Source organism: Mytilus californianus, unplaced genomic scaffold (assembly GCF_021869535.1).
Source record: "Mytilus californianus isolate M0D057914Y unplaced genomic scaffold, xbMytCali1.0.p SCAF_2, whole genome shotgun sequence".
NCBI classification, from domain to species: Eukaryota; Metazoa; Mollusca; class Bivalvia; order Mytilida; family Mytilidae; genus Mytilus; species Mytilus californianus.
The window spans coordinates 3,407,286-3,515,557 of record NW_026262668.1 but is presented as its reverse complement, the minus strand read 5'-3'; the positions used below and the strand labels follow the sequence as shown (position 1 = coordinate 3,515,557).

General features: G+C 32.5%; 1 protein-coding gene across 1 annotated transcript; it reads left to right on the top strand.

Moving 5' to 3' along the window:
• Nucleotides 1-28,755: 28,755 nt before the first annotated feature.
• LOC127729067 (tyramine beta-hydroxylase-like) lies at nucleotides 28,756-91,402 on the top strand. The gene is made up of 9 exons (XM_052236716.1): nucleotides 28,756-28,783; nucleotides 57,268-57,466; nucleotides 59,638-59,770; nucleotides 60,341-60,445; nucleotides 81,142-81,321; nucleotides 82,928-83,100; nucleotides 83,856-84,099; nucleotides 86,581-86,677; nucleotides 90,746-91,402. Exons 1-9 carry the CDS (start codon nucleotides 28,779-28,781, stop codon nucleotides 91,332-91,334), a joined length of 1,725 nt encoding a protein of 574 aa, XP_052092676.1. The 5' UTR covers nucleotides 28,756-28,778; the 3' UTR covers nucleotides 91,335-91,402.
• The last annotated feature ends 16,870 nt before the right edge of the window (nucleotides 91,403-108,272 follow it).

The window sequence follows — 108,272 nt, the reverse complement described above, 5'->3', positions numbered from 1 at the left end:
ATATGAAGTGACTGACTGAACCGATAATTTTAATTACAGATACTAGTTTTAGCTGCATTGAACATACATGGCATGTCTGGGACATACACCAGTAACATAAATCGCTAAATGACAACAACAAAACCGTATTTGGAAAAAAGTTCCCATTGAAACCATGGGAGGTCGTGTTATCATCCTCTCCCCTAAAACGCGAGGCCAATGTAAATAAATTTCACAAAAATAATGTACGGTATGTGTTCTTAAACAATCCTCAATGAATTTGATTGGAGGAAAAACAAAGCAATATGAGGCTTAATTTTTCTGCAAATAATAATACTCTATTGAATGAGACCAAACTTTTATAAACTTCTGGAGTAATGCTTTCGAGACCGACATCTAATCTTGATTGAGTGATAGTTAACACTATGGACACCATTTTTTTAAGGAACGCTATACAGACATCTTTATTTTTTTTTCCATTTGGATGAATAACGTGGCCAAAGTAGGAAATATTTTCTTTGAAACCACCAAATGTTTAGAAACATTAATTACTGCACCTTCAATTGGAATAATCTCCACAAACAACAGAGTTAACAGAAGTGACCTATTTTCAAAAATGCTTATTCCATCCTTAAAGAGAGAAAGCCTAAGATGCTTTATACGAAGCGAGACAGAATGCATCGACAGGGTAAAATTGAAAGTTCATAGAAGTAATAAGCACGGACAAAAAGAATAAAGGATGAGGTAGGTTTATTGTCATCTAAAAGTTTACTTCTAAAAGTAATAACTTAGTGTACCTTAGAAAGACTACAAATATTTACTTGTTTTCTGATTGATTTAGAAAGATACATGATTATAGCCTGTTCATGGAGTAAGTATGTTATAGTTGTTAAATTTCATTTCACCGAAAGCAATCGAAAACTCTGAAAATGATTAAACCGTGCATTCCGTAGAACTGAAATGTTTAATTGAATTTTTAGTGGATGTATATATAATTCAAATTTTGTTATTTCTGGTGTAATTTGAAAGGCTAATACTAATGTTTAGTGTTCATCTATTGTCTTTTCTTTGGTATAAATTGTTGGAATGAGAGTACTGGGGTGTGTGTATCTCGGTGTACTTTTTACGTAAAAAAACAAACGTGTTTTACCCCGCCACATTCTGTATGTGTCTGTCCTAAGTCAGGAGCCTGTAGTTCTTTGGTTGTCGTTGGTTCATGTCAGACATATTTGTTTTTCGTTAATTGTTTTGTTATAAATTATGACGTTATTTTCTTGATTGAATTGTTTTATATTTTTCATGTCGGGGCCTTATATAGCCGACTATACGGTATGGGTTTGTCTCATTGTTAAAGGCCGTACGGTTGCCTATAATTACTTACATCCACTTTTAATATTTGAACTTTGGGGGGTAGTTGTCTCATTGGCAATCATACCACATCTTATTATCATAAAGACCCGATTGCCTGCCTTGTTGGCAAGTTTTTGAGAATATGAATGTCAAAACTTAAATGCTCTTTCATTTTTAAGTGTCAAAAATTAAAAACTTTAAAAAAAAAATAATGGTATAACATGCTACGTACACTGAGGAACAAGTGAACAGTTTACTGGAGTTTCTTATTGACAACATTTTTGTTCAATTTGGCAGTCGACAAATTGCCGGCATTCCTATGGAACGAAATGTGAGCCTTTTCTTATTTTCATACGAATCGGAGTTCCTTTAGACATATGTAAAAAAAACAAGAAGATCAAAGAAGCCAGATCATTCAATATCAAATTCAGATATATTGATGATGTTCTTTACATTAATAAATCAAACTTTTCTGATTGGGTTCCATTAATATATCCTCCAGAACTAGAAATTAAAGAAACAACAGACACGGCTTCCTCCGCCTCATTTTTAGACTTGTACCTCGAATTTGACATAAGCGGTCATCTCAGTAGCAGAATCTATGACAGAGGAGACGATTTTAATTTTGAAATTATAAGTTTCCCCACACCTTAGCAGCAAAATATCAACTTCAATATACATTTCCCAACTCATTCGGTACGTATTCAAGAGCTTGCAGCTGCTAATTATATAACCAGACTTTATAAAACGTCACCAGTGTCTGAGCAGAAAGTTGATGAACAAGGGTTATGTCAAAGAACGTCTAGTTATTTTTCTAAAAAATTTATACCAAGGCCTTGATGATAAATATTCCTTATCAACATCACAAATAATACATTATGATCTTGTAGTATATATTCTAGGTACTGACGTTGTTTATCTTCTTAATTATTATAGTGTTGTTTTCATTTGTCTTTGTATATTTTTAACCTTTACTGTTTAGTCCATTTTTGGTAATTTCCTTTTGGCGTGGCTCGGTATTCATACATCCCGCCATTGTATTATTGTGCTATGGTCATTTTTTTAATTAGTTCTTGTCTTTCATTTTTGCTTATGTGCTCTGTCTAAAGATTTTCTTTACGCCATTTTGTTTTTCTTCGTTAACATAGTTGTTTGTTTTATAGTGATTAAGGTTATAACACAATGTAGACTGCTGTACCTCGATTTTTGACGTTTTTTTCTATTTTATCAGTTTGTTTTCATCACACATTGTTGTCAGTATAATGGAATTTTATGAGACTGTCATATAAGTGAGAGGTTTAGCTAGCTATAAAAACCAGGTTTAATCCACCATTTTCTAAATAAGGAAATGCCTGTGCCAAGTCAGGAAGATGATAGTTGTTTTTCACAGGCACATGTCTCAGAACAGAGACAAGTGCCTGACTGTGTTGTTTTTCATTCGTTTGATGTGTTTGGGCTTTTTATTAACCATTTGATAAAGGACTTTCTGTTTTGAATTTTCCTTGGAGTTTGATTTTTTTGTTATTTTACTGTTGACATGAGTTCGGTTCAACCCTTTCATTTACCTTTAACAAAACAAAGTTAAGAAAAAGAACATTTTCTGCTACACGTAATGTATTGAACATTCATTTGTTTAGGATGATAACAAGATATACATACATGGGGAAAAAGAGACGGAAGACAAGAAAGAGACCCCTATAAAATCGTGGCAAAAACGAAAAAAACGACGATAGATAAACAAGTCTACTAAATACAGAGCAACACGATCCCACCAGAAACAGGGTAATCTTAAGTACTCCAGAAGCTACCGTCATATATGTCTTAGAAGGGCATACATTCTCAAACTTTCCTTTGTTGTTCTTTTTTTGAAGTTTCTGCGTAGTGATTTGTAGACCACTTTTGTCTAGTCTTTGAAATTGAAAATAACCATTTACAAATTCAGTGCTTTTTAAATGCTTTTTTGAAAAATGACGCAGTCAATTTTCTTATACCGTTGACCAGCTTCCAAGCCGCTTTCCGAACTCGGTTCCGTATTTTACATACTCATGTATTATACAGAATTTCATTCTTAACCTGTCAATATGTTCATTGTTATTAAATGGTATTTTGAGCAATCCCTTTTGGTCTATTTTTCATATTTATACGAGCTTTCGCTTTTATGTGCATGTCTTTACAATTCGTAAAAAAATCAGAATATAAATAGATTCGTTTTGTTATTGTTTTGAACTTTTTACATACCAACGATAACCAATCGCTAGACAAAATAGTAGTTCTTGAAAGAATGTCAACCTTTCTTTTCAGCTGAACTTTAAAATCATTAAAAAATTATAATCGGAATCATCTTGATATCCATACGAAAGGTAATGCTCTTTATTAAGATTTAAGAAGTTTTTAAGAATCAAAAATTAGTAATACGGTTAAATCCACGCAGTGCGTATGTATTTTGTTTACGAAGTTATAGCTGCAGACATAGGTCAAATATCGTAGTGGCCAGTTCAATTAAAGAACAAAATGGCAGCTTTTGCAGAAGTTTTTCTGTCAAAAAGACTTTATTACTTTCTGGATTTTTTCACTTTAAAAAGAATTAAAAGATGCAGAAACTTTATGAAAGTAGTAGACAGTGCTCAATAAATCATACCAAAAGTATTCAAGGAAAGTTTAACCCTTTCTCTGTCAACGTGGTCTCCTCCATTTCTTGAAACATCTACGATTATTTAATTACTTTTTTCGAGTTTACAACTAAAATGTTGAACCTGTATTGTTTTGAAAAAAGCATTCCCGTTGTCCGGGGGTTCATAACAAGCCCGTATTTTACGATTACTTGTCCTTGCATCGTTATTCTCAAAATCGAATAGAGGATAACTAAACGTAAAATTTTTGTAAATAAATATAAAATATCGAGATTTGCCATCCACCTTTCAATATCTATTAATCAAATATTATGTTAAAATCAATTTTAACAGTGGATGGCTTGGATTAGGAATGGCATTTAATATTTCATAGAGAAACAGCCATTATATAGTCAGTTCTCAATTTTATTAGTATACAAGAAGTTGCGTAATGGAGACAATTTTGGTGGACAAAAAGGCTAAAACCAGTATTGTCAAATTTTGTAAAATATTTCTGGTGGCAATTTAATAACTCAAATATTCATAAAATTACAAAACACAACTTTTAAAGGTGGTTGTAATGTTTCAATTGGCAAAAATTTCTTTATTGATAATCCACCTTGAATAATAAAAAAAAATACGTCTTAAAAAATATTTCTGTCATATTCATCTTGGAATATGATCAAATATGTTAGCCTTTTTTAAACATATCTTTAATAACATTTCAGTACTTATGGAAAGAATTATTCCATTTATTCCTTTGATATAACAGGATATACCAATTTTAATTGCAAAATTGTAATTTGATAGATGTTAATAAAAGTTAATGACAAAATTATAATTAAATATGAATATGTGTCAGTAAATTATGAAGATATAACTAGTTTATAAGTCAAACAATTAAAAGTGAGAAAAAAAAGATATACCTACTGTGCTATATTTTGGGATGGGTGGTAATGAAATCAAATTATTTAAGTTATCTAGGCATTTTAATTTTTTTAAGTTTAATAATACAAATGTCACTTATTTGCATTTCTGTTAATGCACATGGCACATCTATAAAAAAATGCAGGTCTTTGTCTATTTAATATAATATAACCAACATGGTAGTTATAAATAAATGTAACATCAAGTCGCAAGCATGAAACTTAAGGTGAATCAATCTAATATTGCACTCTTACCACAACGCTATAAAAAAATCCTGGGGAGAACACTGGATTTTATTGCTTTTAGAGTTATATAATACACCTTGCCTAAGAAATAGGTCTAGCTAGGTCCTTATAAAAAATAAGGCTAAAATGATGTAAAATTACAATATTTACATTACAGCTGCATTTTTTGCATTTAAAATATATCATATATGTACATAAAGAACAACAGATTAAATGCACATAGGTTGAATTGCCACCCTAGACATTAATTTTAATAGGTGGCAGCAAATAGGGCAGATTGGCCTATACATGTGGTGTCCCAACATCTACTCTGTTTTTTCTAAGTCTCAAAATTCTGCTCGCCCTGGCCAAGTCCTGACATCTTTCTTTTCTAGGTATAGATCAACAGCTCCTCTAAGGATTAGTAATGGAGCACTTTATATATATATAGTCCAGTGGCTTAGTCCTGTCTTTTTTGTCTCTCTTATTTTTTTCTTATTTGTATTATTATTATTTTATTTCTTATATTTTCTTGTAAGCCACCATTAGCCACAACTCCTTTTTTCTTTGGTGCCTGAAAACAATGAACCGGTTTTGTTCATTGTTGAGGTCTGTCAACTGCCACATCATTTGGACTCTGGTGGATAGTTATCAGACTGTTATCTCATTGGCAATCATACCACATGTCCTTATTTTAGTACGGGTCAATTATTTGTAATAAATGACTAACAAACATTAAATCATTTGAAAAAAAATAATTTTGCAATAATTTGTTGTCATTTTAAGATTTCAGTTTACATATATATATATATATCAGCAATCAATTGTATAAATGGTGTCACTATGTTTGTAATTGTCAAACTAGTATAACAATACTATTGTCTAAATGTACAGAAATGGATCATGATTTAAGTAAGAGAAATAACAATGTCACTAAGTCACCTGTAACTTATCTCTTAAATAAGGACTATGTGGGGTATAAGAGCTTGCTTACTACAGGTTCATCATAATCATTTTGTTAAATAATTCTAAAAAGAAGGGGATAGTCTGTTAATGTATCCTTGACTAAGAACAATGAAATTGCAAGAAACAAATTCACATATTACTTTAAATATTGTAGATTGTTCAGGTAGTCTTGAGCTATTTCTTTGTACAACAGAACAATTACCAGTAGTCATCCTCACTTCACACACATATATATATATATCTTGACAAACAAATAAAAAAGCCATAGACATTGAAAATAATTCATATCTATTCTATTGTCAGTCAGCCTACCTACCATGAAATGAAAAGTCTCATAAGATTCAGTAGGTAAATTATGTGAAAATCAAGACTTGCATCAAAAATATATCAATATTAGAGACAATGGCGTCATTTTTCCTCAGAGCTTTCAGCTCTTTGATTTATTTGATTTAATCAGGAACTCTTATACCCCAAAATTTTAAAGCCAAGGATGTATACCCACTGAAATTCATGAGGAGCTTGTGAGCAAAAGGGATCTAGAAAGAAAAGAAAAGTCCATCTAAGTCAGCTTTGCCTGAGGGAGTTGGCACCTTAGTTAGTTTCTCTATAATAACTTAAGTTTATCAACGGCTAATTTGAAAACGTTGTCATAATGCATGTCTTTAACTTGGGACTAATTACTGAGCTGATGATGCTGTCGTGGACATACAGCTCCACAGCAGCGGTATCGACCGTTTTATAAAATGAAAGTGGTCTTTGACTTCTGATTTTGATTGCCCTTGTTATCTACCCTTTACACATTAACTTGAGAAATTATATTCTATATACTACATAATAAGAATACAGTAGCAATCAATAGTACAATAATGACGCTTCATGTCCTGTAATCGATCGTGTACTGGCTACCAGTAAAAGAGGGACGAAAGATACCAGAGGGATAGTCAAACTCATAGATCGAAAACAAACTGACAACGCCATGACCAAAAATAAAAAGACAAACAGTAATATCCAGGGTATAGGATTATACTGTGATTCTAATACCTGGTTTTTGGTGATCTTTTCATTACAAAGGTTTATTCATCGTTGTATCATGAGTGGTGGGAAGCTGGGGTGGATTCAGGCGGGCGTGCGACCTCCTAAAGCATGGGTTGTCCTCAGCTTAATAAAGAATATTTCAATAATTTGACTTCAAAAAAAAATTCGCCTCGCTCCGCCAGGCCAAAATTTAAGTTTCCGCCCCCTTACCTAAAATCCTGTATCCGCCCGTGTGATTTTATTTTTTAATTATGTACATTAAACATGGACTAAAAACTCAATTCATGATCTGTTCATTTCAGTGGTCAAATTAGCCTATTAGGTTTGACTCTCACAAGAACGATATATATAAATATATGAAATACAATCAGTGAACATTACAACCTGGTGTATTTAACGTAAAAATTCGCCCTCCCCTTTAACTGTAACCTAAAAGACACATTCTGTTAAATTACGAAATCTTCCATTGTCAGTTTCTGCTAAATTACTCTGACACTAAACCATTTCATCGTCATTGAATACTTGTTTACAGGGATTGTTCTGTTCTAATTTCATTTTTTTATGGTCCAGTTGAGTTCTATGAATTTTCAAAAATAAACAACAAAAAAATCTCGTTTTTCATATATGGTACATATAGCTGAATTTTATATTCGATATTTTTTTACCAGAAGATTTTGTCTATTAATAATAAAGTTATCCATTAGGTCTCTGTCATGAATTCGTACTTAACAGTCTTACCACAACAGCCATTCGTTTGTTCTTGGCGGTATCATTCACTAAAATACAAATGTAATATCCTTGACCAAGATAATCTCCATTCATATTTAAATTATGCTGTTTAGAATTAAGAATAGAATATCTGACCAATTACCGCCACAGTCAACTCGTTTTCTCAAATACTGTTTATTTACCTTGTTAAGAAATTATGTATATAAAACCTAATAGCGGACGACTAAAACACTTAAGCAAACATTCTGAGATTAATTGTCAGAGTTCATATACAACATAGACAAATATAGACTGCAAAATAAGCAATGTAGTTTAAATATCTGATTTTTGATAATTCATTTTAGAAGATATAGAATTCAAACGGTCTATTTAGGAATTTTTCAAACTTCGCTTTAATCGTGAAAAACTGAAACAAAATACTACTTTAGAACAGGTACTACACTTATCGAGTGGCACGTCTTATTTTTACATAACTTCATTCCTTCATGTAAGGAAAAGGGAAAGAAAAAATCGTGTATATTACGAGTACATCGAAATACTACTTTAGAACAGGTCACGTCACTGTACTACACTTATCGAGTGGCACGTCTTATTTTTACATAACTTCATTCCTTCATGTAAGGAAAAGGGAATGAAAAAATTTTTATATTACGAATACATGTAATACTCATTTTAGCATATTCACAAATACTTCATATACGTTCCGTCATATACGGATACGTCCTCAATACGCGAGTTCTGCAAAGCTCTAGTGACTGCGAGGTAAAGTGTACTACACAACCCAACGTGAGTATATTTACGTTTATGTTCTCTTTCGTTCCTCAACCGAACACAAAGTATTTAATCCTTAAACCACAACAATGAGGATAGTACATAAAACAAAAAACACGTACCATATCATTATGGGATCAGCTCGCCAGTTGTGCAGCTAAGTTTATTAAATTTATTGAACACGTAAATATAAAGAAAAAGTCCGTCACATATTATGACATCAGCACTGGCCGCTGCCATATTGAAATATCTACAAAGACAAAACAGAAACAGTCATTATATAAATATAAATGAAAAAATATATACCTTCTCCATATAAATAGTTATGGGTGCGAGGGTGGGTTAGCTGCACTGAAAACTGAGCTTCGAATGATTATAAGCTGTAGTTAAATAAACAAAGAAAACTATTCCGGCTTTTGAAATTCGTGCAACATAAGTTGCAACTTTAAACTCAAATTCAACATCAGTTAAAGGTCCAGTTCGGACCAATGGTCAACGTTTCTTAAAATCAATAAACAAATACTCGTGAAGTACACGTGGATAAAGAATATAGACACTTATATTATATAACAGGAATACAAACATAATTTAAAACTTCTCCAAATGAATGAACTTAATGACCAAATTGTAGTCACATGTTTATGTCTCATCGCTTCATTTATCAACCCTTACGTAAGCATAAGTATGAATAGAGAATGACAAAATTATCTAGAAGCATATTTAATAATTTTACAATGAGGTTACAGGATTTTCTTATGCAATATTTTGTATGGTTAATGATTATTTTGGTATCTGTTGTCAGTTTCGATTAAATTAATTAAAAAGAAATGGCTACACGATTTCAACATTTCCCAAAACTAGTTAAAATAGAATGAGGTAAAAAAAAAAAGTATCCCTGTCCTAGGCTCTTGAAACAGAATGGTCAACTTCAACAAAAATTGTATATATGTATATATGTATATTATATATATATATATAAAACAAACAATTAATAGGGCCAACGTTCCTCGTATTAGTGTTTTATCGCTGGGTCAATATCTAAAAGTTGTTAAAATCAAAACGTAAGTTGCATTACATACATTGCTTTTCAAAACAATCGTGTTGCAACAATGCGGATTTTGCAGGTTTTTGTAAAAAACAAAGGCATCAAAAGAAAACTTAACCCAAAATATATTAATTTGTACCCAAAGCAAAGCATAAAATTGCTTTTAGTGAAATTTCGGTTTGATCAAAATTGAATTTTTAAGCTGTTTTGTGGCATTTGTAGTTTGGTCATATGTCCAGAAATGAGTCATAATTTAAACCTGAATTGTAGTAAGACTGAAAGATTTAAAAATGACCACATAAAAATAAGTTAATGGAAATTGGCCTTACCTCTTTTTATTATTTTTTTTAGGAAAAGTTTACTGCCAACGGGCCGGTCAGGGACGATTGACGTTACCTTTTTAAAACTTCTAAAAGGCCAATGGGCCGATATGGCCGATGGTTAAGGTTAATAAAATAAACATTAATTTTAGCTATAAAAGCATAATATAATGACATTCTACCAAATTGAATGTTCTTTCATTCTCTTTTCATTTTTCAAAAAAATATTTTGGGGTAATTTTTTGTTGGATTTTAGGCAATTTGGTACCAATAGAAGCAAAATGTTCACAGGTTTATGTCTTTATGAGGTTATATTTTTATTGTGGAGCGTTTTTATTTTCTGATGAGATGAACACAAGTATTATTTTTATTGTTCAGAAATTTTCTTTATATCTCAAAAAAAAATGAATTTAAAAAAAAATACTATTATACATGTTCACATCAAGAAAAAATAAAAACAACTAAAGACAAAGCTATGACCAAATAAACAAATACCCTTTAGACAATTTTGCGTCTTTCAGCACCTGATTTGTAAAAATCCAACATTAATGCCTTCAAAATATTTGTTTGACAAAAGTGTTTGTATATGAAATATATGACAAAAAAAAAAAATTAAGTGACGAATACTTTTTGTCATGTACTGTACTTCATGTGTTTAAACTTCCTTGACTTTTAAATATTTGGTTTAGAGCATTCCTGCATGATGAGGGTAACTCCAGAAAAGCGCTGTGGAAGCATATAATTTATCAAGTTTAATTTGAAATAGGAATATTTATGGATTATAAAGTACACAATTTTCTTGTCTTGTTTTTTCTTCGAGTTACGTAGTATTGAAAATGACATTTTTAACATATATTCTGGAAGTATATAACTCCTTTGTAAATTTATGCACAGCAAGGTGCAGCCACAACAACAACGAAGTCATGGATATCGTTGATGGTCAACGAATTCAAGCCTTTATGGGATGACCATTTGATATTCTGAGGGTGGGGGAATGGGGCAGTATGATTTTGGAAATAAATGTTCTGACCTTGTAAATAACTTTGCCCAAGACGGGGTGAACTTGAATATTTTGTCTAACATGAACGGAACATTATTTAAAATATATAAAACGAAATAATAGAACAAACTTGTGGATGCATTGATAAAAAGTTTTGCTAATCTGTTTACTTTTAAGGTTGTTCACAGTTAGCAAGAATACGTGTATAGTAATATTATGTCGATAAGACTTGTATGTACGATGCTCAAAGGTAATTTGGTCTGTCCGGAGTCCGTTCATTGAACTATACCGCACACGAAATTACCGAACTTTATGTCAAGCCTAGATTTGAGCAAATTGAAGAGCCACTAACATATAATATGTTTACCAACTTGGCAAACAATATTCTCTTAATGGTGATTAAATCAAAGCAATCTCTACCAAATATCTCCTTTTTGTTATACCAATATCTAGAAGATACCCTTGAATAAGTATCTAAAATGTCTTATTCTTTTCTTCTAGCAATCTAATTTTTTTTTTCAAATCTGCAGTGTTAATAGTTTACCCGAAGAAATTGACAAAAAGTCAAGTTCCCGATAAAGGTAAAAGATATTTTTTCAAAATTTGTTTTTTGTTAATAACATCCCGATTCAAGAATTAGACAACTGTGACCAAATTGTTTTGCCGTTTCATTGATACTAAAAAAGAGTTTTTTTGAGACGAAACTTCAGTCATATCCGTTATCCGTTTAAAACAAGACTGCAATTTATGCAGGATATTGTTGAGAATTTGTTCGGCATCGGAAGATAGCAACCACGACGACGAAGACGAAAATAGTGTTTACGGTCCGTAGCTATCTGAGAGACTGTTGTGTATGTTCAAAACGCGGACACGGTGGTATATGTCAATGAGCTAGTAGAACAGCATGTAATCTTTGCAACAAAGGCCTGCATTCGTTTGCATGAAAAATGTAGAGGATTTAAATTATTCTCATCGAACATGTCTCCATTTAAAGAAATTCATAAATAAATTTTAACAGCTAATGTTTATTTGATTTAAGCAAAGAATGCATAATTGGACAATATTTCGTTGATTTATTTTTTTATATTAAACGCAACATTCAGCACTCTTGTCTATTTCGTGGTGGTCAATTTTTATTAGTACAGGAATCCACAGTATCCGCAGAAAAAAACCACCGACTTCGGCAGAAAAAACTGGCTATCCAAGTCAATAAAGTTCGGAGTCGGACATTTCAGATTTTGATGAAATTTTGTACGCATTTATATCATTCGTTTAAAAAATCATCTGAATAAACAACCACCTTAAAAAAAATAAAGCATCCGTTTTTCTGGCGATAGAACACTACAATACAAAAGATTGTTTTAGAAATTATTTCCAATACATGTATTTGTAATATCCCCAATTCTGTAATGCCTGATTTGCTGAGTATTACTCAATGATTGAGTTGAAATGTTTAAAAAAAACAATTATTCATAGTATTACCAAGATAAATATGATAATAATTGTTTAAGAGCAGTAATATCTGAAAAATAGTGGCGATACAACACTTTAAAATTATTTTTCTCTGACCTTCCTATGTCCAACTAGAATAGATCTGGCAAAAATTCCTAGAATGAAGAAATCTCGGTTCATAGTTGTAGGGGAGATAAACTATTGCACCTGGATCTCAAATAATAGCTATCTCCATTTTTATACGACCGCAAAAAATACAATACCTTTAGTTTAAGTGAATGGATCTCTATGACATTTTACTAGAAGGTTAAATACCACAAAAGGAAGGTTGGGATTGATTTTGGGGGTTATGGTACCAATAGTTAAGGAATTAGGGACAAAAACAAGCATTTTTGTAGTTTCCGGACAATAATTTGTGTATAAGTGTATGGATCTCTCTGAAATTGTACCACAAGGTTCCATATCACAAACGGAAGACTGGGATTGATTTTGGGGTAATTGCCCCAAACGTTCAGGAATTAGAGACAAAAAAGAAACCAAAATCAAGCATTTTTCTAGTTTCCAGACAATAACTTGTGTGTAAGTGTATGGATCTCTCTGAAATTGTACCACAAGGTTCCATATCACAAAGAGAAGACTAGGATTGAGTTTATGGTAATTGTCCCTAACGTTCAGGAATAAGGGGCAAAAAAGGGACCAAAAACAAGCATTTTTCTAGTTTGCAGACAATTACTTGTGTGTAAGTGTATGGATCTCTCTAAAATTGTACCACAAGGTTTCATATCACAAAGAGAAGGCTGGGATTGAGTTTGGGGTAATTGCCCATAACGTTTAGGAATTAGGGGCAAAAAAAGGGCCAAAAATAACCTTCAAAATTTTTAAAAAAATTGGGGGGTTCAAAAAGTTAGGGGGGGGGGAGTATTTTGTTTTGCAAGTTTTTTTAGGGGTTCATATTTTTTAGGGGATTTTTTTTTTTCAGAATTTTTTGTTTTTTCCCCAAAATTTTTCATTTTTACATTGATTATTTCTGTTTTCTATATAAAAGCAACAAATACTGATATGGCAGGAGATACACACCAAACAGGGTGTGTAAATTATTATATATAACAGATTAACTGATTTCGGGGGGATTTTTTTAAATTTTTTAGGGGATTTTTTTTTCATAATTTTTTGGGATTTTTTTTTCCCAAACATTTTCCATTTTTACATTGATTATTTCTGATTTATATATAAAAGTAATAAATACTGATATGGCAGGAGATGCACACCAAACAGAGTGTGTAAATTTTTGTATATAACAGATTAACTAAGTAGTGTGCAACAGCACAGTATTGCGCAATTGCATAGTATTATAATAGCAAGAAATCTTCAATTGAAAATAATTACAATTTTTTTAACAAATTTCAATGGGATTAATTTGAAGTCTTTAATTTTTGGGGTTCTAACCTTGTATTACTATTTTGGATATTGGGCCCCATTTTTACATTGGTCTACATTGAGGTCCAAAGGGTCTAAAATTAAACTTTGTTTGATTTCATCAAAAACTGAATTATTGCGGCTCTATGATATGCTGAATCTTCTTGTGCATTTAGATTTTTTATTTTGGGCCCTGTTTTCAAATTAGTCTATATTAAGGTTTGAAAGGTCCAAAATTAAACTTTGTTTGATTTTAACTTAAATTGAATTTTTGCTATTTTTTTATATGCTGAATCTAACCATGTTGTAAGATTTTGGATATTAGACCATACAAGGTAAATTAAATGTCCCATTTGAAATTTTTAAGATCTTTAATCACATTTATTTTGTGTCAGAAACCTATATTATGTCAAAAATTTGATCACAATCCAAATTCAGACAGTATCAAGCTTGAATATTGTGTCCAAACTTGCCCCATCTGTTCAGGGTTCGACCTCTGCGGTCGTATCAGGCTGCGCTCGGCGAAGCATTTTATTATCAAAAGTGGACGATTTGTCTAGGTAAGGTCCAGTCAACTAATGTAATTCGATGGACGTGAATATATGTGATGAGTTATTAGGAGTCCAAATCCTCGAAATATCCTTCTACAAGTAAACAGAAAGATCAGAAATAATATATGACATTTATTATAGAACTCCAAAGAAGTCGTTATGTTAGCATGGTTGATTTTAAAAAATATCTTTACTTCACAAGTTGAAGCCTGGTAAAAATAATATATGAATTGAAAGTAAATCAAACGTTTACAAAATAAAGATTGTTTTCAGATAGTTCCTTCAATTTCCTCTGGTATTAAATTGTTGTTTTGTGAGTATTTGTGGAGAAGATAAAACACTTTACTTTGGTTTACATTCTTTATAAGTTTTACGTTTTTATTTGAATTTGAAATTACATAAATCTGCACAGATTGATAAAAAAAGTTTCAAAGTGTTTGAAATCTAAAATTATCTGCTCTATAGAGTTTTCATAGATAGAATCATTTAAAATTGCATCATTGAAATAAACGCACCGTCATTTTAAAAATTATACAGTTTATATAAACCGCATAAATCACACGCTATGTTTGGTAGGGACTTGCATAATTAAAGTTTAAAAGAAAAAAAAGCCTACTTCAGACAAATATTAAAATAATGTCATTACATTAAATTACATTTTCTAAAAGAGAGCAAATATTGTTTTAGTACATTTTAATTGTATTCAAATAGGCCGTTAGAAATTACTCAGCGCCAATGAAATGTATAATGTGTCCTCTTAACAAAAATTCGTTCGTTAATCAAAAAATTGAATTGAATACTCCTTATGTAGATATAGAAAAAGGCCCAACACATGTTGTTTCAACAAATTTGTCATAACTTGACATGATGTTTCTCTCTGTATGTACTGGATAAATATGCAATAAGCCCATTTTAGCCAAGGTACCCCCATAAACTTGGAAATCTCATAGCTAGTCACATATACTCTCTTAAATTCATTTTGGAACCAATCAACTAAGCCTAGCCTACTAACAATGTTCTGAAATTTAAGAAAATAAATGAAACACTTAATTCATTTCACATTGTAACTATTTTTTTGCTATCTCTCTTACTTTATCATGAGAAAAGGAGTTATCTTGTTCTCTCACATTCACATTTAACCCTCAAGTGGTGTTAATATACCATGTATATGTTCACGGGGCAAATTCTTGTTGGATTTTATTTTACTGTTAAATGAAACATAGTTTATCAACAATTCAGAAGTATTACAGAAAAAAGGTGCGAACTTTACAACATGTGATCAAATTTTTATATTAATCCATTTCTTTAAGATCAAAACTATAGAACTACAAAACTGTATATTTACATGCAAGTTTCTAGGTGCATTTATATTGGCTGTATAGTCAAAACCTATCAAATATGCAAGGCTTATTATTGCATGTCCCATTTCAAATTTTTAAGATTTTTGACCACATTTATTTTGTGTCAGAAACCTATATTATGTCCAAAATTTGATCACAATCCAAATTCAGACAGTATCAAGCTTGAATATTGTGTCCAAACTTGCCCCAACTGTTAGGGTTAGACCTCTGTGGTCGTATTTGGCTGCGCTCAGCAAAGCATGTTACTTTCTTCATGCTTCAAGATATTGATTTGATATTTGGGATATAGTCTTATCATGACAAGATACGGATCAAGTTTGAATTTTGTTCCGGTCCGAGTTATGGTCCTTGGACTTCAAAATATTCACTCAAATAACTGGTTTTCCACATTTTTTTTCGTCATGCTTGAAGATATTGATTTTATACTTGGTATATAGTTTTTAACATGACAAGTTACAGATCAAGTTTGAATTTTGTTCCAGTCTGATGATATTGTGCAGAGTTATTGTCCTTGGACTTGGAAAATTCACTTACACTCTTTTGTGTCGTCATGTTTGAAGATATTGACCTAATTTTTGTTATATAGTTTACATCATGTTAATATATACATCATATTAGCATTTTGTTCCAGAACAATGAATTTTTAACCGGTAGGGGACTATGTTTTGCCCTGCAATACTTTCAGAACGCTTGTTGTTCTTAAATATTGAATTTGTTTTTTGAAAGGCTGCTACTGCCTTTATTGCCTCCGTATGATGACATTGATATCCTGGGTTGCTGGCCAATCTCTAATTGCATTGTAATGAACTAGGATACAAGTTGTATTTTTTATGACTAATTGATTTCCTTGATTTAAATCCATGTTTATTTGGAAATCTGAATGAACAATTATTTGTTTGCATTGCTAATTCATTCCATTACTAAGATAAAAGTTTTTGTTTTTAATATTGAATCGCTAAGTCATTATTTTTAATTGGATTGACTTATTAATGCTTCAGTCTGCCAAATGATCAACGAAAAGTTATGTGATTTTTTATGCCCCCACTTCTAGAGTAGAGGGGCATTACGTTTTTCGGTCTGTGCGTCCGTTCGTCCGTCTGTCCCGCTTCAGGTTAAAGTTTTTGGCCAAGGTAGTTTTTGATGAAGTTGAGGTCCAATTAACTTGAAATTTAGTACTCATGTTTCCTATGATATGATCTTTCTAATTTTAGTGCCAAATTAGAGTTTTGACCACAATTTCAGGGTCCACTGAACATAGAAAATGACAGTGCGAGTGGGGTATCCGTGTACTATGGACACATTCTTGATTCTTTTTTAAATCTTAATCATTTGTTTGCATTTTATTGACACCCGTAAATGGATTTATTTTTTTGTTGTAAAAAGTTAAATAACAAAATTAACGAACTTCAAGGAAAATTTAAAACGGAAATTCCCTTAACAAATGGCGAAATCAAAAGCTCAAACACATCAAACGAATGGAAAATAACTGTCATATTCCTGTCTTTTTACAGGCATTTCCTTATGTAAAATATGGTAAATTAAACCTGGTTTTATAGCTAGCTAAACATCTCACTTGTATGACAGTAGTGTTAAATTTCATTATATTGATAACAATTTGTGAGCAAAACAAACTGACATAATAGGTAAAAAGGTCAAAAATTGCGTACAGCAGTCAACATTTTTTTATTATCTTAATCACAATGAAAACAAACTATGTCAACAAAGAAAAATAAATAGCATGTTGACACTCTATAGACAAAGCACATCAGCAAAAATGAAAGACAAGAATACAAAAAATGACCATAGCACAATAACACAATGGTGGGATGTATAAATACCGAGCCACGCCAAAAGGATAGTACCAAACATGGACTAAACAGTAAAGGTTAAAAATATACCATGACAAATAAAAAGAACACTATAACATGTAATTAAGATTATAAACAACTTCAATACATAGAATCTATACTTCAAGTCCATCATGTATTATTTGTGAGCCTAATGTATATTTGTAAGCTTTTACGCTGATAGTAGTATTTGAAGACAACAATGGGTACTGCAGAATGTTTGTAAGATAGAAACTGCCTTTCCAGCACATACTGGCTTTGATTTCTGATCATCTTTTGATACCTTAAAATAACTTTTATTGTAACATTGGTTTTATTCAGAATTACTCTTTGTAATATATTTATAACATCACATATTTTTCAAATAGACTTATTTTAATTTCTGTGTTATGTTGTACAAATTAAATGAAATTTTACTATGTTTTTCTTTGTAGAATTTTAGGATCATGGTTGGTAGATATCACTCTTCAAAAGAATTTAATCTGCGTGGTAGCTTTCCAATTTGCAAAAAAGCTGTCTTGTTAATGAGAATTGTATTGAAAATAAACTATTACAGATTTTTTGCCATGCACTATCTATTGTCTAAATATTCCGTAATTGTGATCCTAATTCAATGTTATGACTTTCAGCCTCATTTACTTTTTTCATTTTTATGAATTAAAAATTATGATATTAACACTTACAATGCTGAGTTGTTTTCAAAAAATGTCTAATTTTCGTTTATTTGCAAAAATATGCAAATTACATGCAAATGAGCTTTACCCTGCTGCTTATGCATATTGATTCTTTTGAATCTAAGATAAGGGATCACGGGGTGGGTGATCTTGGTGAGGAGGCGGGGGTAGGTGGGCGGGAATTAGCCACAAAGTTGGTCATCAGGTGCAAAAAGTGTCAATTTTGACGATTTTCCGTCCTATTTCTTGACCAGGAAAACCGAGGGATGCTAATAGATGTATCTTACTGTAATCTGCATGTAGAGTAGACCTCAGAGAACACATTAATCACAACAAAGCTTAGGTCGGAGTCGAACTGATCATGGTTGAGCAGTCTAAAGAAGGTTATTTGCACCCAAAATCCGGAGTTTCGCGATTTTTCCGATATTTGGCTTCAATTGGACCTGCAACCGGAAGTAGTCGTTCACTAAGTGGATTTCAATAATAAACACAATATGTATATTCCCGCTGGTTTACACTAATTTTTAAAGTTTTAGGCCTCTGAACTGCGTGTGTTTGACACAAAAGGGAAGCACACCCCTCTAGAAAAACCATTTTTTTTAATTTTTATTTTGCAAATTCGTATTTGAGCTGAAAATTCACCTTAAACATGAGAAACATGACAATAGATAGTCTCAGGTTGAGGAAACATGTATCAACTTCGAAATTAATGTCATAAATTTGACCTTTAAAAGTATGGAGAGCTATTGGAGCCAAATAACAGTATCACCGCAAGGTAAGGGTTAAGAAACGGAAAAAATACTTCACTCTTCTCTACTTCTTAAATATTAACATGCTTAGAAAAGGTTGATAGTTGGCAATCATGTTTGATCTACGTATTTGTAGAAATATTTATGGATTTGATGTTTGGTGTGAACTTTATTTGTTTTGTGTTTTTGTACAGGATTATTTGACTTCTAATAAACTTTGAAAAGACATTACTATTGTTAATAGATATAAGAAGATGTGGTATGAGTGCCAATGAGACAACTCTCCATCCAAGTCACAATTTGTAAAAGTAAACCATTATAAGTCAAAGTACGGCCTTGAACACGGAGCCTTGGCTCACACCGAACAGCAAGCTACAAAGGGCCCCAAAAATGACTAGTGTAAAACCATTCAAACAGGAAAACCAACGGTCTAATCTATATTAAAAACGAGAAACTAGAAACACTTATGAACCACATCAACAAACGACTACCACTGAACATCAGGTTCCTGACTTAGGACAGGTGCAAACAAATGCAGCGGGTTTAAACGTTTTAATAGGTTTTTTTTTCATTATCACATATTTTAAGTTAAATTTATTGACCATTTGACATAAAGGACCTGTAATCATTAATGTATCTCTCATTGAATTTTTGGTGAAGCTGCATAGGTGAATTGAACCTAACATGCTAGAAATAGTGTATGGAAATCACACTTACGTCCATTAATATTCAAAATATGAAAACACGACTAGAAAAGTGGATTCTTCTGCCAACTGTCGTCAAGTTTTATTAAAATTAGGACTCCTTAAAATGAAGATTGAAAGCGGAAACAATTAATGCCCACTTCCTTGAAGGGAATTTAATATTTTATGATTAAGGTGTAATTCGGGCGCAGTCAGAAAGAACATACAAGAAAGTTGTACATATTTTAAACAAAATAGTTCCTATGCATAGCTGTATCTTTGTCAATAGGTCAAATATTTGGTTAGTTTTGGTATCAAATGAAAGCTAAGGGGGCTTGGGATCACTGTAGAACCCTTGTTGAAAGTTTCTTTTGAATAAAATAAAAAGTATATTAATTATAATAGGAGGGCACATTTGCCCTGTTGTTCAGATCAGAAGTACCTGGGTCAATATCCCTAATGCGCCTCAAATTGAGGAACTCAAAAGTTGTGCGTAAACAAAAAATCTCTGTGTAGTGATATTGGACATGTTTCTATTTTTAACAAGTGACTGAGCTTAACCATTTGTGTTGATTTGGAAAGTAGAGGACCATAGAATAAATGTGTAAACACTATGGAGTTAATAAATGTTTTCAAAGTATTAACTTTTCAAAGAACTTGTGTGAAAACCGGGATTTTTCACCACGAGGAGCCGCATCACGAAATGATTTTCGGGGGGTATGCTAATTAACGGAAAAAATGAATCTCACTTCGTACCCCGAAAATTTAATAAAATTGAGAATGAAAATGGGAAATGTATCTTTGTCAATCTATTAACTACATATGTGAAAATGTCTCAGCTTCGAAACGAGCCATCACACATATCCAAGTTTACGATATGGACTGAGCTACATAGGAAAACGTTACCATTACCGTCTATGGGAAATCAATTGCGCATATTGACCCACCTGTTTCTGTACTATCAAACTTCCGGGAACAAGTACGCTCTAATATGCAATTAAAGGTGTGTTGAATTTTCAGCACAAGTCAGAATAAGATATAGTTTTGACATGAAATGCCTTCCACTTTATTTGAACTTAGACAAAGTATCAATTAATGCTTGAAATTGCAGAATTTAAATAGAAAGCAATGGGGCTATAAATTAATGGTTTTATTCCTTAAGGCTTGGGATTGCTCAAAGAATTCAAATGTGAAAATATGTGACCGAATAAGATAACTCTTCTCTATAGTCTATACATGTTATCAACGACCACTGTGGAGACTTAAACTATTAATTGATAGTAAACAAATGTGGTTTCTAGTATAATTATTGAAACGATTAGAACTATTGATCCAATTCTTTCTTAAGTCACCGGCCTCCCAATTGAAAATAGCCAGATAGCTACTAAATCTAAACACACTATATAGTTCCCTATAATTCTCGTGTTTGTACTTACGCACATAAGAACTGTGAAACATTTGGATTATATCTTTAGAGCAGTTCATTCAAGTACAGGTGTCTTTAGTTTGTCATGTTTATTAGGTAAGAGTACTGATACATTACAAGTATGATTGACAACAGCCATGATCACCAAACAATCTGAGACCAGATAGGGTCTTAATAAGAATGTCTCACCTCCTTAAATGACAATCATATTTTACTTGAAAAATCATTTAGTGTGCAATTATCATCTGTAATTGATCAATATTTTAGGTTACACTCATCAGTGATTGGTTTGAAACAATGAGTAAAACTTCAAAACTCTCAACCTGAGCAAAACAATATATTTTTCGTGTAAGTTCCCTATCAAATTTCTGTTAACACTATTAGTTATTCAAGTAGGAAAGGCACTTTTTGAAATGAAGAATGAACCTCTATTTTAATAAAATTTGTTTATGTTTGAGAATTACACTTTAAATGCCCTTTCCTGGAAAATAGTCGATTTTAAATTTTAAAATGCCATCAGTATGCAAATCCGAAATATTTCCACTCAACTATGAGGTCATCTATTAATGGCAAGAACGTGCTTATATTGGACTTTAGGCAATAACGGAAGATTGTACCACATTGACTCCTTTGAAACCAAAAAGAACTTCGAAGCGGTATTTACTTACAACACCAGGACAAATATCTCTTCCTCATTATTGAATATAAAAAAAACGCATCTCTTCAAAACAATTTCATGGGTTAGTTTTTGAACAACTAACCGTATTTATAAATTAACTGTTAACAAAATTTTGTATTGTAAGAAATACTAAGATTTTCTACCCCAGGAATTAATTACCTTAACTATTTTTGTCAAAAACATTCAGAATTGTAGGTCCTCAATTCTCTTTAACTACTTGCATTGATTTGGCCTTTAAATCTTTTCATGCGAGTGCCAATGAAATATCTTTTAAACATAACTCGTTTTTGGCGAACACATTATAAGCCTCGTATCTTTGATGAGTTTTTTTTATGCCGAAGCAATTAAATGTGATTTAAGCCTTACTGCCATCAACTTGCATCAGACAACTGAACCGTATTCCCCTGTAGTCTCGGCAAAACATTGGATTTTTTTCTTACAAAGTATTTAAATTTCAAGATTATGGGGCAGTGTCGAATCGTTTACTGTAGTCTGCAACTCAATCTACATCATCTAGAGTGAGTTGAAGAAGACCAAACTGCAATATGAACTGACTGACTGAACCGATAATTTTAATAACAGATACTTGTTTTAGCTGCATTGAACATACATGGCATGTCTGGGTCATACACTAGTTATATAAAACGCTAAATGACAACAACAGAACCGTATTCGGAAAAAAGTTCCCATTGAAACCATGGGAGGTCGTGTTATCAACCTCTCCTCTAAAACGCGAGGCCAATGTAAATAAATTTCACAAAAATAATGTACGTTAGGTGGTCTTAAACAATCCTCAATGGATTTGATTGGAGGAAAAACATCGCAATATGAGGCCTAATTTTTCTGCAAATAATACTATTCTATTGAACGAGACCAAACTTTTATAAACCTATGGAGTGATGCTTTCGAGACCAACATCTAATCTCGATTGAGTGATAGTTAACACTATGCAATTCCATCCTTTTTTACAAAAACTACCGGGCTTATATCAATTTTTTAAAGAACGCTACATCATCTTTATTTTTTTTTTCATTTGGATGAATAACGTGGCCAAAGTAGGAAATCTTTTCTTTGAAACCCCAAATGTTTAGAAACATTAATTACTGCACCTTCAATTTGAATAATCTCCACAAACAACAGAGTCAACAGAAGTCACCGATGTCCAAAACGCTTATTCCATCCTTAGAGAGAGATAGCCTAAGATGCTTTATACGAAGAATGCATCAACAGGGTAAAATTGAAAGTTCATAGAAGTAATAAGCACGGACAAAAAGGATGGAGGATGAGGTAGTTTTATTGTTATTTACAAATTTACTTCTAAAAGTAATAACTTAGTGTACCTTAGAAAGACTACAAATATTTGCTTGTTTTCTGATTGTTTTAGAAAGATACATTTTAGCCTGTTCATGGAGTAAGTATGTTATAGCTGTTAGATTTCATTTCACCGAAAGCAATCGAAAACTCTGAAAATGATTAAACCGTGCATTCCGTAGAACTGAAATTTTTTAGTTGAATTTTTAGTGGATGTATATATAATTAAAATTTTGTAATGTTTCTCGTGTAATGTGAAAGGCCAATACTAATGTTTAGTGTTCATCTATTGTCTTTTCTTTGGTATAAGTTGTTGGAATGAATGAGAGTACTGGGGGTGTGTATCTCGGTGTATTTTTACGTAAACAAAACAAACGTGTTTAACCCCGCCACACTCTGTATGTGTTGGTTCATGTCAGACATATTTGTTTTTCGTTAATTGTTTTGTTATAAATTATGACGTTATTTTCTTAATTGAATTGTTTTATATTTTTCATGTCGGGGCCTTATATAGACGATTTTACGGTATGGGTTTTTCTCATTGTTGAAGACCGTACGGTTGCAGCTGCTACCCAGACTTTTGGGCAGAAAGTCGATGAACTAGGATTATGTCAAAGAACGTCTAGTTATTTTTCTAAAAATTTATACCAAGACCTTGATGATAAATATTCCTTATCAACACCACAAATAATACATTATGATCTTGTAGTATAGATTCTAGGTACTGACGTTGTTTATCTTCTTAATTACGTTTGATAGTGTTGTTTTCATTTGTCTTTGTATATTTTTAACCTTTACTGTTTAGTCCATTTTTGGTAATTTCCTTTTAGCGTGGCTCGGTATTCATACACCCCGCCATTGTATTATTGTGTTATGGTAATTTTTTTTTATTAATTCTTGTCTTTCATTTTTGCTTATGTAATCTGTCTAAAGAGTTTCTTTATGCCATTTTTTTTTTTCGTTAACATAGTTGTTTGTTTTATAGTGATTAAGATTATAACACAATGTAGACTGCTGTACCCCAATTTTTGACGTTTTTTTCTATTTTGTCTGTTTTGCTCACACATTGTTGTCAGTATAATGAAATTCTATGCGACTGTCATATAAGTGAGAGGTTTAGCTAGATATAAAAACCACCATTTTCTAAATAAGGAAATGCCTGTGCCAAGTCAGGAATATGATAGTTGTTTTTCACAGGCACTTGTCTCAGAAAAAAAAATCCTATAAATATATAGGATTTTTTTTCTGAGACAAGTGCCTGTGTAGTTTTTCATTCGTTTGATGTGTTTGGGCTTTTGATTAACCATTTGATAAAGGACTTTCTGTTTTGAATTTTCCTTGGAGTTCGATATTTTTGTTATTTTACTGTTGACATGAGTTCGGTTCAACGCTTTCATTTACCTTTGACAAAACAAAGCTAAGAAAAAGAATATTTTCTGCCACACGTAATGTATTCAACATGTTTAGGATGATAACAAGTTTGGAGCATTTTGAAAATTTGAAAAATTTTTATCTTTCCATGGTAACCATTTCCAAAGTTCCAAAGATAGATGCCACATTGGCACATGCCATGTTACATATCCATAGAGTTTCATTGAGTTTGATGTAATATTCTATAAGAAAATGCAGATTTAATGTATTTTCCCATAGGGCAATGTTAAACTTTCGCCTTGTTTCCATGACAATGGCGGTCATTTTGGAATTTCTAAATATTGTCTGCACATCTAGACATACCAGGTTACATAACCATAAAGTTTCATCAAGTTAGGTCTTATATTGAAAGATTTAAAATTTTGATTTTTTTTTTTTACATTTTTTTAGTTTCTTTAGAAACCGTGGCCATCTTGCACATTCTAAAGTCAGCCGCACAACTTCACATGGTGGTCAACATTATAGCATAGTTCTATCAAGATTGGTCCATGCAATTCTAAGAAAAAGCTTGGACAAAAAGTGTGGAAAAATAAAAATAAAAACTAGATTTGCCATTGCAAGCAATATCGGATGGCACCCATCCCACATTGCCACTAAACTGCAGCCATTTTGAAAATTTTAAACAGTCATTGCACATAAATACATCATAACACATCAGTCTGTAAATTTTCAGAAAGATTGGAGCATTTTTCAATTTTTTCTCATTTTTACAGTTTCCATGGCAACGGCAGCCATTTTGGAGTTCCAAGTTCAAACGTCTCATCTTCACTTACTAGTCAACAATTATTTTAAGTTTCATTAAGTTTGGAGCATTTTGACATTTTTGGACATTGTTGCTGTTTTCATGGTTACGGTGTCCATTTCAAAAATTCCAACAACACCTGCAACATTGACTTATACCATGTTATATATTCATGAAGTTTCATTGTGTTTGATCTAATATTATTTAAGAAAATGCTGCTTTAATGTGTTTCCCCATAGGGTCAATGTTAAACTTTTCTCCTGTTTCCATGGCAATGGCAGCCATTTTGGAATTTCTAAGTACTGATGGTACCTAAGGGCACCACTGGCAACATTTACATAAAGTTTCAATATGATGGCTCTTATAACAAAAGATTTAGACATTTGATGTTTTTTTACATTTTTGTTGTTTCCATGGTAACGGCGGCCATTTTGAACCATTCCAATGTCTCTTGCGCAACTTCACATAGTGGATCACATTATGATATAGTTCCATCAACATTGGTCCTTCAATTCTGAGAAATAGCTTTGACAAAAACTGTGGAAGAATAAAAAAAATAATAATAATAATAAAAAAGAAAAAAAAAAAACGTAGATTAACAATATGTCACCCCAACTCCGTTGAGTGTGCCATAATAACTACATTTGTAATTGGTAGCAATAACGGATGGCACTCTCGTTCCCCTATTGCCAGGATCACGACAGCCATTTTGAAAATTCCAAAGTCAAAGAGGGCATCTACACATGCAAATAAACATTATTGGAAAGTTTCATTGAGTTTGGAGCATTTTGAAATTTTTTGACATTTTTGCTGTTTCCATGGTAACAGTGGCCATTTTGGAAATTCCAAAGTCAAATGGGACATCTGCATATGCCAGTCAATATTTGTGTGAAGTTTTATTAACTTTGGAGCATATTGATTTTTTTGACGTTTTTGCTGTTTCCATGGTAACGGCGGCCATCTTGAAAATGCCATACCCCGATTGCAAATCTGCACATGCTGGTTAACATTATGATATAGTTTCATAACAATTGGTTTATAAAATTTTGAGATATAAGCTGGACAAAAAAAGTGGAAGAAAAATTAAAAAACAGAAAAAAAGAAACGTAGAATAACAATATGTCACCCCAACTCCGTTGAGGGTGCCATATCTAGATTTGCCATTGCAAGCAAAAGCGGATGGCACCCCTTCCCATTGCCACGGTTACGGCAGCCATTTTGAAAATTCTAGTAAGTCAAACAGCGTACTACACATTGCAATCCACATTTTTGTAAGGTTTCATCAAGTTTGTAGCATTTTGATGTTTTTTTGTTTCCATGGTAACGGTGACCATTTCCAAAATTCCAAAGATAGATGCCAGATTGGAACATGCCATGTTACACATCCATAGAGTTTTTTAGGGTTTGATTTAATATTTTAAGAAAATGCAGCTTTAATGTGTTTTCCCATAGGGTCAATTTTAAACTTTCGTCCTGTTTCCATGACAATGGCGGCCATTTTGGAATTTCTAAATACTATCTGCACATTAAGGCATACCAGGTAACATAACCATAAAGTTTCATCTAGTTATGTCTTATAATGAAAGATTTAGAATTTTTTTTTACATTTTTTAGTTTCCATAGTAACCGTGGCCATCTTGCACATTCCAAAGTCAGGTGCACAACTTCACATGGTGGTCAACATTAAAGCATAGTTTAATCAAGATTGGTCCATGCAATTCTTTGAAAGAGCTTGGACAAAACGCATGGAAGAATAAAAAAAATAAGAACTAGATTTGCCATTGCAAGCAATTTCGGATGGCACCCATCCCACATTGCCACTAAACTGCAGCCACTTTGAAAATTCCAAAATCAAATATCATTTCCTGACATGCCAGGTAACATTCCTGTAAATTTTGAGAAAATTTGGAGTATTTTGAAATTTTTTAATTTTTGGCTATTTCCATGGTAACGAGGAGCATTTCCAAAATTCTAAAGACAGATGAGGCATTGACATATGCCATGGTACATATCCATAAAGTTTCATTAGGGTTCATTGAAAATTCTAAAAGGAAATACAGCTTTTATGTGTTTTCCCATAGGGTCAATGTTAAACGTTTCGCCTGTTTCCATGGCAATGGCAGCCATTTTGGAATTTCTAAGTACTGTTGGTACCTCGAGGCACCACCACCAACATTTGCACAAAGTTTCATTAGGTTGGCTTTTATAACGAAAGAGTTAGAATTTTGATTTTTTTTACATTTTTTTTAGTTTCCATGGTAACCGTGGCCATCTTGCACATTCCAAAGTCAGGTGCACAACTTCATATGGTGGTCAACATTATAGCATAGTTTCATCAAGATTGATCCATTCAATAACGAGAACTGCCGTGGACAAAAAGTGTGGAAGAATAAAAACAAGAAAAAAAGAAACGAACAATAACAATATGTCACTCCAACTCCGTTGAGGGTGGCATAACTAGATTTGTAATTTCTAGCAATAACGGATGGCACCCTCGTCACCCATTGCCAGAGTAATGGCAGCCATTTTGAAAATTCAAACGTCAAACAGTGAATCTAAACAAGCAAATTAACATTTTTGTAAAGTTTCATTAAGTATGCAGCATTTTGAAAATTTTGCTGTTTCCATGGTGACGGCGGCCTTTTTGAAAATTCCAATATCAAATAACAATTCTGCACATGCTAGGTAAAATTTCTGTAAATTTTCAGAAAGTTTGGAGCATTTTGAAGTTTTTGCCATTTTTGCTTGGTTACGGTGTCCATTTCCAAAATTCCAAAGACAGATGCAACATTGGCACATGCCATGCTACATATCCATAAAGTTTTATTGGATTTGATCTATTTATGAAAATGCAGCTTACATGTATTTTCCCATAGGGTCAATATTAAACTTTACCCTGTTTCCATGACAATGGCAGTCATTTTGGAACTTCTAAATACTATCTGCCTATCTAGGCATACCAGGTAACATTTCCATAAAGTTTCATTAGATTGGGTCTTAGAATAAAGGATTTTGAATTTTGATTTTTTTTTTTTACATTTTTTTAGTTTCCATGGTAACCGTGGCCATCTTGCACATTCTGAAGTCAGGTGCACAACTTCACATGGTGATCAACATTATAGCATAGTTCCATCAACATTGGTCAATTCAATTCCGAGAACTAGCGCGGACATAATGTGTGGAAGAAGATTAAAAATAAGGAAAAAAAGAAACGTAGAATAACAATATGTCACCCCAACTCCGTTGAGGGTGCCATAAGAAAAGAAAGAAATGTAGAATAACAATATGTCACCCCAACTCCGTTGAGGGTGCCATAATAAGGAAAAAAAGAAACGTATAATAACAATACGTCACTCCAACTCCGTTGAAGGTGCCATAATCACTTGGTTTGGATTTCTCGGTCCATTTATCAAACCCAGGTAAATTTAAATGGGTATTATATAAATATATAAATTTAAAGATTTTGGTCGACGGCCAGAGGAATACAAGAAGACTACTATAATGAGGTAACAAAATTATTTTCATAACTAGTATATTTTTTTTTTTTTTTATTTTTTAACATTTATTAGATAGAAATAGCTATTAATTATAACAGAGACATTATAATAATTCAAATACTAGGCATTTTCGAGACATTTGAAAATAGCAAGTGAATTGAACGATTAGCAGTTTAAGTACAATGTACAATCGCCCTAGTGGTCCAGAATTGTTATCTTCTTATACAACTGGACGAGAGTGAAATGTTGGGTCTTTGTAACATATTAATCTGTTTAAGTGGAAAATCATTTTAAAAAACATACTCTGATTTTAACAAATTTCAGTTTTCAAACGGTTTTATGAATATTTAACACCCAGTCTTTGATAGAACCACGCAAAAGGCTTATAAGTGGGTCCACATGACATATCAACCAAATGTATGTAATTTTGCACATATGTTATGATAGTCAGGAGAAAAAAAATTTTAACTTTAAAATTTGATGTTAGGCTAGTTTTAGATTTTGCAGCGCCATCTATTGGCAAGGGCTTAATTTCCCAAAATTTCCACAAAAATGTCACAAGTTTGTTTCTCTTAATATGCTAGATATGGTTATGTTTAGCTGATATTTGAATTAATTTTTATAACATGCATCATTCGTCCTTTGAAACATGACAAAATGTTTTTGCTTGACTATAGCTATATTTTGGGACTGACCGGTCTAAAAAGGGCATTTTGGACATTTTTTGGATACTTCTTAAAAAGATCAACAAAAAGGTATGAAATCTTTTAAAGTACTATGGTTTTTTTAATGTTTTAAATATTTCTGTAAAGGTTTACATGTGTGCTACAAGTTTTATGATTTTTGAGCTGGGGTCTCCTACATCCTTACCATGGCAACGGAATAAAAATGTGTAATTTTCGCGTATTTTTCACAATAATCCGTGTATTTAATCATGAAAACTTATTTGTCTTTTGACACTGGCTTATGATATTTGGCATGTAGGTGTATTACAATAAGACAGTGTATCTCATAAAAATTCAAACCGTCAAATGACCTTGACCTTTGACCCAAGGTCAAAATACTTGATATTTTTACATTTTCTTATCTGGAGCACACCTTTCCCTCTCCCTTGACAAAATCTTTAAATACTTGACACTCAAGTGTAGCACCTCAATATAATGTGTCGCGTACCATGAATAATAACCTTGATCTTTGACCTTCAAGGTCAAATATTTAATTCTATATGTCACCCTAAAACCAAACATATTCTTTCTTGCCATGTTAATATGAAAATGAAGAGATGTGGACTGATTGCTTATGAGACAACTATCCACCACAGTTAAAATGAAGTGGTAGTAAGCAATTTATAGGCCACAGAACGTGCAAGACCTTTGCATTGCAGCTAAGGGGGTGTCCCTGGGGGTCATGCCCCGCCCCTCATATAATAATTTTGTTATTTAGATTTATCTAAAGAAAAGGGTTCAGAATCCCATCCTTAACTCATATTTAATCTTAATTGCCTTTCTAGTTCATCATGGGGGACATACCCTGCCCCCTACTTACCACTGATGGTAAAATAGCTTAAAATATGTTCATATCCCTACCTCTACATCATATATTTATATATTCTCAATCAGCATGACAACACCTTTGAGTACACTATATATGTTTTTGTGGGTTCGTGCCCCTTATATACACTGTTCAGATACCCAACCCTAAACCATATACAATAAATATATCATGTCTAGACCAACTAAGTGTAACATATATTTGATCCCTCATGCGCTATCCCCTCGTTTCATAAATTGGTAAATATATTGAAAACAGTGCATATTTCAACGCATTAACCATATATTCTTACTTGCAATGACAATCTTTTTTTTTACCAGAGTGACTTCTAAAGGGGAGACATTAGTTTTAATTCACTAAAACGGTTCTATCCAGTTGTAATTAAATTCAAAGACAATTTGGTAGAATTCTGACTTTATGCAGAAAAATTTTGTGTGTAATAATATTATTGCGTATTCACGGTGACTGTCAAAAATGTGAGAATAATTAAAGCAAATTTAAATTATATTGAATATTGTACAAAAAATGTAAATGCAACTAAGTTCATGTCACAGTCTGGGCCATATAGGGCTAACTACATGGTGTGGGGTTTCCAAGTTTGTTGCAGATCGTGTGTACATTTTTGGTTAGTTAACTTCTGAGATGAAATGTTGTCTCCTTGACATTTACCCCATATCTGTTCTTGATGTCCCCCTCAGCATAACATTGCGGCCGGGAATATATAAATGCTATTCATTCGTCTGTCCGTCCGAGTAATGGTCTGGATTGTAAACTTTCTAGCACAATAAATCATTATCTAATTTGGGTAAAATTTATGCAGTAGGTTTCTACAGACAACCGGTCAAGTTTGAAAATGAGCCCTGTTCGAATATTTAGTAGGCGCCGCGGGTGACATTGAAAATCTGTTATGTTATTCATATTGCAATGTTTTTTGAATTTACAGAAATATATTTGGAAGGTCTCGATCAGAAAGTTTCGACATACATTGTTCATGAAAAAGTCAGCTTGTTAGATTTCCAAAATAAACTAAGAAAATCATGAAGATTGATAAAATTGTAAAATTTCCCAAAATTGAAAAAGAACTTATTATAATACCACATCTTCTTATTTTTATACTGTATGCTTTTTTGAGCAAGGAAAAACAACTTGAAAAAGACCTCGTTATGAAGGCATTTGCGATCGCCTTAAAAAACAACTCCATATAAAATGTTTCCATCAAAAGAATGGTTATCATCAGATTAAATAAGAAGCTTATTTTGAAACTTTACCTTAAAGAAAACAAAGGAATTGGTAGACAATTCTAATAAAGTGGAAACAATTGATTAAGCAGATGTAGTACATGATTCAGACTTCAATGAAGGTCTACTGTCAGTTATTGAATATATTGAACTCAAGATCAGTTAAGGACATTATAACGAGAAATTTTTGCCTCTTCTTCTGTCTAATATATATAGATATAAGAAGATGTGGTATGAGTGCCAATGAGACAACCCTCCATCCAAGTCAAAATTTATAAAAGTTAACCATAATAGGTCAAAGTACGGTCTTCAACACGGAGCCTTGGCTCACACCGAACAGCAAGATATAAAGGGCCCCAAAAATTACTAGTGTAAAACCATTCAAACGGGAAAACCAACGGTCTAATCTATATAAAAAACGAGTTTCGAGAAACACTTATGAACCACATTAACAAACGACAACTACTGAACATCAGATTCCTTACTTAGGACAGGTGCAAACAATTGCAGCGGGTTTAAACGTTTTAATGGTACCAAACCTTCACCCTTATCTGAAACATTAGTGTAACATCACAACATAGAAAAACACACTATAAAATATCAATTGAAATGGCTCAACTCAATCAAAAGACATATTAACACCGGTGAACATATACTGAAAAACATAAATTTGATCTATGATACAATGCAAATACAAAATAAATAAACTATATGTTTATATAACAGAAATATTTGTGAATGTATTATGACATGCATCTGTTACATCACAATTTGGTAGTAAAATGATTTTCTTGAGTGTTTGGTCCTTGGATCCAGCACGAACTGTACATTCAAGTCTGGCAGTTGAATTCTTAGTTTGTCTATATTTTGACAGTCTAAGAATCATGTCAGAGATTTGTTAAGCATGTAATCTCAGTGGAATGGTATATTCTAAACAAACACCTATTTTGAAAATAAATTCTACATCCAACAGATCGATATCGGTGTCAACATTCAATTTTAATACAACTTCTATCTTCAGAGTTGCTTTTTTTCTTAGATCTACAAAAATACACAAAAAAAACGAACTGGATGTTTTTATATCAATATTAATGCAAGTAAATAATTTTAACCCGTTTTCAATATTAAAGATCTTGAAACTTTTATTATTAATATAAATTTGATACAGAATTTAATACGATTAAACAATTATGTAAGTAGTCATAAAAATTGCTCTGCCTAATGAGTTTAATAAATCATATTGCACAGGAAGAGAAGCTTTAAATACTTTCTTTCATTAAAAATGAAATTACGACGTCGGCTGAGAGGGCATGGTATATGTTGTCCGTTACATTTATTAACAACATCTTGTACAAATATTCTTTTCGAAAATAAAAACAGTTAAATAGAACAAACAAAACTATCCGTCACAATGATATATGAGGGTCTGGATTAGGGGGAAAAGGTGGAGAGGGGGAGGCGGTGGTTACATTTCTGTATTCTGTAATTTTTTTTGGCCATTTTTCTCTCTTCAGTAAGAAATATGCTTATTCTGTAAATTCTTGTGTTCAGAAAATATATGAACATTTCCTGTTGTATCATGATTTTGACATAATAGATCTTTTTGTCTGTATCAACGACATATGTATGACGACACTACCTCGTGACCCCTCACCCCTGAATCTGTCACTGTACTGCATAAATGATACCATTTATCAATTTTGATTAATATCTGATTAAAACAAAAAACGGGTAAAAACTATTCTAATTTCTTTGTAATAATTTGGATATCTGGGATAATAACAGTAGATAAGATGACATTAGATATATTTGATCATGCATGTATTAGGTTTGTAATATGAGGCACTAGTACTGCAATCTAATCAAAGTACCGGTAGTAAATCGTAAAAAGTAGATTTAAGAGAAATCTGAAATCTGATAGAATAAAAATTCGATCACCTGAACTAGATATTATCCTTGATAGCCCAACTGTCCCACAGAATATAAAAATATTGCCTATCAATCAATTGTTTTGGAGATTATTAAAATATATTTAACATTTATTGGTAGCGAAAAAAAAAAATGTCATACCCCCCAAAAAAATCAAAGACAATGCTATCCGTCCTCGAGTATCAGTCTTCCAGCCCTTACCAATAAATTGTTGTTTTAAATTGTAATGGATCATGGATCTTCCAAATATGAAACTGAAGACGTAGGAATCATGCCGGCTAAAGAAACGTTTTGATTCTGCAATTCCATTCAATTACCTCCATTTATAAATTTTGAAATTATAAATAAACTAAGGTTTCAACTCCATCGGGCAAAGTTGACCTTCGACTTTTTTGGCTATTATTTTTCATGTCCTTTTGATCATATAGCTCTTTTACTGTTTCTGTTCTTTTGCATCCTAGGCTTTCCAATATTCGGCTCTGAGTGTAAATGATGAAGATAAATCCAGATTAGCTTCGGACGCATGAAATTTCTAACTTGTTTTCATTTTTTTTCCCACTATTGCAGAGCTTTTTGTTCTCAATGGATATCTTGGTCTGACCTCTGTCACGAACTGTTTTATTAGTGTTGTAATGTGTAATCATTGCTGATACAATGCATGGATGTAAGGTTAATTTTGTCTGCAATGGTGGACATAATGATACGTCAAGATTTGTTAATTCGTGCAAGATCGTGATTTTGGAGGAAAATACCGCGATGCTTACAAATGTATAGAATTTGTATCGCTAACATCAGTGAACCAGTTCCGATTACGACCAGTTGAACATTTCATTCGTTTTACCTTATTCTTAATTTTATACATTTTTTTTGTACATTTTAGCACCCCATTATTCTCTATTCTTTATTTTTTTGCCCATTTTTCTTCATTCTTAATTTTTTTTTTTTTGGGGGGGGGGGGGGGGGGGGGGGTCATTATTGTCTATTCTGTAATCCACCTCGTATATCTTGGGTAATTTCAAATAAATATCTGATATTCAAGCGGGATAGGATGCATAACTTGGGTAATTTCAAATAAATATCTGATATTCAAGCGGGATAGGATGCATAATAATACTAGTATAAGAGTATCTACAAGGAGAAGCTGTTTACTTGGTCGCTTTTTGGTGGGCTCTTTTAAAAGTCGGTGAGATTAATGTACTACAACCAATAACAAAGAGGGTTGCCTACTATTAATAAAAAAATATATGGAAAATGTTTTTATATTTTATATGTTGCAGTTTGTGTTCTCTCTCTGGTCATGGTTTTCAGTGTTTATAAAGTGAGAATCCAGTTTAACAGTTAGTTAATTTGCACTGTCGTATGCAAGTATGTCTATTGTAGAATAAAGGATGATGGGAAAACTGCGTTTGTTTACTTTTTGAAAATAAAAAATAATTGATTTGAATGTATTTTTAACACAATTTCATTAGAATATCACTTTTTAATGTATAATAACAGGATTAAAGTCCAAATAAGTGTAACTAAAGCAGCTGAATCCATAATATTGATTACTGAATGCGATTCATTTTAACTATAAATGCGATGGTGCGATCATTTCTGATGTGGAATTTTTGGAGGTGCGATGAATTTTCATTGTTGTTTTATATGATAATTCGACATGCAACAACTGAAAATAGTCTTTTAATTACTTTAATATTGATTTTATTTACAATTTGAAATGCAAGCTAGTCGTAGATTCTTACTTGAATATACACGGTTATAACCAACGTATGGTTGATTCCGGACGTTGTGCGTTGTGTACCGTTCGTCGATTTTTTTTTCTGTACGTTCGTTGCGTGTTTTCGTAATAGTTCTGTGCCGTTCGTTAGTGAAACACCGAGAACATAATTAGCTGTTTCTATTGGAATACCTTACTTTTTTTTTTTGTAAGCAAGCATTTGCAACTACTAAAACTATTTGACATTTCTTACATTTCATATTGAAGATTAAAACAACCTGAATTTTGGATTGGTTTGATGTGATCTTACTGGAGCTAGAGAAGCTCACTTATCGGGAGCGCCTGATTGCAATCCAGTTTCTTCGAAATCCAGTATTTTGATCTTGAGGTCAAAGGTCAAGCTCACACGAAGGTCAAGGTGATACACCTTCATATCATGCATATTCAAATATTTTTGGTGAGTTTGCTATTAGTGTGTCATGGATCCGAAAATATACTGGAGTAGAACATCTATGAATATAACGTATTTTTATGGCGAATTTTCCTTGAAAAGTTTTAGTACTCGCTTGAAAAAGCTTTGAAAATTTGTCACGCCGTACCATACATATTTCTACCATATTGATAGGCTTTGCACAACGAACAGTACAAGAATGTACAACGAACGGTACTAAATAAAGCAAACAAACTACAAAGAGAATGAATCGTACAGTGCCAAAATTCTGAGGTAAGTTTTTCAAGTAAATGTCTGCAAATAAAATAAAACAACGGGTTTCGTATTCGCATTATGTATTTCAAACAACAACAAATCACAAAATACACGGTCGCATTTAGTGTAAGAGCCAACCAACTATGTTCTATTTGTAGTTTAATCAAGTTTGAGTTACACAGAGTGTTTGTTTCGCGATGTTTACTATAATTCATAGACCTGTCTATTTAAAATATTCACAGGGTGTTCATGTAATATAAATAATATACAATACTGTCAGGAGCAGTAAACTTTGTTTTCATAAACATTGAATACTTAACTGAACAGTACGTCAATTAGTCTTTGGTGAAAATATTAGGACGGTCTATCTACCAACATCGCTTCGCGATGCAGCGATTAAAGTCCGGAATCAACTATACGGCGGTTATACCCCGTTATATATAACTATTTAAACATGTAACAATAAATTGTATTCAATATATCCGTGCATTTCTACAATTACGTATTTGCTTATTTGTAACAACAATTTATAAGAAATTCATACATAAATTAAGGTTGCTCGAACTTTCATTACTGTATAAGATGTACTCAGACTTTGTAAAACGTCACCAGTATCTGAGCAGAAAGTTGATGAACCAGGGGTATGTCAAAGAACGTCTCGTCCTTTTTCTAAAAAAATTCATCGGAAGGTACCAAGACCTTGTTGATAAATATTCCGTATCAACTTCACAAATAACACACGATGGTCTTGAAGTATAGATTCTGGGTACTGACGTTGTTTATCATCTTAATAACGTGTTATAGTACTATTTTAATTGTCTTTTTGAATATTACTTTTACTGTTTAGTCTATTTTTGGTGATATCCATTTGACGTGGCTCGGTACTTATACATCCCGTCATTGTGTTATTGTGCTATGGTAAATTTTTGTATTCTTGTCTTTCATTTTTGTTTGTGTGCTTTGTCTGTATGCCTTTTTGTGTATCTTTGTTACGTATTTGTTTGTTATTTTAGTAATTAAGATTATAACACAATGTTGACTGTTATACCCCTATTTTGACATTTTTACCTATTATGTCTGTTTGTTTTGTTCACACATCGTTGTCAATATAATGGAATTTTATGCGACTTTCATACAAGTGAGAGGTTTAGCTAGCTATAAAACCAGGTTTAAACCACCATTTTCTACATAAGAAGATGCCTGTACCAAGTCAGGAATATGACAGTTGTTATCCATTCGTTTGATGTGTTTGAGCTTTTGATTTTGCCATTTGATTAGGGACTTTCCGTTTTTAATTTTTCTCGGAGTTCGGTATTTTTGTGACTTACTTTTTATGCATACACAATGGCATGAGAAATAACAATTATCCAATCATCCAAGCGTCAAATGTAAGGCAATTGTTTGTGCGAGATGCGTTACCACTCACTTAATCGTGAAATGAAGATCGTTTTGTGAACGTTCTTTCTTATCTAAGATGCATCCATTTGAGCTTTTTCCCTAATGCTTGTAGTTTAAAGGTTTGGTTGGCTTGCTTGCTTTATTTGTATAAATGTTTGCTCAATCTTAATTACAATGCTTATGCAAACATTCATACAAACAAAGCAAGCAAGCCAACCACACCTTTAAACTACAAAAATTAGGAAAACAACTCTAATGACGTTTTATTAGTATGTGATGTAGATTTAGACCGAAACCGAAAACTTTGCTTTTTCGGTGACGTGGAATGGCTTAACTGTCCAAGATATATATGTATTCAATGATGGCGTGTCATAGGAAAGGATACATTTTATCCTACATATAGATCTTGATCTGGAAAAATTATTAGAGAAAATAGAGTTGACTATATTAGCAATAAATGCTATTTTTACATACATATAATACATCATATTTAAGTTCTGAAGAAGTTTTACGTTATCGTTTGAAGTGAAAAATATTTGAATCTTCATTTTTAATTGATACAAAAAATCAAAATTCTCTACTCTACAGATTTTCATAAATGGAGTCTAAAATATATCCATAATAAATGCACTGTATCAAATGCATATATGAGAACAACTACTTAAAAACTGCTACGCGTCGCATACTATGTATAGAGACATGCATCATAAATCTAAGTTAAAAGACAAATTAAAAAAAGGAATTCTAAAAGCTTTCTTTGACAAATTTTATACTAACTTCATTTTAACAAGTTTAAATTACATTTTCTAAAATAGAGCTAAGAACTGTTTGTAATGTTGTAAATTCAATTCGTTTGAAATTTTTATTCAAATACGCTGTTGAGGATAACTAAGCGCCAATAAAATACAATAATTTTGTATTTTATAAATTAGTGTCTTCGATAATGAAAAATTCGTCATCGAACAGTCTCATTATCATGTCGGTATTCGAAATGATTCGTTTCATTGTTATTACCAAAAATAGGTCATAATAACATGGCAGAGTTTTTTTTGCTTCAGAATGTTCTAGATAAATATACAAAAAGCAAATTTTAGACAATGTACCCTCATAAACCTGGAAGTGGCTAGTCACATATAGTTAACGGCGTTTTTCTCACAATGAAGTTCTAACTCCATAAGCCTGGAAATGTCGAGGGAGGTCACATATAATCAATCCTTCTGACTTCATAAATTTTGTTAGAGAGTCGGCTGAATTAAGACGTTATATGATGAAAATTAATTAATTTCCTTCCGTGAAAATGCATCGCATATACAATAGAAATGAATCGCCCCTACAGTGAAAATGAAAGTCTAGTATCATTATTCGACAGTAAACATGAATCGCATAACGAAAACAGCATAGTGAAATTTAATTCAATATCAACAACCTGAATAACAAAACCTGTTTTAATTTATACAAGATTAATAGTTATGTTAAAAGGTATATTTATCTGCAAATGAAACTTAACTCCTAAACTAAACTCTTTTAAATCTCTTGCACGCTCTGTTCGTGAACTATTCTTAATATTTATCTATTTGTGTATCAATTTTACACCTGGATGGCTGTAGGCGCGATGAAAACCCGTCCGCATCTCATACCTATGTCATGAATTAATAAAAACAGTACACATTATATCTTATTTCTTATTCTATTGAAAAATCATGAATTTGTCGTCTGTTTATTTATCATTCTACATTAGAAATTCATAACGGATACAGTGAAAATGGTATTTCAGGATTCGCACATTATATACATTGGATATGTTTATTTTTATTAGACTTTTTTTAATTTTTTTTCAACGACAACTAATGCAACTTCTTATTTCTTGTTTGAAAATTCTTCTCTTGGTCATAAATCTGCATGAAATATTTGTACGTCCAGAAAACAGCAATCAATCAATCATATCTCCTCTGAAATTGCAGTACTATAATAACTTTAGACATTATCAAATAATTGTTAAAAAATTCGTTTTATCCTTTGATCAGATATAAACAAGTCTCGTCACTCTCCTGTTATTTCAAATTTCCGATACAAAGAAAAAAAGTATTATTGAATATCAAAGGAAGTAACACATCAAAGATACAAGGCTTGTGTTTCGTCTACAAATGAAAAACATACGAACACACCCACTCACCTCAAAAATATAATAATTCAAAATATTAAAACAATTATATACAAATAAAGGATAAGGTCACCCCGGATGCCGCACAAATGCCAAGGCTACGAACGAGAAACCGGATAGGACATACTTGGATTCCAAACCGATACCGCTAAATGCCCAGCTGTATTCCTGGTAGAGGGAAGCCGAAATCCTACGATAAAGCATCTCGGAAAGAAACTACCGATCCATTAGGGGAACAACAGCTAAAACCCTCAGACATCAAATAGATTGGTCTGATAGTTTCCCACATGGAAACTACTAATGGATTCCATCTGACCACATGTCTCAAACAAACCTGAAAATATCTGCAGAAACTTTCCTCAACAAAAAAATATAATCCAAAACATAAAATATAAGATGTAAGGATAATAATATTTATCCATGAAACCAATTTGGCAAAACAATTTCAATGATGTTGAAGGATTCTCTCTGCAAACATTTTCACGTCCGCTCTCATCGGCATGCTCGACTCATCGATCTGTGAAAGAAGAGTGTGCCATATTCCGATGTAAATAAACTACGATTTACACCTCCTGTTTACAGAGTTCCGTTTTACGATACACTTACGATGATACACAGTGCGTAACTTGCGATCAACTTAGTAGTCCTTTACGATGCCTTTGTGAAACACACGTAACAGGAACGTAGAATCACACGAAAATGGATCGTAAAATGATACAATGATCGTAAGTTAAGAAGGCTTTGTGAAACGGTGGCCAGCTTTTTATCTAATGGAACAGATTGCCAAACTATGAAAATACAGTCTCTGAAATTATTTTCAAAGTACAATTTAAGAACAAAGGACCAGTGTGAGCTTTTCCCATTAATTGGCGTCAGTCGTCTGTTGTGGTCGTCCGTTAACTTTTACAAAAATCTTCTCCTCTGAAAATATTGGGCTAAATTAAATCAAACTTGGCAACAATCACCATTGGGGTATCGAGTTTTAGAAATTGTGTGCGATGACACCCCCCCCCCCCCCCTCCTTTTCTTTTTGCCAACCAACATGGCCGACACTGCTAAAAATAGAACTTACGGGGTAAAATGCAAGTTTTGTCTATTATCTTGAAAAATGCTATAGATAGAAAAAATCTGACAGGGGCAGGAATTTTCAAAATGTTGATATCTCCCTACCATCAATTTACGTCATAACTGTCAGACGAGCACGTGTTGGAGTTTTTGCCCTTAAATGACATAATTTGTGTCTATTATATTAAACTCTGCAATAGATAGATACTTTACAATACAAAATTCTAAAGGGGTTCATCGGAACCCTGTGTCTCACCTGTGATTGCTGCTGCCAGTGTAAAAATGTAATGTTGACCTAAAAAGTAGAGTTCATTTATCAGTAAATACAGCATTTGAAAAAAAAAATCATTTTCTTGGTCTTGAAGATTAGCGTCTGTCCAAGTTTCATAACAATCCATGAAGGTTTGCAAATTTATCATGTCAAAAAAATATGTCTGTATATATATATTTACAGTTTACACACATATATATATATATATATATATATATATATATATATATATATATGTGTAAACTGTAAAAAACTTAAGTCTATCTTTAAGAAAAGTACTGAAATGAAAAAAATATATTTTCAAAATTTTGCTTCAGACATTATCTCTTACTCTTAAAAAAAGCTTCTGCCAAAGTTTTATAAAATTGTATGAAGGTTTGCCAAAGTAATTGATGTGTAACAAATTTTAACCCCAGACTGTAACTACTTGTTAACTGTAAAGTCCATTTATCAGTAAAATAGGCAAAATGAAAATAAATATCTAATTAATGAAGATTTTTAACAATGTCTAGCATTTATGCCTAGTATCTTGAAAACTACAATTTATAGATAGAAACTTACTTTAAAAACCAAGAAAAAAATAGATTTATAGTTATTTCAGAGAAATAAACATTTAAATGCATGAGATTAGTTTAATTTTGACGAGTTAACTCTAGTAAAAATATGACAGCACAAATTAATTTAGAAGCCTGTTTTTATAATTAGATTTCTTTGTATTATACCCATAGTTATATAAAAATCAATATTATGGTGACTGTAGTTTGTTAGGTATCTACACCTTGTTATATTATTGTTCTTTTTTTTTTTTAAAAACCCTGTAAAACTACATGGATATATAGATTGATATTTTAATTTTTTTTCAGAAATTGCAAATTTTGACATTTTTCAACAGAATCATTGAAAAAAATCACAATGAGTTTTTTTGTCAAAAAATTGTTTAAATACTCCTTGGTATGATTTGTTTTATATCTTACTTTATGAAAAGAAAGGCAATATCGAGACACTTATGATGTATCAAGAACAGAATGCTTAATTTGAAGAGAAAATAGATACTTTTTAAAGATTTTAGAAAATACATTTTTTCTGAATTATCTCCCTTTGTACAATAGAAAATCAATATTTATTGCATCATTTATTGTAATTGTATTATTTTCATTGTTAATTTAACTTACATTGTTAAGTATAATAATGCTTTAAAAAAAGTAAAATTTATATATACATTTCCAAAATTATCTACAGATTGATATTTAAACTTCATTGATTCTGTAAGAGAAATTGTAAATTTGGACATTATTCAAGGAGAATTCTAGAAAGTACTAAAACAAGAGCTCACCAATCGTATATGCTAAAATTCGTTATTAATTCTGTCACTTAAAAAAAACAAATAGAGATATGTATATATTTCTAATGAATCGAGAGCTTGTAAGTTTAAAAAAATGTAATTTTAAGATTTATAAAAATGCATTTTACTGGATTATCTCCCTTTGTACCATAGAAATTCAATATTTATGGCATAATAAATTGTTATTGAACTATGGTCATTGTTACTTTGACTTATTTTGTCAAATATTATAGTGCTTTTGAAAAAGAAACACTTACATTTCCAAAAATCATCTACAGAATACTATTTGAAATTCATTGATTTATTGAGACAAAATGTAAATTTAGGCATTTTTCGAGTAGAATTCTAGAATGTACTACAATGAGACGCCAGCAACTTTACTAACTAAAATACATAATTAAGTATTCCAATTAATAAAACTTAGGGAGTTATCTTTATATTTTTAATGGACCAAAGGCTGGATAGTTTTGAAAATATGTACTTTTTATGATTTTCTGAAAATATTTTTTTACTGGATTATCTCCCTTGGAATAATCCACAAACTGTTTCTTGTAAATTTAAGTACTGATGAGTTCTCAAAGCTTCAAAACTTGGTTAGTCAATAATTCATCATTCTTTATGTCGTTGTTTTCTGCATTCACAAGTTTAAGGGTGTTGAAATTGGTCATTTTGATAGAAAAATACTGCCTCCTACATGGGGAAACTGGTTCCCGGTACATTACAGCATCTCCTAACTGAAAGGGATTGGAACCAGATGAAATATTTGTTTTATGGACTTCTTTCATAATGTTGTTTAAGCACAAAAAGTTTCAATCAAATCCGATGACCCCCCTTGTGGACTGTTTTGCATGGTTTTATGGTAGACTGGGTGTTAAGAGTTCGAATGTTCTCATCAGTATGAAACATTCCAATCTTTTAGATATATTATATACAAAAGGAGACAAAGAATATAAATATCTGCGAAAAAAGTGGCATCTTGAAACTTTTTACAAGAATTTAAAGTGCTCAATATTAACACTACTTTGGTTTTAAATTGTATATTCGTTATTTGTTTCAAATAAGTCGAAATTTAGATACTTTTCGATGACTTAATTCCCTCCTCCTTTTAAAAAGTTAAATCGTATTTTCAGTAGTTAAAAACTCATAAATTGTAAAATCTTGATAAATGTGTATTTCCACAAGCAAACAAAAAATTATTCATTATTTCGTCATGAATTACATAAATTGTATTTGTTACCTAACTATCATGACAATTTTATATAACATTTACTTTAAACAGCTATCTAATAATACATTAATGAACAAAAACAACATACTGTGCAATAACAACATCCCTTGTTCTGTCCATGTTGGAATAGCCAGAAGAAACCAAACATATATGTGTAAATAAATCTATATTTACAGCCGATTCCATTGAGTGTGTAGGCAAAGGTAGCTTGCTTGTTAGCTGAACCGTGAAGGCATTATTAGGTAAGGTATACTACCCTCCTGTCGAAGTAGCCCAGTCCTACAGACAGATAGATTGGTTATCTGTCGGACTAGTCTACTCTTAAAGGAGGGTAGTTTACCTAACCTAATAATGACTTAATGGTTCAGCTAGCAAGCAAGCTAACCAAAGATAGTACCTTTACTTACACACTCAATGCAATCGGCTGTAATGAAAACGGGTTTGCGTTTAAAGCAGCCAAATTGTCGATTATAGACCAAACAGACTTTAATGTAACCTACTAATTTACGTGGTTATACATACATATACTTCAATGGTAGTGTGACGGAGGTAAACAAGTAATTAAAATTTGTGTTTGTCTAAATCGGTTAGGTGACCAGTCGTCGGTCACTACATGCCTGTCGTTTATTGCTTTCAAAAGTCTTTAAAGTTTGTTCAATATATCTTTTATTTATACTTTTTACCTGTACTATTGGCGGAAATGGAATGTTTTATTTTGGCGCAAAAGCAAAGCACCGCAAATAACACCATTCGCTTGTTTACGAGAAATTCGTCTGTCAAAAATCAGTATTTCTCTTTATGAATTCTATCTAACATATTTGCATTAGGGTTTCAATCTTCTTGCATTTAGTGCAAAACTATATAAACTTCAAGATACCCTCAGTTTGGGATCTTGTTATCAATATTTAGATATTATTAAAGCTACTGCACCGAAAAAAGTATTTTGCCGCAATATGTAAATTACAAATATTTTAATGGATATAAAATATCTTTTTGAACACTTATCTATTTTGTAAAATAAAACTATGTGTAAAATGAATGCTTCAGATCAAATACCTGACTTTGATCAGATGTTTTAACACATGACGGGTTGAGTTACATTTAATACCCCTCTTTTTTATAATGATGATTTGAGAAATAAAAAATGTGAAGAAGCAGTAATAAGAATTTGAAATGTTAGAAAAGGCTCTAAAATGTGCAATGGAAATCAGTGGTACAATCTTTTCCTGGTTGTGAATGTTATAGGATTTAATTCATCAATTATGTTGCCAGTTATTAGGCCTCATTGGGAAATGCAGGCAATTATTCAATCTGTTTTTACATTCGTCGCCAACGGCGAAAGTACGTCTAATAACCGCTCGACACGTCCGTCCGTCCGAAGTACCTTGGAAAGAAAACTTTCACTAAAGTTTTGTTGACTAATATGGAAGGGAACAATTTTATATTTAGTATGTAGCGTGATAATGTTGAGTTGTAGTGTAAGCAGTTTTTACATCTGCCTTGCAGCCACTTCTTGTAGCCGATAGTTTGAAATTACATTGTATAAGGAAAATTTCTATCAACGTTTTCTTGGCTTCAATGATTTAAGGGAATGATCAGTCATACTTAGGTATACATGTTACCTCAACTAATTGCATGCAGCGGCACAGGTCAAGGCACGGTATTGGTATTGTTGATCATACAATACAGTATTCAGAATCGCCGACAATATGTGCTGCATAGATAATGACATTGGTACTATAGAATGTCTTTACTGTTAATATGAATATGATCTGACAACTTTTTCATAATTTTGTATGATTTTTCATTAACTTGTAGAGTTGAAAATAAAAAAAAATCGTCACTTTAAAATAATACATGCATCCAACATGGTTCTCAAAATTTAAATATTTATAACTTATAACATATTGAAGTACACAAGTTCACTCAAAGTTCAAGTTTTGAGGACCATGTTTCAAATAAAATATACAAATGGCAAACAAAACATATAAAAAGCGTTTCAACGGTAAACATGAATTTATTTGTGACTACGGGCAAAACATTTTCTATTCAAAATAACTGTTTGAGCGACCGTAAAAACTTCAATCCCAACTTTGCTGTATGCGTCCAGGAAAATGAGCGTTCTTCTTCCTTTGTTCAATCATCAAGGTGTCAGTCATTTTATTTATTTTTTCTTTGATCTACAATATATGTTATTCTTTTTCCCAAAAAATGTAACCAATTAACTGTTTATTTTGGTTGACAACTATTATTTTTTTTTAAAGTAAATCAAAATAATACTTAGTAATAAGTGGGTTTAATAACAGATTGAATAACAGGTTGAATAAACCACTTTGAACGACAGATATCTAAAATTAACTCATTTTGGATTATATAAATTGAAAATTTTAATCTTTTGACTAGACTAGATTTTACTAAGTTACATATTTACAGAGACGAATGTACACAATGTGACAATATCTTGCAAATCTTGAAAAGAACATATTTAATTGTTTCTACCTGTTCTAAGTCAGGTATCTGATATTCAGTAGTTGTCGTTTGTTGATGTGGTTCATTCATTTACTTTTATAAATTGAGACTTGGATGGAGAGTTGTCTCATTGGCACTCATACCACATCTTCTTAAATCTATATATTATCATTAATAAATCTACACATTTTTCTAGTAAATCAATATTGACTGTAGTGAATTATAAACTATTAGATTAAAGAATATTAGTAATGATATTCGTACAACAACAGGATAGTAATTATTTGTATCGTTCCTTACTGTAAAAAGGACAAGAAATTACATAATGGAATTCATCGCCGATGTCAGCAGCGTCAAATGGTGGCATAATCTCTCTGGTCTTGGAACATTATGCCACCTACCTGTCTTCATTGGCAAGCAGTGATTGTCACATCTTAATCACATTTATAGTGCTTAAATTAACGACAAAACTGAAATATACTTTCCAAATTTAAGTTCAGTTTTGAATATTTCATAACATAAACCTTTTGATGATTGATTTACATCTGCAAACCATTTTGTCTACACTGATCTTTTAACTTTAATTTGTTCAATGTTTAATACAATCTTTTTTTTTTTTGAGATATAATTTTAATTTCGCCATATATTTGACATTCCACAAATACCAAAAGTGCTCTTGATACATGATAACCATTTGTTTTCAATTCCATAATTATTTTAATTCATATATTTTCCCAATTAGCCATACTTATAAAATTAGGAGTCGATCTTTTTAACAGCAATGCATCCTTACAAAAACTCAAATGTACCCTTTCCAAAATGTTAACAGTTTCGTATCCCATCATTTCGGCCCCATATCAAAGAATAATAAAAGCCTTATCAAACACATCAAGCTGGCATTCTGTAGATAAATGGTTGAATCTACACTTCTTTGTGTGAATCTTATAGTGTTATATGTCCACTTTTGATAAAAAATGGAGATAGCTATGTATTTGATATCCAAGTGCAATTTTCTATCTCCCTATACAACTATAATACGAGATTTCTACACTCTATGATTTTTTGTCAGAACTACGCTGTTCTATCTTCCCACTCCCATTAGATTATAATGGCTTATTCATCTAGTTAGTTCATAGACAAATAATTTATAGTGTTGTATCCCCACTATTTCTCGTGTATTTTGCTGTTAAATAATTGTTATCAAAATCATCTCAGTAGTACTATGATTAAATGGTTTGCATGATTTGAACTCAATCTATGAGCAGTTCTTAGAAAATCCAGCAGTATAGAACTGGGGCCTTACAAACTTAGAAAATGCATGGTCTATCTCCAATGGAAATATAGGGATAAATTTCTTAAACTATATTGTTTGTAGTGAAATTTTCTATCTGCAAAAAATGGGGATGCTTTATTTATCTATGTTGCTTATCTACCAAAAAAACATTCGAACAAAAAGTTACTCTTCATGTACGTAAATTCGATTCTATGCGACTGTCATACAAGTGAGAGGTTTAGCTAGCTAAAAAGTCAGATTTAATCCACAATTTTCTACATACCCAAGTTAAGAATATGACATTTTTTTCCATTCGTTTGGTGTGTTTGAGCTTTTGATTTTGCCATTTGATAAAGGACTTTCCGTTTTAAATTTTCCTTGGAGTTCGGTATTTTTGTTATTTTACTTTTTTCCTATATAACATTTTATGTCTCAGTCAAATATTTATGATATTGAACTTTTTAACTTCAATTTAAATTTTTACCACTATTACCATATGGGAAATACATAATTATAGGATTCACACGACGACTTCTTAATAACACAATACATGAGTTAAATACAGATCTCTTGGTTTAATTGATTGATCTCGAAGTTATTTTCTTGTGACGGAAACGATTTTTAATCAAATTAAGACACCTTAACTTGTTTAAATATTCTTTAAACACTAGTCATGGGATCTTTGTCAGGATTGACGATATAAAAAGTTTTGAAAACAAAATTTCAAAACAATTTTCAGCTTAAGAAATTTAATTACTTAGCTAAATGTCAAAAGTCCCCAAATAATTAAAATGAGTTTTATTAATAATTTGAAAAGAAATAATAATGAAACAATAAATTTTGAGGACGAATGAAATTTAGAGCTTTTGTGCTAGTTGGAGATGAAACTGAAGTTTGAACTTTATAATAGTTCGTGTTTAAGGTTAATTTATTCCAGTCAGAATTTGAGCTTGTGTTCAAAAATAAATGAAAAAAAGTTTTAAATAAACTCATCTTAAATACCAGGCTTAAAACTTTGTATACGCCAGATACGCGTTTCGTTTATAAAAGACTCATCAGTGACGCCAGGTTAAATCAAAAATATTAAAAAAGGCCAAATAAAGTATGAAGTTGAAGAGCAATTAGAACCCAAAATTTCGAAAGGTTAAAATTGAGGTACGAAGTTGCAGATAAATGGAGTTCGATTTTGTCCGACTTAAAAGTTTGAATAACCACTGGAAATCAATAAATAACCATTTGCTGTTGATATTTAGCACATACTTACAACTTCTCGTCCAATCAAATTGCTTATATTTGCCTTCTAATTTTCATAGTACATACTTTTCCTGTGTACTAAGTAACTACGCATGAATGACCACAAGGGTAATATTTCATTGTATCGTAATCAAGATATTTAAAACAAAAATTGCCACTGGCTATTTTGAAATAAAATGCTGTGTTCCAAATTAAATTAAATAGTTTTAATTAGTTTTCACGTTGATTTTAAAATATCCTGCTATTAAAATCTTTGGATCTAAAAAATGTTTTTGACAGTTGCAAATTTTATTATTTAAATAAAGGGTAATACATATGGTTCTTTATACCTTGATTAGAGTACAACGATATCTTAAAATTATGATAATGTATCATCCATGCAATTACTTTGTACACAGAAAAGTGTGTACTATGAAACCTTGTGAGGGAAAATTAAAGCAACTTGGTGATAATTTTTTAAACTTTCTTAAGGAAGGTGATCTATTTCGTCATGAATTGATTGATTTATTGATTATTGGTTGCTTAATGTCCAGTGGCAAACATTTCATGCATGTTTAGGACGATGTCATGAATTGAAAAACTGTGATTATGTCTGAAGATAATGTGCCACCTATATATATATATATAAACATATTCTGATAAATCTTTTAGTTTTTACTTTGAAATAATAAAAAAAAAACACAAAACACAAAACACAAAACCTTAATCTCTGCTCTATTGGAAGTTGCTTTTCAATGCCTATCTGCTAGACTATATCTATGGGGACAAACTATCTATATGTTTCAAATTTATTATAGCTTTAGTTTTACTGTGAAATTAAAAAATGTTTTCAAAACATGTAAAGCTTCCACTGCAATTTAATTATTGCCTGCTTTTGGTCAATTTATTTTGTCATCTTACCATGTAAGAAGAACATATATAGTAAAACACCGCTTTATATCAGTATACATACTTACACCAGCAGCTACCATCTTTTCATTCTGGAGTGAAGGGCCTTTTGAAATCACATATTTTACAATGATACTAGTGAGTAGATTTACAAAACTTCGTTAATGAGCTCCGTTTTACAAACACCTGTGATACAAGTAGTCGGCCAAAATAAACTATCAATAGACCAATTAAAAGATTACTCGAGTTGTAAATATGTGCTAAATTGGATAGTCTATGAAAAGGTATATACTATGAAATTAAGAGCTCGGGGCAAGCCCCTCGCTCTAAATTTCATAGTATATACCTTTCCATAGACTAACCTCGACAGTGTAAGTACTAGTTAATCTATGAATATCAAGTTGTTAGAATAAACCAAAGTTAATTCCGTCTGTAATACGGCCATTATATGGTCATATATCTGCACTAATTGATGATGTTATCTTTACCAACAATATTACGCACCAGTGGCGATACAATACTATATTCGTTGCTAGTCAAGAAAATATAGCTGTAATGTCTTATAAATGTTACCTCTTTAGATTTTTCGACCGTTTTGGACCAAAAAATACTCATTCAACCTCACTTCTTTTCTCACGCGCACAAAATTTCCAAAACCTTACAACATACGGACCTTTATTGGTATTATATAATACCCCTCAAATTATTTCGTAACACCAATTTAACTTAAACGTATCTGCAGTATAGTTATATGCTCGCATTGATTGCCTCGTTGGGTGGTACGATTCTCGACAGGATCAACCCAAAATCTGTAAAATGTGTAATTGAATCCGGAGAGCAAGCAGAGCTTGGAGTTACTCGATAAAGAATGATTGTCTCAGTGTCAGAATAATGTGGCCTCGAAAGGAGCCATGTTCTCTAATGGACTGTTAGCTTGTTATCTAAAAGGATAGAATCCGAGGCAGCGTGTTGGATTAGTTAGTACAAAACAGAACAATTTCAATATCTATTAACAACCGAATGAATCGAAGATTCCGTCTTTTGTTCTACGTTTGGGAGAAAAGTCACTTGATCGAATAGGGTACGGTTAGTCGGGTTATTTCGGTCAGTTTTTTTTTATATTTGAGTAAAGCCATTCGCAACTGAATTTTACGAAGGAATTTTAAAACTTCTTCAAAATTCGTAGCGAGTTTTTATAGATAACTATCAACGGACACGTATAAAATAGGAGTTGTGGTATGATTACCAATGAGACAACTTTTTACCGGAGTTCAAATGACGTGAATATAAGCAATTTACGGCCTTCAACAATGTGTGTGTGTGTAACTGTATTTGTAAGTGCTTTAATGGTGGGCATTTTGAGATGATTTTACAAAGAGACCAATGTATATATTTATTGAGTTTTTGGAACATACATACAACTAACCGATCTTTTTTTTAGTTAAGCTAATTGCAACTGGCTGTTACACCAATGTCCCAGGCTAGATGAAGGTTGAGCGCTCACAAACAAGTTTAACAAGGCCACATTTTTTACGTGCATGTTCCAAGTCAGGAAACTTTAGTACAGTGGTTGCCGGTTGGTTCATGCCTGTCATTTCTGACTTTCGTAAATTGTTTTGTTATAATTTAGGCTGTTTTTCTCGTTTGAATTTTTTCACATTGTATATGTCGGGGCCTTTTATAGCCGACTATACGGTATGATTATTCTCATTGTTGAAGGCCGTACGATGGCCTAAAATTGTTTACTACCAATTCATTTTAACTCCGGTGGATAGTTGTCTTAATCATACTACATCTCATTTTCATATATAATTATGCTGTCTTTTTTTAGATGCATATGTTCTATTTTGTGTAACGACACAGCTATTTGACATTTCTAACATTTCATATTGAAAATTAAAACACCTGAATTTTGTACAATGTTTAACGTGAAACAGAATAGCTGGAGCAAGAGGAGCCCACTCATCGGGAACACCTGATTGCAATCCAGTTTATATCCTTTATATATGATCTTGAGGACAATGTAACACGAAGGTCATGCTGATCTACTCTATGTACTGATTATCAGGAAGGAGGTTTAAAAATGATTGATATAGATAGTTATATAACATCAATTCATATATCTTGGGTTAAAAGGTTAACAACAGAAGAATTTTCAAATTGGAAGATTATATCTTTATATTACTTTAACAAATTTGGAGCTAACTTCGCTCTATTTAACATGAACCCTGAAAATATATATGACATACCAAATTTAAAAAAATCTATGCCAGAATTTTATTTAGAAATATTAAAAAGTTGGTATAAAGTACATAATAGTTCCAAGATAAGCAAGGGGTTAAATTTCAAAATTGTAAGACAGCAATTCATTTGGGGTAATCAATCAATTAAATTAAATGGTAAAAGTCTTGTTTTTCCAAACTGGATAGAAAGTGACATTTTTTTTATTAATGATATCATAAATAAACAAGGTAATATCTCCCAAAAAGTAATCTTAAATAAATTGAAAGAAAAATTAAACTGGATAGCAGAACTTTCTAAACTAAAATCTGCAATCAAAAAGGAATGGAAAATCATGTTAAAATCAAATCAATCAATTTCAACTAAAGTTCAAATAGACAGAAATCTTTACTTAGAAGCAAAAAACAAAGCCAAATCAATTTGCATTAAAAACTTAAAAGCTAAAGATATATATAATTATATCAAAGGTATTGAAAGTGACAAACCTATTGGCTTCATAAAATGGAAAAAAATATTCAATCTAAATTCTTCAAATCATATACATGATATATTTAACTTTACATTTCACCAGTTAAATGATAACAAACTAAAAATGTTTAGGTGGAAATTGATCAATTATATATTACCATGTAAGCAACTGCTTTATCAATGGAAAATAATGAAGGATAATCAATGTCATATATGTCACCAAGTAGAAAATTATGATCATTTTTTTAAAGAGTGTGAATTTTTACAAGAATTTTGGATTAAAGTTGGGTTACTACTTGATAAAATAAAAATAGGTACACATATTTTATCAATGCAAAACTTAATACTTGGATACAAAATTCATGACAGTTCATATTTTGATATTAATGTGTTGTTAACAATTGTTCTATTTGCTGTTTACAAAAGTAATTATGCATCAGAGTTAAAACACAAGTACATAGATGTATATAGTGTTTTTAAATTAGAATTCTTAGAATGGTATGAAAATAGTATACTCTTAGAAAGAAAATGTAGTAAATTTTTGAAAGATACATTTAAATATATCTAATTAACCGCAATGTAATTCAATAGGAGAGGTGTGCAAGTACTCATGGTTGAGTAGTTGTGTGACAGGGAGTGTGAGTGTGCAAGTTGTGACCATGTTTTTGTGTAGGTAATGGTATATGTGTGTGTCTCTGTTTATGTGAAAGTTAAGACATTATACTCGTAGAGCAACACTATGTTTCTCATTTATGTTTTATGTATACTGTTTCTCTGTTTACACGAAACGATTGACAATACTTTATACAAAGTATCAACAAAAACTCATTCTTTATCCATGTTTTTGATCATGTTAACTTACCATCAGAATGTCATCAATGATTGATATATACTCATAATGTTTCAAGTTTTCAGTATTCTGTAGCGTGTAAAAGTTATCGTTAAAAAACAAAACAGTTATTTCATTAAATTTAAAACTTACCAAATAAGTTAAGAATATTCCAACACACAAGAATGAATAAAATACACGTGTTCGAGATACATAATAAACATCTATACCATGTGATATACAATTAAAATAAGTAGAAAAACGTAAACAGAGAGAACGTATGTTTTCCGGATTTGTGGCTATGCAGATTTTGTAAACTATATCGATTGTAATATTCTATTAACCACTTTTGAAACTTATAATAAGTTTATCTTGTGAATCCCCTGGTTCATTTGATAATTCACACACAGGGATAAACCTATTTGGGATAGTTGTACCTTTTAGGGTATTTGTTAACAACCAATTGTGCAATAAACTGAATAATTATTAAAAAAAAAAAAGATATACGACACACCGTCTTGAGGTGATACATGTTCATATCAAGCATATTCAAACATTTTTGGTGAGTTTGCTATTACTGTGTCATGGTACCCACGACACGCAGCAACGTCCGGAATCAACTGTACGGCAGTTATACCTATGATATAACCATTGAAAGCTGTTCTCAATATGTCATTGTAATTTCTTAGTTACATATTTCCGTACATGTAACAACAATATACAAGACATTCAACCATAAATTAAGGTGACTCATTTCTTGCTTGCATTTTCTTTACTTTGTAAGATGTATATACTATTAGAGATTCATGTGACATATCAATATCCAAAATCATTCAAGCGTGAAGTGTAAGTCAAGTTGTGTGGGCGAGCTTTTATTTATAAGATATACGCATTAATGCATCAATACGTGATGCATAGCACCTTATATATAAACCCAAAACCGATAACAGAACCAGTCACTCAAGTGTTAAATGTAGGTTATTGTGCTAACGCTCTTTATTATCCCAGATGGATGCATCCATTTATGAAGTTTTATTAATATGTGATGTATAGTACCCTAGATATAGACCGAAACCGAAAGCAGAGATTTCTGTGGCCCTAAATGTGCTTCATGGTCCAAGGTGTATATATATAGGTATTCAATTATGAGATGGAGTGGATACATTTTACCCTACGCATATATCCGGACACGAACAATTAGAAAATAGAATTGAATATTTTAAGCAATGAATGCTATTTTTACGGAATTGATTTTTATAATTCGCTAGACTTTCACGCACAAAGTAAGCAAATCGGCTGAAATAAGACACTATTTTATGAAAATGAATAAGATTCCTACTGTGAAAATGCATCGCATATACAACAGAACTGAATTGCTCCTACAGTGAAAATGATAGTATTGTACCAATATTCGACAGTAAACATGAATCGCATAGCGTAAGAAGCAAAGTATAATTTAGCTCAATATCATAAACTGAATGACAAAACCTGCTGCTTTCTTCGTGAAATATACTCAATATTTACTTATATGTTTATCGATTTTACACCTGGATAGCTGTAGGCAAGATATAAATATATCTGAAAACAATATATTTGATATATTATTTCAGATTTTTTTTTAAATTTTGAATTTTTGGTCTGTTTATTTATCATTCTACATCAGAAATACACGTTAGATACAGTAAAAATGGTATTTCAGGATTCGCACTTTGTATACACTGATACTCAAGGCGTATTTGTTACAGCAAAACTGGTTTGAGTTTTCGGTTTTGGTTTTAAACTGTTTTTGTTTGGTTTAGGGTTAGGTTTCAAAACTGGTTTAGCTTTAGATATTTTTCAACAAATGTAAAGTTTATTCTAAAAAATGGCGTCAGATATTATAACTTGTTTCTGCTCTGCTGTTTGACCTTACGAATGACACAATCTTAAACAGCTACAACATAATTATATCGTGCATTCTACTTATGAAGAACAGAGCTCATATTCCACAGGTACTCAATTATGCTGATTGTGGGGTTTCAACTTAAGGAGCAGCCATTTGATTTTTATGGGGGGGTGGCTATGGGGAGGGCTAGGATGAAATATGGAAAAAATAGGCAGGACCGAATAAAGTGAAAAATAAAAAGGTAGGACCGAATAGAGCGAAAAATAAAAAGGCAGGACAAAATTGTTCATCCTAGCCTCTCCCCCCCCCCCCTTTCATAAAAATCAAATGGCAGCTCCCTTACAGCAAAGAAGAGTTTAGAAGATGTTTTCGGATTAAATCCGACCACTTTCCATAGACTGGTAGGGGAGTTAAGAGGCTTTATTAAGGACTCTCTCTAGATCCATAACAATAGAGAAACAGGTTCTTATTTACATTAAGTATGTCTCAAGCCAGATGACTCTACAAGCAATTGCGGACATTTACGGAGTTTGTAAGTACTCAGTACTTCAGATTGTTAGAGATCCTGCTGTTGTGATATGTGAAAAACTTCCATCAAAATACATAACATGGCCTATATATATATATAGTAGAAACCAGTTTCCTAGAATTGTACAGAAGTTTAAAGAGAAAAGGAAGGTGCAATTGACAGGACACACATTCCTATTCACACACCTAGAGAGTTTCGCAAGAACTACATAAACAGTAAATCTTTCCATTCAATAAATCTACATGATCTACAGGGGATTTGTGATAGTGATATACATTTCTTAGATGTTGGTTCACAACTCTCGTGTATTAAAAAACTCACCAATTTATGGAATAATTGAAAACAACACTGATGAGATGTTCCCAAGTAGTACACATCTACTGGGTGATTCTGCTTATTACCTTACTACATGGTTGATGACACTTTTAATTATGGTAACCTCAACAGAAATCAAAAACGTTATCGACAGCAGCACTAGGATGGTGATTGAACATTCATTTGGAGCCCTAATAAGAAGATTCCACCTTCTCACATTTATTGATATGCTAGACCTGAATAAAGCGGTTAAAGTCAATTTGACCGGTTGCGTGCTACATGAGCTATGCCTCTTGCAAAATGATGACATGAATGAGAAGGTGCCAGGGATATGGAAGAAATAAATAACCTTTTTGAGGTACATAATCCTTCTGACACTGCAGAGTCGAAGAGACATACAATTGTAGACAATCTTTCCATGTGAAAATAAATGACAAAAAACATTCCATAGAATTTAATATAGAGCAATCTATGATTACAAAGTTTGTCATATATGCTGTATGAGTTGTCACGATTTTTGCCTATAATTTAGCCATAAAATTTAACCAAAGTCTATGAATTATAAAATGTCAAATTATGAATAAGATGCTGACAGACGCACAGAGTCACATTATAGTTATCTCCTTTGAAATGAGATATGCCAACTGCATACCAATATCAATGACTTATAAATAGTGGTTCCCCATCCACTTACCTAATCAAAAACGATGAGTTTCAGTTTTCATATATATAGCCCGATTGTAAATAGGGGCCAAACTATTTCTTTGGAAATGAGTTGTTCTTATCTTAATGCAACTGCATATATACCAAATACCACTGAACTAGTAAACATATGTATAATGGTTCCCATTAAACTGACCTAATCACAAACTTTAAAAATTGTAGATGTTGCTCTTGTACTTGTAGGCCATTTCAATTTATTTCACAGCTTCAAGTAAGGTTTGACATTTTGCTGTTTAATTGGATCAAGTTATCTCATGGACATTTATTCCATATCTCAGTATTTTCCAAATTGGTAAAGAATCTAAAGTGTTTTTAAATTGCAAATACATAAAGACTTCTGTCAGACTAGTAAAAATAACAGAAGAATGAATAAAACAAATAGTGTTTAGAATTAACAACAATTAATTGTGTAGAATAATTCATTAAAATAACTGTCATGGTCATTGAAAGCATCTGAATTTGCATAAAGTTTGTCACATCTGCCACATTGCATTAAAATTGTTGCCATTTTAAAACTTAAACCTAAACCCCAAACCGCCTACAGACGCGGTTTGAATGGTTTACGGAACCAGTCTAGGTTTGTGATTAACAAACGGTAAAACGGTAAACCAGTTTAGGTTCCAAACTAGTTTCAAACTGGTTTTCACCAACAAATTGAAAGTGTATTAAACTTTATTAGCACTAACAAATACGCCTTTAAAGGGTATATATGTGAAACATAGTTGTTACTTTGTAACACTATAACGTTTCCTTATTGTTTATAATAGTTTGTATTTATTACTATATATACTTCTTTCACTGAACTTATAAAATTAAACGAAACTATTTAATTAGTATTATTCACGTTAGAATGAGGAGCTTAACAAAATCACTCGGAAGACCATAATGGCGAAAGTTGAAGAGAGTGGGTGCTGTCCTTTTTTTAACAGATATTGATATTTTTATTACATGCTGTCTTTTATTTAAAATACTATTTCCTTATTTCTGTTTTTACTTATTTATTTGTTTAGCAGGATTGGGACATTACTCAAAACTCTTGTCTGTGTCGGCAGTGTAACAGCCTACCCTAACTTTAAAGATATCCTTCCGAATGGAAACGAAGTACCACATCCATGTAAAGCTAACTACGTGTGGCATGGTGTAGGCCACAACAAACCACTTGGAGGTGGAAGTAGAAACCAGTTTGGTTTGGATTTTAAAGCAGCGGGATTGGTATGTTGAAAGCATAACTTTTATAGAACAGGAATAAGATAAATTGATTGATTGTTGTTTGTTTGACGTGTCGTGTTTATCTTTATGACTGTATATGATATATTAAATCATTAGGTGCGTTTTCTAAAGCCTGACCAGGATAAACATGAGAAAGAACAGGAAATTTAGACTATCTTTGGAAAAGAGGTATTTGGGATACGGATAGAAATTTTGTCTTGCAACAGGCTATATATCTCCGATGGTAGAGTAGTTGCATGGGTTCTTGAACGTGCAGACTGCGTTGCACTCTCCCGACACGAGGCATTTTATTTTTCTCAGTTTACACTAGGTGTACCAAAACAAAACCCTGTATTAATCGTCTGAATTTCCTTGGTAATTGATGTTTTCCGCTGTTTTCAACTGTTGGTTTAGTATGGTGAAAATTTGAAAGAACACTCCAATTAAAACATATGTACCAGTAAAGAAAAGCTTCACTGAGACAGAGAATTAAGAAAAACCCAAGGACGGAACATTTAAGCATTCACATTTAAAGCACTATTCAACCTTTTTGGTCAAACTTGTAAAACACATTTGATGGAGTAGTTGTAGTATATCGCTAAGCCAAAATATCTTACGTTGGATATCAAATAACTGATTCTCTTTTTCATTTTTATTTATCAATGGTCATACTCGATTATACAATGATACCAGGCATACAATTATAACTTTTTTCCTTCTGTTTCTACCACTTGGGGTGACTGGGATAATCAAAGTAGGCATATATTTAGACAAATGCATGCTAAGAACAAAATTATTTTCATTTACCTGTGTTTAAAGTTATTGCAAATGGCTGATATTTTTGTTCGAGCATATTGTTTTTCTTTAATTGTTTAACATTTCTTACCGATATAACATGTTACTTTTATTATTCTTCCCTTAGTTTATTTATTTTGTATTTACATTGTGTCATAGGTCAAATTTATTTGTTCAGTGTATGTTCAAAGGTGTTAATATGTCCTTTGATTGAGTTAAGCTATTTCAGTTGATATTTTATAGTGTGTCTTTCTATGTTGTGATGTTACACTATTGCTTCAGAAAAAGGGTGAAGGTTTGGTACCATTAAAACGTTTAAACCCGCTGCATTTGTTTGCACCTGTCCTAAGTCAGGAATCTGATGTTCAGTAGTTGTCGTTTGTTGATGTGGTTCATAAGTGTTTCTCGTTTCTCGTTTTTTATATAGATTAGACCGTTGGTTTTCCCGTTTGAATGGTTTTACACTAGTAATTTTTTGGGGCCCTTTATAGCTTACTGTTCGGTGTGAGCCAAGGCTCCGTGTTGAAGACCGTACTGTGACCTATAATGGTTTACTTTTATAAATTTTGACTTGGATGGAGAGTTGTCTCATTGGCACTCATACCCCATCTTCTTATATCTATATAAAGTGGTGCATCCGTTCCTTTTACGACGACACGTGCGTTAAACCGGGCCGTTAATCCTTGGGCCGTGTGTAGTAAGAGTTTCACAAACTCCGCATGTTCAAGAAACCTTTATGGGTCATATTGGGGCTTATTGATTTTTGCCCTACCAACTTTTTTCCACTGGCTGTCGAAACATACTGTTCAGCCCGAGGTGGGTCTACCTTGCTTTGCCATATCTAAGTACTTTGATCTTCATATAAAGTTGTCTTACTGACAATCATACAGCCTCTAATTTTATTTCTATTATCGTCCTAAATAGGTAAGAAATACCACTCATTGAAAATTAAGCAAACAACAATCTATAAATATTTTGTGTTTCGATTTTGATTGTTTCTCATTCTATCTCAGTTTAAAAAGTATTTATTAATGAAAAATCATAACAATGAAGTAGTACAATGTTACATGAAATTCAAATATGGGATTCAGAAACAAGTTTGGAAAACTTTTATAAATCCGTCTCATTCTATCTTCGTCTGTTTGTTCATAATAGAAGAAGTCTAGAGTTTTAAGCGTATAACTTATAATACGTGCACAATAAAAAAAGATAATGAATTCAAATATCAAATATTTAATTTCATCTTCAAAGACGTCGACTAGCGGCAAGACACATTTACCCATACGAATTTAAAACTGGTCAATATTAAACATGTAGAAAATTGTTGGCTCTGGCGGATTACTATGCATAGAATCTCATCGAAATTAATTTGCATTTAGTCATGGACACCTGAATTATGTAGAAAAGATTCTGATGGAGACGGAAGAACAAATGGCGAAGAACTTGGAGATCCTGATTGTGTCTGGAAACAAGGGAATTTACCATCACGTTTAACAGATATAACACACCCAGGTAAGATTGAAAAGTGGAGTGAGACATGTTTCGATCAATAGGTCTTGTGACATTCTCGGTTTTAATGGAAATTTGTATTTATTAAGCTTCATTTCCAAATATTTTTTTTTATAAATGTCGAAAATAAATTGTTTGCTGGATTTTTCTTTATGAATGTCTGCTTCTTTTCTTGTCCTCAAAGTAAAAACCATTGCAGCGAATTTGTGAAAAGAGTATTAATTGAAACATAGTCACATATTCTCTGGTTCATGTAAGAAATCATATATTTACGTTCCGTGTGTGCGTGTCCTTTTGTTCGTCCGTAACACTTGTGCATCTTTGAAGTAGTAACGGCTGCGGGAATAATCCATAAAGAAACTTAATTTAACAGCGGGTTTTAGATAGCAGAGTTCGTGTGATGTTTGATGATTTTCTGTAAAGTGTTCAGCTGACTTCTGATTGTCTTCTCGTTTTTTGTTTTTTTGTCTTTATGTTGTTTGTGTTTTATACTGATTTTATTGGTATCATTGAGCACATATCATACACCCAACCATTAAACAAGATCTTATAAATACATATGGTAATTTTCAGGAGTGTGCACGTTATCAGATGGGTCTATCTGTAATGCTGACAAGGGATGGATAGATTGTCAAGTGGAAGATGGACTGAAAAACTGCAATGTTATGAAAGAACCAGGTAAAACTTTAAAAAAAAATATTGCCAGAGAAATACACACAAGGTACAGGACAGGATTTTGTCAGTATACGAAATACAGGGACAAGGGCTATATGAATTTGGCTTAGTTAACTACCCCCTGATGCAGATGACGGATATAAGTAGTTTGTAATGAGATATCAACTCAGCGGCACATGAACCAATAGACATTTCCAGGTGCACATATGGACCTCTACAATTGATTGTGCCTCAACATTACACCAAGCTTTTAATAGCCGCGAGTCTTAAACGTTCTAAATAACTATTAGATAAAAAGTATGCCATCAATAAAAAAAAACCTTAGTGACAAAAACATACAATATAACATAAGATTACCACCGACGCTATTGCTGACAGGCACATAAACATTTGTACTGGAGTTATGTATACAAGTCTATTATACTGGTTTTCGATATCGTCACATGAATAAGAAAAAGATATATAAAAGATCTAAGCGAGTTCCTATGTAGGCATTTTTGATATATTCCATATCCCAATATAGAAAGTGAAACTTCCAAGACAAAATGTTACTCAGTTTTCCTACAAGTTCAATCAAAATGCACACGCAACAAATAAAGAAATAACATGAAGTCCAAGTTCCCATAGAAAAAAGAAAAAAATTATAAAAAGAAGATGCAAGGATTTTTATTCATTAGGAAATCCAGGCAGTCCGTTTGGCTGTCCGGGATGTATAAGTACGCAGCCACGTTCAGTCAGAATATGAACGTTAAGCCTGATGCCTCGCATATAGAGAGTGCCATGCAAACTTTCAATCAATCAATCAATCGATCAATCAATCAATCAATCAATCAATCAATCAATATGTTTAATGGGGTTCAAGATCTTATTTGTTTCTTTTTCGCTTGTTCCAAGAGATCGTACACTACCAGGAATTGACATAGCGTTTACATGTACTTTTAATGCCACTACATATACAGTACTCACAAAAAATATAATCAATCAGAACAGTTCTTACCCATATCTTTTCAGTACATTTGATTATATGCATGTTTTCAGTAATATTAAGAAAAGGTTGTTTTCAGTACCGTCAGTCAATTTTCAGTACTGAAAATTTCAGTCATTTTTCAGTACTGAAAAGTTCAGTCATTTTTCAGTACAGAAAATTTCAGTCATTTTTCAGTACTGAAAATTACAGTCATTTTACAGTACTGAAAATTTCAGTCATTTTTAAATACTGAAAGTTGAAGTCATATTCAAGACTTAATTATAAAGTTATCGGTTATGCTATCACAAATATCATAAGATGGTTTTAGATAAATACAATTATTTTCTTTTAAAACTCCATTGCTGTAATCTTTCTTTCATTTCAACCCGTTAAGGCATTGGAGATTCTTTTGATGAACTATATGGCCACATTCTTTATGTGCCTGTTTCAAGCCAGGACTTTTATTGTTTTATTTTCGTTGTTTGTTGTCTGTCATAAATGGTGTTATTCAATTTTTTTGACGTAGATCAGGACGGGTTTATTTTCTTACGATTAGTTTCACTTGTTATCAAGTAGACTTTAATAGCTTTCCATGCGCTATGATTTTTTCATTGTTGATTTGTGTGAAAAACGGAAAAGGATCAGTAATGACGACAGTCAAATTCAGTCACATAAGCAACAAATACTAAACCAACATACAGAGGTCACCATTAAAGTTCTTCAATGTTTAGCAGTCCACACCATACAAGAAGCTCTGAATTGCTCCGACAAAAAAAATAAAAAAGGATACCATCTAGCTGTACAGCACAATGTCAGAATATCGTTAAGTAAACTAAATATAAACTACACAAAGACATATCTATGACATGACTTTGTCCGAATTGGGACAGAGGTGCATATAAATGTGGCGGTGTTAAACCAGTTTTGTCGACGTCTAATGTTGGCCATCATGGTTATAACTAGTATCCTTGTTCAGTTGTTGATAGTTGGAAAGCATACCACATCTCCTTGTTTTATAAAACAATTAAAACTATAGATTATATATGCAGTCGTCCATATTAACTGTTGCTGTATAAGCACAAACAATGCGGGGTCGTAGCTATTTTTGACTAGGTACTTTTTTTCAAGTCAGGAGTTCAGTGGTTGATGCTGGTTCATTTCGGTCATATTTGTTTTTTTTTTTTGTAAATTGTTTTGTTATAAATTAGGCAGTTAGTTTTATCATATGAATTGTTTCATATTTTTCATGTCGGGGCCTTTTATAGCCGACTTTACGGTATGGGGTTTTCTCATTGTTGAAGGCCGTACAGTTGCCTATGATTACTTACATCCACTTATTTGAACTTTTGTGGATAGTTGTTTCATTGGCAATTATAACCACATCTTTTTTTAAAATTCTAATACACCAATTTGGGAGTTTTAACTTCTTTGAATAAAAAATTCAAGTAAAATGCTTTAGATTACTTTGCATTTCAGATAGCTCGCTATCGGTTTAAACAAGAAACCATCAATACTAACATTGATATTTGTTATTCAACGGCAGGAAATTAGAACCTGCGGCTCTTTTCACAAAAAATCTTAAGAGTAAAAATACTCGTAAGTCATACACATTTCAGTATAACTTACGATCAATTTTAACCTGGACTTTGGTGTGCTTCTTTTTGTTCTTTGTGTGGTTTTAATATTGCATAAATATTTGACTGAAAAGCTGAACTAATTTTTAGGGTAGTAAGGCAGAATCCAGTTAAAATACATAATTTGAATAAAAGGAAATATTAGTTAAATGCCCATGAAACAGTAACCCTTCTACCCAGGATATTTAAGTCTATTACTATATATTGGTGATTTTGAATCTGTTCAAAGTTTTGATTTTTCTACCCTATATACCACATTGCCTCACATTCTCATTAAGAAAAAATTCACACACCTAATTAAATGGGCATTTAAAAAGTCAGAATGTGAATATATATGTTCAAACTCTCTTAGGTCATTTTTTAGTAGCAATAAACAAAAAAACTATGTCAATTGGACATGCTTTGATACTATATATGCCCTTGAATTTTTACTAGATAACATTTTTGTTCGCTTTGGAGATTCCGTATATCGTCAGGTTATCGGAATTCCAATGGGGACTAACTGTGCACCACTTATTGCGGACCTTTTTTTGTATTGCTCTGACTTACAATTTATGACAAAAATCAGCAAAGACCCATCGAAACAACATCTGATACACAAATTTAATAATACTTTTAGATATTTGGATGATATTTTGGCTCTCAATAATGACGACTTCAGTATGTATACTAAAGAAATTTATCCTGTTGAACTTACTTTAAATAAAGCTAATACTAACAATGACCACTGCCCTTTCCTCGATCTTGATATCTATATCATTAATGGAAAGCTTAATACTAAAATATATGATAAAAGAGATGATTTTTCATTTCCTATCGTTAATTATCCATTTTTAGATGGTGACGTTCCCTTGTCACCATCTTACGGTGTTTATATATCTCAACTTGTACGATTCGCTCGTGTATGTTACAATGTTTTAGATTTTAACGAGAGAAATTTATGTATTACTGAAAAATTATTACACCAGGGTTTTCGATATCACAAACTAGTCAAAACATTTACTAAATTTTATCATCGGTATAAGGACATCATTCGTAAAATATAGCTCAACATGCAGACTTCTTATACGTTCAGGTATTTCACATCCATTTTTTTATGGAAATATTCTTTATAAAGCACAAAAATGTCAGTATTCACCTCTGAAGCTAACAAAACCTTTAAATAGACTTTTTAAGAAGGGATATAGTTACGATACTGTTGTCAGGTCATTAAAGATTGCATATTTTGGCGTTAATATTGATTCACTTATAGGGTCTTTGCATCGGCACTAAACACAATTATTTAAAAACCAGTTGTTGGCATGACACGGGTTATGTTCTTCTCATATATGTTATGATGGTATGATACTAAACCCCTAACGGGAAGGATTGTGCCTGATATTCATATGATGAAGACATAATCTTTCAATCAGTTTAATTGAAGTCTGGAGCTGGCATGTCAGTTAACTGCTAGTAGTCTGTTGTTATTTATGTATTATTGTCATTTTGTTTATTTTCTTTGGTTACATCTTCTGACATCAGACTCGGACTTCTCTTGAACTGAATTTTAATGTGCGTATTGTTATGCGTTTACTTTTCTACATTGGCTAGAGGTATAGGGGGAGGGTTGAGATCTCATAAACATGTTTAACCCCGCCGCATTTTTGCGCCTGTCCCAAGTCAGGAGCCTCTAGCCTTGGTTAGTCTTGTATTATTTTTAATTTTAGTTTCTTGTGTACAATTTGGAGTTTAGTATGGCGTTCATTATCACTGAACTAGTATATATATTTGTTTAGGGGCCAGCTGAAGGACGCCTCCGGGTGCGGGAATTTCTCGCTGCATTGAAGACTTGTTGGTGACCTTCTGCTGTTGTCTGTTCTATGGTCGGGTTGTTGTCTCTTTGACACATTCCCCATTTCCATTCTCAATTTTATAGTCTAATTCGGTTTCTTCATCTTTAACGTCACTACTAAAAGTAAAAAAATTCATGTGAAATTAACACGAATCGAGCTTTGACATGAAATAACAGTAACTGAGCATATTTTAGATAATGTTAATGCTAATCTACTATACCTTCTCCCTTTCATAATATATAAATTTAGAAAATAGATATGTCTTCTTTTTGGTAGTGAGCATGTGTTCATACTACCATTCTATATTTCTTTCTTCTTGTTCACATTTCTATGTTCTCAACCTGTAAACTCCAACCAAAAATGTCTCAGCTGCAACAAGAATGCACACGCTGAAATGTCTCGCCTGTTTTACTATTCATGAATTATTTTGTGTTGATAGTCCTAAGGATAAAGTTTTAGTACAAACCTAACATTATTAATGATCCATGAAAATGAAGTCAAGGTCAGATAAACCAAGCCAGAAAGACATGTATAGCTAACAATCATTACATACACCTAATATATTTTTGCTATTGCTTATATTATACAAGAAACAGACAAAACCATGAAAATTTAATTTTGACCAATGAACCATGAAAAAATGAGGTCAAGGTGACTGGTCAGATGAACCCTGCCAGACAAACATGTACACCTTAAAATCATTTCATACACCAGATATAGTTGACCTATTGCTTATAGTAACAGACCAAAACAAAAAACTCAACATTGACCAATGAACTGTGCAAATGATGTCAAGGTCAGATGAAACCTGCCAGACGGATATGTACACTTACAATCATTCCATACACCAAATATAGTTGACCTACTGCTTAAAGTATCTGAGAAATGAACCTTAAATCGTGTTTAAAACTTTAACCTTGATCATTGATCCGTGCCATGAGGCCGATGTTAGGTCCTATTACTAATAGGCAAGTGAGAAATTCATCTAACAAAACAGGTGTAGAATTTCATGTACATCGATAACTCGCATGCTGGATGATAGTTGTATAATTGTTGATCAATTTTTAAACAAACAAATTACCTATGGAAAAGAGTCTTACTTGCAAAAGACTGAAATGAAAGATGTTAATTCTTTTATGAAAGTTGTTAATCTACTAATAATTTAATCTTCTAAAAATAGTTTACTCAAATGCCTGTACCTAGCTAGGAACATTCCCATTGGTTTTCTCATATCAAAAATACGTATTTAAAAAAAAATATGTCATTTGGAAATTTCTGTGTTGATATGGTTTTTATTGTCGAGCCTGCGACTTTTGTCGCAGAAAGCTCGACATAGGGATAGTGATCCGGCGGCGGCGGCGGCGGCGGCGATTTTAGCTAACTTCTTAAAAGCTTTATATTTTAGAAGGTGGAAGACCTGGATGCTTCATACTTTGTATATAGATGCCTTATGTTACAAAGTTTCCGTCTGTCACATGTCTATTGTCCTTGACCTATTTTTCATGGTTCAGTGACTCCTTGAAAAAAGTTGTGATTTTTTGTAATGTTAATTTCTCTCTTATTATGAGTAATAGGATAACTATATTTGATATGTGCGTACCTTGCAAGGTCTTCATGACCGTCAGACAGTTTTCACCTGACCTTGACCTCATTTTCATGGTTCAGTGGTTATAGTTAAGTTTTTGTGTTTTGGTCCGTTTTTCTTATACTGTATGCAATAGGTCTACTATATTTGGTGTATGGAATGATTGTAAGGTATACATGTCCAACTGGCAGGTGTCATCTGACTTTGAATTCATTTTCATGGTTCAGTGGTCAAAGTTAAGTTTTTGAGTTTTGGTCTTTTTTCTTATACTATATGCAATAAGTCAACTATATTTGGTGTATGGAAATATTCTATGATGTACATGTCAGTCTCGCAGGTTTTATTTGACCTTGACCTCATTTTCACGGTTCATTGCTCAGTGTTAAGTTTATGTGTTTCGGTCTATTTTTCTTAAACTATAAGCAATAGATCAGCTATATTTGTTGTAAAGAAGGCTTGTAAGCTGTTCATGTCTGCCTGGCATGGTTTATCTGACCTTGACCTCATTTTCACGATTCATTGGTTAATGTTTGGTTTTCTTGGTTAAATCTGTTTCTTAGAAACTATAAGCAACAGGTCAACTATATTTAGTGTATTGAATGATTGTAAGGTGTACATGTATTTCTCGTTTGGTTTATATGACCCTGACTTCATTTTCTTGGATCATATTAAGTTTATGCAATAGTTGTAGTAAAGTTTTCATTTAGGACTATCAACATAATATCAATGGTTAGTAAAGAAGGCGAGACATTTCAGCGTGTGCACTCTTGTTTATCATATTTACAATTTTTATAGACTCCTGACAATTGAGAGCATGCTATATGTATAGTGTATGAACTGCATGTTGCCCTTTTGATGCTTGTTTGGTGTTTTTTATCGATGGATTGCAGTAGGTTTCCTAGGCGGTTTTTTTTGGGGGGGGGGGGGGGGGCAGGGACCCAGCCACCCTTCTGGAGCTACATGAATGTTTAATGCATAGACTTTCTACATGTCCCACACCATGGAATGACCTCAAAGTTTGCAAACATTCTTGTTATTTTAATGTTTTGTACTTTTCTATTTCATTTAAAACTAAATTTTCCATTTTGAGACATTATCTGTAATGTTCATACAATAATTTTAATTTGAATTGTATAATATTCTGAAAGAGCTTGTGGTTGAAAAAAAATTTCACTCATGAAAAATTAATTTCAGGTTCTTTTGATCTCTTGAATAATATGCAGGAGAGAACTTTTAAACAATCACCACTGTATGTCTGTTACATTGCAGTAGTGTTTAAAAGTTCTCTCCTGCATATAAATGCTATTAGTATTCATGGATTCCTTCATACATTTGCATGTTATATCTTTGTAAGATGTTGATTCAATGATAAAATCCTGTTATGCATGAACCGCGTCAGACTCTTGGAATACTTCATACTGTTGCTGTAAACTAAAAATAAAATTCAGGGTATAATTTTTATAAAATAATCATCAAATACTACCTTACCAATCAGGGTTCTCACTAAGGAATTTTTAAAGGTGAGTCCAGAGACTTCGCATTTTTGACCTGTGCAAGGGTGAGATTAAGAAATTTTATTGCTTTATAATTTATCATTGCAGTCTCCATGATAGAATAGAACAAGGAAATTATTCTAAAAGGTTTATACTAATTCAGCACTTTTTTGTTATTGGTATAAACATTGATTTTATTATCAGTAAATTAAAACCATAGTTAATATTAGTGTTATACACATATATATTTCTTGTTACTGATAAATGGACTCACTTTTTAAGTCAACATTACACTTTTACACTGACAGCAGCAATTGCAGGTGAGACACAGTGTCCCGCGGAACCCCTTACAATTTTTTTCAAACTAGATATCCCAATGATGAATTATTGTTGCCAAGTTTGGTAAAATTAATTTGGCTCATTAGTATCAGAGGAAAACATTTTTGGATAAGTTAACGGACAAAAAAAAAGAGAATAGCTCCCTTAGCCCTTTGAGTCAGGTAGGCTAAAAAAAAGTATGATAAAATTTCTTTTAAATGCATTTTTATAAATGTAATACCTTCTTGTATGACAAAGGAGTAGTGACACTAAGGTGGACATTTGGTCCCAATTAAGTGCAAGTTTTAAAGTTATCATACTTGACCTTAAATTTGACCTAACATCATAACTTACATACATGTACATGTAGGTTTAAAGACTGGTGTTCAGGATATAAAAATTAGTTCACATTTGTTGAGTTACAATATCAACATTAACAAAGCATGAAGAAATTGGTATATTATTTTTGTAAAATTTCTTTGATTTCCTTGTTTTGAATCAACTTTGATATGTATACATATTTCGAACATTTAATCTGGATTGAAAATTAAAAGTATAACAACTTCAATTTTATATTTGGTGGAATTCTGTAAAAAGTGTAAGTAAAGAAAGCTTCTCTAAACTTGTTTGCTGTTATTTTGCTGCAGTCAATGTTATAAAAAAAAGTTCTAAAACATTAAAGGAATTCTCCAAAAAAATAGCATTTTTTTCGTTCTTGTGAAATATGTGCATATATTATCATGTAATTATGACATAATAACATTATATATGAGCTGCATCGGATTAGAAATCGAAAGCTCATATGTTGTCAAAATCATTTATTATTCTTGATATTATATATTTCTCTTTTATCATACCCAAATTTGAAGTACATGTACTCCCAGAAACTACCATTTTCTTGGGTCTTATATGGAGGGACCTTCATGCCAGACAAGTCCCTTTTCGTTCATGTCCTTTGAAAAAACAATGTTAAAGACAGAATGAACAGAGATGTTAGTGATTACTTTTCATAGAAATAAGATGGTGTTCAAATATGTATATGTAAGCAGCAAACAGGAAGTAGATATGTGACGGATCTTAAAAGAATTTCCATCTGAAAATATTACCGTCATATTAGATAAAATGTTTAACGTCACAAACAAAAAAAAGCAATGTGTGCATGATTGATGTCAATAGGTAAAGTGTAACAAAATCTGAAATAGCGATGAACGACAATTGATTATGAAAGGGATCGGGTGCTGTCAGATTTTGGAAATAAATATTCTGGCACCTACATGTATTAAGTTGGAAATAAATAAACTTGACTTATCACACTTGAAAATATAAACATGAATTCTGACCCAAAATAATAAAATCGTACAATCTTTTTTCACTCGCTCTGCTCGCCAAATGTACGAAGCATGTACATGTATAGAATAAATAAATATTGTCAGTGGCAGTTGACTGTAAAAGAAGGGCTTTAAATCAAAAGTCGGGTCTTCTTTGCCTATGTTCCTTCATAGCATTTTTCTTTTTACTGCTCTAAACATTACAATTTACATGTTAATTTGAGGAGAGGCATGTAGTCTATGGTTTAAGAAAAGTATTAAAGAATAAAAAAAAACAAACAAACTTAGATTTTTTTTAATTAATTATTCACTTTTGTAAATATTACATATTTGTAATGTTTATTGTATATTTGTGTTATTTTGTAGCAGTGTAATTGTTTGGATCTTATATTTATAAATATCTTATATCATAAGACCCAAGAGCCCCACCCCCCTGTTTGTTATGCTATTATATTTTCATGTGTTTATTTTGAATATTTATACATAGCATTTTTAAAATAAATACACCCATCTCAAATTGTTATTTATGAATGAATTACAACGATTATAAATGACAACAATCCGTTTTTTCTGTGATATAACAACATAAGCATTGTGATATAAAGTTGTCCATATCCTGGCCTGGTTGGTACACAGGGGGGTCTCAACCTAAATATTTGGGTACAGACGTCCGGTTAGGGTTTGAAAATCTCCCGTTCATATTTTGATTTATGTGAAAATCCCTACCCATTCACATATATATTTAATAAGAAAATCAAAACCCATTTATATACATGTATATTTCCAAGCTATCTGTCTAAATTAGGTAACCAAACAAGTTTATTTTCTTTTCTTTTTCAATTTACTTTATTAAATTCTATTTCTACTCTCTGCTAAATGATATTAAAATCAGTGCTGTAATTTAGATGTGGAGTAGTGTCGACACGCTGACATACGCGTGTCGAAAATGCTCCACAGACGGGGAAGCTCGGATGTCTGGAGGTATGTTGTTCCAGCATATGACAGTGGCAGGAATGAGTGAGTACTTGAAACAATCCAGTTTGGCCCTTATCTGTCTGATGTTATTAGACACGGAACCACGGTTTCTGGTGTTATGGTGGTTGAGCAGGTGGTGAACCTGAACTTCTACGACATGATTTATTATTTTGTAGAACATGATAACTCTGTTTCTGGCTCTTCTGTGTTCCAGTGGTTCCCAACCTAGTTGCTGAGTCATTTTGGTTACGCAACCAGGTTCCCTCGAGAAGATGTCCCCCATTGCAAATCTGACAGCCTTGCGTTGTACGTTTTCGAGTTGTTGGATTTGCTGATGCTGGTAAGGATCTCAGACAGCACTGGCATACTCCAGGACAGGCCTCTTTAAAGTTGTGTAGGCTTGACTTTTTACTTCCTGAGGACAACACCTGAGGTTCCTACGCAGGAATCCAACAGATCTGGAGGCTTTTGCTGTGGTCTGGTTAATGTGGTCACACCAAGACAGGTCCTTGCTGATGTATAAACCAAGGTATTTCCCTCCTATGGAGAAGTCGCTTGTGTGGCACCTTATCAAAGGCTTTGGCAAAGTCTAATACTAGTAATATTGTATCAATGTGTTGGCCATCTGATAGTCCATTTGCCAGTTCATGAATTGTGGCAATCAGCTGTGTCTCACAAGAGCGTTTGCTGCGAAATCCGTGTTGGGCTGGTGTTAAAATGGAGTGCTCTTCTAGATGTTCCGTTATCTTTGAGTGGAGTATGTGCTCCATCACTTTGGAGCAAATTGCTGTTAGAGACACAGGACGGTAATTTGCCGCTCTACTCTTGTCTCCTTTCTTGAAGAGGGGCACCACATGTGCCATGCGCCAGTCATTTGGGACTTGCCCTATGACTGATAATTGAAAGATGTGTACAAGAGCAGGCGCTAATTCTGATGATAACTCTTTTAGGAGGCGAGACGATATCGAGTATGGTCCTGTTACCTTGTGTGGGTTAAAGTTTTTAAGAAGCTTGGCAACACCTGAGGTTCCGATGATAATGGGTGCCATTTGTCGATAGGGACTAGGTCCCTTATCTGGCATTGTGTTAGTATCCTCCTCTGTGAAGACTGATTTAAATTGATTGTTGGGGATATTGGCTTTTATCTTCGGGTCGCTGTGGATTAATCCATCAGTGTTCCTTTGTGGAGCCACACTTGAGGCTTCCTGTTTCCCACTTTTTACGAAGGACCAAAACTTTTCGCTTCCGGGCTAATGATGTCTTTAACATAATTGCTGTGAGCCTGTCTGATGATGCGCGTTGACATTCTGCTTTAAGATGTTTATACCCGCGAACGTCTCTAGCGCTCTTTGTGGCATTTGCTTTTTTAAGAGCGCGGTTCTTGCGTCGTGCAAGTCGGCGTGTTTCTGTGTTCACTATGGATTTGTGTGTCGCGAGCGAGTGAGTTTATGTGGGATGTGTGTGTCCATCAGGGTTAGGACTTTCTCCCGGAAGGAAGTCCAACAAGTGTCCATGTTATGAAGTGGCTGTGAGATAAAGTCAGATACAAATGGGGTGATATCTGCTTTTAGAGATGGAAGGTTGGCTTTATCCCATAAGTAGATTTTCCTTTTGGTAGGCTTAGCACGTTGTGGTCAATAAGCACTGCGTCATGATCGCTAACTCCTGGGATAGTCTTGCACTTATTTACCAGAGACTTCTGTGACAATAAAGCATGTGTGTGAGTTGCCGGTTTTATTTCGTTGATTATTCGTTGATTCATATGCCATGGATTTTTTTTCTTTGTCAAGTTAAATCAACAAAACAACAAATAGTATTGTTGACAATCTTCTGCCAACGTCTTTCTCGTCATCATAAATTTACATCTCAGAAGCGTTTTAAAAACCGACTCCGGACGCAAGTTTTACGGATACCGTCTCGATGAAGTCTTTTCATTCTTGAAAACTAAAAGATAATTATATATATAGAAATACTGAAAATGACTGAAATTTTCAGTACTGCAAAATGACTGAAATTTTCAGTACTACAAAATGACTTAAATTTACAGTACTGAAAAATGACTGAAATTTTCAATACTGAAAAATGACTGAAATTTTCAGTACTGAAAAATGACTAAAATTTTCAGTACTGAAAACATCTTTTTCTCAACATTACTGAAAACATGCATATAATTATATGTGTGGAAAGGTTTGGGTAAGAAATGTACTGATTGATAATACGTTTTATCAGTACCATATATGTAGTGGCATTTAAAGTACATGTAAACGCTATGTCAATTCCTGGTAGTGTACGATAGGCAGTGGCGGATCCAGAGGGGGATTTCGGGGGTTGGAACCCCCCTTTTTTGGACGATCAATGCATTTGAAAGGGGACATATAGTTGGAACACCCCCTTTATCCTGGGTTGGGAACCCCCCCCCCCCCCCCCCTCCTTTTTAAAAATGGCTGGATCCGCCCCTGCTATCCCATTGGTTTAGTTAGTATAGTATATCAGTCAACCAACCAGTCAATCAATCAATCAATCAATCAATCAATCAATTAATCATTCATTGTTTTGGAGGAGAAAGACCGTTAACAATTGTTTAGAAAAAAAAGATTTATATTTAGGTCTTTCCACTTTTCCGTTCTAATTTGTTTCTGTTTTTTTTTTTTTTTTTTTTTTTTTTTTATTTTCTTCCGCCTAATTTTTTCATTATTATTTTTTCAAGAAGATGTCGCTTAGATAATTTGTATATGATATAGAACAGTTTATACGCTTTTGAAACTGACACCACTTAACCGAACACTTTCCCTTAAGAGTTATCTCCCCGAACACTGTTTATCTTGTGCGTACTACTCCTTCGCAACCGAAGAAGATTACGACAAATTTATTTTACCAAATTGCTCGTTATATCCTCAGCATATGGAGAATATTTTTGACCGAAGAGATCAGGGGACTCCATATGAGAGTTATTTCCCCTTATGCATTTGAAATAAGTGATATGCATTTATAACTGGTAAACCATAAGTGATAAAGACCAGTGTCTTTTGATTTAAGGTTCTTGGACTCCAAAAAAAAAAAAGAAAATAAGGTCAAGGTCAAAGGTCAAGGTCATGTTCTAAATTTTGGTTTTGGCTTATTTTCACTTCTTTTCAAAAACTGTATAAGATATCGACAAATTATTTTTACTAAATTGTTAGTTGCGACATGTCGTTACACAAATTTTTTGGTTGCAAGGGCACGTTTACTTTAAATGGGAGTTTTCTCCATTTGACCTTGAAAAATAAAACCGGAAATGACCTTGTGTAAACCGGAAGTAGCTATTTTTTGTACATTTTGGACTTATTTAATGTAAAAGTATATAGAACCTGAAATTTTCAGAATCAGTGTCAAGTAAACTATCAAATAATAGCAGAAGTGACATTTTGAGACAAGAAGTAAGAAATTATATCCCTTATTTCAACCATAGAAACCATATATTTTTTTTAAATCAGCATACAATAAGTTATCATTTGACACTGAAAATGAAATTTTAAACTGGATTTTAATATTTTCGTATCAAAATATATCGTTTCGGGTGAAAAGTCCTTCAATTGATCTCTGAACAATTGGTTTTTAATTTTTTTTTCTCCCGCCTAATTTTTTTTCTTGCGCTGTATTGTTGTTCCAAAAAATGTCGCTTAGATTGTTGGTATATTTTATCGAGCGGTTTATACGCTTTTGAAACTGACACCACTTCATCGAATACTTTTCTTTGTAAGGGTTATATCTCTGAACACTGTTTTTCTTGTATGCACTACTCCTTCGCAACCGTAAAAGATTACGACAAAATTATTTTACCAAAGTGCTCGTTATATCCTCAGCATATGGTAAATAATTTTGACGGAAGAGATCCGGGGACTCCATATGAGAGTTATTTCCCCTTATGCATTTGAAATAAGTGATATGCATTTATAACTGGTAAACCATAAGTGATAAAGACCAGTGTCTTTTGATTTGAGGTTCTTGGACCCAAAAAAAAAGAAAATAAGGTCAAGGTCAAAGGTCAAGGTCATGTTCTAAATTTTGATTTTGGCTTATTTTCACTTCTTTTCAAAAACTGTATAAGATATCGACAAATTATTTTACTTAATTGTTAGTTGCGACATGTCGTTACACGTAAATTTTGGTTGCAAGGGCACATTGACTTTAAATGGGAGTTTTCTCCATTTGACGTTAAAAAATCAAACCAGAAATGACCTTCTGTAAACCGGAAGTAGCTATTTTTTGTACTTTTTGGACTTATTTAATGTAAAAGTATATAGAACCTTATATTTTTAGAATCAGTGTCAAGTAAACTATCAAATAATAGCGGAAGTGACATTTTGAGACAGGAAGTAAGAAATTATATCCCTTATTTCAACCATAAAAACCATATATATTTTTTAAATCAGCATACAATAAGCTATCATTTGACACTGGAAATGACATTTTAAACTGGATTTTAATATTAACGTATCAAAGTATATCGTTTCGTGTGGAAAGTCCTTCAATTGTTCTCTGAACAATTGGTTTTTAATTTTTTTTTCTTCCGCCTAATTTTTTTATTGGGCTGTTTTGTTGTTCCAAAAAATGTCGCTTAGATTTTTGGTATATGATATCGAGCGGTTTATACGCTTTTGAAACTGACACCACTTAATCGAATACTTTTCTTTGTAAGAGTTATCTCTCTGGACACTGTTTTTCTTGTGTGCACTACTCATTCGCAACCGTAACAGATTACGACAAAATTAACTTAACAAATTGCTCGTTATATCCTCAGGTTGTCGAGAATAATAATTTGATCCAAGAGATCTGAAGATTCCATATGAGAGTTATTTCCCTTTATATATTTGACTTAAGATAAATGTTATAAAAACTCATAAACCATAAGTGATAGACCCCTAAGGTCTTTTGATTTGAGGTCCTGAGTCCACCAAAAAGAAAATTGTGTCTAGGTCAAAGGTCAAGGTCATTTTCTGAATTTTACTCTTTGCTTGTGTGTACATCTTATCTTATACTATAAAAGATACATATAAAAGAACTGATGCTAATTGATTTGGTTGTTGAGTCAAAAAAATGGTACAATTAGTCCAAAGTGATCTGATAATATCTTATAGGAATTATTGCCCCTTAAATTTAAGGTAAATCGAATATAACTTTATTTTGGTACATGATAAAGGCATAATGTCTTTTGCTACGGATTAAGTGACACATGATCTAGAGAAATATTAACCGGAAATAACCTTGTGCAAACCGGAAGTAGCCATTTTAACACTAAATCAAGGAAAAATACTTACAAACTATATTTTTTTATAATCAGCATACCATTACCTTTAAATCACACCGGAAGTCGCATTCTATAAACAAGAAGTATCAAATTATCTCTCATATTTAAGACAAAAGTATATAAAACCATATATTTTTTAAATCTGTGCAAACAAAGCTATCATATGAGTCTGGAAATGACGTTTTCTTAACCAAATGAAAATTATCTCCCATATTTAAGTCAAAAGTATACAGAAACAATATATTGTTTTAATCAGTATGAAGAAACCAATGATTGGACGCTAATAGTAACTTTGAGTAAACCAAAAGTAGCTTCTTATTAGTTATTAAAAATGTAATGTAGAAAGACCTTCAATTGTTCTCTGAACACTTGGTTTTTAATTAGGTCTTTCCACTTTTCCGTGGAAAGACCTTTTGCTTTTGTTCTGATTTTTTTTTTTTTTTTCTTCCGCCTAATTTTCTTCTTCTGCTGTATTGTTAATTCAAACTTTGTCGCGTAGATTTTTGGTATATGATATCGAACAGTTTATACGCTTTTGAAACTGACACCGCTGAAACGAATATTCTATTTTGTAAGAGTTATCTCCCCGAACACTGATTTTCTTGTGTGTACTACTCCTTCGCAACCGTAAAAGATTATGACAAATTTATTTTACCAAATTGCTCGTTATATCATCAGGATGTTTTGATTAATTTTGACCGAAGTGGTATAGAGATTCCATATGAGAGGTATTTCCCTTTATGCATTTGATATAAGTGATTTGCATTTGTAATTGATAAACCATCAGTGATAGATACCTAGGAAATTTTGATTTGATGTCCTTGGACCAAAAAAAAAAGAAAATAAGGTCAATTCTACATTTTGATTTTGGCTTATTTTCACTTCTTTTCAAAAACCGTATAAGATATCGGCAACATATTTTTACTAAATTGTTAGTTGCAACATGTCGTTACTCATAAATTTTGTTTGAAAGGACGCGTAGCGTTAAATGGGATTTTTTGCCCCTCTTATTTTTATAATTATGATTAAAGTGATAAAACTCATTTACCATACATATCAAAGACCTATGGTCTTAGGAGTTGAAGTCCTTAGTTTATGACCTTGAAAAGAAGGTCAAAGTCATAGGTAAATTTGACGTTCTAGATTTTGACCTTTGCTTTAAATTCATATTTATACACAATAAAGCCATAGGACTTTGTGCATTAGGTTATAACGTTGAAAAAGCAAACCGGAAGTGACCTTTTTTAAACTGGAAGTGGCTATTTTTTATACTTTTTTTATGTAAAAGTATATAGAACAATATATTTTTGGAATCAGTTTCAAGTAAACTATTAAATAATTATACCGAAGTGACATTTTTCAGACCGGAAGTAACAAATCATATTCCTTATTTAAAAAAAAGTTTATAGAAACCATATATTTTTTAAATCAGCATACAATAAGCTATAATTTGACACTGGAAATGACATTTTAAACTGGATTTTAATATTTTCGTATCAAAAGATATCGTTTCGGGTGGAAAGACCTTCTTTAATTTTTTTAATTTTTTTTTTCTTCCGCCTAATTTTTTTCTTTTGCTGTATTGTTGTTTCAAAAGATGTCGCTTAGACTTTTGGTATATGATATGGAACAATTTTTGAAGCTTTTGAAACTGACACCGCTTAACCGAACACTTTTCTTTGTAAGAGTTATCTCCCCGAACACTGTTTTTTCTTGTGTGCACTACTTCTTCGCAGCCGTAAGTGATTATGACAAAATTATTTTACTAAATAGCTCGGTACATCTACAGGATGTTTCGGTCAATTTTAACCGAAGAGATATTGGCACTCCATATGGGAGTTATTTCCCCTTTTGTATTTGACATAAGTGATATATAAATGTAACTCATGAACCGTAAGTGATAGAGTCTTAAGGTCTTTTGATTTGAGGTCCTGAGTACACCAACAAAAAAATAGTGTCAAAGTCAAAGGTCAAGGTCATTTTCCAAATTATGCCCTTTGCTTGTGTGTCCATTCTCTCTTATACTATAAAAATTTCATATAAAAAAACTGATGCTAAATTTTTGGGTTGTTGAGACGAACAAATGGTGCGTTCAGTCCGAAGCGATCTGATGATATTTTATAGGAGTTATTGCCCCTTAAATGTTAAAATTTAAGGTAAATCGAATATAACTTTATTCTGGTACATGATAAAGTCAAAGCGACTTCTGCAAAGGGTTGGTTGGCACATGACCTTGAAAATATCAACTGGAAGTGACCTTGTACAAACCGGAAAAAGCTATTTTTGCAGTAATTCCAAGGAAAAATACTTAGAAACTTTATACTTTTAGAATCAGCATACAATAACCTTTTAATGACACCGAATGTAAACCGGAAGTAGCTAATTATCTCTATTATTTGAAAGAAAAGTATATAGATACCATATATTTTTGGAATCAGTGCAAAGAAAGCTATCATATGAGACCGAGAATGTCATTTTCTTAACCAAAAGTAGAAATTATCTCCCATTTTAAAGTAAAAAGTATGTATAAACCACATATTTTTTCGATCAGTATGAAGAAATCTATGATTGGACACCAAAAGTAACTTTGGGTAAACCGGAAGTAGCTACTTATCAATTATTTAGAAATTTAATGTGGAAAGACCTTTTAATTTTTTTTTTCTTCCGCCTAATTTTTTTCTTGCGCAGTATTATTATTTGATTTGAGGTCCTTGATAAAAAAAAAAATAGAAAATTAGGTCAAGGTCAAATTTTGATTTGGCTTATTTTCACTTCTTTTTAAAAACCGTATAAGATATCGTCAACATATTTTTTACTTAATTGTTAGTTGAGACATGTCGTAACACATACATTTTGGTTGAAAGGGTACGCTGACATTAAATGGGAGTTAACGACCCTATGATATTAAAACTACCCGTATGGTGATATAACTCATTAACCAAATATAATAGAGACCTAAGATCTTTTGATTTGATGTCCTTTGTTTATAACCTTCAAATTGAAGTCAAGGTCAAAGTTTAATTTGACGTTCTAGATTTTGACCTTTGCTTTAACTTTTTACTGGTACATGATAAAGTCATAGGGTCTTTCACATTGGGTTGCAAACATATGACCTTGAAATAGGTCAATCGGAAGTGACCTTTCATAAACCGAAAGTAACCATTTTTGCATTATTTTTCATGTACAATTAACTAAAACTTTATATTTATGGTACCAGTGTCAAGTAAGGTTCTAATGTATTAGGAAGTAGCATTTTGTAAACTGGAAGTACCTACTTATCACCCTTATTTTTAGTAAAAGTAAATAAAAACCATATATTTTCGGAATCAGCATAAATTAAGCTGCTATCTGTTACCAAAATTGACATTTTAAACCAAAAGTTAACATTGTCCTGCCTAGGTATGTCTATTTTGGGTGGAAAGACGATCAATTGTTCTCTAAACAATTAGTTTTTAATTATTATTTTTTATTCTTCCGCCAAATTTTTTTTTCCTGCGGTGTATAGTGGTTTCGCAAGATGTCGCTTAGATTTTTTGCATATGATATCGAACAGTTATTGCGCTTTTGAAACTGGCCCTGTTGAACCGAACACTTTTTATTGTAAGAGTTATCTCTTCAAACACTTTTTTTCTTGTGTACGCATCTCCTTCGCAACCGTACAAGATTAAGACAAAAACAATTTAACCAATTCGCTTGTTATATCCTAAGGATCTTAAGAATAATGTAATTATAATTGATAAACCATAAGTTATAGAGACATAGGGTCTTTTAAATTGAGTTCCTTGGTCCAACAAAAAAGAAAATTTGGCCAAGGTCAAAGGTCAAGGTCAAAGGTCAAGGTCAGGTTTTAAATTTAGATTTTGGCTTATTATTGCTTCTTTTTAGAAACCGTATAAGATATCGACAAAATATGTTCACTTGACTGTTAGTTGCGACATGTTGTATCATATATATTCTGTTTAAAAGGGGGCGTTCAAATTTGATGGGAGTTTCCTCCCCTCTAATACTTAAAATTAGCTGTATTGGGATAGAACTCATTTCCCATATATAGTGGAGACTTAGGGTCATTTGATTTGAGGTCCTTGCTTTATGACTTTAAAATTTAGTTCAAGGTCAATGATTTTTTTTTTTTTATGAATTTATGATGTGAGGTTAAGGTAACTAAATAAAGGCAACAGTAGTATACCGGTGTTCAAAAGTCATAAATCGATTGAGAGAAAACAAATCCGGGTTACAAACTAAAACCGAGGGAAACACATCAACTATAAGAGGAAAACACAGGAACAACAGGAACACTGAAGTGTAACAAAAACAAACGCCAAAGTCGGGATTCTACTTCGTCAAAATTATTTCCACATTACGCCAGCTCATTTTTACAATCGTAAAAATGGGTGCCATTGTAGGGATGACGCGCCGCCAATTTAGCTCTTGAAAACCGATAGATTTATCCACATAGCACCACTATGATTCTTATATGCCAGTTGTTTTTTAAAAGACAAACGTGTCTACTAGCTATTGATCATCATTTAATGTACGTTTCTGCATTTAGTCAATTTAAAACTATTGTCTGATCGGTTGTCAGGTGGAATTTTCGAAAGTTCAAAACATTTAAAAAAGTTCTAATCAAATATTTCGTGGAAGGGGAGACTAAAACATGTTCAGAGGTTGAAGAATAATTACCCTTGACAACACACAATAAAAATTATTTTTTTTAAGTTATGCATTTTTAAGATCCACTTGTAAAGTCTGTCGTCAAGTACTTTTAGTAAAAAAAATTTATTCGAACACACCTACTCTGTTGTTATGATTCATTAGAAAGGTATTTCACTTGACCCATATATTTTATTTTTTAGTACTGTGAATTTTTGATGTTATTAAATCAGCCTGTATCCTTTATATATATATATAGCAGGGTCTAAGAACATAAGTTGTTCGACTTGCTAGTCAAATGCGTTTTGTTAAAATATACCTTTTCACTCATTTGGTCTTTTGGAAAATGTTGTTTGTGCTGTATTTAGACCCCTTTACAAAGAAATTTGTTTTGCATGCACACGTATTCTATGGAATGTTTTTCGGCGGAATATATGCTTCTGCACAAAAAAGATCCACTTGTATTTGCACTTACCACAATCGACTGTTTTATGAAAATTTCTCTATAATTTAAAAGTTTACAAATATCTCGAAACTCCATACTATAATTTAAGTAAAAACACGTACATAAGATGCATAAAATCCTAAGTTATGCACCTGGACATTTACGTCGTACGATTTTGTTTTCAGAGACATTGAATACAACCATTCGCTTTCCTCAGACGGCAGTGCCAGCTGAAGAAACAACGTATTCCTGTATGATCTTCAATCTTCCTTCTGACCAAGATTATCATCTGGTGGCATATGAACCTTACATAGATAATGAGATGGTCATGCATCATTTATTAGTTTACGGATGTGATCCGAATGGTAGGTACAATATGACAACAGCGTTTTTATGAATTTATTGTCATTACGAATGCCCAATGCCGAAATATTTAAAAGCCAATGATGTATAAAAAGTAGCCAAATAGTCCAAATAAAATTCATTACATACAACCAAACAAATACTTTTCACAAGTAGATTATTAAAAGTACAACAAAAAGGCCTAACCCAGTCATTTTTAATAAACATATATTTGTTTTTAAATAATAGGTTTGAACGTTGTTTTCAATTTAGACTTGTTTATATTTTTTCGTTTGGGCTTGTATTATATTTGCCTTCGGGTTTATATGATCCGTTCATCCAATTTCGACTCTTTCAAAATTCAAGAGTCTATCCTAAATTGAGGTAAATTATATGGCCTTCCAAATACCGTTTGGATTCCTAACATCACTGAAAAGACATTAATTGTCATAATTCGGATATGGTGTAAAAATTTTGCACCTCATGTTTGCGGTATACCATCTTTTCCGCAAGTTTTTTGTTTTCTGTTTGGTAATAAATACAATGGCAGTCAGCAGGGTTTAAGAACATCAGTTGTTCGACCTGCTAGTCAAATGCGTTTTGTTAAAATATACCTTTTCACTCATTTGGTCTTTTGGAAAATGTTGTTTGTGCTGTATTCAGATCCCTTTACCAAGAAATTTGTTTTGCATGCACACGTATAAAAATTGCGGTTTTTTATCCAACGCATTCATAGGTTTGAACGTTGTTTTCAATTTAGTTGTTTGTTTTTAAATGTATATACATGAAAAAAAATGTGCAAAGTTGTTACGGTTCACACATAATTTCTTTTGTACCTTCCTTGCAAGGTGTTGCTGAAGTTTAAACATATGTCTGTTATTCCACCAGGAATTTATAACTTGAAGCATGCACAAAATCGGAGACAAAAATACCATCCATATTTTTCATATGACATAATTTATAATATACCATTCTTAGATGATCCGTTGATAAATTTAGAAATAACTAAAGAACCATTATTTCAACTCACTCAAGCACAGTTGACGTAATGTGGATTTGACTATATTTCGTTATTTATCACTTTTGATATTTCAGTAGTGTCCTATAGGACACTGTAACTATGTCAGCTTGACATGCTTACTGAATGTTTAACCTCATTTTTAAAGTTGACAGTGTCTGAAAAAATCGCGTTAAGTTGGAGCAATTCCCCAGTTATTATACATAATAACTGAACCACTGACATCTGATAAAAAAATGTTGTATTAGTAGTGTTATATAATGGACTCCTTATTTTGACATCATTACGACGTGTGCCACATGTGGAGCAGGATCTGAATACCCTTCCGGAGCACCTAAGATCATCCCCAGCTTTTGATGGGGTTCATGTTGCTCAGTCTTTAGTTTTCGATGTTGTGTTATGTTTACTGTTGGTGTTGTATCAGTTGATCTTCGACTTACAGTTTGAATGTCACTTTGGTATATTTTGCCTCTCTTCTAAGTACTTATATTCATGAGTGGGTCAGTACCTCAGCAATAAAACTAGAGATACAAATATAAATTACTGTCGAGATAAAATAAGTTTTCATTTGAATCTGAGAAGAAATTAAATATATGTTTATACTTATACAGAGGCCCCAGTGCCAGACGAACAGCTCAATACAGTTACAAAATGTGACATGGGAGCAGGTGGTAGCTGTAATAAACTCATCGGATTATGGGCGGTTGGATTTTCTGGATATTGCATAGATGGACCAATGGGATTCCGTTTTGGTCAAAGTGGATTCAAACAGGCCGCGTTAGAGGTTCGAAAGTAGAAAAATCTTTAAGATAGGATTTCACAAACAGAGAAGAAATTATATTCTCCCACTCGTAGTTCCTCTGATATTTTAGATCACGAAGTTTTATAAAGATGTATAATAACATTCTTCAGAACTTAACATTTTTGCATTAGGCCTTCACACGTTTTATATATAAAAGAAAAAAAAACACAATTCATCTCTTTTACAAATTTAACAAGAACAATATATAAAAAAAACATTTGCCTTCACATCGATGTTATGATATGACCAACACCCACGCCCTTACTAATGTTTGCCACACAATGTCGATCTTTGTCAAATGTATTTTTGAGTAAAGTTGTTCATTTCGTTTAAAACTATTATTAACTATTATTTTAATGACACGCTTTGCTTAATTATAACAATCATAACATGTTGATGTCACAATGACTTCGAAGTTATGGTTCGTCAGTACAGTGATCGGAGTGTGTCAGTTTATCTTTTTTTTTCTTTAGCAAAAGTTAAAATTGAGGTCATTTACTTTGTCAAATCTCCATGGAATGTAATGAAACTTGAACAAATGCTTCTTTAGGATACAAAACAAGCATTTGAAGAAAAATGTTCAATTTAAACTTTTCCTCGTATTTTGCTTTAAGTATCAAACAATTATGATTGATTTTTGTTCAAAAAAAATGATAACTGCTGTTGAAGAGAAAGAGAGAAAAATATGTTTATCAAAAAGATTTATTGTTATAAATGACAATTTTATCATTTCATAGTTTCACTGGAACAATCCACAGTTAATAGCGGATTGGAAAGATTCATCGGGAGTTACTCTTTATTATACTCCGAAACTTCGAGCAAATGATGCTGCCATATTGCAGACTGGTCAGTCATATATTGAAATTCCACCTGGACAGCAGAGTTACACAGTAGTTGGAAAATGCTATTCAGAATGTTCAAGGAAACTAATACAAGAACCAATTAACATATTTTGGGCTATAAACCATATGCATTATTTAGGTAATAATAATTTCTTATTTTAGAAAACCTGAATTAAAAAACTACAAACGCTTGATGTTTCTCAAACCAAAAACTGATGTCAATACTATGCGAATTTGCAATTTCAAAACATAAAGGATGAATATATTTATTACAGACCAAGGCTGTGTTGATTCCTTTAATTAAAACTAACGTCTTTTATGATATAAAACTAATTAAACACACAAATTCTGATATTTATCACTTCTAAAATTCATTCATCACGTGAGCCCTAGACTCCTGGTGATTTTCAAATTATTGGCAATATTAAAACAAACTTACATTAATGAGAACCTTTTTAACCAAAATAAATTGATGAAATAATTCATTTTTAATTCATAAAAGCCATTAACGCACATATTCCCTTTAAAAAGTGTTTTAAATGTCATTAGGTCTTAAGTTTTGCACACTGCTGTATTATTTAATCACGTATAGTCGTATAGTCGTATAGTCGTATACGTTACATGCATAATATAGCTGACAAACAATTAAAACTGAGCATTTAACAATCTAGATGTAACATAAATAGTTTTCATTTGAATTTTCCTTGGAGTTCGGTATTTTTTGTTATTTTACTTTTTTCATTTGAACTCATTAATATAATTCCATGTTCATTTAAATTATACGGTTGTTTTTCATTGGGTATCAAAAGGCAGTAAACGAACTATGATGATGCGATGTATGTAATTTATTATATTTTAGTGGTTTACAATTAGTTTGTACTGTATAAAAAAAGTAATTTAAGATCTCGAGTTGGTTGACCGATACGATCCTTTCATGTCTCAACTCAAAAGCGACATGTTTTAAATCTTAAATACCAGAAAAGTCATCTGTTCTGTAAATTTACTGCTTGTATTCTATTCCCTTTCGTGATATCTGACTGAGAGTGGATTCGCATGAGGAGTGATATTCATGTATAGCAATATACACCATGTGGTCGCACCTGGTCTCGATCCGTTTGGAGTCGTGCTATTTCCTCAGTTTTTTTTATCCTGTGTTTGCATATATATATATATATATAATAAAAACTATAACACAATTTTCCATACGTTTCGGTCATTACGGCCTTCTTCATTTGAATTAATTACAACATTGAAACAACAATTACATCGCTTGGATACATTACATTATAATAACTACTATGACGTTTATTTGCCGCGTATTTTTTTTTTTTTTTTTATAAATATTTTCACTATTTAATTTTTTTATCCAAAAGGCTTCTTTAGTTTTTCTGTACATTTTTGTTCCAAATACTCTTTCTACGGCGGTAACTTTTAAATTTTTCATCGAATGATTATGCTGAATGAAGTGGTTTGCTACCGGATCGTCTGTTTTGGTTGTTCGTATTTTTGAAAAGTTCAATAGCATCCGTTGATAAAGTGTATCACCTGTTTGTCCTACATATATAAGTTTTTCGCATTTTGTACAGTTAATTGCATATACAACGCATACGGTTTTACAGTTTATTTGTCCCTGAATGGTATATTCTTTCCCGGTGTTGTCACAAAATACCTTGGTTTCAATTATGTGTGAGCATAATGCACAATTTTTACCGCATGGTCCACAGCCATTAGTTTGTTTATAAAATTGTAAATTATGCTTCTTGTGTACTAAGCTGTTGTGTGTTCTATGGTCGGGTTGTTGCCCTTTTGACACATTCCCCATTTCCATTCTGAATTTTATAAGATATCTTTTATGTTGTTGTCGCGTTTAAATACTACGATAGGCGGATCGGGGAATATTTTCTTTAACCTGTTAGATTGATGGAGAATTTTAAGATTTTTTCTGAGAATTGAATGTATATTTGGAAGCGCTTTGGAAAAAGTAATCACCAAGGGTACTCTGTCGTTTTCTTTCTTTGGTTTGTACTGTATATATATTGTACAAATATATATATTGATTAAGGAGTTATACATCAGTATAGTACTTTTGTTTCTCACTAATACTCAAGACCTAAGACCATTATGAAGTGGACGTTGTTGGTAAATTTTGATTGTGTTTCTGTCATTGATTAAAAAAACAGGAAATGAAGTTGGTTACGTTGAAATTGGATTAAAGTACGTTATATTGCATGGTTTGGCAATTTTGAGTCGGTAGTTGTATACGATAGTTCAAAGTTTTTGTTGTATTCCGATGTACGTACCTACTCGACAGAAGTTGTCCTTTGATTTATAAATAAACTTATTGAACGCTGTTACATATTATGTTAATAGATTGTTTCCATTCGTGGTAATATGTTAATACAAACCAATACTGTATTTAGTTTGGGTTTAATTCATTTTGGTAAAATGTCCTCCTTTGAGTAGAAAAAAGATTATATGAATTGTATTTGAACACACATCTGTGTGTCCAATCCTTTAATTGTAATATATGACACTTCTCTATTTTTCTAAGATTCTAGGTGAGTTTTGTAACAAGCTAGATTTGATGAATAAATATAATTTTGTTGTCAAACAATTTCAGGACATGAAATGAGTATTCAGGTATACAGAGACGGTGTGTTTTATACAGAACTTACAAATGATGCTATTTATAACTATGACAGTCCTGTAGAGAACAAGTGAGTATACAAATCAAGTTTCATTGAGCTATATAAATCTAAAAAACAGAGTTGTGAGTTACGTTATTTATCTTGCTTTTTACTATTTTCATCTATGTCTATATATAATACAAACTCTCATAATTTATTTGCAAGCAATTATACCCGTCTCGTAAAATAGGGACATTTTTGCAACCATCTTGTCCGACTATTCGTCCAATAAATATTTTTGTTATATGTTTCACAAAAACTACTAAACAGAACAACTCTATATTTGGTCAGCAGCTTGATACTGGTGAGTTATACTGTGTGAGCACTTTTCGGATTTGGCTGAAACCCTCTTGCTGTTTGCAGACACTATGAAGATGTTAATTAATTGAATGAGCTTAGTATTTTCGTCTCACATTTGTTCAGTCTACTAAACAGAATGCCTTAATATTTGACCAACAGCTTGATAAAGATGTTCATTTTTTATCTGTTAGATACCTGGTTCCTGCTTATCGATACTATGATTTTTCAGCATATGGAATAAAACTAAATTCTGTACACTTTTCCCACATGTAACTGCTTGTTGGACACGTGATACCTCGTTTCTGATAGTTTGAATTACTAGTGATTCATCGCTTGCATTCCTGTTGATAAATTGACAATATGGACTAGTAGCGACTACAAGGGCAATTGCATAAACAATTTGAAGATTTCCGTAAAATTATCGAACTTTCTTGGATTAAACGACTGCAGACAGCATATCCCCTTGGTCTGAATGACAATATACTAGGACAAGGGAACATATCTAAAACTTCCGTAATCAACGAATTAAACATCGTACAAATTATACACTTGATGATCTCCTATCTATATTTAAAAACAATGGTAGGCATCAATTATTATGTAAACTTGGTCATCTACCAGTAAATGACATGATATTTTCAAGGAGTGTGACAAAATCTCGTTCTTCAGCCCACTCTACGAAAACTCGCGTATAATTACAGCTTGTTTGCCACCATAGGCTGTTCCCGTGAATCGATAAACCTGACGATCATAAACGGCATTTTCTGAAAATTAAATATATTAACAGAGGTATTGATTTCATCAACTTATCGAGTATATTTAATGACTCTACCATTCAAAACTTTATACCTCCCTATTTTATTTAGAACCATCCATTATTTCGTGTACAAACAAAAAAAAACAGCAAAAGTTTAATTTCTAATTATACGCCAGTAACATCAGACGTCAATGTAGAAAATAATACGCCTCTAACTTGAGACTGTGAGTCGTCAAATTTTGAATATGATCCCTATGGCCATGTTATTACGGGGGACCTCAATATCGTTCAAGACCGAGAGGTTAAAACTTTTTGAAAAAAGGACCAAAATATCGTCCTCCGTCTGAAATAGATTGGAAACAGTGTCGTCAGGTCACAAAAGACGCTCTTTCATCGTAATGTAAAAATTAGTGTAAACGGGAAAAATATCTGGAGTCTTATCTAAATACATGTATGAATGTTGTGGATATTAGAATATCACATTTTGAAAATAATTCAGAAATAAATAAAAGAGTATATAATACGCCTATTTCTAGAATAAGAAACAAACTTCAAGTACTTTCAAAGCGGTTTGTTTTTGTACCGGACGAAAAAGCAGCCAACAATGTGGTGATGGTTTGCTATAAATACTACACGGACGTTCTTAAGAATGAAATTTTAAATTCTTCTACATTCAAGTCCTTGCGCTCCACAAAGAGTCATATAGTAAACAAAAATATAATAACCACCTCACAGCTTAAGGCCTCTTCTGAACATTTGAAGGTCCCTACTATGTATTGGTTATCTAAACTACAAAAAAAAACCTATTAAAATCTCGTTGCATCCCGGCCTCTAGTAAGTGTTCAACAACTAATCTTTCAGTGATTTTAACTAGTCCCTTAACTACTTTCAAAGAACCTATCATTAACCTTTGTAATAAAATATATGAAAATAGTGGAATTAACTATTTTTCGAGTGTAAAAAGTTCTTTGGAAGTTTTAGATAAATTACGTGCTTTTGATGGTCCTTTTGATTCTGTTGAAAGTTGTGACTTTTCAACTCTTTACACTACACTTCCACACAATCTTATCAAACAAAAGTTTTCCTATATAATTAAATGGACGTTTGGTAAATCTGAATGCAAATATATTTGCTGAAACTCATTTAAAGCCTTCTTCTCTAATGAGGAAGGTAAATATGCTAGATATACTTACTGGAGGTGTGATGAGATGATTGAAGCTGCTAATTTTCTCTTAGACAATATGTATGTACGTTCCGGCAATAAAGTGTATCGACTGGTTGTAGATATTCCTATGGGCACCAATTGCGTCCCTTTAATAGCAGACTTATTCTGGTACTGTTATGAATCAAAGTTTATGACCAAACTCAGTAAAGACCCGTCTAAATTGCATTTAATTGATAAATTCAACAACACTTACCGTTATTTTGATGATATTTTTTCGTTTTATATTCAAGAATTTTCTAAATATACTGCCGAAAGTTACCCAAAAGGAACTTACTTTAAATAGATCTAATATAAACGGTAATAACTGTCCTTTCCTCGATTTAGATATTTCAGTTTCACACGGAAAACTCTACACTAAAATTTACGGCAAAAAGGACGATTTTTCGTTACCTATTGTTAACTTTCTTTTTTTGGACGGTGATGTTCCTTTGGCACCATCTTACAGTGTTTATATATACAACTCGTTCGCTTTGCCCTTGTCTGTTGTGACGTGTTGGATTTCAATGAACGTAATCTATGTATTACTGGTAAATTCTTAAGTCAGGGATTTTGTTACCACAAATTACAATACCGAAACATGTAATTCTTCCATAGATATAAAGATTTGGTTTGGAAAATTGTTGTACCTGTAGAAAACTTATTTCAAACGGGATAGCACATCCTAATTTTTACGGAGATGTTGTTTACCGAGCCCGATAATTTAGAAACGATCCGGGTAAACTTATCGATCCTTTAAATAAACTTATCTAAAAGGTTCATATTTTTATAGTAGACAAGTTACCCTTGAATTATTATTTCTAAAGAAGCCTGTTTCCAAACAGTCTATCAATCTTGACCACACATGACACAGTTTCACAGTGTCATGTGTGTATATTGAGGTTCTTACAATATCAATAATATAGCGTATTGGTAACTATATGAGCAAACTAATAGTGTCCAAAAAGAAAGATCAAGATTGCAACAGAGGAGTACATGTAAAAACATGTATACGAAGAACATTCTTTAACAAAACCAAAATTCAAATTGAAGTAAAATGATATACCGGTATAGTTCAACAAACACAAATTTATATATTTTGATTAAAGATCTCCCCGATGTCAAATTTTACCAAAACATGTAAAATATGCATAATTGGCCCAACCATTTACAAATACAGGTTCTTTATCAAATATGATTGGACGAAGCAGTAATCTGTGAGGTATTTTCGTCACAGTTAACATGAAATTCATCTTCATCAAGTTACAATTAAAAGTGATCAATGTTATCGTGAAATAAACTTTCCTCAATATACTTTTTATCTATATTGTTTTAGTATTTGACCAAAATTATTAGATTTAGATAACAATAGAAATGTATAGGGCATCATATTCGCTACCACATAAGAAATGTGAATTTTTGATAGTGTATTCTTGACAAATAATATAACTCGACAGGACACGATATCGGCTTGACATATTTTGTTGATACCTGTCTAAAGACTGCATAATACTCTCTTTTTGTGTTTTGTTTATTTGTGTAGTTGGATTGTTGTCTCATCGACGTATTTCCCACATCTCCTTTTTTCATGTTTTAGTAACCATAAAAAAGTACTCACCAAAGTTACCAGGTTTATAATTTTGTACGCCACATTCATGGAATTGACCTTATTATTCAATGTCAGTCATTATACTTCTTGCTCGGTATTTGAACATTTAAGTTCTTATACTTAACACGTAAAAATAGAAACGCAGTAGAGTTCATTCATGTTTTAGTTGATTTGGCAATTGTGATTTTTGTAACAAAATAATGTCAACTGGTTTTAAAATGTAAATTTTAGGTACTTAACTGCAATTCAAGTGCTTCCAGGAGACGAAATTGTAACGACATGCAAGTTCAAATCCCTCTCAAGGCCAAAGACAACGTTTTATGGTGATGCTACAAGTGACGAGATGTGTTTCGGATTCATGGCTTTTTACCCTGCTGCAAACATGCCATTCTCTACGTGCATAGCATGGAAAGATATCTCAGCATGTAATCTGTGGCTTCAACAAGAACATAATAATTGCAAATGGTCTGATTTTATATTTGTCAATGTAAATGAAACAAAGCGTGTAAAGGATGAAGTAATGACAAATTGTAAACCGTTCGGTAATTGTTTATCTGAATGCAAAGCGACACTTCAGGTCCTTTTTGCAGAGCATCCATGCATGAAAGGTGACGTATACGAATTGATCAAACAAATGGCTATGCAGTGGAACAATACGGAAATGCTGAGATTCATTGTAGCAGTTGATTCATGTAAAGCTGAAATGGCTGCCGATTTGTACCTTCAAAACCTTCAAAATAACAAAACTAATGGATCTTACCGTTTGGATGGTATCAGTTCCCTACTGGTATCTATGATTGTTTATATGATGATGAATTAATTATTCTTCACTGTTTGTAGTCTAAAATCAAAAATTAAAATAAGAGGTAAAATGTAGGCCAAATTGAACCCTCTATCTTCCCCTTCTTTAAAAACCTCCATCTACAACTGATAGGTATGATACACAAACATTGATGACATTAACACTTGGACTTACATTTCGTGGGTGTATAACATCCTATTTTTATGAACTTCCCCGATTCCCGTTCACTAAATGCAGAAGTCAGCTAATCTAACTTAAAACTTGGCTGTGTGAAGTCAAATCTTTTATCACCATAACCCCAACAAACACATAACTATAGATGATGTCCAGAACAGTTTAATCTGGTATATTTATGCAAACTGTCCGATATACTCGCGTTTACGCTGATCGATTATAAGTTTTACTGCATCAGTAAGAATAAAATACACTATCAAAAATAAAAAATAAAACTTCGACTTACCACTGAGAGAAAATCATACAAATGAAACAATCGAAGATCTGAGACCTCTTCATTGCTCACCCCTTTGAACAAAAACGGATCATTTTAGAGCAGAGAATTTTATTATCTCTTAGATTGTCTCACATTTAAAGCAAGTTAGTTGTCATCTTAGAAGCTCATATTTCATTTCATCTTTTCGTTGTTTTTAAGAATTTTACTTGCACATTTTTGTGTTAATACTTTATACATATTTCGATATTCATTAATCTGAATCTTTACATTATTGTTTCTACTATTTATATTAATTTACTGATGATATATATACTAGTAGTTGTTCGGAAATTGTCTAATTGAAATCCATCCTAACAGCTTTGAATTTATTCAATAATATTTCTAACATATCTCAATATTGTCTTCTGATTTTGTTGCAATGTTGGACAAAAGGTGGTCACCATAGTAGATAAATGAAAAAAAGGTGAGGGTTAGTGGAAGGCATGTTCTTTAAAGATATGTTCCTGATAACAATCCATCCAGAAAGGCTTTTCAAACACAGAAAATACAATATGTTAGCCATGGTAGCCCTTGAGTCACTTATATCAAGTACGGTAAATTTACTATGTATAAAGTGTCGAATTTATCGAAACACTAAGGGTTTTCTACTCCAAGGCATACATTGCCTTCGTCATATTATGCTAATTCGATATTCCTGTCTTCAATCGTCAATGCTATTCGACATCGTTTTTGCTTTGCCCTTAATAGTTTTCCAAGATATTTGACAATTTATGATACGAAGGTGTGGAGGCATCACGCCTATGAACAAAATGTATGACGAAATTTTACGACCTCCGGGGCCATAACTTATGCTCGGAATTCTTTTAGGACCAGCTATTTTATTATGTGCTGCCTTATTAGCGTATTTTAACATTGGGTTGCTTTCGCTGCTAGTAGACTGTAAGTCCTTTAGGGTATCATCAGCTTTATAGTCAGTGCTTCGGCAGTCACGATTTTGAACAAATATTTTCAAATGCCCCGTTTATAAAATAAGAAATTATTATGAAACTAAGGTTCCAACTCCCACAGGCAAATTCGAACTTTGACGAATTTTGCGATTCTTTTTCGTCACTTTTGGTAACCATACATTTCTACATATTCATTCATTCGTGGCTTAGGTTTAAGCTTTCCTGATAAAGACTAATAAAGCTTTCTTGATGAAGACTAATCTAGAAAAACACTTTGGACGCAAGAAATTTACAAAGTGTTATTTTCATTAAACAGGAGTAACACGACGACTACTAAAAAAGGAAATGTTGACATTTCCTGATCATCTAAACTCATAGCCGGTTTCTTGGGGTTATGTGTTCTCAATTTTAAGTTTCTTTGTAATGTTTTGTTGTCTGTCTGTTGTCATTTTTATTGCGCCTGTGACTAATGTCCCAAAATTCGAAATATAGGGAAGCTTATCCGGCGGGGTAACATCTTTGTAAAAGCTTCATATTTCAAAAGGTAAAAGACATTGATACTTCAAATCTTGCATCCATACAGATGTCTATCATGCCTGAAGTTGGCATGTGTCCGTTGTCAATGTCCTCATTGGAATGGTATAGTGTTTTTCACAAGTTTATATTAGTATTTATTAGGGATTTCAACTCGGTGAAGATGAACTAATCGAGTACTCGTTGGATTTACCGAGCGATACTCGAGTACTCGCTCGGTAAAACATTAACAAAATGGAAACTCAAAATCATGCCCATTTTAGGTATCGTTGGTCGTTGTGTTATGAACGTATAACCCTCAAAATTATTACCTTGGACTAGATAATAGTCCATGGAATTTTATACCATAATTAGTAGCTCATTAACTACATGGACTAATTATGTAAACTGGCAATAAATTAATCAAGTAATTAATTAATATCTATAGAATTTTTTTTACTCAAAAACAGTATTTGGGAACCGTAAAAAAACACATTCAATAATCAACAAAGGGGTGGTGATTAGAACTTATAATAATAATCTTTATTTTACTGATACCTTTAATCAATTACTGAGGGTCGATACGGGGCACATCGAATTAGTTCTTATTTTACAGTTTCATCTAGTCAACTTTTTCTGGGACGAGGCGATTTCGCAACTTTTTTAGGTAACTAATAGTCTGGCTGTTGAAAATATATGTTCTGACGGTATAGAGACAGGGGAATGACTAAGATTAGCTAAAAGTGTAAGATTTGGAAAAGTGCTCTTGTTCATAGCCTACCTCTGTTTGGGAGAATTTTATATGACAGTTAAAAGCAAACTTTGAATCCTATTTTTATTTTAATTTTATTGATTTTGATTAACATCTAATATCCCGGGAGCCGTTCTAAAAAATGTTTTGTTTAAGCTTAAGAACGCAACAACATTCTAACAGGAGACCGATTAGTCGAGTATCATTTTAGTATTCGATACTCGGTTCTACCGAGCGATACTCGAGTACTCGAGTTGACATCCCTAGTATTTATGAATAATATGGGTTCAGCTGACCTCCTTTCGAAGACCAATGATTATCTTTATATTTCGTTATAAAGTGCATTTTTCAGATACTATAAGCAATTGGTCAACTACATTAAATATATATAACAATTTTAAGGGGCACATGTGCGTCTGTTAGGGTTCATTTGACTACGACTTCATTTTTATGGTATACTAGTCAATAAACGAAAACAGAGATAACTGCAGTAACTCGAAAGGGAGCGAGACCAGTTACGTCGACATGATAAGCGTCTCATGCCATACATTCATCAATCGCAATGCAAATAATAAAATACAACGCACTTTTGATTAACCATTTTACTAAAATTAAGATTAAATTGGAAGCATGTCCCATAATATCATGCAAACAATGCCTTTTTGGTCTTGATAGAAAAGTTTTTCAATGATAGAATTCAAGTTAAACCAAAAAGTATACGTCCTATACTTATTAGCACACCTGACCCAAACAGCTTTTGGACGTTGACCCAAATGGTTAAGTAAGGTAATGACATCCCTTTATCTGTACCTTAGCCTGGAATCTATTTACATTTCAATCATCGCAAATTGGCTATGGCCAAAAGGAGTAGGTCCTGTAAGACCCCTTTTTGGCCCCAAAATATAGCGTTTTTACAAAGTTGTTGAAAATGTAACTTTTAACTATTTATTGGCAAGTAAAATATTTTGTTACATAAATATGGGCTGTTTTTGACAATACAGTGGTCATGCACCATGTACTAGCATCACTATGTCATAAAAAAATACGGAAATCTTCACAATTTTGGCATTTGTGCTAATTTTAAGACAATTTTTGTGTAAAATGCAAGTAGCCGCACTTGTGTTCAGTCTTAATATTTGAAAATATGTCGTATTTAATGATAATACATAACATATATAAAGGTTGAGCCTGAACACGAATGCGGCCACTTCCATTTTAGACAAAAACCATCTGAAAAGTGATGTTTTATCGCGTATTTGATATATTTTTGATATTTAAGAATGAATTTGAGTGTCTATGTTGACAAAATCAGTTTTAATCTTTAACATAAACTAATTGAATTCACTGGTGTAGACAATTACAAAAATGTAAGTGTTTAAAAAGTGTCAAAAATCTTTTATCAAATGCGTTTTGAAGTTTAGGCTGAAATTAGCCCTTACCGGACCTTCACCTTTATAATTATTGGCTGAAAGTTCAGTGATCCAATGAGCAATTTCTTTGCATATTAAATCGGAATATTGTAGAGGGTCCTTTATTATTTTTTTAACTTTTAGTACCAAAAATCAAATCCAAGACGCCCGTCATAGGAACATAATTTAACATATTACCGTAAACTAATGACTAAACGGTGATCCTATACTAATTTGCTGCACCAAAGTAAGAAACTACCGATACTCTGGAACATGAAACAAACATACAAAATTACTTACAACCATCTTGTGATGAACAACTTAATAAATATACTAAATAGACCTTAAAGTAAAACCCTCAATTTGAATACAAAAAACTGTTTGTCATGTTCCAAAGAGGAATAAATAAAGAAGAGTATACTTCTATAACATAACTATTTGTATTATGAACATTCAAAGGCTCTGAAGTGCCTTGGTGGTCGATACTTCTATAACATTACTATTTGTATTATGAACATTCCAAGGTTCTGAAGGGCCTTGGTGGTCGATATTTCTATAACATAATTATTTGTATTATGGACATTCCTATGCTCTGAAGTGCCTTGGTGGTCGATACTTCTATAACATAACTATTTGTATTATGAACATTCCAAGGTTCTAAAGGGCCTTGGTGGTCGATACTTCTATTACATAACTATTTGTATTATGAACATTCCAAGGTTCTGAAGTGCCTTAGTGGTCGATACTTCTATAACATAACTATTTGTATTATGAACATTCCAAGGTTCTGAAGGGCCTTAGTGGTCGATACTTCTATAACATAACTATTTGTATTATGAACATTCCAAGGTTCTGAAGGGCCTTGGTGGTCGATACTTGTATAGCATATCTATTTGTATTATGAACATTCCAAGGTTCTGAAGGGCCTTAGTGGTCGATACTTCTATAACATAACTATTTGTATTATGAACATTCCAAGGTTCTGAAGGGCCTTAGTGGTCGATACTTCTATAACATAACTATTTGTATTATGAACATTCCAAGGTTCTGAAGTGCCTTAGTGGTCGATACTTCTATAACATAACTATTTGTATTATGAACATTCCAAGGTTCTGAAGGGCCTTGGTGCTCGATACTTCTATAACATGACTATTTGTATTATGAACATTCCAAGGTTCTGAAGGGCCTTAGTGGTCGATACTTCTTTAACATAACTATTTGTATTATGAACATTCCAAGGTTCTGAAGGGCCTTAGTGGTCGATACTTCTATAACATAACTATTTGTATTATGAACATTCCAAGGTTCTGAAGGGCTTGGTGGTCGATACTTCTATAACATTACTATTTGTATTATGAACATTCCAAGGTTCTGAAGGGCCCTAGTGGTCGATACTTCTATAACATAAATATTTGTATTATGAACATTCCAAGGTTCTGAGGGCCTTGGTGGTCGAGTTGTCTAAAGAGTCGAACTACTGTACCAATATCTTGAAAACACTGGGGATGTGTGCTCGACTCAAATCTTAATTGATTAGAATTGTCAGTTTTCCTACCCATTCTCTCTGGGCACTCCGGTTTCCTACATTTAATAAAAACAAAACGGTAAACATCTATCATTATATCAATCAATCCAAGGTTCTGACTTTAACGTAATTACATAAATCCAACAGTTACTGTTCATACTGAATTTTATACACACTTCTAATAATCCATAAAAAAGATAACAGTTAATCCCGAGTGATTTTATAGTACAGCAGATTGTGCCGGAAGGGTAAGCAGACCTTGCTCCACATGTGGCGACTGTCGTGATGCTCATCTACGTACAAATCCGGTGATAAGTCTAAATAATAGGGTCACATTCTAAGAAAAGAGAACGGGATTGTGGTTACGACAATTGAAACATATGGGATGATTTCTACTTCACCGCTTGGAACCCTTGGTTAAATTGCGTCATTGTGTACAGCAGTTCTCTATCAAGGAATTCCTGCCAGGAAATGCAAGCGATGAAATATCGTATCATCTGGGAGATGTATACTCCATATGTAGGCGCTGCTGGAATGTTTCTACATAGAAATGGAAAGTTCACAATTTGGAAGCTGACATCATCTCTTTTGTCAAAACGTTTTGTTCTCAACTGATCCTCATTGTCAATTTCCAGATGTAAGTCCAGATGTATGTCGTAACTACGATACCCTTCACTTTTCACGAATGTGACTTACCGAATTAGACTATTTACCGGATTTGTAATAACATAAGCAACACGACGGGTGCCACATGTGGAGCAGGATCTGCTTACCCTTCCGGAGCACCTGAGATCACCCCCAGTTTTTGGTGGGGTTCGTCTTGCTTAGTCTTTAGTTTTCTATGTTGTGTCATCTGTACTATTATTTGTCTGTTTGTCTTTTTATTTTTGGCCATGGCGTTGTCAGTTTGTTTTCGATCTATGAGTTTGACTGTCCCTCTGGAATCTTTCGTACCTCTGTCAAGATATGAGGCAGACTTAACTGTATCTGTTTTATCCTTTATTTCAAGTTTGATGGGATAGATGTGTTCAACATAGTCGCCAAACTTTGAATCATATGTGGAGAGGACATAATCCATATAGCGGAAAGTGAGTTAAGGAATATGCTAGCTTCTTTTCAATCTTCAAGAGATAAACAACAATTAAAAACATGATCCGGATAGACTGATTCAGTTCAAGTATATAACATTTGTTGGATTAAAACAGTTTTACCACTGATGAATCTAATGTAGACGAAACGCAAATCTGGAGGACAACAGTATAAGCCTGGTATCTTTGATGAGTTTTGACAACTACTGAGTCGATGCCATTGCCAGCGAACGTTTCGTTTCGAGGGTATCACAAGCCCAGTAGTCAGCACATTTGTGTTGACATGAAATAACATTGATATGTTTATTTTCTGTCAATTTACTATTGTTCAAATTTTTTGAATAAATCTAAATGCTAGAGGTTATCTACCCCATAAATAGATTGCCTGAGGCGTATTTGGCACAAATTTTTGTAATTTAAGGTTTTAACTAGATATAACATCAGGTTGAACCCACCATTTACTTCGGAAAATGTCTTTTCTAAGTCAGGAATATAACAGTTGTTTTCCATCCGTACCGATGGTTGATATAGTCTAGCGTTTGATTTTCTCAGGTTTTGCCAACTTCCACCTTCTAAAATTTACATTGGAGTTCGGTGTTTTAGTTACTACGTTTTTACTATAATGTTCGGGGACACAGTTATCGTCCTATGATTTTCGTTGACTACGAATAGAGTCCCTAGTGTGGACAGTATATAACTTGCAATTTTTTTTTCATACACCTTCCAAATTTATTTCTTTATATTTTATGCCTAAAATAGTAAGAATGGGGGTGAAATTATATGTAAAAAAGAATTGGGGCATGAATTTTCAGGTAAAGTAGTCATTTGGTCCAGTTTGAAAAGGTTAAAAATGAGTATGTCTGAAGCTGTCAAACTGAATTCCAGACCCCCTTAACATAAAATTATCCATATTTTGAGTTAGAGCCGATAGACTTTTCTATAATTTTCATATAATTTGTCCAAAAAGTAGTACGCTACACTGTAAAAATCTTTTTTGGATAGAGCAGGTGCGACTTTTTTAATTTGTGTTTTTTATCTAAAAGAAATGCGCTACGAAATAACTGTGTTCTCGGGCCATAACATTCGAAAGTTCTATAGTTTTGTATGCTATATATTAAAAATTAGTTATCTCCCTTGATCACAAGTTTTTCTATTAATAAAATTAAATCCTTTGAGTGTATCAAAGTTAATAAAAATCTTGTCAAGTCTTTTTTTCTTTTTATTTTACAAAATTTAAGGTATTCAGAATGTCATAAAAACAAGAAGGAAAATTATTGTAAAATTGTTGCTCTGTACAAATAAGAAAACCTGTTTGTGATGAAATCAAAGACACTATAAGTCACTATTAGAAATGTAAAGATAGACATTGCTGCACTTTTACAGCAAAATATTTTATTCTTGAATCTGAGTCTTGAAATGTTTAATTATATTTTTCACTAGTCTGGTTACGTATTACATTCATACATGCTTTAACGGAACATTGCCTGGCCTTCAAGGTGCGATAAATAAAGTCGAACATACCTATCAAACAGAAAGAATATTTACCTCCTATTAAAGATCCGTAAAACAATAGAGAAATTTAAGAGTAAATAGAAACGAATTAAAAAAATATAGTAAATATCTGGGTGGATAAATCATTCAAGGCATACATTTATCTATGTAGAATAAATACGATATTGATGCACATCGTAATTGGTCAGTGGTATGTGCGCATCGTTTCATAGATTAGTATATTGATATAGTGCGATATTGTGACTTTTCTCACCTTAACTATTATTGCTGTCATCTTTGTAATTCTGTCCTTTTTGGTAATTACTTTCCGCCATACACTTTGGAATCTTGGGTTGTTATAGTAAAACGTATTAAAAACCTGAACTCCAATCTTAGTTTAAAAAGGTGGAAGTCATTAAACCTAACAAAATCAAACGTTGGACAATATCAACCAACGGAACGAATGGAAAACAACTGTCATATTACTGACTTGGTACAGCCATTTTCCGAAGAAAATGGTGGATGTAATCTGGTTTATGGCTAACTAAACTACTCACTTTCATTACAGTTGTTTTTAGTTCTGTAAAATTGACATAATTGAGTGAGCAACTCAAACAGACATGATTTGTTAATGTGACAAAAAATGGGATCCAGCAGTCAAAACTGTGTAAACACACATTACATACATACTTGTAGAATAGAACTGATTGGAAAATTCAAACAAAAGTACAAATAAATATGATAAAGTCGTCAACAAAAACTTTTTGTAGTTGATAGGACATACAGTATATTAAAACATAATCTAATCTTTTAATATTGCAAATGATTATGTTTATGTATGTATTTAAATGTTGATAGCTTTTGAAATAAAATCTAATTACAAAAAAAACTTTGTCTTGGTTACCTAACTTCTTAAAAGTATAAAGATAAGGAGATGGAGTATGATTGCCAATGAGACAACTATCCACCAAAGTGCAAATAAAGTGGGTGTAAGTAATTATAGGCAACCAACGGCCTTCAATAATGAGAAAAAAAGCCATACCGTATAGTCGGCTATAAAAGGCCCCGAATTGAAAAATATGAAACAATTCCATTGAGAAAACTAACAGCCTAATTTATAACTAGACAAGTTACGAAAAAAAAATATGACAGACATGAACCAACGATAACCACTAAACTGCAGGCTCCTGACTTGCCCCGTTTTACGTCAGCTTCGAACAAAAGTGTACGTCTACTAAATTATCAGATCTAAAAAGTATACTTATTACCATCAAATATCTCATTATTCGATATTGCAATGAAAACACAAATATCAATTATGAAAAACAACTTCAGTTTTTATGTACGAAGTGAACTCTTTAATGGGTGGGAGTTTCTCTTTGTCTAAACTCTTTTACATAGTCTGATCAAAATAACTAGGTAAAGTAATTGAAAGAGCTTTTCACATATCAAGTTTTTAATTAGTCCGCTACATTGCGTTTTTTTTATGTCATAAAAAGATACTTTAAGAAATGTTGTTACTGGACATGTACAAAGAAGATTTAGGCTTTATATTTGTTCCTTGACATAATGTTTTTGTTATGAAAAGATTATATATTATCAAAGTACCTGAATATCTGTTGGAACCAGTGGCGTAGCTACCATTGACGCAACGACGCACTTGCGTGCACAAACGAAATGGCCCCAAAAAAAATCATAATCAAAAAATCATAGCAGTCAAAAAAAGAAAGAGTGCGATTAACTGTCACTTTGTATATATAGGTGTTGCAACTTGTCAGAAAGGTTTCCGTGTTTTCTATCAGTTCAGTTTTGTTGTGCGTACATCGGTTTATACAATTTTTAGACCATCTACTAATTTAAAACGAACTACGAGATCGTCTTGTCAATTCGGAAGAACGTTTTCTTGCCCAGATGCTTCTTCCAAACAATCTGAAAAGTTTGAATCGGGACCATCAAATTCGCATATTTCGCGCCTACGAGTCCGATCTTCAATCAGAAGATCAGTTTCTTCTCAAAATTAAAAGGTGGGTTGCGCGATGGGATATTTATCCATCTAAGATACCAGACCATCTCTGTGCAACATCGAAGATGACGCCGAAAGAACTTTGCCCAAATATATTCTGTATTCTGCAAATACTTCTCACCATGCCACCCTCAACCTCTACTGCTGAACGCTCTTTCAGCGATCTGAAACGCGTAAAAACGTATCTGAGATCGACCATGGGACAAGAAAGACTTTCTTCACTTGCACTGCTGCACGTTCATTCTGATTTTGACATTGACACTAAAGAAGTTATTGACACGTTTAACAATGCTAGGTAAATAAAAATGTTACTCTCCTAAAGGACCTCGGTTGTTAACAGTCTTACATACGGTCTTACATACGAACGTCACATTCATATATCACCAAATTAAAAATTGATTGTTTGAATTGCTTTGTTTTCGTATGTTAACATATATGTCATGAGAGGATCCAGTTCTCTAGCCCTTTCTTTCTTTGAAGCATAATAAATTGGCGAGCATTGCAAAGTTTTTAGAATTTTTTAGTCAGTTTTAGGTCTTTGATTTGATATACTAGTAAAGCAAAACACTCAACTGTGCATACTTCACTTCAAAATTAAACATTTTAGATCGAAAAAAGATTCATTTTCTGTAAAAAAAAGGTCCAAAATTTTTTTTTCGCCTCGCTCCGCTCGGCAAAATTTTTTGACTCGCTATGCTCGGCAACTTCTGCGTGCAGATCATTATAAGTCTAGCTACGCCACTGGGAACTAACTGGGTAAAAATGCCATCGACTTTCAACTATTTCAAGAAACTTTTACAGCATATTGGTTGTAAATAAAATGATTCTCTAAAACATTATAAAAAAGGCAACAGTAGTATACCGCTGTTCAATAGTCATAATTCTATTAAGCAAAAATAAAAAAAAAAAAAAAAAAAAAAAAAATCCGGGAATTAAACTGAAACCGAGGGAAACACAAGACTATAAGAGGAAAACAACGGAACAACAGAAGCACTGAACTACAACAAAAGCAAACGCCAACATACATAGAAACTGACTGTATATAACAACTGCCATATTCCTGACTTAATTGGTACAGGACATATTAAGAAAAAAAATTCTAAAACATAAAATATATTTGAATTTTATTTATCTGGGGCATGCTATGCCTTAAATCTTTTCCAGATACACAGGTTTGTCTGTACTCGGAGTAAATTTTGAGGTGAAATAAGGGAATAAGGGGCCATAAAGGGACCAAAAACAAGCATTTTTGTAGTTTCCGGACAATAATATGTGTTGGTACCATCACCCCCAAAATTAATCCCAACCTCCCTTTTGTGGTATTGAACTTTCTGGTAAAAATTCATAGAGATCCATTCACTTAAAGTTATTGTCAGGAAACCAAATGTGTCTTCGGACGACGACGACGACGCAGACGACAACGCCGACGATGACATCATAGCATTATACGACGCAAAAAATTGTTTGCGGTCGTATAAAAATGAGCGTTTTATTCAATTTGTATTCATTTTGTCAGAGCTTGTTATAAAATATATTATTTTGTCTTGAGATGATAGAGACAAAGATATTTGACACTTAAAACATTAAATAAGCCAAAACCACAACTGTAAAGTTGCCTTTGTTGCCTCTATTAATATGTTAGAAAGCTAAATTATGTCCCTTGGGAGTATTCATTTCTAAATATAGTCCTTCCAAAAAGTAGAAAATAAAAAAATTAGATATGTTTGATATGATAAAAGATAGAAACTACGAAGTGAAGCACTATTAAAATATTTGCTGCATGAACTGCTAAGAATGTGAACAATTCTTTACGCAGGAAAGTATAAATTCGATCTAAATTTAGCCTCAATTGGGCCTCTTTTTTTTAAATGAACAGTACAAACTAAACCATACAGTTACTAATTTTGATAGAATATGTCTTGGAAAATACCTAAGTGATACACTTAGGGCATTACACAGCCAAAAGGCAAATATTTCAAGAAAAAATATTTGTCGCGACTTCAATTCTGGTGTTTCCAATTGAATTAATCATTGCGAAAGGATAATATATACTCTTGGTGATAAAAATCTAATGTTCTTATCAAGCTTTAAAATAGTGCAATATGACTGAACTTTGAATGATTTTGATTTCTCTTGCTATCTTTAGTATAGGGAAAACTATAGTATTTATTCTTCCATAGGCGACAATACTAACATTTTCTAAATTTATCACTTTTTGTAATAAAAACGTGGACAAAACAGTTATGTGTGATATTAATACTTTACTATTCTGTTTTCGAAATTGAAGTCAAATGGTAGCATGACCATCTTCGAACAGAGCTTGTTTATGGTATCCATGCCCACCGTCATTGTACATCAAATTTATGAAAATTTAAAAGCCTTTTCGAATAGTTCTCAAGAAAATATTTTAATGTGTTTTAAAAACTATTTTGTAAATATACACACTGCAGTTATTCATAAATAAATAAATAAATGGAGAATGTGTCCCCATGGACACAGATGATGCCCCCGCTTGCATACAACATTATAGAGGGACATAATGAACAATAAAAGTGACGCTACCCAAATTTGTACTTGATCTTAGTTTTGTGGTAATAAGTATTGTGTATAGGTTTCATGTTTGGTTTGGGCAAACTTAAGTTACAGAACGGAAACTAAAAATTTTGCAATTTTTCTATTTATAAAGGAATGGTTAAAGTGACACTACCCAAATTCAACTTGATCTGTGTTTTATCAGTGGAAGGCAAAATTAAACATTGCATTGTATAAAGCATTGATTGTAGTTGATTCAACTATAATCATGGACAAAGGAAGATAACTCCAATTTTTAAAAAATTACTTGAACAATGACATCATTGATATTTTTAGAAAAATAAAATGAAAAATTTAGCAATTTTTCCATTTGTAAAGGGGCATAACTCTAGAACGGTTAAAGTGACGCCACCAAAATTTAAATTTTGATCTGTGTTTTGTGGTAAGAAGCATTGTGTACAAGTTTGATAACATTTGGTTGAGGCAAATTTAAGTAAGAGAACGGAAACCAATTTTGGGACGTACGGACAGACGGACAAGGGTAAAACTTAATAATGCCCCCTCCGCTTCGGCTGGGGCATAAAAAAAAATTATACACTTACATCCAATCACAGCGCTCCTGAGTTGACTTCTTTCACCTGCCTTGGGTACACAAAAGACCAATTAAAAGCCAATACTAATACAACTTTTAAAGCCGACACTTTAAAATCAATATTACTTAAACATTCTACAAAATAGACCAACTAAATGAAAGGTTTTTATATGAATATGATTAGTTTATGTTCATTACTTATTATCTGTCTTAAACTAAACATCTATCCAACTAATACAAATCACAAACGCCCAATGTTTGTTTTATGATGTACTAAAAACAGAAAAGAAAATAGTTTCATAACCTAGAAAGCAATAGTTCAAGAATTCACGGTTGGAATAAATGTAATTATACTATGTGACTATGTTGAGAGAAACTAAGGTTAAACATCGCCAAGGCTTACAACAGAAAATTTAAAAAAGATTTACATGTAAACTTAAATAAGACATCAACCAAACGACACAAAAAGTTTAGACATCAAAAGTTTGAAAAGTACGTAAATATAGCGAAAAACTTCAGTAATTTAGGCTTTAAGTTAGTATTTCTCTAAACCCTGTCCTACGACCTTTCTTTCATAAACTGATATGTTATTTCCATATGTTATATTCTATATATTTTACCACCCTATTTGGTCTCTTCTCTTTATTGTTTGGTCCATTTTTTTAGTTTATTTTTTCCCTATTATTTTCCATTCTATAAACCCTATCCAGGGCCTCATGGGAATGTTTTAATACCTGTAAACTCAATTCTGAATACAAGATTTTTCAATACAAATGATTTCTTGGTCATTATTCTCGAGTCGCCTTTTCATGTTAAATTTCAACTATAATCTTTTCATAGTCATCAGATATACCTTTATTTGCATGATCAAGACTATACTGCGGCATCTATATATCCTCTAATTCAAAGGTAACAAGTGCGCTAATGCATACATCTCAAGGCCTTATTTTAAATTCCTCCATGCAACTATAGCACTAGAAACCGGTCTGAACATGAATATCTAATAAAAGATATATCTGTAGCTTTAATACTTTGCGAGAGAAAGTTAACTTAATAACCGAAAAATAGATATAAATAAGTACAAACTATAAACATCAATTGGAAACAAGCATTCTGAGAGTATTGCATGGCAATACATAGTCCCCTACCGGGTAAAAATTCATTTTACTGGAACAAAATGCTAACTTGTTCTATAACTTGTCATGGTGTAAACATAAAGTAAATATCATGTCAATATCTTCAAGCATGACTAAAAACAGTGTGGAAAACTGATTATATGAGTGAAAAAAAACATTATATATGATTAATAGTTCTCTAAAATTAGATATGATGTAATACAGTGTATATCTATTTTCAAATTATAATCAAATATAATTAATAGTTCCAAATATTTTTTCTTTCATTTGTCACAAACTAATATAAATTTGTAACTTATCTATAAAATGTCAACAACTTTTATCTACACAATGTAATGTATTGAAATATATACATTAATAAAAATAGACTAAGATTATTATCTAATTAAAGGATTTCTCTTCATAATTTTTTTTTATATATATAGCATTCAGAAAATTAGTTTATACTAAATAACAAACAAACATGCCAAAAAATTCTTCAAATAATTTAATAAAGAATGTCTTTTAAAAAATTAGTGATCTCCGTTTGTACAGAAATATGGTTTAACATAGTACTCTAACATTAGATATGGTCCATAACTCTGGACTAAATCATCAGACCAGAACAAAATTCGAACTTGATCTATAACTTGTCATGATAAAACTATATACCAAATATCAAATCAATATCTTCAAGAACGAAGAAAAAAAGTGTGGAAAGCTGATTTCCCGGACTGACGGATGGACAGATGGACGGAGTGCAAACCTAAAGTCCCCTTCGACTTCGTCGGTAGGGGACTAAAAAGCTTGACTCATCAGATCGGTACCAAGCACACAAAAATACCCTAACCAAAAAGCTTGACTCATCAGATCGGTACCAAAAACAGAATAAAATGCTCCGCTGGGCGCAGCTTGATACGACCGCAGAGGTCGAACCCTGAACAGTTGGGGCAAGTATGGACACAACATTCAAGCTTGATACTGCACTGAATTTGGATTGTGATTAAATATTTGACACAGCACAGGTTTCTGACACAGAATGAAAGTGGTCTAAGAACTTAAAAAAATTTAATTTACCTATTCAAACCATATCATTATTATTTGCTTTTATATATAAATCAGAAATAACCAATTTAAAATGGAAAATTTTAAAGAAAAAAAAATCCCCCCCCCCCCAAATTTTTTGAACCCCCTTATGATTCATCATCCCCATACTCAATCCCAGCCTTCCCTTTGTGGTATGGTACCTGCAGTACAATTTCAGAGAGATCCATACACTTGAACACAAGCTATGGTCTGGAAACTAGAAAAATGCTTGTTTTTTGGTCCCTTTTTGGCCCCAAATTCCTAAACAATTAGGGCAATTACCCCCAAACTCAAACCCAGCTTTCCCTTTGTGATATGGAACCTTGTAGTACAATTTCAGAAAGATCCATACACTTACACACAAGTTATTGTCCTGAAACTAGAAAAATGCTTGTTGTTTGCCAACTAATTCCTAAAATTTTGAAGCAATTACCCCCAAAATCAATCCCAGCCTTCCCTTTGTGGTATGGTACCTTGCAGTACAATTTCAGAGAGATCCATACACTTGAACACAAGTTATTGTCTGGAAACTAGAAAAATGCTTATTTTTGGCCCCTTTTTGGCCCCTTATTCCTAAACGTTTTGGGCAATTACCCCCAAACTCAATTCCAGCTTTCCCTTTGTGATATGGAACCTTGTAGTACAATTTCAGAAAGATCCGTACACTTACACACAAGTTATTGTCCTGAAACTAGAAAAATGCTTGTTGTTTGCCCCCTAATTCCTAAAATTTTGAAGCAATTACCCCCAAAATCAATCCCAGCCTTCCCTTTGTGGTATGGTACCTTGCAGTACAATTTCAGAGAGATCCATACACTTGAACACAAGTTATTGTCTGGAAACTAGAAAAATGCTTATTTTTGGCCCCTTATTCCTACACGTTTTGGGCAATTACCCCCAAACTCAATTCCAGCTTTCCCTTTGTGATATGGAACCTTGTAGTACAATTTCAGAAAGATCCATACACTTACACACAAGTTATTGTCATGAAACTAGAAAAATGCTTGTTTTTTCCCCTTTTTTGGCCCCTAATTCCTAATATTTTGAGGCAATTACCCCCAAAATCAATCCCAGCATTCCCTGTGTGATATGGAACCTTGTGGTACAATGTCAGAGAGATCTATACACTAACACACAAGTTATGTCTGGAAGTTACAAAAATGCTTATTTTTGGCCCCTAATTCCTTAACTGTTTGTACTATAACCCCCAAAATCAATCCCAACCTTCCTTTTGTGGTATTGAACCTTATGGTAAAATTTCATAGAGATCCATTCACTTGAACTAAAGTCGGAGTGCGAAAACCAATGTGTCTTTGGACGACGACGACGACGCCAACGTCATACCAATATACGACCGCAAAAATTGTTTGCGGTCGTATAAAAATACCCCGACCAAAAAGCTTGACTCATCAGATCGGTACCAAGCACACAAA

Bases quoted from the DNA above. Each gene is read 5' to 3' on its own strand.
- LOC127729067 (XM_052236716.1), top strand. The intron at 57,467-59,637 runs GTATGTTGAAAG...ATTTGCATTTAG, and splicing joins ATTTTAAAGCAGCGGGATTG to TCATGGACACCTGAATTATG. The intron at 84,100-86,580 runs GTAATAATAATT...AAACAATTTCAG, and splicing joins AAACCATATGCATTATTTAG to GACATGAAATGAGTATTCAG.